This window comes from Aotus nancymaae, unplaced genomic scaffold, assembly GCF_030222135.1.
Source record: "Aotus nancymaae isolate 86718 unplaced genomic scaffold, 86718_ANA_hifiasm-v0.15.2.pri h1tg000083l, whole genome shotgun sequence".
NCBI lineage: Eukaryota > Metazoa > Chordata > Mammalia > Primates > Aotidae > Aotus > Aotus nancymaae.
In genome coordinates, this window is record NW_026988498.1 from 1,547,302 (window position 1) to 1,669,521 (window position 122,220).

The 122,220-nt window shown below is 40.7% G+C and overlaps 2 protein-coding genes, 2 long non-coding RNA genes and 1 other non-coding gene across 6 annotated transcripts; 3 read left to right on the forward strand and 2 right to left on the reverse strand.

Moving 5' to 3' along the window:
* Nucleotides 1–22,510: 22,510 nt before the first annotated feature.
* Nucleotides 22,511–22,651, forward strand: LOC135271596 (U4 spliceosomal RNA). The gene has a single exon (XR_010339722.1). It is a non-coding gene; the product is annotated as a U4 spliceosomal RNA (small nuclear RNA).
* An 18,275-nt stretch (nucleotides 22,652–40,926) lies between these two features.
* Nucleotides 40,927–59,543, forward strand: AKR1E2 (aldo-keto reductase family 1 member E2). Its single transcript, XM_012443385.2, has 10 exons — nucleotides 40,927–40,965; nucleotides 45,661–45,828; nucleotides 47,970–48,086; nucleotides 50,283–50,420; nucleotides 52,058–52,180; nucleotides 54,329–54,426; nucleotides 55,149–55,218; nucleotides 55,778–55,861; nucleotides 58,651–58,733; nucleotides 58,980–59,543. The coding sequence occupies exons 1-10, from the start codon at nucleotides 40,927–40,929 to the stop codon at nucleotides 59,020–59,022; spliced, it is 963 nt and encodes a 320-aa protein (XP_012298808.2). The 3' UTR covers nucleotides 59,023–59,543.
* A 2,365-nt stretch (nucleotides 59,544–61,908) lies between these two features.
* On the reverse strand, nucleotides 61,909–89,343 carry LOC105710890 (uncharacterized). Its single transcript, XR_010339707.1, has 3 exons — nucleotides 88,992–89,343; nucleotides 87,011–87,079; nucleotides 61,909–62,863 (listed from the first exon to the last, which is right to left on the reverse strand). It is a non-coding gene; the product is annotated as an uncharacterized LOC105710890 (long non-coding RNA).
* Nucleotides 76,687–101,067, forward strand: LOC105710839 (aldo-keto reductase family 1 member C3-like). 2 transcript variants are annotated; one of them, XM_021670591.2, is made up of 10 exons: nucleotides 76,688–77,202; nucleotides 84,145–84,286; nucleotides 86,119–86,286; nucleotides 87,910–88,026; nucleotides 88,698–88,775; nucleotides 90,053–90,175; nucleotides 95,147–95,256; nucleotides 95,947–96,112; nucleotides 96,712–96,794; nucleotides 100,807–101,067. In XM_021670591.2, exons 2-10 carry the CDS (start codon nucleotides 84,200–84,202, stop codon nucleotides 100,847–100,849), a joined length of 975 nt encoding a protein of 324 aa, XP_021526266.2. In that variant the 5' UTR covers nucleotides 76,688–77,202; nucleotides 84,145–84,199; the 3' UTR covers nucleotides 100,850–101,067. The 2 variants fall into 2 exon arrangements, with proteins under 2 accessions (XP_064225121.1, XP_021526266.2); XM_064369051.1 differs by lacking the exon at nucleotides 86,119–86,286 and having other exon boundaries at nucleotides 76,687–77,202.
* Nucleotides 101,068–106,224: 5,157 nt separating this feature from the next.
* Nucleotides 106,225–108,830, reverse strand: LOC135271581 (uncharacterized). Its single transcript, XR_010339706.1, has 3 exons — nucleotides 108,397–108,830; nucleotides 107,925–108,027; nucleotides 106,225–106,986 (listed from the first exon to the last, which is right to left on the reverse strand). It is a non-coding gene; the product is annotated as an uncharacterized LOC135271581 (long non-coding RNA).
* Nucleotides 108,831–122,220: the final 13,390 nt, after the last annotated feature.

Below are 122,220 nucleotides of genomic sequence, written 5' to 3' on the forward strand. Positions count from 1 at the left end.
TTTACCATTAACAATGATTATTATTATTGACAGCTTATCATATACCATGCATCCCATAAGCTCCAAGATTTTTTTATTCTAGATAGCCCACGCAATTTGCAGTTAACTCTCAACTAAAATACTCTAGCATTTGTCTGTGTCATAAATTTAGTATTTATATTACATTGTAGTATGACTATATACACCTAAGTTCTGACTCTTCAACTGAACTATGAGTTTCTTAAAGTCAATGATTGTATCTTACTGTACATAATAGGCTCAGAATAAATATTGGAGGATTGTTAGAAAGCCATAATGAAATATTTTCAGAAGTTGAAAAAGGACAATGAATATAAATACACACACACAAGTATATGATACTTAACCTACACATGAACAGATTCAGTCAAAAGCAATATTTAATGGAAAGCAAAATTTAGAGCTCCAACTCAGATCTGCAAAAATGTGACGACCTTATTTCTCTTAAATCTCAAGTTTCTTAGATGCATCTACATCTTTAGATAGCAGTAAAGAACCTTGCTAATAAAAGAATAGCTTTCTTACTTAACTCTTAGTTGTTTTTAAGTAAATTATGAATTCAGGATTTCAACCTCAGTAATTGAAAGTTCAGCCTCTATTCAGGGCCCCTGACCTCCCATCCTTTGTTCTTTCCCTATTCTCTTTCCTATCCATGAAAAACATGTTCACATAATGTTGCAGAAGCATCACTGTCTTTAAGTATCCATGAAATATGTTCTAATATTCTTCCAAAGCAGGATTTACTAGGGATCACCTAGCCAACAACATATCCTGGGGGCAGTAGAGAAAGCAGCAGTCCTCTCTAAACACATGTTTAGGTCATGTGCAGTTATTTTTATAGCAACACACACTATAGAAAACCCAAGAGGAAGCAAACTCCTGAGACTGAAGACATTATCCAAGGTAATGTTTGTGTGCTCATTCTGCGAATGACAGTATTCTCCCTCTCCAGCCCTACCACATGGTTCATTGTTCCTGGTGTTAGAATCTCATCACACCTGGGATTTCCCGAAGTACGACTTGATAGCTTAGCTTCTGAGACTAGACTTCCACACAGGCATTCTGGCACACAGTGAAATCAAGCTTTAGAAGAAAGCCGCCCACATCACTTGATGTGAAATCAAGCTGCTAGTGTGTCTTACTGCCCTAGTTAGAAGTAGCTGGAGAGCATGGTTCCCAGGCCCTTCCTTTGAGGGAATATTTGGCCTTAAAGGTGGCTAAGTGGGTCATATGATCTAATTATGTGCAGGTAAGGATATTCAAGACCAGCTTTCTAGAGAAGTAACAAAGGTATTATGGGAATTAACATCTCCTTCCTATTTGAGTTGCTGGTTGCTAAGATCACCAGGTAGGGAAATGAAGAGTGAACAACAGAAATTATTTAGAAAATCCAGTGATCACTCGATGTATCTGACTGATCCTCAGGTTTCTCAGTCCAAAATTCTGAGCATCTCATGTGGCATCATTCAGATAGTCGCACAAAGCTAATAGGTAATGGAAATGGGTCTAGAAGATGACCAAGAAGTAATGCTTTATCAAACACTTTCAGCTCTGATGTTGATGAACAGTTATGCACCCTTATTCTCTCTTTCCTGGTGAGAAGTCCATTCCTAGACTGCTTCTCCACCCCAAAATAAACAGCCCCTGGAAAGTCAGTGCATCCATCTCTCCTGTGTGAAAAGCCAACATTCAGACACTGACCATTCTTTTCAGACCAAGCTGAAGTCCTATTACACAGGTAGGCTGCTACATTAGCAGCCATTTGTCTATACCCTATACTTCACAATAAGTTAATAATACAGCTCAAAAAATGCCTTTTCTGACTTTATTTTTTTCATATATGGACCATATCCATGAAGTCAAGCTTCAATTTATATTTCCAAGTGCATATGTGCCACATTTTAGAACAGTAAAGACATTTTAAAATGTGACAGAGGTTAAGGACGGCTAAAAAATTAATCTGTGCTACTTTTTTCCTTGTTTCTTATTGAAATGGATTTCAAAAATATTAGTTGGAGAAGTAACTGCTTATTACAGTTAGAAATAAAAAAAGAAGTAAACAGAAAGTAATTACATTTATATGGCCTTTGCTTACATTTCAAAAAGTCTATGTCTAATAGTTATGACTTTAAAATGCAATTGCCTGCATCTTGTTTAGCTTAACGACCAGATAACACCAGGAAAGTGTGTTCTCCTTCATCACTTTATTGGTAGCTCTCTCTTTTTCTTTAATGTATTCTTAAATACAACATTGGAATTTCATAAGGACAATATTCTAGGAATGGCCTGAAGGGATATGTGTGATCGACCTAACATCACATCTTTCATGAATGACTTGGAAAAGGCAAGGTTGTGACTAGTTCATTGTAATTCCGCACATTTAACCTGTAGTTACAACAATCTTTATTCCCAAAATGTGTAAGATGGCCAGAGTATCAGAGATTCTGTCCAGCCTGTTCCCTTAGCTACTCATACCTGTCAGACCTCATGTCCTGATTTGAAATTGAAAAGTATCACAATCACAACTATAGGTTGTTGTGTTGTTAGTTTTGTTCATGCAAATATATTTATTTAGAGACTCTGAGATCCATGCAGGTACCAGTCTTGTAACCCAACCCCTCTGTTTACCATTAACTATGTAGAACAGTAGCTAAGACCACAGGTTATGGAGTTAGAGACTTCCTCCTGATACTTCCTGGTGGAATGACAGTGGACAATATCTGCAATATCTGTAAAGCCTCAGTTTTATCTGCTTTCAAAATGGTTATAGTATTATTTACCTCATAAATTGGTTGTGAGGATCAAATGAGATAATATATATAAGGCATAACTTACAGTGCCTTGTGAGTAGTAATTACTCATGAAACGTTAGCTATCAGTGCTGTCATTGTTTTAGTATATAACCAAAATTAACATTGTGTGAGGTCCCACTAGCAGGTCAATTCCCTTCAAATATTATTTGGCTATTTCTGAGTTATTGACTCTCATTTTCATTAAGAATAGGTACCTCAGGTTTTAAGAAATAGAGATCTTTTATGTGTATAAATAATAATCTCAAATAAATTTACTGCTTGTTGTTTGAACAAATCCTGGTTTTAAAAGTGACTACCGCAAAATCTGCAATTTATACCAATATCAATATAATAGTAACTTTCCCTAAACATCCAAAATGTTGATATTACAAATATAATTTTTTGGCATTTTGAGTTTAAAAAAGCAAATCTATTTGGGTAAATGGTGGTCTAAAACTGTTTGGACCAAATAAAATCATAAAAATATTTAAACTATTTACTTCTTCAATGAAACACACTTGTAAATAAAACAATGGCAAATACTAAATTAGAACTTTTTATATAAGTAATGACAAGAGAGAACACAAACAAAATGATGAGAAACATGATTTTTATAAAAATATATAAAATCTGAGAAATACATGTTTAGATAGAGTTAGAGAGACATTTCATTTTATGACATAAATACCATGTTTGAATGTTTCAAAATTTCAATTTGAAAAGGGGAAATATGTAACATTTCCACAACAGCACTTACATAAATTTGATGTATGCTTGATATATTCCTTCTAAAATGCATTTTAAAGGAAGATTTAAAAAGTACTAAACCAGCATGCAAATTATCCACAGTACCTTATTTATATGTTTGCCCCACAAGCCACTGTGAGATCACAGCCTGGAAATGGTTTTTCTTGTGCTTTTTCTTTATCTACCACAAGGAGAAAAATGTCATCAGCCATATCTATAACATAGCAAGAGGAACAAAAAATAAAAGCAGTGGCTTATGATTGAAGGCATCTTATAAAATATGTGTTAGCTGAAATGCCATTGGCTAACTCCAAGTATATATGGAGCTAAGTGTAAAGTTATGACTGGCAAGTTGCTTTGTGTCATTTTGTTGTCAATATTCAACATGCTAAGTAGCACTAGCACTCTGTGAAAATAGAACAGCAATGATACAGTAAAATAAGGAAGGGCAGGCTGGATTAGCAACAATGATAGCAATACACTAATATACTAATGCACTAGACATTCTAATACCCAGGGACGTGAAGGCATGGTCAAAACTGCATAGGCTTTTGAATCTACTATAAAAATACACTAACTTAACTACTTAAGTGGAAAATTTATTTGAATAATGCTTTACTTATAGAATACTGTAAGGGTTTACACATTTATAATTTCAAGCACATATAATCATACTGTGATATTTGTCATTGAGTTACGGTAAAAGTGCATTTGACTAAATTCTGCATCTATCCATGAAAAACTCTCAAAAACACAATGAAACTGTCTTAATCTGATTAAGGCCATGTTAAAAAAAACAACAACAACAACTATAGCTGACAAAATGCCTAATGTGAAAGACTAAATGCTATTCTTCTAAGAGCAAAAGAAGAAAAAAAGAAAAATATGTCTGCTCTCCATACTTGTAGCCGATACTTTAGTGGAAATCCTAGTCAGTGCAAAAAAGCGAGAAAAAGAAGAAAGATTTGAAATGAAGAACTAAAATAGCCTCTTTTCATAGATTGTATAATTGTTTCTATATAAAATCCTAAGTAACAGAAATTAATCTGCTAAAATTAATTAATAAATTTAGCAAGGATTTAGGTTGCAAACCCTTTGAAAAAATAAATTAGAATTCTAAATACATTCCAAACTACTAGAAAATGTAATTTTAAATGGCATAAATGCCATGAAATACCTAGAAATATAATTAACAAAATTATGGATAACATCTATGATGAAAAATACAATAGAATGCTGACAGTAATAAAAGTCCAAATAGAAAAATACAGTATGGCAATGGTATCAATAAGATGTCAATTCTTACCAAATTTATTTATGGAGTAAATGCATTTTCAATCCATATCCTGACAGATATTTCACAGAAACTGATAATCTGATTGTAAAATGTAAGTCACATCGAATAACCTAGAAAAGCAGAAATAATTTGAATAATAAAATAAAGTTGAGAGAGTTACACTAAATTCTTTCCAGACTTACTATAAACGAACAATAACCAAGATATTTCAGAGTTGGCATAAATTTAAACATATGTATCAGTGGAATAGGGAAAAAGTCAGAAATAGATCCACACATATACAGTCAATGATTTTTTTACAATGACACAAATATATTTCAATGTAAAAAGATAAGTTCTTCAACAAATGGTGTCTTAACACTTGTATGAAAAAAGGAAAGCAACCTCTATCTCACACTCTGAAATTTATTTGAAGTAGATTAGAGAGACCTTATTGTAACAGCTAAAATTATAATACTTCTTAAACACAAAAAGCATAAAACATACATTTTTTAGAAATGATAAATTAAACATCATAAAAAGTAAAAACATCTACCCTCCTAAAGACGGCATTAAGGAAATAAAATTATAAACCACAGACATGGAGGAAAAATATATATTTATCTAGAATATACAAATGTAATTATGTAGCATATACAAATGATTTTTACAATAAGAATTAATAAGACAAGCCAAAAAGACTTAAGTAAGCACTACTTTACAACAGAATGGTCAATAAATATATAAGAAGATGTTCAATATGATTGATAATCAGAAAACTGCAAATTAAAACCATAATGAATGAGATACCAGTTTATAACAAATATAATATCTACAATTAAAAGCTAACAATACTTTTAGTGAAAATGCATAGCCACTGCATACTTCATATGCTGCCATTGGTAATTTAAAATTAAGGCCAAGCAATTTTACACATGGATGCTTACTCAAAATAAATAAAACTATTTCTAGTTTTCTTGTACATGGCAAGACTTGTACATAACCCCAAATCAAAAACAACTCAATGGTTCAGCTACAAGCAAAGGAATGAAAAACTTGCAGCATATTCATGTAACTGAGAGCTACTTAGCAATGAGAAAGAAAAAACACAAAACATGGATGACTCTCAAAGACATACTGAGCAAGGAAAGCCAGAAAAAAAAATGCACACAGTGTGCATCCATTTATTTGAAGTTGTGACTGAACTGAGCAATAGTGATAGAAAGGTAGGAGAAACCCTAGGATGACTTTTATGTACGATGAAGATGCTCACGTCAGCATACACTTAAAATTTTTCCTTTTTGTTGTATGTGAATTATACCTCAATGAAGATAACAAAAAATAGAGCATTTAATTTTATATGAGAGCACCTTGTTTACTCAAGTTTTGAGCTATTTTAGGAACAATGAGCTCTTTTCACTCTACACTACGTTTCAGATGTGTGACTATAAGGAATTAATTAAAGACATCACAGAACTTTTAACACTCCGTGTGTTTTTAGAAATTGAATGCTCCCCTCCCTGTGTCCATGTGTTCTCATTGATCAACTCCCACTTATGATTGAGAACATGCTGTGTTTGGTTTTCTGTTCTTGTGTCAATTTGCTGAGAATGATGGTTTCCAGCTTTATCCATGTCCCTGCATAGAACATTAACTCATCCTTTTTTATGGCTGAATTGTTCTATGGTGTATATGTGCCACATTTTCTTTATCCAGTCTATCATTGATGAGCATTTGAGTTGGTTCCAAATCTTTGCTATTGTGAACAGTTCCATAATAAATATACGTGTGCATGTGTCTTTATAATAAAATGATTTATAATCCTTTGGGTATATACCGAGTTAACAGGATTGCTGGGTCAAATGGTATTTCTAGCTCTAGATCCTTGAGGAATCACCACACTGTTTTACACAATGGTTGAACTAATTTACACTACCACCAAGAGTGTAAAAGCATTCCTATATCTCCACATCCTCTCCAGCATCTGTTGTCTCCTGATTTTTTTAATGATTGCCATTCTAACTGGCATAAGATGGCATCTCAATGTGGTTTTTGATTTGCATTTTTCTAATGACCAGTGATGATGATCTTTTTTTCTTATGTTTGTTGGCTGCATATATGTCTTCTTTTGAGAAGTGTCTGTTCATATCCACGGCCCACTTTTTGATGGTATTGTTCGTTTTTTTCTTGTACATTTGTTTAGATTCTTTGTACATTCTGGTTGTTAGCCCTTTGTCATATGGGTAGATTGCAAAAATTTTTTTCCCATTCTATTGGCTGCCAGTTCACTCTAATGATAGTTTCTTTTGCTGTGAAGAAGCTCTTTAGCTTAATTAGATCCCATTTGTCTATTTTGACTTTTGTTGCCATTGCAGCCTGTTGGGGGTTGGGGGGCTAAGGGAGGGATAGCAGGGGGTATGGTTATAGGAGAAGGATAGCATTAGGAGAAATACCTAATGTAGATGACGGGGTGATGGATGCAGCAAACCACCATGGCACATGTATACCTACGTAACAAACCTGCACGTTCTGCACATGTACCCCAGAACTTAAAGTATAATTTTTTAAAATTGAATGCAATCCATAGATGTGGTTAAATGCAAGCTTCCTGTTTCCTTGCTACTTTGAGAATCTGGGAGCTCTTGAAACTGGCTAAAAGGAGAACAAATAAAGGCCACCAAAATTACAAGTTTCTGACCAAATCCTCCCCCCCCAAAAAAAAAATTTAAGAAAGAAATTTAAGAGAGCATGGTACATTTTTGGAAAAGATTTGTTACTGGATTTGTGAAATCCAAAAGAAGATTCTTGCAGGAAGGAATTCAGGGTGATTCAAAAAGTACAGTGAAAAAAGTGGGTTTATTAAAAGCTACTCCATTACAGAGTAGGTCACCCACAGAAAGCAAGAGGAGAAACCACCAGTCTTTGTTTTAAGTTTTCCTTATATAGGAGTCTTGTCTATGTAAAGACTAAGCTAAGCTGTATCTACATGCAGGTGTGCAGGCATCATGACAAATTTATTACTTTATTGATTTAAAGAAAACTAGCCTTGACAGTCTAGTGTGTGAGTACATCAAAGCATAACTATTATTATCTTCAAAACATATATTGTTATGAGTATTGGAACATCTGGACTCTCTGTTGTTGTGGGAGTGTGTCCTTGCAGGTACCTTCAGGCTGTTTCCTTTTATACAAACATCCCACGAATACAGGTCATGACCAGCAAGGCATGTGCTTTGCTAGTCTCAGAATGGAATTGAACTAAAAAGGCATTACACTGTCCCTTCTTGGTTCCTGCTTCCCTGACAGATTGACTATCATTAATATGTCCAGAATGTGGCAAGTGATTGGTTAACCACCAATACTATAGATATTATTCTAAGAAATCCAGAGCCTATATATGAGGCCCACATAGTTTAACATAGAAAAGATGCATCCAACAAATATTGCTTAATTAGAAAAAAATTACAATTGACTGGAGGATTACATATGTTAAAATAATTTACATAAAGCTGGGAAACATCGACATCTGCTCTTTTTGCTCAAAGTACTTCGAGAGTACCCAGGATATAATTAAACAAACATATGCATACAGTAAGAAAAAAATATGTTATTAAAACAAATGAGACTAGGCTATATCAGAAATAAAATGTTAAAACACTCAAGTGATCTAGGTATCTCTTTGCAGAAAAATTATGTTGCAGTAACATTTTAAAGAGAGCAATTTTTAGTTTCTGCAAAGACACAGAAAAATAAATGTTTATTTACAGGAATTTTGTTCAATTATGCATTCCAGTTTTCTAAACCTGAAAATGCCTTAGAATGTGTGAAAGGAAAGCCACCTGTCATACTTCTATAAGCAAAAATCAAAAACATATGATTTCTAATGCTGTAGGCATATGGCCTTTAAAAATTATAAAATTCATTTGCTTTGTAAATGACTTTTTAAATTGCCAAGTCTCTATCCAGATTATAGCTGGAAATTTAATATTTTTCTGCAACAAAGGGTTCATTATTGTTATTTCATGGAGAGGTATTTAAGTCCTGTGGAGATTCCTGTGAGCTTCTACCTCTGCTGGTGTCTTGGGGTTCTTTCTTGGGGGCTCAGAATTCCCTGCACTCCATCCCCCAGCCACTTGAATGACAGATTTTCCAGATTTCCTATCCTGTTTCTCCCAATCACAAACCTTTGGTCTGAAATGCTGTCCTCCCACTCCCACCTGCTAGATTCTCCTTGCTCTGAAGTCTGAGGAAGACTTCTCTGACCCCAGTTCCTCCCTAGGAATTCCCCTCCACATCCTCTCCAGCATCTGTTGTTTCCTGACTTTTTGATGATCACCATTCTAACTGGCGTGAGATGATATCTCATTGCTGAACTCTCCTTCCTACTGCATTCCATAAGGGTTCTGTTCATCATTTATCACCAAGAGCTAGCAAAGGGCCTGAAATAAAGTAACACGTAGCACTTGTCAAATAAACTAATCCATGAAGGTGGGACAGCGGCAGGTATTTGCTTCTTTTCTTCCTGTGCTTTCATTTAATGTTGGTAGCTGTTGCTCTGTAAGGCAAGTGGAAGTCCTTCCAAGGCCTGAAATGGATTCTGCAGTCTTTCATGGTTTGCCCTCAATTTCCACTCCTGGTGTGAAAGAGGACTTCCCACATTCAAAAACCTTTCTTAGCCGGCTTAGCTTAGTTACTTGCAATATTTTTCACCATTCATGGAACATAATGAAACATGTCCTGTGCTGGGAGAAGTGATTTTGTGTCAATAATGAACTAATTTTTGACCTAACTACGTCATTATCTACATCTATTAAGCTGGACAACTTCAATTATTTTTGATGGCCTCAGTTTCTCATTTATGAACTGAGGGATTGAAGTGTATGATCTTAGTGGTTCTGAATAATACGCAGTTCTCGGTTAAAATTACCAAGGCTCTCACAGCATATATACTTAAAAATATGCGATGCAAATGCATGGTTTAAAATATATTGTGCATTCTGCAAATTAAATCTTATGAATCAATTGTATTAGCAAATGTGACAGTGTAACCAAAATGTTACCTGCAAGTCACAAGGGGAATTGGCTCAAGCTAAAAAGGAAAGTTATTGACAAATAACTGAAAAGTCAGAGTATTTCAACTTTCTTTTTTATTTTCTTTTAGTATGCTTTAAGTTCTGGGATACATGTGCAGAACATGCAGGTTTGTTACATAGGTATACACATGCCATGATGGCTTGCTGCACCCATCAACCCATCATCTACATTAGGTATTTCTCCTAATGTGATCCCTCCCCAGCTCCCCACCCCCTGACAGGCCCCAGTGTGTGATGTTCCCCTCCCTGTGTCCATGTGTTCTCATTGTTCAACTCCCACTTATGAGTGAGAACGTGGTGTTTGGTTTTCTGTTCCTGTGTTAGATTGCTGAGAATGATAGTTTCCAGCTTCATCCATGTCCCTGCAAAGGGCATGAACTCACCCTTTTTAATGGCTGCATAGTATTCCATGGTGTATATGTGCCACGTTTTCTTTATCCAGTGTATCATTGATGGGCATTTGGGTTGGTTCCAAGTCTTTGCAATTGTGAATAGTGCTGCAATAAACATACATGTGCATTTATCTTTATAGTAGGATGATTTATAATCCTTTGGGTATATACCAAGTAATAGGATTGCTGGGTCAAATGGTATTTCTGGTTCTAGATCCTTGAGGAATTGCCACACTGCCTTCCACAATGGTTGAACTAATTTACATTCCCACCAATAGTGAAACAGCATTCCTATTTCTCCACATCCTCTCCAGCATCTGTTGTTTTCTGACTTTTTGATAATCACCATTCTAACTGGCATGAGATGGTATTGTATTGTGGTTTTGATTTGCATTTCTCTAATCACTAGTGATGATGAGCTTTTTTACATATGTTTGTTGGCTGCATAAATGTCTTCTTTTGAGAAGTGTCTGTTCGTATCTTTTGCCCACTTTTTGATGGGGTTTTTTTTTCATGTTAATTTGTTTAAGTTCCTTGTAGACTCTGGATATTAGCCCTTTGTCAGATGGATAGATTGCAAAAATTTTCTCCCATTCTGTAGCTTTGCCTGTTCACTCTGAGGATAACTTGTTTTGCTGTGCAGAAGCTCTTTAGTTTAATTAGATCCCATTTGTCAATTTTGCCTTTTGTTGCCATTGCTTTTGGTGTTTTAGTCATGAAGTCTTTGCTCATGCCTATGTCCACAATGGTATTGCCCAGGTTTTCTTCTAGGGTTTTTATGGTTTTAGGTCTTATGTTTAAATCTTTAATCCATCTCGAGTTAATTTCGTATAAGGTGTAAGGGAGGAGTCTAGCTTCAGTTTTCTGCATATGTCTAGCCAGTTTTCCCCAAACCATTTGTTAAATAGGAAATCCTTTTTCCATTGCTTGTTTTTGTCAGGTTTGTCAAAGATCAGATGGTTGTAGATGTGTAGCATAATTTCTGAGGCCTCTGTCATGTTCCATTGGTCTATATATCTGTTTTGGTACCAGTACCATGCTGTTTTTGTTAATGTAGCCTTGTAGTATAGTTTGAAGTCAGGTAGTGTGATGCCTCCAGCTTTGTTCTTTTTGCTTAAGATTGTCTTGGCCATACGGGCTCTTTTTTGGTTTCAGATGAAATTTAAAGTAGTTTTTTCTAATTCTGTGAAGAAAATCAACAGTAGCTTGATGGGGATAACATTGAATCTATAAATTACTTTGGGCAGTATGGCCATTTTCATGATATTGATTCTTGCTATCCATGAGCATGGAATGTTTTTCCATTTGTTTGTGTCCTCCCTTATCTCCTTGAGCAGTGGTTTGTAGTTCTCCTTAAAGAGGTCCTTCACATCCCTTGTAAGTTGTATTCCACGGTATTTTATTCTTTTTGTAGCAATTGTGAATGGGAGTTCACTCATGATTTGGCTCTCTATTATTGGTGTATAGGAATGCTTGTGATTTTTGCACATTGATTTTGTATCCTGAGACTTTGCTGAAGTTGCTCATAAGTTTAAGGAGATTTGGGGCTGAGATGATGAGGTTTTCTAAATATACAATCATGTCATCTGCAAACAGAAACAATCTGACTTCCTCTCTTTCTGTTTGAATATCCATTATTTCTTTCTCTTGCCTGATTGCCCTGCCCAGAACTTCCAATACTATGTTGAATAGGAGTGGTGAGAGAGGGCATCCTTGTCTTGTGCCAGTTTTGAAACAGAATGCTTCCAGCTTTTGCCCATTCAGTATGATATTGGCTGTGGGTTTGTCATAAATAGCTCTTACTATTTTGAGGTATGTTCCATCAATACCTAGTTTATTGAGAGTTTTTAGCATGAAGGGCTGTTGAATTTTATTGAAGGCCTTTTCTGCATCTATTGAGATGTTAATGTGGTTTTTGTCACTAGTTCTATTTATGTGGTGGATTACATTTATTGATTTGCATGTTTTGAACCAGCCTTGCATCCCAGGGATGAAACCAACTTGATTGTGGTGGATAAGCTTTTTGATGTGTTGTTGGATTCAGTTTGTCAATATTTTATTGAGGATTTTCATATTGATGTTCATCAGAGATATTAGCCTGAGAGAGAAATTTTGTTGTTGTTGTGTCTCTGCCAGGTTTTGATATCAGGATGATGCTGGCCTCATAAAATTAGCTAGGGAGGCTTCCCTCTTTTTCTATTGTTTGGAATAGTTTCAGAAGGAATGGTACCAGGTCCTCTTTGTACCTCTGGTAGAATTTGGCTGTGAATCTGCCTGGTCCTGGGCTTTTTTGGTTGGTATGCTCTTAATTCCTGCCTCAATTTCAGAACTTGTTATTGGTTTATTCAGGGATTCAACTTCTTGTATTTCAACTTTCAAAAGTATCTTCATGCATGCTGCAGTTCTGCTCCTCTGATTTTACTGGTTCTGCCCACCTTTTGTGTCTGGGCTGCACACCCAGGCTGCCTTCCTTTCTAGTAGCAAATGGCTGGCTGCAGTTCCAAGCCTACAGTCCAGTGTCTTACCCAATCATTAAATGAAGTCCTGAACATCACTCTGATTGGAACAAATAGAAGAAACTGCCTGTCCCTAAAACAACCAATTTGAGCAGGGCTGGAGTCAGGACAGGGATTGCATTTGGGAGCTGTGTATATGTGTCTCAACCCTGAATCTCCTTTCTAAGAAGACCAGTTATTGGATTTAGGGCCAATCCCAACACAAAATGATGTCATCTTGAAATCCTTCCTTTAATTTCATCTTCAAAAATCTTTACTCCAAAAAAGGTCACATTCTGAAGTTCCCAGTGGACATATCTTTTGGAGAGGCACCAACTGAACCCTCTACAGTCTGCCTACTGTCTACTCCAAATCCATGTCTGCCCAATGAGAAGATGACAGCTACCCCACCCTAACATCCCTGACAGCCTCAACCCATTGGATTATCTATTCTTAGTCTAAAATCTCATTAAAAGTATTATCGGGTCAAAGATACCAAAGCTAATCATCTAAATCAGACAGGTGAAACTTTGAGTGTGATCCATCCTAGGGTGAAATTCCTCTCCTTCTCTGGACTTGTGAATCTAACAAACAAGTTATCTGCTCCCACGATACACTGGTGCGTTTACGTCTTCTCCCTTTAAAACTAAGAAGACCTTTGTTATTGCTTTTTCTTTTATTTCAAAAAGGAGAAAAATGGGAGGGATAAAGGACACTGGAATTAAGCAAAACCTAGCATAGCACATTCTATTAGGTTTAATGGCCTGAGAACAATCTTTTGCAGCTTGATCTTCCATACCCTGGGCCCACAGCATCTCATGGGTTGTCCCTGCCTCTGGGCCTGCAGCAGTGTCATGGTTGGCTTCTGGGTGCAGATGGCGGTAACCCAGTCGGTCTCTGCATCCACAGCCCTGTCCTTGGAGTCATTCTTCCTTTTTCTGAAAAGGTAGAGCATGCTGGCTGTCAAGTAGCTCTACTGGCCTGTTTCCTGCTTGTACAGTTTATAAGTCCCATGACTTTCTCTCATTTTGTCCTGTCTCTATCCCTGTCAGTCAAAGATGGCAGTGTTTCTACTGGTTTAACATTCTCAAAATCCTCAAAGATTCCTGTGTATATCAAGGGAATCTGTGTCATTAGACATAAGGGCTCTCTGGGATTGTTCCTGGGTAACCCTATCTCTATTCCTGGCTTCTGCTGAGGTTGGATCCACAATATGTGCCTAATCTTTTCAGCCAAAGGTTTTCTGGGCACCCCCTTGGTGTTCCTTCAAGAACATCCTTTCTCTGTCCACAATGAATTTCCTCATTACAGTATCCTTTGCTATCCAATAAGGTTCAGAACTTCCTAAGTCATCAGCTCCGATTTTTTTTTTTTTTGCTCCAACATTCTTTCCTCAAATTATCTCTCTCCTCTTATATTTAACCATAATGATTAAGAAGAAACCAGGCCTTACTTTCTTCACGTTCCTTGAAATACCTTCAGCTAAATAGCCAACTTCATTGCTTACAAATTGTCCTTTGCACTCAACTTCAGAATACAACTCAGGCAAGTTTCTGCCAGTCTAAAACAAGGATTTCCTTTCCTCACATTTCCAGTAACACTTTCCTCATTTCCATCTGAGATCTCTGCTGAGGTTTCCACCTCAGCAGAATCACCTTAATGCTATTGTTTCATTTTTCCTCATTCCTAGTGAAAGGCAATGGTAAATTTTCTAGAAATTCATGCAAATAAGGTAATAATTATTATTTTCATAACTAGTTCATGGAAACCCAGGCTGAGATTCTCTGCCCTGCAGGCTGGTTCTACTTTGCAGGTTTGAAGACAGGCCACTGCCACGTCCATGTTCTATAGCAGACGGGAAAGGAAAGTCCAGAGTAGAGATCTCTGTGGCGGAGGTGCGCACACACACACATGCACGCACACACGTACATTCATACATGTCCGCACAGACATGCATACTGCACATGCATACACATGCACACATGCAAACATGTGCACACATGCACAAACACATGCACACACACACGCACGTGTGCACACAGGCACACACACAATCACAAAGGCACATGCACACACATGCACACATGCACAAACACATGCACACACACACGCACGTGTGCACACATGCACACACACAATCACAAAGGCACATGCACAGACATGCACACATGCACAAACACATGCACACACACATGCACGTGTGCACACATGCGCACACACAATCACAAAGGCACATGTACACACATGCACACATGCACAAACATGCACACTCATACGCGCACACACTCACACACACAATCACACATGCACACATGCATACATTCCCTTCACTCCATTCAATTGGCCTGAAGTCTGTTGTGAAGATGGAAAGGAATAAAGGAATATGGTCAGTATGGGTGGTCACATTCCTAGCTAACACTTAGAAGGAAGGTTCAGTTACTTTGAAAATGAGAGGAGACTAGATACTAGGATCATTAGCATTTTCTATGGCAACATCCCACCAACCTCATATTCAAGTCTGTGGTGTCCTTGGATCATTGTCTGCCAGTGGATCTTGGTCAAAGCCACAAGCTCAGTCCCTCCACGTTCCTCTTTACCTACTGGAAAGAAGGGATGAGTCTCAGTCACCTCCTTGCAAGTTCCCCTGGCTTCTTATTCACCTTGCCCTGCCTCTCTATGAACCCAATACGCTAGAGAAATTCAGCTTTTCCTAAGACAGTCACACACACACTCACCTGGAACCAGAAGATTGTAGCATCATCTTTGCTCAGGGCCTAGGCATCTGCTAGTCTAACATTTCAATAACCAAGAGAATCACTGGAATGACTTAGAGGATCAAAGATAACTGTGCTCTCATGTGAACATCCATCTCTGCCCACTCAGAAGGGCAGCCAACAGCTTCTTGATTATAGGTGCCTTATTCCACTTATTATGCAATTAAACTAAGATAGGATTCCTGAGGCAGGGGAAAGGCAGGTGGGTGGAGAGATGGTTTTGTAGGTGTTGCATTTCAAGTCCCCATGGGACTGCTGAAGGGAGAATTTTAGGAGGCAGCAGAACATTCTCTGTGGATCTCTAATGAGCATGTGAGACAAAAAGCAAAGACTGAAGGACTGAGATATGAGAAGTATCAACACTAAAAATGGTATCAGAAGAGATGACTGCTGGGAAACTGCATGAATGTAGCCAGAGAAATATAGGTCAGGTAAGATAAGGGCTGAACGTTACCAATGTGTTTAAGGTGTACACTGGCAACTTTGAAAAGACAAACTTCAGTGAGACGAAGTGCAGGGTTTGGGAACTGAAAGGCAGGGAAGCAATGGGATCTAATGCTTGTGAAGTTCTCTTTCGGGAGTTTTATTTCTAAAAACCATGGTCCTTCATAGGAGAGGTAGCCTGAAAGGTGTGGGGATGTCTGCAAGTGTCACAATGGGGGTGGGTGTCATCATTATTTAGTAGAGCATGTCAGGGGATCAGAAAGTCCCAGTGAGTGGGGCAGCCGCTGCTGCCATGCAGAGCCGTCCTCCACCTGCACAGCCTGCCAGGGCCCTGCTGGGGACTCACAGACACTCAATACAATCTATTTCTCTGAGCCGCCACAAACTTAAATAAATCACACGATTTTGCATTTTTTTTTTTTTTTTTTTTTTGAGGCAGAGCCTTACTCTGTTCCCAGGCTGGAGTGCAGTGGAGCTATCTTGGCTCACTGTAACCTCTGCCTCCAGGTTCAAGTGATTCTCCTGCCTCAGGCTCCCAACTAGCTGGGATGACGGGCATATGCCACCACATTCAGCTAATTTTTGTAATTTTAGTAGAGATAGGGTTTCACCATGTTGGCCAGGATGGTCTCGATCTCTTGACCTCATGATCCACTCGCCTCAGCCTCCCAAAGTGCTGGGATTATAGGCATGAGCCACCACACACAGCCAATTTTGCATAATTTTAATATACACTTAATTTTATAGAAATTTAATTAATGTTGAAATTGAGAGAAGATGGTAGTTTAAGTTCAGAAATTTACCCTAAACTCTCCATATTTCAGGAAAATCATCACAAAAAGCAATGTTCTTGTGGCATTTAAGCATCCCACTAGAACTCACCTCTGTCAAATTGCTACGAATTTAACTGTAACTGTCATCTTCACAGTTATTTTACACATAATGGATGTGCATCTGGGGGTGTCAAGTATTTAAATACTAAAATCCTATCATTTTATCTTAAATTATCTTCCTTTTGTTTCTCCTTTACATTACCATTAGGGCAGTATGTTGACTTTCAAACATTATTTGTGTGGCTATATAACATTATCAGTAGATTTTCTATCAAGATCATGAAGCAGGGATGTTGGGTACCCTTGCATTGAAAGCCCTGTTCTGATTTCACAACTCTCCAAGCCGAAACCCCATCCTGAGAACCATTCTAGGTAAAACTGATGAACCCGAGATGTCATGAGAGCAGGGCGGAGCCATCAGCCTGCTCTCTTCCTGGAATTGCATTTGGATTTCAAACTCTAACCAGTGCCCGTAAGCAGCTTAACTGGTGTCTTGCAGGCAGGGCTAAGAAGAGTTTGGACAGTTTGACTCATGCACAACAAACATCAGAACATGCTGGTTTGCAAGGAAAGAAAAAGAACAAAGTAAAAGAGAGACACAGAAATGAGAGGTTTGCCACCATGGGTCACAGTGAGCCTGTGGCATGGTCCCCTGGGAGGCCCTGCTGCCCCTCTGCCTTCCCTTAGATGCCCCAGATCTGTACAACAGCCCTCGGTGCTGCATTCTGCCAGCTCAGAGGGGTTTTGTTAATTGCAACCAAAAAGGCTTGCTTAAGTATTTTAATTTCTACTTCCTAGTGGGTGTTAATTAATAGTTGTTAGATGATTTAATGTAAAAACGAATAAAGTAATGTCTTTAGGTGAATTTTTAAAATTTCATTAAAAGCATGACTATTATTTCTTCCAATTAATTGTCTACATCTGTGTTTATTTTTATGATTTCGTTCCAATTTCATCCCTTTCCCCACCAAAAAAGGGAGACAGTTTGTCTTTCAGACACTCTTATGATTACCTCGTCCAAAGTATTTGTTTTAAATGAAAAGACTTGATTTGTGGGGTGTGAGTGTGTGGGAGTGTGTGTGTGTGTGTGTGTGTGTAAGAGAAAGGTGAAGATAAGGTCCTTTTCTATATAACTTGCTGAGCAAAAAAAGATGCAGTCCTTTAAAAAAATGTTATCTTCTAATGCTAAAATAGCTAATTCTTATTTAAAGATTTAGCTGTAAGTCTTTTTAAAAAATTACAATCTTTTAAAGATACAAGAAGTGCTAAAGGCTTCTCCACTTTTATTGGACTGTTGAATTGGGTATTAAAATTGATAAATATGCCTTTGAAAGTTGTTTATAATTGAAATAAGTTCATGCATTGTTAAATTCAATTCTTGAAATATTCTGTTTCTAAGCAAATTAACAACAGTACATAGCCATTTTGCTGTAGTTTCATGTTTTAAATTTTGTGTACATTTCATGTCACATGTTTCTTAATTTTTAGATGTTTACATATCTGAGCCTATGTTATCCATGTACAAATTTGATGGGAAAGCAACCAAGACGCTGATCTTTTATTCTTATTCAGTTTTGCCTTCATAGCTAGATTTCTGCACTAGTTTTATTTTACCTGAATTTGATCAGATGTTTTAAATCATCCAACTTCCTAGTGCTAGAAAAAAATCCATGCTTTTGTAGTTTATGTTGCTGTTAAATGAGAAGAAGAACAGACACACAGATACATGTTCACTAATCATAGGGGTGATTTCCTTTCTAGTGTTCAGTAAAGGATCAGGTCCTAAGGCAATGCCAGACTTCGATATGCCCATCAGGTGAAAGAGTGAAGAATGTCTAACATACAGGTGTTCTTGAAACTAGGCCACTGGCTTCATTTTTTCCACTGGAGGCCTAATTATTTGAGGACTCTGCAGGAAAAGTCCAGGTTGAGTTGGCTTGTTCAGTACTATTTTTCTCCTGCTAAAGCACACATACTCGCTCACAGCAGTGTATATGGAACTTATAGATGTTTATTTTTACCTTTTCTTTTCTTTTCCCTTTCTTTCTTACTCTCACCACCTAAGTTCAAGGTCTGGGACTATGTACTTATGGAGGAGGGGCACCAGGAAGGGGAGGGAGGGATTCCTGCTGGCAGGAACCATGGAGAGTGCATCCCTACCTAATCCTGCAGTAAAGTAGCCATAGCTCAGGGAGATCTCCCATGTTGATCTACAGATTAGGCCGAGCAAAGTAGCATCTTTCGTCACAGGGTGACTGAGTTTTAACAAAGCAATAAAGCTAAGCCTCTTTGGCCCATCCGCCAGAATGAGGATGTTGTGTTGTTAAGAAATCACTCACTTTAAAAATAGTATTTGTTGAAATTGTACTTCACCTGTAATCAAGAGTGACATTTGACACTTTAGTGCAGCTTCTCAAATGTTATCTATTATGACTTGGAAGGGTAACAATAAACAAAAAACAACACAACAAATGAATACAACAAGAAGCAAATCATACTTCCCTTTGGTTTCAGAATCTAGAATGACTGCTTGAACACTTGCATTTGCCTAGTTTAGGGATGTTTTTCTCTCAGGATTTTTGGGGTGCAAAGAGGAATGAGCGTATACAGAGTCTGCCTTTTCTGAAGAACATTTCCTGGTAGGCTGGAAACAGAAGGATTTTCTGGCTTGGTAAAGAGCATTGAACCCTGTGCTTCTGTGTCCAGGCCAATGTCGGTTGAGAGCATGACTCTTTGTGCTGAAACTAACCTTGTCCATCTTCCCACAGCTCAGTATTCTCTTCCTCAAAATAAAGGAAATGATCAACTTCTTGAAAACATGCATGATTTTAACTTGGTTTTCTTAAGGAATATGATAATATCAGCATTTTTGAAACTGCTTGTTAGAAGTACAGAGTTGTACAGCTTAGATTCGGGTGTTATATCAGACCTCTATGTTCAAGTCCTCCTATGGAGTGGACCTGTCACATTGGAACACACAGAGGTGGGAACTGGAGTATCTCACAGCTTCCTCAGGGGTTCCAATGGGCTGGAAGTGCAGGTCCTACCTCTTTCCACCAGGGGCAGAAGAAATGTGTTGAAAAACAGTGATGGCCAGATGACACGTCATGCTCTCAAGTTTCATTTCTAGATTCTATCACCTATGTCAATTTTTCATCTATTATTTTTACTCACTGTAGATTTTTAATGAGATGTAGAGAAAAATGCAAGCTGAAAAGAATCAACAACATTTTACTTCAAAAGAATAAAGACATAATTACCAGTGGTCGGTAGTACGTCTATATGGAGCAGCTGAAGGCGTTGCTCATCTCGTGCTTTTGAGATGCATGCATTATCGAGCCTAACCCTGCAAACCGGAGATGCAGAGCTGACTTAAAAAGCTGCTGTTTTGTCCTAAGAAAATCCCTTTATACAGTGTCTGTTTTTCATAGTAGTTTGGCTAAGCTTCTGACATTACCACCACTTGCTTCCCCATGTTTTTAAACCATACTGACTCAAGGAAAAGGAGTCTTTGGATAGAGATAACATGTGATTGAAAATCTGATGACATTTTGCATAGTCAGAAAGACTTTTCCTGCTTAGAAAATGTTTTCTGTATAACACAGATGTGTTTTTCAATGCCTTGGAATTTCCTCTTTAGAAAATATGTTGAGTCAACCGAATTTTTGAAGAAAATAATTGTATCCTGAATTTAGCTCTGCTGAAAGAGCATGCAAGAGTTGCAATCATGTCCTTTGTAAACGTGTTTTAAAGTTTTCCCAGAGTTTATCACATGTGGATGAAATGAAGGAACGGGGGGTCTCAGGGTTAACGGAGACTTTGATTTGCAAAATAATGAGAAACTGCATAAAGGTAAGAATAAAATACATATGTGCCAAAAAGTACATTATCACTAATCCTCAGAATTTGAAGACCTCAATTTTTTTATATTCAAAATCCTTATTGCCCCTTATTTAGAAGATTCCTAGTAAAATAAAGATTGGGAGTGGGTAAATGTGTGAATACGGTAGAAAGGTCTCTTTATCTGTTTCCAGTTTGCAGGGAGGATTACAAACAAAGCCACAATAAAGGTTTTTTTTCCAAAGTGACTATATCATTGGCATTTCTACTAGCAACAGAGGAGAGTTCTGTTTGGTCAGCATTTTTGCCAACAGTCTTTTTATTATTTTGATTATTCTAATAGAGGCAGAGTAGTATTTTATAGTGGTTTAATTTGAATTTCTGTAATAATTAAGAATATTGAGTATCTTTTCATGTTTATTTTCTAATCATATATCTTACTTGGTGAAATGTCTTATCAAATATTTTGCCCAATTTTTTATTGCTTTCTTTCTTCACTATTGAATTTTGAAAGTGTGTTATATATTTTGAATGTCACTTATTCATTAAATATATATTTTATTAGCATGTTCTCATAATATTTTTTTTTTTTTGAGATGGAGTCTTGCTCTGTTGCCCAGGCTGGAGTGCAATGGCATGGTCTTGGCTCACCGCAACCTCTGCCTCCCGGGTTCAAGCAGTTCTCCTACCTCAGCCTCCTGAGTAGGTGGGATTACAGGTGCGTATCACCATGCCTGGCTAATTTTTGTATTTTTAGTAGAGACGGGGTTTCACTATGTTGGCCAGGATGGTCTCGAACTCCTGACCTCCTGATCAACCCACCTCGGCCCCCCAAGTCTTTTTATTTTCTTAGCAAGGTCTTTCAAAAGGTAGGATTTCTTAATTTCAATTAATTATATTTGATCTTTTCTTTCAAGGACAGTGTTATTAGTCTTATATCTAAGAACTCTTTGCTGAACTTATGATCAAGTTTACTTCTAGAAATTTTATATGTCAAAACCACTATGAGATATCATCTCAGGCTGGTGAGAATGGCAATTATTAAAAAGTCAAGAAACAATAGATGCTGATGAGGCTGTGGAGAAATAGGAAAGCTTTTACGCTGTTGGTGGGAATATAAATTAGTTCAACAATTGTGGAAGACAATGTGGTGATTCCTCAAGGATATAGAACCAGAAATACCATTTGACTCCACAATCCCATTACTGGGTATATACCCAAAGGAATATAAATCATCCTACTATAAAGACCCATGCACATGGATGTTTACTGTAGCACTGTTTTCAATAGCAAAGACATGGAACCAACCCAAAGTCCATTAATGATAGATTGGATAAAGAAAATGTGGTTAAAAATACACCATAGAATACTATTGAGCCACAGAAAGGAATGAGATCTTATCCTTTGCAGGAACATGGATGACACTGGAAACTATTGTCCTCAGCAAACTAACACAGGAACAGAAAACCAAAGACTGCATGTGCTCATTCATAAATGGGAGTTGAACAATGAGAACACATGGACACAGGAAGGGGAACAACACACACACTGGGGCCTGTTGGGGGATGGGGAGCAAGGCGAGGGAAACTAGAGGACGAGTCAATCACCATGGCAGCAAATCACCATGGCACATGTGTACCTATGTAACAAACCTGCACCTTCTGCACATGTATCCTGGAACTTAAAGTAAAATAATTAAAAAAAAAAAAAAACTTTGGTAGGGAGTGGTGGCTCACACCTGTAATCCTACCACTTTGGGAGGCAGAGGTGGGTGGATCATGAGGCCAGGAATTCAAGACCAGCCTGAGCTATGCGCAGTGGCAGTATCATAGACAATGAGGTTTAACAGAGGCGGGTTTATTGCTAATTGAAAACTTTTCCCAATACCCTGCCAGGACAACTTGAAATATAGTTGGCATTGGCAATTTTTGGCAGTCTCTATGGGGACTTAATTATAAAAATACATACATACATACATACATACATACATACATACATACATACATATATACCAGCCTCGCCAACATGGTGAAAACCCGTCTCTACTAAAAATACAAAAAGTTAGTCGGCCATGGTGGTGGGTGCCTGTAATCCCAGCTACTCGGGAGGCTGAGGCAGGAGAATAGCTTGAAACTGGAAGGCAGAGGTTGCAGTGAGCCGAGATCATGCCACTGCACTCCAGCCTGGGCGACAGAGAGAAACTCCATCTCAAAAATATATAATTAATAAATAAATTTTAAAAAAGAAACTTTATAGGTCATAATACTTAAGTCTATAATCTATTTTGAGTTAATTTTTGTATACAGTGCAAGATATGGGTCAAAGTGCAATTTGTATGTATATGAATGTCCCAGCATCAATTACTAGAAATACTTTTCTTTCTCAGTTGAATTGCTTTGCAAAACTTTGCAGAAAACCGATTGATAATATCTAGCAGGACTATTTCTGGACTCTCTTTTCAGTTCCATTAGTTCAGGTGTCTATCCTTCTGCTGATGCCCACTGACTTGACTACCACAGCTATACAGTGAGCCTTGAGCCAGGTAGCGTGATCCTTCCAAGTATGTTCTCTCTTTTTCATTGTGGTTTGGGTTATTTCTTTGAATTTTTACTAAATTTTAGAAGTATTATGTCAATTCTTATTTTAAAAATCGTGTGTGATGTTGACTCAAATTGCATTAATTCTATAAATTAATTTGGGGAGAAGTGACAATATCACTTCTGAGTCTTCCAGTTCATGACGGGAAGATGAACATAAAGTTCATCTTTATGTCTTTTTAGTTGGTCTTTAATCAGTGTTTCTTTCATAAGTTTTTTTTGTTTGTTTGTTTTTACATACAGGTCAATTAGTTTTTACATTTATACAAATTTCAATTTCAAATTGTTTATTGATAGCATATTAACATGCAACTGTTATTTATTTGTTCATTTATTTATTTGTGATGGGGGGTCTCACTCTGTCACCCAGGCTGGAGTACAGCAGCACAATCATAGCTCATTGCAGCCTCAAATTTGGAGGCTCAAGCATTTGGAGGCTCAAGCAATCCTCCCACCTCAGCCTTTCAAGTAACTTGGATCACAGGCACACATCACCATGCCCAGCTAGTTTTTTTTTTTTTTTTTTTTTTTAATATTTTTGTAGAGACAGGGTCTCGCTATGTTGGGCAGGGTTTTCTGAACCTCCTGGCTTCAAGGGATCCTCTTCCCTCTCCCTCCCAAAGTACTGGGATTACAGAGGAGCCACCACACCTGGCCTGATTTTTAAACATTGTTTTGCAAGTATCATGTTTCAGCTCCAGTAGCATTCTATGGATTCATTTGTATTTTCTTACACAATTACACTATCTGTAAAGAGAAACAGTTATTTTTTATTTACAGTCTATGTGCTTTCATTTCTTTTTTCTTCCTCCTTATTGAACTACCTACAATGACCAATAAAAATAGCAATAGGGGACATCCTTGTCTTGTTCTTGATTTTAGAAAGAAACCATTCAATTTCTTACTAATAAACATGACTTTAGTTGTAGGTATTTTGTGGGGTTTTTTTTTTTTTTGAGCTGAGGACATTTTATTGTATTGAATGAATAAATATTATTACAGGGTTCTATTTGCATCTCAAAAGAAGATCATATACTTTTCCTTCTTTAGTCTGTTAATATAGTTTATTAACATTGATTAATTTTTGAATATTAAACCAAACTTTCATTTTCAGAATAAACCTCACATGGTCATGACATTATGACATTTTTATATGCTGCTGGGTTCGCTTTGCAAACATTTTTAGAATAATTCACATCCTTTCTCATCCAGTGCCATTGTCTTCTACCTGAAATATTTGCAATGCCATATTAGTCATTTCCTCCAATCTTATCCCCACTTGAATCCACTGAGTCCTGGCACCATCCATCCAAAGTAGAATATCAATCATGGCTCTTTCTTAGCTTTCTAAAGACCCCTTTCATCTCTAAGTGTATAAATTCCTCAGCAAATTAAAAATAGAACTCTAGCAAAAGCCTGCAGCTTCATCTCTTCTCTCCTTTTCCTGAAATATTGTGGTCTAAAAGGCCAAATTTCTTGTATTTCTGTGACTCTACTGTATTGCTCGTACTATGTCTCTTCCTGGAATTTTTTTTTACCATATTTATTATGAAGACATCTTTTTATCATATTTTATGTGATCCACTCAGGCAACCTCTCATTCTCCAAGAAAAGGCTATTTTCCTCTTTTATGTGTACTATAATAGGTAGTTCAGATACCTAGTATATATGGGTGTACATTCATATACAACTATGTGAAAGTGAATTATCTAAAGGTTGCCTTCCTTATAAGACTAAGTTCCTGGAGAACAATTAGGGTGGTATTTTATTTATTTATTTATTTATTTATTTATTATTTTTTTGAGACAGAGTCTCCCTCTGTTTCCCAGGCTGGAGTGCAATGGTGCGATCTTGGCTCACTGCAACCTTCGTTTCCTGGGTTCAAGCAATTCTGCTGCCTCAGCCTCCCAAATAGCTGGGATTATAGGCATGCACCACCATGCCTAGATAATTTTTGTATTTTTTAGTAGAGACAGGGTTTTGCCATGTTAGCCAGGCTGGTCTTGAACTCCTGTCCTCAGGTGATCCACCAACCTCTGCCTACCAAAGTGGTATTATATTTATATCCCTTGCTTCTAGCCCAGTGTCTGACCCATAATAAGCACCTGATAATGGTTGTTGAACTATTCTGGGCTAAATAGCATTGACATGGGTGGATTCTTGAGGAAGGATGTGACTGTGATTTGTGTCTCATTAGCCAGCATCCTTAAAACTTTGCTGGGAACTGGCTGGAGCCCAGAGTGAGTAGAAGTGAGATAATCCTCTTCTGCAGTTCTACCTTCACTGTCCATAATGCCCTTCAGACTCACAGACCATCTCAAACTTAAAATGAATGTGGAGAGTTCTTTACTACAAATAAATCTATCTATGTACAGACATAGCAACTTTTTAATTCCAAAAGGCTCATAGAACTGTTGGTTCCATCCCTTTCCAAATGTGTATAGAGGCTTTCCACTGTGAGTTGCACAGCAAAATTACAGCAGTGTCCAATAAGACCCAGTGATCCCGGAAGGAATGGAAGACAGGATGAGCAGACAGATGAAGGAATCTTAAAGACGAAGGCTTGGGACAGACCTAGGGTGTCTTCTTTCCACCTTTGCTGGAGATCCTTGGTTAGGAGACTGCAGGACAAAAACTCCTGGGCTGTTCTCTGTCAGCACTGGGGCTTGAGAGCAACATCATGGGTTGTTTATTATTCCTCCACAGGTATCATTCACAAATGGCCAGGGTCTTAATGGTGTTGTTTGGAGCAGAGAATTAATAGGGGCAAAGCTCTAACTCCTTGAGGAAGCTATAGTTTTCTGCTGAGGAGTGTGTAAGGGTTGCTGCATGACAACTCTGCAAGCAGACAACCCAGTTGTTAGTTCCTGAGGACAGAGGCCAGTCCTCTACCTCTCCTTAAAGAGCCATTCCTCTCTGCTTCTCTGCCCAGAGCTGATGACATCCCAGTTCTTCTTTGTACCAAGTTTTTCCTCTCTTAGTGAATCCTTCCCCTCAGCACATAAACACACTCCAATGCCTGTTAACAGGCAACAAAGCAAAACTAACATAATAAGAGCAAAAGAAGTCTAAATCCTAAACAAAAGAAAGTATCGTCAGTCTGACCTCATCTTGCTTTCACCGAACCTCTCCATTCACAGCCAAATTCTGTAGAGAAGAGTGTATGGCCTACACATCCTGCCTCCTCACTTTTCATCCACTCTCTAATCTTACGTGATGAATCCTCCATTCACGTGGGTCACACTGAAGCTGCTTGTGTGAAAGTCACCAATGATCTTGTCACTGCCTCACCTTTCCCTCCTTTAAGCAATTTTTCAGGTGAATGTCTGCGATGCCACCATATAAAAATTGGAATATCTTTAGCTTTAAGTTTAAAAAAAAAGGGTAAAAATGAAAGACTATAAGGAAATTTTATTATCTCAGATAAATTAGCCACACTTGGCAAAAGAGTTCCCAATATCTGGAGTCTCCAAGATCAATTCATCATCAGAGCTTGCATTGTCAGGACACAACTGCTACCTTTTTCATTGTGGCCATGTTCAGATGTTATTCTGATTTAGGGGCTTGAGCCACTTGAGCTTTCGTGTGTATGTGTGTGTATGTGTGCATGTGTGTGTGTGTGAGAGAGAGAGAGGGGGCATAGGAAATCGGGAGAAAAAAAGAGAGAAGGAGAACAGGAGAATAATAGAGAGAAATAGAGACAGAGAGTGCTGTGTGCATGTGTGCATGTGTGTGATGTGTGACTGTGTGAGAGTGTCTGTTTGGCAAGACCAAAACCAGACACACCACCGTCCACCAAATGCAGGGAAATTGTTTATTCCCAGGCTTTGAGCCTGAAAACATTTTCTAGGAATTCTTTGGCAGCCCCTTATCTCAGCATAAATGGTTCACAGCCTTGAGGGAAAAGACTCCCCTTAGCTTATGAGTTCCAGAGTAGAGAAAGTCCTATTTGGACTTAGGAGTCATTCCTCCCTCTAAATGATTCAATGCCACACGGAAGAGGACCACAGGACAGGCTTACGCTCATCACCACTGTCCTGATCCACAGGGAAAAGGGTGGCCAGGTTCTGCCAGTGTGGATGGAGGAGCAATGCTTGTTGGGTGGACCACCAGTAATGCCTGCCAAACTCCTTCCACTGGGTTCTCCTTTCCTAGTTCCATGGTCCAAGCTTCGTGGTCTCAGCTTCTGCCCTTCTGCCAATGTTCCTGTTAATGGAGATGTTCAGGACCCTCTCCCATCACTTCTTCCTCCCCATTCCACTCACAACTTTGGGCCTGTCCACTGCCCAAACGCGCTTGACCTGGACATCCATTTATCTAGGAGAGCTATCTCACTTGTGTTCAAATTGGTATTCTCTCCAACAGATAAGACAGAAAAACTGAACTGATCACACACACTGATACACACGTAGATGCACTCATACTCAAACACACACTCATACACAGATACACACAGAAATACAGACACACACACGCATGTACATACACACAGACACCCTCAGACACACAGAGAGACACATACAAACTCATGGACACACACAGAATGATGCACATGCACAGACTCATTCCAAATCTCTCCTCTTGCCTAGCACTTTTATGATCAGGGAATCAAATCATAACCCACCCAATCACCCAAGCCAGGAACCAGTGAATATTCCTGGCCATTACTCCTCTTTTGAGCCCCACAGTTGTGCAAGGAGTTGTGTTCTGCTGATGGCTCCTCTATCACGCCTCACCAGCTTCTCTTCTGCAAACTCTGAGGTTGTTTAGTGCAAGCCTGTACAGCCACGCATGGGTGCTGCCTATCACCCCAACTGTAGGCTTGTTCTCTCCACCTGCACCCAGAGAGAGGCTTTGCAGCTGGGGAGCAAATGTGGTGGGATTTCAATCCTTTCCAACACACTCACATTCATGTTATGGCCCAGAATGTGGTCTCTTCTCTCTTGGTGAATGTCCCAAGTGCCCATGAGCAGAATGTGTATTTGCTTCAATTGAGTGTGGTCAGTGATGTTCTGGGAAGGGTAAAGTTGTCTGGCTCTTGTCTTTTCACAGATTGTCTGTGTACTCATTCTATCAGTTACTGTGTTGAAATCTCCAGCTAGAATTGCAGACCTATTTCCTCTTTTCTGTTCTATCAGCTTTTGATTCCTATATTTTGAAACTCCAATATTAAGCCTACAGTCATTTAGGATTAATATAGAAGTCACCCTGTAAATAAGAATTTTATCTTAAAATTAATATCACTTTATCATCTTAAGAAGACGTGAGGCCTGTGAGAGCAGGTACTGTGTATTTTACTTTGTTTTTTTTTTATTTTTTATTTTTTGGAGATGGAGTTTCGCTCTTGTTACCCAGGCTAGAGTGCAATGGCGCGATCTTGGCTCACCGCAACCTCCGCCTTCTGGGTTCAGGCAATTCTCCTGCCTCAGCCTTCTGAGTAGCTGGGATTACAGGCACGCATCACCATGCCCAGCTAATTTTTTGTATTTTTAGTAGAGATGGGGTTTCACCATGTTGACCAGGACGGTCTCGATCTCTTGACCTCGTGATCCACCCACCTCAGCCTCCCAAAGTGCTGGGATTACAGGCGTGAGCCACCGCACCCGGCCTGTCTGTATTCTTTCTGTTTCACAGTGCAGCCGTAATTGATGATGAATAAATAATATTCCCTCTTGAAGATCTGGTCCCTGTCTCCAGGGCACTGCTATGGAAAAAAAGAGCAAATTCCTGCCTTCTGAACACTCCCCTACTCCAACAAACACACTGCATTGGGAAAGCAGCAATGATGAAGGGACTGGGCCTGTGGTGGAAAGGTAACACATACTTTCTGTCCTTGGGAGCTTGTGGCACAGGCAGGCGGGCCATGGCACAGGCAGCACAGTGTTGTTCTATGCCAGGTGGACCCAGGAGTCGGTCCTCCCTGTCACTTATGAGACTGGAATCCTGGAAAAATTACTGAACTTCTCTGTGCCTCAGTTTATCTATCATGAAAGGTTAAAAAGAATACCCCACCTGTAGGGTGGAAGTGGGACTTGCTTGAATTAATACTTAAAACAGTTGGGTTCTAAGTATTTTGCATAGCTGTTATTATTAAATTAGCATCGAAAGAGTTGCCTCATTATTTTAATATGCTTTTCTCATAGGCATTACGGTTGGCCAGATTTAGCGTTTGTATTTACAACTGAATCTTTCTTCTGCCCCTTTGAGACTTCCCAGGAGTTGCTTTGATACTGCAGGGAGTCACACATCTCCAGTCACTGATAATTCTGCAAACACCTGATATGTTTAACTCCTATGGGATATTGATTCTTCTGTAGTTCGTTTCATTGCTCCTACTGTACTTGCTGTGTAAAGTTAGCACTGTACGAGTTGCATACATAAGCCAGATATCACTGACTTCTTCCTTCTTCCTTTCTTCCTTTTCTCTTTCTTTCTTTTCTTTCTTTTTCTTTCCATTTCTTGCTTTCTCTCTTCTTCTTCTTTCTTCTCCTTCTTCTCCTTCTTCCCCTTCTTTCACTTCTTCCCCTCTTCTCCTTCTTCTCCTTCTTCTTCTTTTTTGGAGACAGAGTCTTACTCTGTTGCCCAGGCTGGAGTGCAGTGGTGTCATCTCAGCTCACTGTAACCTCTGCCTCTCAAGTTCAAGCAATTCTCGTGCCTCAGCCCCCCGAGTAGCTGGGATTATAGGCATAGGCATGAGCCACTGCTCCCAGCTAATTTTTTCTTTTTCTTTCTTTCTTTCTTTTTTTTTTTTTTTTTTTTTTTGTATTTTTAGTACAGACAGGCTTTTGCCATGTTCATCAGGCTGGTCTCGAACTCCTGGCTCAAGTGATCCACCCACCTTGGCCTCTCAAAGTGCAGGACTTATAGGCATGAGCCCTTGAGCCTGGCCTACATGTCATCGAAGTCCAAGGGGGGAAATCATTTGGAATGATCAGAGCAACTGCTCCAGAGATGACTAACAGCCTAAAATGACCCCATCTGAAACAGCGGCTATCAGTGGAATGTCCAAGTATTTTTTTTTAATGAAGCCATTTTAGACCAGAAACCCTAAGAACGTTGAGTCTAGAGTTCCACAATTATAAAAAACTCTTCTGAAGGTAATCATCATTTCTATCTGAAATCATGCTCTTAACTCAGTAAATCTTTCTCAGGGTTTACTTTCTCTTGAGCCACAAGCATCCATTTGGCCCCTACCATAGGGACCAGACTTTCATGATGGATAAAAGAACGCTAGTGCCAGGTAGGCTTTGCTTCTAAATTTTGGTTTAAAAAATTAAAAACCTCCTTTTAGATATTCTAAAAACTTGCCTCCCCTAAAATCAAGAAGCCTGATTTATAAACTTGGACTTTGAGGCTAACACACATTAGTGTATTTTTTAAAATATGGTAAACCAGCCAGGCACAGTGGTACATTCCTGGAATCCCAACACTTTGGAAGGCCAAGGCAGGTGGATCACTTGAGGTCAGGAGTTCAAGACATGCCTGGCCAACATGATGAAAACCCCATCTCTACTAAAAATACAAAAATTAGCCGAGTGTGGTGGCATGCACTTGTAATCCTAGCTACTCAGGAAGCTAAGGCAGAATTGCTTGAACCTGGGAGGCAGAGGTCAGACCACTGCACTCTAGGCTGGGCAACAGAGCAGAATTCTGTCTCCCAAAAAAAAAAAAAAAAAAGTAAACGAACATTGCCTTAAACAAAATTGTATCTTACAAGCTTTTACAAGTTGCACATTATCAACTCATTCTAGTTAAAGACTTAAAAATCACTTCACAATTAACCCTATGGATTTCTAAAAGAAGGAAAGCTTAGACACAAACTCAGGAGTCAGATTGTTTTCCAGCCCCTGGGCCTGCCAATTACTGAGTGTACCAGCCTCCCTCGGAGTCACTCTATTCCTTGTAGAATCTGAATAATGAGTGTACACTTCACAGAACATACAGAGTGGTAATGTGGAACAAAAAATAGAATATTTAAAGGACTTACCTAACAGTAGGGGAAAAAAGTAAGTACACTTAAAAGTGTTTTTATTTTCTTATTTGCACAACACCCCTTATGTGGTAAAGTCTAAGAATATGCTATACATGTAAAAGTTTTACAGAAAATTACCGTAGTTTTGGATAATTTAATATCCAAGTCAAATACTTGAGATGACATAATTCAATTTTATGTCAGTAATATCGAGTGAGACTAATCAAGATATCATGATTAAGTTAAAAAATTAAAATGAGGAAACTGAGAGTATTACTCAGGCTTCTGTGGGTCACTGCCTGGGTTATATTAGTAGTTCCTTTGTGCCGGGTGCAGTGGCTGATGCCTGTAATCCCAGCACTTTGGGAAGCTGAGGCAGGCGGATCACATGAGGTCAGGAGTTCGAGACCAGCCTGGCCAATGTGGTGAAACCCTACCTTTACTAAAAATACAAAAATTAGCTGGGTGTGATGGCGAGTGCCTGTATTCCCAGCTACTCGAGAGGCTGAGGCAGGAGAATCGCTTGAACCCGGGAGGCAGAGGTTGCAGTGTGCAGAGATCCTGCCATTGCACTCCAGCCTGGGCAACAAGAGCAAAACTCTGTCTCATTGTTTAACCTTGACACAGCTCTGTCTGCATTTTGAGCAATGGCCACCAGAGGGCAGGAAGAACCAACCTATCAAGTCCTTACAACGGTTTCACCAACTTGTTAGAAGGAAAATTTTCCCTTAATATGTAGGAACTATTTTTATCACACCATTATTTTTCCTCAATTTTATTTCTATATTAATCAATTCATCTTGAATTGATTAAGTCAATTGAATTAAATCAATTCACAAAACATTTCCAAAGCTCAAGTACATTCTAGTCAACTTGATTTACAATTAGTGAATTTTCTCTGAATTGATCGATAAACAATCAACAATAATTATTTAGAAAATGAGGCTGATAAAAATATGTTGGCATTACATTTTTTGCTTGTTCAAGTAAATATAAAAATGCCTTTTCTCACATTGCTTCAATTTATGAACTATTTTTTAAAATTATAAATTAAGACATGTACATTGTAAAACTCTCACAACATCCAGCATTTGAAAATTTGTCTTATGCCTTACTGCTCCCTCCCACAGGTAATCACTGTTACATTTCTCATTTACTGCAAAATTCTCTATGCATATGGAGTACACAGATGGATAGATAGATAGAATGTGTATGTGTATATGAATGTGTATGTGTCTGTTGGGGGTGTGTGTCTGTGTGTGTGTCTGTATGTGTGCCTATTTGTGTTTATGTGTATCTCTGTATATGTGTATGCATATTACATATGTGTATGCACGTGTACGCGTATACATGTGCAGGTGTGTGTCTGTGTACTTGTGTGTATGTGTAAGTCTGTGAGTACGTCTGTGTGTATGTCTGTATATGTGCCTCTGTATTTGTATGTATGTGTATGTTTGCATATGTATATGTTTGTATATGTATACACATGTATATGTGTGTACAGTATATTATGTGTGTCATATTTATCAAATTCCACATTGTATTAATCTGTTCTCACACTGCTATAAATGACTACCTGGTACTGGGTAATTTATGAATAAAAGAGGTTTAATTGGCTCACAGTTCTGCATGGGTGGGGAGGCCTCAGAAAAGTTACAACCTTGGCAGAAGGCAAAGGGGAAGCCAGCATGTCTCACCATGGCAGAGCAGTAGAGGGAGAGAGAGCGAATCAGGAACTGCCATATACTTTTAAACCATCAGGTCTCAGGAGCACTCACTATCATGAGAACAACAAGGGGCAATCTGCCCCTGTGATGCAATCACCTTCCACCTGATCCCCGCCCCCAACAACACTAGGAATTAGAAGTCAACATGAGATTTGAGTGAGAGAGCCAAACCATATCACACGTGTTGCTTTTTCACTGAGTGGGGGACCTTCGACACTTTCCCTATCAGCATGTGTGGCTGCACCACATGGATTTCAGTAGTGGCAGAATATTTCCTTTTATAGATTCTACAATTCATCCATTCCGTCTATATTCCTCTAATTTAAGGCAAAACCAATTCCAATACAAAAACTCAAATTCATATTTAAAAACGTTGTTTCCTTCCTGCGGACTTAATTCCAACCAAGCTGGTGAAGAAGCCAGTTGGATCACCGGTCCCTGCTGAAGGTGGATGGCCCCTGCTCTTGTCTCCCAGTTATCAGACTTTGGCTGCTTCTGGACCAGAGGAACAGGACATCCTCCTTCAGGCTGTGAGTCCTCCCTCTGATGTACCACACACTAGGGGATGAAGCAGCAGCCATCGGCCAGGGAGCAGTCACTCACCCACCCTTGGATGCGGGAGAGGCGTTGCCAGCTCTACCCTCAGATCCTTCTTTCCAAAGCTCCCTCTCTTTACCCTGCATCCAGGGCACTTGGCCTGAAGAGCCTTTGTCTTCTGGAAGCTTCTGCCTCCTTCCCTGCCCAGATCTTTCAGACAAGGAGCTATAAAGCTGAACTCCAGCAGGAAATGAAGGAAGAGGGAAGAAGGAGAAGCAGGGAGAGGAGAGATGTATAAATTAATACCTCTAGAAGCAACCTTGCTACAGACATGTCATTTATTTCTATTTTTTTCTCTGTGTCACACAGTGCTACCATGCAGAGAAACTGCTGCTTCAAAAGGTACATCCCCACACAGTCCGAGGTTGACAAGTTGCCGTCCAACGTGTGTCCCCTCAATATGTGCGAGACTTTTCTTCCATATTCTCGTGTGTACACGACTGGGCTTTAAAATTTACTAATATGTATACCACCTTCTTGTCATCTAGAGATTCAATTCTTTCATTATAAAGAATGTAGTACATTGTTCATTTGTTTACATCTTTACCATTTATATTATTCTCCCAAATTCTTGCCCAAGACATTTGAAGTACCCTAAAACAAGAAGGCATAACTGGGTAGTTCAAAGTAAGACTTTATAAAAATATGCAAATCATTTAAAGAAAGGACAAATATATTCTAGAAACCTGAGATTGAACTGTTGCAAATTTGACGATGAGCTATAAAAGCTGACATATAATATCAATAATATTATTATCTGATATCAGATTTCATCCATAAATGAATGCTTTCATATTATTCTGAACAGAAAAAAATAGAATTTTAAAAAGCTACAGGAAATTATCTTATAGTTCTGAAATATGGGCTACTTTTCCAACTGAAAAAAAATCAAAAGCACAGCAGTAGTAAAAAGAAGTAGAGAGGAGATGGGGAGTTTTCCACACCTGAAGAATACCTGCAATGAAGATCTGGGTACATTTTTTAAAATTACAAAAACAATAAAGGCATTTTATATATAATTCAGTGCAGGAAAATAAAAACAAATTTAACTTACCAATACTATGAGCAATTTAAAGTTGTTAGATTCCACCAAATAATTGTTAAATGAGATAAGCCATGTAAAAGTCCTAGCACAATACCTGAAATATAGTATTCTCAATAAATTTCAGTTGTTGTCATTTTAATAGTTACAATTATTTTAAAAAGTTGTTTAATATCCTTTTTTCTTTCAATCCATGTTAATTCTAACTGATTCAGCTTAAAAAGAATCTACTTCAAGATTGAATTTGAATTAGAAATGGGATCCCATTGTAGCAATATTTGAGAAAGCAGGGATTATTCTCCTTAAGGCTTCTATTTAACTAAAATTGTACTGGAAATGGATAACATGTGGAGGTTGGTCGTAGTCAATCACTGGTAACATAAATCTACAAAGAATTCACTTGACGGGTAGATGAGTGTCTTCCACCCCATTCAAGGTTGCCATTTTCCACAAGGTTGAGGCATTGGAGAGAAATGACGTAATAATACTATGTTAAATCAATGCATTGGTAATGTGACGGCAACACCTGTAACCATTTCAGTTACAAGCAGAAGCTCCCCATTAGTAAAGCCACATGGAGAGGGTGATCCATATTTATGGTTCTTGTGGTTACTTGGACAGTATTTTCAACATGAGACAAAGATAAGGTAGACACTTCCAGTGAAAGTCTAACAACAGTTAAGCTGTGATAGAAGACAGGATAGTTGGCTTTGGGCAACTTCAGTGAGAAAGAGCTTATGATATAATCTTGTCCTCAGAAACTTGTGGACTATTATTTGTGGCTTTTTATCCTTTACTTTAGCAACTTACTGGTTGCTTTCTGTGTATGTGGGGCAAGTTTATGTGAGATTTGAAGAAGAAATTTTCCCCCTTGGGAATGTCTAATGAGCATTTACAAGCAGAATTTCCTTCTGATTTTTTTTTTCTCTGCACTCTGGAAATATTTTGAGGGTCTTCTAACAGTACACCACAGTGATTTTTCTTTCTGTCATAATCCATTTATGACTAAAAAACATGATGCTTTTTTTTGGTTGCTCACATGACAAGCTGTTATTTTTGTGTCACTTTTAACAGAACTTAAGATATAGACTTCAATGAATTCCTTCTTAAGCCTCCTTCCATTATAGCAGCTGAATTTTGTCCAGATTCTGTAAATTGGTGTTGCTGTCTGAGTGGCCATGGTATTTCCTTTGGGCTGCATTTGGCCTTTTAGCTTCTTATTAGACAAAACACTATACTTAGAGCCCTGATGAATGACCAAACAGATGGAATTTCTTGTCCACAAAGATCTAGCACAGTGGTTTTGTGCAGAGGCCCATGCTTCCCTGCTTGATCTTGTCATCACTGGCTCAGCCAAATGCTATTTCTCAAAGGTCATAAATCTCACATCCTCTTTGTGGAATCTTTCTCCTTTTCACATATTTATAATCCCTGGCCTCTAAGTAGTCTATTGACTTCTAAAGTTGTTGACTTGGCAAGACAACAACTGCATCATTCACACAAGCAAAGCTGCTCTTGGGGGACAAAATGAGGTCTATTTTGGCTTAGATGACTCCGACTGGTCATCTCCACTGAAACCTTGGCAGAAGATAGGTCCCTTTGCTGTGGGGAAGAAAAGTCAAGTAAACCTTTAGTGCCAGGAGCAGTGTTTGTAAAGATCCCACAGGAAGTGATACATTTCGTCCTTAGGCTTCTATTGGCTTCAACCCAAACAGAATCGCTTAGTGCTGTTCCCTGGGTTAATGTTGTTATTAAAACAAATGACTCGAAGCGAGAACTGAAAGGCTGAGTGCTTTGGTATGAGATGTGAAAAAATTTGAGTCAATCAGAACAGGCTTAGCAGATCTGCCACCAGCATAACAGGGCTTAGCTTTTGTTTGCTGTTTCTGTGATCCTTCATGGGCGGCTGGCATTTCTGTTGTCTGGTTTCTACTCTCTCAACCACAGCGGACCCTACTTTTTCTCCCGAGTGTGCTTATCTGCCCAGCTGCAAAGAAACAAAAGGTCTGCTGTTGTTTCTGCACTTCTTCTCCCTGTCTTCATCCCTGAACATCATATGTGTGCAAAGAAATCAGACTTGTTGCTCTGTTGTCTGGAAAGGGTTTAGCCCTGAGTTTGCTGAGGTGATGATGAAGCTTGTGTGAGGCTGTGTCAAACATCGAGAGACATGCACACAGGCTGCAGAACATGTGTGTTATTCGCTCAATGCATGCACTGACTTAGAATGAGCCACTGTGCAAAGGATGCCCCAGAGAGACTATTCCCTATACACTATCATTGAGTGTATGATATTCAAGAAAGCAAATGGATAAAGAAATGCCTATTATCTAAACCTAAATTACTCACTCACTCTCAGTGTTAACTTCCCTGATCCTGAGAACAGGCCATCCATGTAACTACCAAAATGCACTTTTAAAAAGTGTATTCATGCTGCACTTTGTCCTCATGATTTTTCCTCGATAATGTGTTCTATGTTGAGAATCTTTAAATAAAACTAATCAACCACCAAAGAATTATTTCTCCCCATTTCTATTCATTAGTCCTTCTAATCTTGAAGGCTGATTTCAATGATCATATATTCCTCACAACTTGATACAATTTCTTCCTTTTAGAGTCCCACTGAATATCATTTATATTTATCTCATGCTACTTTTTTATTCTAGTATATAATTACTTGTGAACTTTCCTAGTTTCCTCTCCCAAACACACAAACCTTTTAGCTATTTCCATGGGAAGCTCTTTTACATATTACTCTTCACACCCTCAGCCATGGGATGTGCAGGAGACACTAATGGATCTAGTGTATCACACATGAAGCAGATCACCAAGACGATGATTACAATCAGCAAATCCCAGTGTCCACTGAAAACAGTGACAAGGGTAAAAAGACACTGGCTGAGAAGGGAGTAATAAGTGTTCATGAAGAAGAATTTCTTAAGCCTCAGCATCTCAGCAGCTATAGCAGAACGCCATAACGACAAAAGTAATTTGAGTGTGAAGTTACACCATAACATACAAATGCATCTGTCAATGAGGCCATTAGAAATCTTCCAGACTGAAGGTCTCAAACACCCACCACAACTTTCTAATCCAATAGGGCACATACAGGGAAACTGTACTGTTAAAAAGCACTCCTGTTGTCAGGAAAAAGGCAAAAAATGTCCCCTCTCACCATTCCTTCTCAACACTATACTGGACATCCTAACCAAAACAAACTCAGGGCTAAACCCTTTCCAGACAACAGAGCAACAAGTCTGATTTCTTTGCACTCATATGTTGTTCAGGGATGAAGACAGGGAGAAGAAGTGCAGAAACAACAGCAGCATTTGAAATTAGAAGCACAGTACCATTTACCTTAGCACTCCCCACAGTGAAATACTTATGTATGAATCTAACAAAATATGTATGAGTCCTGGATAGAAAAATGACAAAACTCTGATGAAAGATGTAAAAGAAAATTAAATAAATGGAGTGATATTCCATGTTCATGAATAAAAAGACTCAATATAGTCAAGACACCAGTGCTCCCCAAATTAATTGAAACATTCAATGTAAACCCATCAAAATTTTACTAAATTATTTTGTGGATATTTTGTGGGCAACCTGAATCTATTGTTTATATGAAGAGGCAAAAAACCCAGAATAGACAACTCCATAATGAAAGAACAAAGGTAGAGGACTCACACTACCTGACCTCAAGACTTACAAGAAAGCTACAATAATCAAGACAGTGTGGTATTTATCAAACAGGCAAATGGATCAATGGAACAAAAGAGCACAGAAAGAGACCACCACAAATATAGTTAACTGATATTTGACAAAGGAGCAAAGGCAATACACTGGAGAACACGCAGTCTTTTTAACAAATGATGTTGGACATCCACATGCAAAAAAGTAAATCCAGACACAGATCTCACACTCTTCATTAAAATTAACTCAAAGTGGATCACAGGCCTAAATGTAAAACACAACACTATAAAATGTCTAGAAAATAAGAGAAAATATAGATTATCCTGGGTTTAGCGATGATTTTTTTTTATTTTTTTATACTGATTACTGTGTTCCAGGATATTCTTATTTTTGAATTTTACTTTTATTTTTTTCTGTCTAGTCTCTAATTTTGTAATTTGTATTTTTATTTCAATAGTTTCAGAGCAACAGGCGGTGTTTGGTTGCATAGAAAAGTTCTTTAGTGGTGATTTCTGAAATTCTGGTGCACCCATCACCTGAGTAGAGTACACTGTATCCAATGTGTAGTCTTTTATCTCTCACTCCTCTCCCACCCTTCCCCTTGAGCCCCCAAAGTCTATTATATCATTCTTATGCCTTCGAGATGACTTTTAAAATGCAACATAAAAGCTATGAGCAATGAAAGAAATAATTGATAAGCTGACTTCATTAAAATGAAAAACTTTTCTTCTACTAAAGACAATGTCAAGGGAATGAGAAGACAAGCTACAGATTGGGAGAAAATATTTACAGAGACACATCTAAGAAAGGACTCTTATCTAAAATACACAAATAACTCTTAAAACCCAACAATAAGAAAATGAACAACCCAAATAAAAAATGGGCAAAAGACCTGAAAACACACCTCATCAAAGATACACAGATGGCAAACAAGCAGAGTAAAAGATGCTCAACGTCATAGACTTTGGAATTTCTATTAAAACAATGAAATAGAATCACACACGATTGCAGTGCAGTTGAGCATCCCCCAGGTACACTCTTCCCAGACTTGTGCAGGCTGGTTCCCTCTGTCTTGCCTTTCTGTTTGCAGCATAAATGCCACTTCACTGAGGTGTTGGGGACTCCCTCACTCTGTCCCTCCCGCCTCTCACTGCAAGCACCTGCTTTGTTTTACTAGATGGCACCTGCTCTTTCCCTCCACCTGCATTTGTTTTTATGCTCTGCCCATCCATTCCTCCAGACGCTGAGCTCCTGAGGGCAGGGCCCATGCAGGTCATTTCTAGCACTGCACCGCGGCCTAACCTGCCCCTGCGCAGGTGAATGCTCCAGGCACAGTTTCTGAATGAAAAATGAGAGTATCGAAAAGCCCCCTTCCCACCTGTGAGCAGCTCACATTGTGGAGATGGATGCTACTAACAGGAGATGCAAGTCGGGTGAGAGGCAAGGGGACAGGGAGAGTGACCCTGGGAGTCTCTCTGGCTACAGCGGCCCCACTGAGCAGAATGGGCACTGTGTCCCCTGACGGCCAGCGCTGGCACTGCAGACCCAGGCAGGGAACCCAGAAACAAGCCCTCACCTGGGTGTGGGTGTCCTCAAGGCAGTGGGACTCCCAGGGCTGAGGGGGGCAATGAAGGGGAGATGCAAGCTCCAGGGGCGATAAGAGGGGTGTCGGAAGGCTCCCTTAACCCCTCTTTCCCTCCACTGTCCCCATGAGCGCCCAGGCCACTCATAAGCGTAGGTGTCCCGTCCACCCCATCCGCTTCCAAATGAGGGCCTGAGGCTGCAGCAAGGACGCTCCCCTCCTCATGCAGGGCTCGGCCTCCCCGCACCACCCAGGACCCCCGCAGTCCTGCAAGCCCCAGCTGCTCTGAGCCGGGAAGGACCCCAAAGTGTGGAAGGCCTTTTCCAAGGGCACAGTAGGTCCCTGAAGGGGAACCAAAGCCACGCAAGCTTCTCTCGAGCTGGGGGCCTCGGGGCACCCCAGAAAGGCCATCCTAGGTGCAAGAAAGCGGGGCCCACTCCCACGCCCTGTGCTCCAGGGAACGCAGGACTCTGCACCCTGACCCTAGAGCTCGTCCTAGGACGGCCCCACCATGGAGACCCCCAGGAAAGGCGAGGAACCCCTGCCCACCAGACTAACACTTCTGCCCTACCTCAGTTGCGTGCGCACCCTGTGGGAGGGAGAAGACACCCAGGAGGTCCGGCCTACAGGGACCTGAGCGGCCCTGCCCGTCAACTGGAAAACCTTCCGCACCGCTGCGTGGCTCCGCAAGCCAATTGGAAAGTCCGTCGTCCGCACCCTCGCAGCCAATCAGAATGCCCAGAGTGAGTGCTTCCAGCCATTTGGGACTCCCGCTGGCTCTGTGGCTTCAGCCAATCAGGATGCCTGTCTTCGATAAAACCAGCCAATCAGAGTGCCCGCCACGCGAAGCCAGCAGCCAGTGAGGAAGCCTGGCGTTCATGCCTCCAGTCATTGTCAGAGTGTCAGCCGTCACAAGGCACTTTCAGCCAATCGCAGCCGCCCTTCGTCGCCAGCGCTGTGGTAACTCGCGCGGTGTCCGTCGGGAGTCGCGCGCCTGGCGGCGGAGGCGACGGTCATGGAAGATATCCCAACTGTTGGCCTGGGCACCTGGAAGGTGACGCGGTCGCGGGCGGGGAGTCGCGCCTGACCTAGGGGAGCCCGGGGCTTGGGGGCGCCCGATGGGGCCCAGGCCGGGGCTGGGGAAAAGTGCGGCGGCCTCCCCTCGGCCTGGCCGGCGCCCGGGTAGGCGCTGCTGAGGTGCCCGCCCGCCGCCCAGACGCAGCCTGGCCCAGCCTTTCCTAAAATGGAGTCGGCGTTGCACGTAGAGCCGGCCTCTGCGAGTCGCGGGGACCTCGGCAGCGGCACGTCTGACACTGAGGCTGTAGCGGTGGCGTTGGGTGGGGCCGCCCGGTGGGGAGGCCGAGCCCTCGTAGTTACTCAGAAATGGAGCAGGGAGGCTGAGCGGAGGCGGCGGCGCTGGACTCGGCCTGAGCAGGGACCTCGAAGCCTGCTCTCCAGCAATGAGAAAAGTTGCGGCCGGGCGCGCGGTGTGGGCTTGTAATCCCAGCACGTTGGGAGGCCGAGGCCGTAGTGCCGCCTGGGCTCAGGGGTTCAAGACCAGCCAGATCAACCTGGCAAAACCCTGTTTATACAAAAAATGAAAAAATCAGCTGGGCGTGGGGGGTGCGCGCCTGTGGTCCCAGCTACTCGGGAGGCTGAGGTGGGAGGATCGCTGGAGCCCAGGAAGTCAAGGCTGCAGTGAGCTTTGATGGCGCCACTGCATTCCAGCCTGGGGGACAGAGCCAGACCCTGCTCAAAAACAACAGCAACAAAACCCAAACAAAAAGTTTAAAAGGAAAATTGGAATTGCTGACTAGGCTTTAAAGGAAACTTTGGGACCTCATGTTCTTCCCTGTTTAGAAGCAGACCGCCCGGATGCCTGAGAAAAAGGACATATCATCGTTCTGTGCATTAATGGGGTGCACTGCGATGTTTTGAGATGTGTATACAATGCAGGGTGGTTAAATCAAGCTAATTAACATCCAGCACCTCTTTCAGTTGTTGTTTGTGGTGAGGTGTTTGGAATGTATTGTCTTGTTTTGAAATATAGGTTTGTAATAAATTGTTGTTGACTCTAAGCATCCTAGTGTGCAGTAAATCTCAAAAGCTATGTCTCCTGTGTGTCTGAAACTTTGTATCCTTTGATCCGCAACTTCCGGTTCCCTCCTTCCTCACCCTCCTCCCAACCCGCAGGCTCTGATAACCACCATTCTACTCTATGACTTTTCTCTACTTTGAACTTTACAATTCCTGCCAGTGATTTGAGACACAACACTGACTAAAAGTGTTTAAAATTTGATCTAAAAAAAAAAAAAATGGTGAACTTAGTTGTTAAAAGCTATAAGAAGTCACATAGAAAGTTAGTTACTGAAGGAGTCAGAAATGGAATGTTCAAGTCCTGCTCATCAAATATTTAAATTATTTCTCCTACCTGCTTATCAGCTTTTAGAGGTCAGAGTGTCCCTTTGTTCATATTGGTTCTCAGCATCTAGTAAAGGACTTGCATCTGGCAGCCATTCATTCAGTAAGCACTCGATAGATTAAACTGTTGAGTCTCTTGCTTCCCTTTCTTCTGCAACAATTTGGTGCAGGAGTCCAGACTCGTGCACACAGGATAAGGAAAAATTATGCTTAAGAGGTCAAAATATTGTGTGTTTTTTTTTTTTTTTGGACTGCATCAAATTGGATTAATCATAATCGCTCATCACTGGTTCTATGCAAAGGCTTATTTTTACTTGGCTGTTTTTAATAGTGAATGAACATCACAGACCTATCATCAGTTGTCTGTTGCCCTAGAAATGCTGCATCAATGGCCAAACACCAGAGCTCAGTGGTATACAGCAGCAAGTGTATTCCTCCTGCACGGGAGGTCAGCAGAGCAGCTCTGTGGATCTTGACTGGCTCCCTCACTTGTCTGGGGATTGGCTTGTCTCAGTTGGGATGGTAGGAGCTACTCCACTTGGCTCCACACACCTCCCGTCTTCATGCAGCTAGTTAGGCAGTGTTCTCAAGAGGATGGCTGAAGTACAAGAGAGCAAGAGAAGTCGTGAGATGTCTGGAGGCCTCAGCTTGGGCTCTGCATTTTTTTTTTTTTTTTTTTTTTGAGATGGAGTCTTAGGCTGTGTCACCAGGCTGGAGTGCAGTGGCGCAATCTCGGCTCACTGTTACCTCCACCTCCTGGGTTCAAGTGATTCTTCTGCCTCAGCCTCCCGAGTAGCTGGGACCACAGGTGCGTGCCACCACGCCAGGCTAATTTCTTTATTTTTATTAGAGACGGGGTTTCACCATGTTGGCCAGGATGGTCTCGATCTCTTGACCTCGTGATCTGCCCACCTCATCCTCCCAAAGTGCTAGGATTACAGGCGTGAGCCACCGCGCCCAGCCGGGCTCTGCTTTATTAGTGGCCGCTTGATCCATCTGTGTGCCTGTTTGGCACTGTGTTAATTACTACAGTTTCTTGGTAAACCCCCATGCCCAGTAGGGCAAGTCACATCTCTCTGCTCTTGTATATTTACAGTATACAATTTGTTAAGTTTTGACAGATGCATGTACCCAGGTCCTGACTTTTTATTTTGGCCCCTCACCCTCCACTGTAAGTTTTAGAATTAGCTTATGAATTCCATGAGAAACTTTATTGGTGTTTTGATTGGAACTACATTAAATCTGTAGACCAGCTTGGAGATAATTGACATCTTTGTAATATTAAATCTAACTTTTCCACGAGCATGGTAATCTTCTCTGTTAATAAATTATCATAAATATGGTTCATTTGTAACATCTTTTCATATAGTTATATAGTTTTTCCTGAAGAGAATATATATGTCTTTTGTTGGAATTATTCTTAGGTTCTTGATAGTCTGTGATACTACTGGAAATTATATTTTTCTGAAATTACATTTTCTCCTTGTTTCACCTGCTATATTCATTACACTTCCAGCCACTTTACTAAACTGTACTATTATTTCTGTTAATTTGCCTATACATTCCTTTGGATTTTCTACACAAATGATCATATCATCAGCAAATAATGGCAGTTTACTTCCCTTTTTTTCAATCTTTAAGCTTCACATTGCTTCTTTTTATTTAAGTGCTTCTGGAAAGCACCTCCAACACAGTGGCTATTCTTGTTTTGTACCTGATTTTAAAGGATGTAGGATGATGTAGGAAGGTGTTTACCTGAATGTTTTTTTTTAATATTGATACTCTTTATAAGGTTAATTAATTCTTTTTTCCCTAACTTACCAGGAGTTTAGATTTTGAATCTAAACTTGTGTTGAATCTTAACAAATATTGATTGAGATGACTTTTGTTTTTGTATTTTAATCTGTTAATATTGATAAATTTTGGATTTTCTAATATCAAATCATCCTTAGATATCTGAGATAAACTCAACATGGGTGTGGCATATTATCTTTTCATAAATATTGTTGCATCCAATTTGCTTTCATTTTAGTTAAGATTTTTGCAACTGTATTTATGAATAAGATGAATGTGTTAACTTTTAATATTTTTGTCTGATTTTGATTTCAGGGTTGTGCTGGTTTTGTAGAATGAGTTGAGACAAGTCCATCTTTTTCTACTGTTTGAAAGTTTGTGTTAAACTGGGATTTTTTTTTTCTTGAAAATTTTATGAAACTCTAGTGGTTTTTTTTTTTCTAATTGCTTCATTTCTTTAATAATTATGTAACTTTTTAAGCTTTATTCTTGAGTTAAATTTTTCTAGGAATTTTTCCATTTTATCTCATTTTTCCAAATTATTGACATATAGTTATTAATAATATTTTCTTTTAAGTCCATTTTATCTGTGTGCTTTACTTTTCATTCATGTCAGTTTAAAAAAAAAAAAAAATCCGTTTCTTCATCAGCCTAGTCTGTTGATCAGCCAGAAGTCTGTTTATTTTACTGAAGTTTTTCAGAAAACCAACTTCTGGCTTTGTTAATCTTCTCTGTTACATCTTTGTTTTCTATTTCATTGATGTTATTCTTAATCATATTTTTAATCTTTCCATCCAATTTCTTGGGTTCTTTTTCTAACTTAAGATGGATACTTGGTCCATTTGCTTTCAGCCACTCTGAATCTGTTGCCTATAAAATGAAGATAATGATGCTGCTCTAACTCCTAGGGTTACTGTGAACCTCCAGTGAGAAAGTGTTTTGTGAACTATAAAGCTCTTGTCAGTCTTGAGTTTAATGAGATTGCAAAGCCTGCCCAGCCCCATAGTCTTTCCTAGTTCTAGTCCCTTCCCTTGCCTGAGCTGCATTTAGAGTGACTGTTCTCTTTTCTGAATTGCCTTATTGCTTATAGCATCATACATTCATTTGGGTTTTGTTATATGCTTTTTGTGATGATAGCTTCGTTTGAGTCTACACCTCTTCCCCTTTATTACTGGACGCTATGGTCTCTGAGGGTATAGGATGAGTCTTAAACCTCTTTGCATCTCAGTTATTATTATTCATTCTACACTTTTTTATTGCTTTGATCATTCAGGAAACACACCATCTAGCTCAGTTTTCTGAAGACACTAAAAATAACCTATAATTTTTTTCCCAAAATATGTAAAGGAGTTGGAACTTATTTATAAATTCCTTTGTAACTCTGACATTATCTGTTTTTAGACTGATTATATTAGTACCAAATCAGTGACTTAATTTTTTATGTATTATTTTCTCCTCCTGCTTGGGTGAAAGGGGAGAATTGTGTTGTATTCTTCTGACTGTGGGAACACACTTTGTTTTGTTGGTTTTGCAGGCCGCTCCGGGGAAAGTGACTGAGGCAGTGAAGGTGACCATTGACGCAGGCTACCGGCACTTTGACTGTGCTTACTTTTATCACAACGAGCATGAGGTTGGAGCAGGGATCCGTCACAAGATCCGGGAAGGTGTCGTGAGACGGGAGGATCTGTTTATTGCCAGTAAGGTAGGGCTGCTCTGTGCAGCAAAGCCAGCAGAGCTTGAGTAATGCTACATCTCTGAAGGGCTTTCTACTTTCCTTATGGGAGTTGATGACTCTGTTTCACACTCAAATCAGAATAAACAAGAATATTCACAGCTTCATGAGCTTGCTGAATTACATTGTGTACAGGTTTGTTTCATATTATTTACTTGGTCATTCAGGTGGGAGTGCACCAATAAGCCCCAATTAACAATATATTCTTCAAATTGATTGAGTGAGGAGCACTTTGGCTACAGTGGTGAGTAGGACAAAGTCGTAGCCTTTACAAACTCTGTCTACACAGCAATTCCTACACTCAGAATTACTGGGGTGATTGTTAAATGCAGATTCCAAATTCTAGCCCTCATCGGTTGAATGAGAAACTCTGGGTGCGGTGCAGATGGCATTACAGATGGAAGAAGTAGCTTGAGCACAGGCATAAGACATGAAGCAGCATGACAGGTGCAGGGGTTTGCAAGGAGCTTGGTGTATTAGCCCATTTTCATGCTGCTATAGGGACTTACCTAAAACTGGGTAAAAATAAAGAGGTTTAATGGACTCAGCTTCACGTGACTGGGGAGGCCTCAATCATGGCAGAAGGCGAAGGAGGAACAAAGGCACATCTTACATGCTGGCACACAAGAGAGCATGGGTAGGCGAACTGCCCTTTATAAAACCATCAGGTCTCATGAGACTTGTTCACTGTCACCAGAACAGCACCAGAAAAACCTGCTCCCATGATTCAGTTACCTCCCACTGGGTCCCTCCCACGACACATAGGGATTATGGAAGCTACAATTCAAGATGAGATTTGTCTAGGGACACAGCCAAACCAAATCACTTGGTCTTCCAGGACTACAGGATGTCAGGCTGCAGGAGTAACGAGAAGTGAGACTGAGTGGTGGATGGGGTAGGCCATGGAAGTTCAGCTGTGCCATGTCAGGAGCTGTGGGTATTAGGGATTGGATGGCTCAGGCTCACAGCTTCATTGTTTGTAAAATGAGACTCTGGATTTGAGAACTTCCTGAGTAACTTCCCAGTTAAAATTTCATACCTCAAGGCTCAATGTTATTTCTATAGTTGAATTGCCTTCTGTTTTACTTCATGGAAATAAATGTTCATCAGTTACCATTCTTATCTGTGCCAGAGCAGAGAGTGGTAAGAGAGAAGCCTTGGTGTGTGCTTGCCCAACCGGGGAGACTAGTCCAGGTAGGGATGTGAGTAACTGGAGATTTCTAAGGCTTGCCCTGCAATTTGGAGCAAGTTGCTTCTGTGTGGATCGTAGTCAGCAGTGGAAATATGTTCATTATTTTGGACATTTCAAAAAGTCATAGAAATATAATCAAATAAATAAATCATACATATACACACCACATAGAGACAACTGTGATTAACAATGGAGTGCATTTACTTCTGGTGTTTATTTTTTTATTTTTGTTAATATACTGTGCTCGTTTGTTTTCATTTATTTTACTCCCCTTTCTTTTACTTTCATTTAACTTATCATTTTTGTTTTTCCCTTGCTGTGATGGAGCCTTCAGGTTAGCTTATATCACAGTCAAAAAAGTATGATGAAGGAAATAGGAGGGGAAAAACACAAGTTTTTCTACTAAATGGGAATGTGGGGGAAAATAGCTAAAAGAAATAAGGCAGTGTGAGCTAACTCACCTGGGTTAACCTGCACTGTTACAGTGCCTTACGAACAGAGAACCCTTAATATGGAGTATGTGTAAGTGAGAAAAACAAGGTAGAGATTTTTCTTATTTTTTGTCATGTATTTTCTGCCTTAAAGAATTTCATTTTCTTTCTTTCTTTCTTTCTTTTTTTTTTTTTTTTTTTGGTCCCAGTGGATCCAAATAACCATCAAATATCTCTCGGTGTCCTGAGCTTCCCTTGAAGAGGAGTCAGGCTGAAGAAGCCCAGCTTTGGAGCCTCTCCCTGCAGGTGTCCTGGAACTCTTCTGAGGATAATGACCCTGTCCTTCTGTCAGAACCTGCCATGTTGTATTTGTGGTCATCTCATCTTGGCTATTTTTGGTCCAAGACCGTAGCTTCATGGGGCTACAGAATGGGTGCTGTGCTGGTTCTGGGTGGGCGTGTGTGACGCTGGTCCCCTCTCCTTTGTAGCTGTGGTGCACCTGGTACACGAAGCCCTTGGTGAGAATAGCATGCTGCAGGAGTCTAAAGGCCTTGAAGCTCAAATATTTGGACCTCTACCTCATGCATTGGCCCATGGGTTTCAAGGTACTGTTTAGTAGGTGGTTTGTTCCCAGGTTTGCAGGACTTTCCTACCTGTGGTCATACCCCGTCTTGCAGTGGGGATTCAGGGCCAGGGTTCCAGGGCTGCATCTGCCACATGCTAGCTGCAGCCTTTGGTCAGGCCTCTTGATATCTGGGGGTCTTAGTTAATGAGAGGCTTGGCTTGGAAGATCTCTGAGGCCCCAGCCCCCACAGTTCTGTCTTTCAAGTCAGTCACTTTTCCTCCAGGCCAACAGAGCAACAGGTTTTTTCTCTTCGGTCTTTAGGTGAAAGCAGAGATCAGATGAAGAAATACTGCTTCTCAGACAGAGTTTCCAGTGAAGTCCTAGGTCTCTGCTTGCACGTTCTGTCCTCTCTGGGCAGTGAATGCTGTTTTGCAATATGGGCAATATGTGCTTATTCACCTGTAGCAGGGTCCAGTGGGTTATGGTGGTAGTTGACTTTTCCACTTGGTTTTATTCTCTTAATTGCTTCACGGTGTGTCTGGAACATGCATCTGAGCCATGGCTTTGTCACTCAGCTACCCCGGTCTGGGCATGCAGCTTCCCTACTCCAGGCAACCTGCTTCTCACACAGGTCCTGGCCAGGATGTCCCTGCACGTTTGCCCTGGGCCATGATGACAGCCTGCCTGGGCAAGGGCCTGATCACATAGGTAACACCTGTGAGATACAGAAGCCCTTGCAGGGATGTTCTCCCTACACTGGAGTGGGTGGCTGCTGCTCAGGGGTATTCCACATGGCTACCTGTGAGAGGGTCCCTTTATGTGTGCCACACTGTTGGTTACTGGTTTAGAGTGAAATAAAAAAAACCACTTCATTCCTAGCACAGCTTTACTTAACTAAGGCTTTGTATCTGGTTTCCATAAATGATATGGGAAGCTATCCATTAGTCACAGTGACCAAGAGTGGAAGATACCTAGAGGGCAAAACCAGAGGGGTGATTCAGAATCATATCTATGTCTTTGAAATTCGTCGCGTGCAGAAAGTCATAATTAAAACAATGGCTGTAGCTATACTGTACTCATTGCCAGCCAGCATTGTTTTAATTATGTATCCAGCACTGTTTTAGGTGCTTTACACATAGTAACTCCTTTAATTCTCACGACCGTTCTACAGAGTTGACACTGCTAATATCCCTCTTGGACAGATGATGAAACTAAGACACAGAAAGTTTCAGGTTGAAGTTAGATTATTGGAGCCCAGAAGCATATGCTCAGGTCAGACATTTCTTACACTTTGCTACCCTCATCCTTTAGCAGATCCCTGTCTTTGGATTTCTGGGTGGGAGAAAATGAGAGTGTCTCAGATCACACAACAAATTACAGAAAAGGGTAATACAGCATCATCAGCATGTCTTCTGGCCAGTGGGAGTTGCTAGGCCTGGTGTGATGCTGGACGATTAGATCAGGGTCCGGTATGAGGCCCAGGCAGCATTTTTGTGGACCCTTGGATAAATGTCAACATGGGATATGGCTTTAAAGCGAGACTGTTAGTTACTTCAGCTCATCATAGAAAATGCCTCTTTCATGTGGATTAGGCTGGAACATGTGACATTCTTCCATTGTTGCTTAGGAATATGATTAGGTGTCATTAAATAAACATGCCTGTGCCATTCACCCTTAACACCCTATGTAGGGATGCGTGAGGGAGGTAGCTGGATTGCACATCCGTGCCCATAGCTTCTCTGAAAGGTGACTAGAGGTTCTCGTCCTCTCAAGGTGTCTCTCTGCCCTCCACCTCCTGTGCACCTTTGTATTCTCACTTCCTTACCTCTCATGATGATGGGGATTCTAAGAAAAGAAGACAAGACCCTACCAGTGGAGTTAGGAGAGGGCTGCATGGGCTCTATAAGACAGGAAGAAAATGCACTCCCCACCCATTCTTTACCTGAAATTAGTAAACTGTTTTCTGGAGGTGATGGAAGAGGACGACCTTGCATCAGTGAGGATGCAGAGTCTTCCTTTCCCATCTTGTGAGAGATGGACAGTGAACATCAGGCTGGGCAGAGGTTTTGCCAGCCACCCAGTTCATGAGCCCTTGATCTTTTCCTAGAAAGGTGAAGACTGGGCCTGGTCACATGGCCAGGATGGGGTTGCTTATTGACAGGGCCGTGGCTTGGATGCAGGTCTCCTGACACATGGAGTATTTTTTTTCATACATCTCAACTCTCCTTCTTTGCAGTCTCCTCATACAGCCTGGATCATGATTCCCAGTAAGCTCCTTTCCTTCTGCTTCTCACATCCTAGAGCATACGACTTGCCTCTGGACTGCACCAACATGGTCATCCCCAGTGACACAGACTTCCTGGACACGTGGGAGGTAAGCTGAGCCATACCACAAGGCAGCCTCATGTGGTGTGGGTCTCCATCAAGGATGCAGTGAGCTGCTTGTGTTCAAAGACATCGAGGTTGTCTACCTGAGATGGGGGGTTTGCAGTACAAATGAGGAATCAATACCTGAAGAACTCAGACACCTCAGTGACTTTCTTGTTACCTTTGGTTTGGTGTGGTACAGCTCTCTTGCCACTTTATTTGAGGGATAGCTCATTACAGACCTCACTTTCTTTTTTCTCAAAAATTTTTTAATTAAAAAAACACATTTATTTCAGAAAACACAGGAGAGTTCTTCTGTATTAAACTAACACTAAAAAATTTATTTTCCCATCACCCGGTGGTACCACTGTTAATGTTTTACGGTTCCTTTTTATTCTCTCTTAAGCATTTCAGAGTGATAAAGTTGGCAGCATGGAAGCTTAGGCTGGGGAGGTAAGACCAGTGTGGGGAGGGTTACCAAGTATCAGCCCGTTTCCAGGTTTCAGACCAAAAACAGCCCTTTACTGCAAGGGCTTGCAGTAAAGTCTTGAGCAGGGAATTAAGGATGTGGTAGATTTGAGAGGCTCCTGGAAGTAGACCCACAGGCTGATGTGAGGCTTAGGCTTCGGCTCCAGCATCGCTGACCGAACATCTGTGGTCATATGGTTTTGGTAACCAGCATGTAGGATGGGATATCACAGTTGAGGCCCAAGAAGAAAGTGAGTTCAAGCTTAAGCTTGCTGAGGTTAGGACAGAGCTTGCTGGGTGAAGCTCTCCAGGGAGGAGGCCAGAGGGAGCCCTTGAACACATAGGAGTCCCAGGCTAGGACCCCCATCAGCAGAAGAGAAAGACTAACTAAGGGATCTGAGATGTCAGGACCAGGGCCCGTGGGCATCAACCCTTTCTGTTACACTGTTTTATCTCCCAAAAGATTTGGGTTAAACTCTAAGGTTCATGTAGCAGCAGTGAGGGGCCGGTGATTGTTGCAGTTGAGGCAGTAACTCTCCGCTGCATGTTGGCTCATTGGTCACTCCGGACTTGCTGCTGACCACGGACCCTGGCACAAAGCCATGCTCTTCCTGAAGCTCAGGGGCAGCCTGGCTTGCTGGTCATTGACCAGCTCAGAGCTGTAGGTTACTCTGCCCTCAAGTTCCTTAAAATGGTAAGTACAGAGGGTGGGTTAGGAGAATGATGATGCATCCGTGTGCTTAAGATCAGACTGGAAAGAAAGGTGAACAAATAAAATCCACAGCAGACGTGCTTACCAGACATCAGGAAGAATAAGAACAGGAAGAGCTCACATGTGTTGAGTGGTGGACACCAGTCTTAGCTAACGTTTTATGCGATTCCATGTAACCCCTAAATAGCCCTGTGGCACAGGCAGGGTCTCCCTATCCTGAAGCTGAGGAAACTGGGGCCAAATGAGGCCATGCAACTTTCCCAGCATCCCCTAGCCAGGAAAGATGGGACTGGGATCATACCTTGAGTGCAGAAATGCTTCTGAAGCTTGAGGTAAAATATTGTAAAAATATTGGGTGGAACCAGTTGTAGAATACCGTACCGAACTGCTGAGGGACAGGGACATAGATTGTCAGTTCAATAGACAGAACCTTCACACTCAGCTGAGTTGCTGTTCTCTTACAGGCCATGGAGGACCTGGTGAGCACTGGACTGGTGAAGAACACTGGGGTGTCAAACTTCAACCATGAGCAGCTTGAGAGGCTTCTAAATAAGCCTGGGTTGAGGTTCAAACCAGTAACCAACCAGGTAAACCGGTGGAAGCATCAGAGAGTTTAACTTATGTGGCTGGCTTCCCAGCTGCTACCTCCACAGGGCTCTTCTGGAAATGGGAGGATGGGGTGAAGCACAAAACAGGCATCGTCTTCTCTGACAGCAGTCAGAATGGTGACTAAAGGCAGCAGCTAGCCAAGTGGCTTTCTTGAAGGTGCGTCTGGGTAGGTGGTACTGTTAGCAGGCAGGGTGTGAGCTGGCACTTGGCCCTCCACGTGCGGGGCGGGCAGGTCACCAGGTGTGCTCAGAAGTGGTCAGGGTCCTGGCAGGTGCCTCGCCCTCGTTAGGGAACATGGGTCTCCCCTCCACCTCTTCCTAGCCTGCAAACTGCAGTAAGAAAGCATGGATGACCAGATGCCCTCACGCCAGGCTTACAGGCTACTGAAGCTGATGCAGGTTTTTAATGTAGAGAAAAGACTTGTGGGGAAAGAACTATTGTATTTTCTAGACTGGCTTTGTATCATTTATATGTATAAGTATAAGTGATACAAACTATACAGATCATTTATACAGTACTTAAGCTTCTTACTTAAGAGTAGAAGTGCACATGTAAAAATGGAGCTGAATAAATTCTCATAAACTGAGCATAGCTCTAGGACCAGGTAAAGAGCACACCTAGCACCCCTGCAACTCCTGCCCTGCAGAGCACAGCATCGTTGTCATTCCCAGCAGCCAGGATTCGCTTCCGAACTTTACACAGATAAAATTATAATGCATCATAAACCCCTCTGTGCTCGCCTCTTTCACACAGCTCTGCTTCTGTGCATGTGATTGTAGATGGTGCTCTCTTATTTATTGTGGTATTCTGTTGTGTGAATTGACCACAATTGAGTTATCCACTCTGCTGTTAGTGTGTTAGTGGGCACTTGGACAGTTTCCAGTTTGGGACTATTAAGAATAGAGCATCACTCTCTATTTTTTTCAATAAATATGCTTTTTTAAACAGTTCTGTATAGCGTAGATGCAGAAAAGTGTGTGAATCATAAAAGGCATACATAGCTTGATGAATTTTTGCAAGTGAACAAACTCAAGTATTCAGTACACAAAACAAGAAAACCCTCAGCCATTCAGTAACTCCTCTGGGTCCTGTTGTAGTCGCTACCATGAAGAGCAACCTGGCTTCTGACCCAGCTAATACAGTTCAGCTTTGCCTTGTATACAACCCTATATACATTAAGTTTTTACATATATGCATGTATGCATAGTAGCTTCTGTATTTTTAGTTGTTCAGCAATTTAAATACCTGAGAATGGTTATGGCATAGTCTGAGTAGACAAGGTGGGTTGGACGAGTGGAGGGTCTGCTTTTTGATAGGATGATGGATACCCAGGAACATAGAATTCAGAAGGTGCCAGAAGCTGGCCTCTCTTTTGGAGGCTTTCCAGAGAGGCTGATCTTGATGAGCTTCGCATGTTCCTGAGAGTGAAAGCACTATTCATAGTTCTCTGTAATTTACACTAAATAAGTATTTTAAATCTCCTTATAACCTGGAATTACATATGCGAGTTTGGAGAATGTGCAAGAGACAGTGATCCTGCTCTCTAGCTTCTTAAAATATTCATTCAAGTCACCTGTAGCATGTATTTCTCACATGCAGTTTTTCCGTTTAATTCATTCATGCAGTGGATATATTTTTATTGCTTTCTATGTGTATAGGTTGTTCTTAGTGTTGGCAAGACATCCATAAAGAAAAAAAATTCAAACAAAATCTCTGTCTTCATGAGGCTTAGATCCTGGTGAAAACAGAAAGACAATAAGCAAATACGTAAAATCTGTGAGCTGTCAGTTAGTGATAGGTGCTGTGGAGATGGTGCCGTGGGGAGATGGGAGCTAAGGAGTGTTACAGTCTTTACCTGAGTGCTCAGGGAAGGCCCCGCAGAGCAGGTGGTATTGGAGCATTCAGACGAATTAGATGTCCCCGAGGCCATAGACTCAGAAACCATGACAGCAGCTGGCCTCTTGGAGACTGCTCTGTCCAGGCTTCTCACAGCAGAAACACTCAGGCCTGGAGATGGGCCCCGTGGTACTCAGTGACAGCCAAGACTTCAGCGGAGGTCTTCTGCTGTAGAGCTTTTCTAGGACACTAGTGGTCTGAATTTTATGTAAGCTGTGATTCTGTTGTAGATTGAGTGCCACCCATATCTTAATCAGAAGAATCTGATCAGTTTTTGCCAATCCAGAGGTGTGTCCGTGACTACTTACCGTCCTCTTGGTGGCTCGAGGTAAGGATACATCAGTGACATGTTAGTCAGAGGCCGAGTGGGAAGTAGATGCCACCTTCTCATTTCCTTGGGATGATTTGGGGAGGCCTTAATGGAGCTTTTGACAGGGTGTGGAGGGACCAGCTAGTACTAGCCTGACATAGGGTGATGGCTCAATACGCGCTTGTTAAAGCAGTGAATCCTCGGAGTTCCCAGGGACCACCCATGCCTGAACAAAGGATGCAGAGACTCTATGATCATCTTCAAAATCACTTGTAGTAAAGGTTCCACATGTTCACAATATTCACTTTTTAGTGGTATTTTGGGTGAATTTTTCTGAAATTATCATCATCAACAAATATTGATTCCTGGTGCTGTGCTAGGGCGTATAGTAGAAGCTGAGAAGCCAGAGACCCCTGAGAGTCGTGGGGGAGTTAAAACTTGGGAGCCCACTGGCTCGTGCACTGACGTGGCCACCGGCTTCTTGAGGAAAAGCACAAAATACACATGAAAAGTGATGTCATGTAGCTGTGTTCACCAGTGTGTTAGCAGTGGTCATCTCCAGACTGGAAATTTGGAGTGATGCACTTTTTTGTGTTTTAAAATTTCCTATAGTCAGCTTGTGTCATGATCTGAAAATAAATCCTTCATTTTGGAGAAAGATTTCTCCTTTCTAAAGAAAGGGGCAAAGGGGCATCCATGCTGGATCACCTGGCTCACTGCCCTGTGCTGTGTCTCTCTAGTGAGGGAGTTGACCTGATGGATGACCCTGTGATCCAGAGGATTGCCAAGGAGCACAAGTCTCCCGCTCAGGTACTCAGCGAGGGCTGTTCTGAGCCGGGGGTGCTCTGACCACTCCACATCCTTGGGGAGTCCTGGGGTTTGGCAGGTCCTGGGAAGAGACTGGCTCACCCAGATAAGTCCATGACTCATCAAAACCTTCCAGGGTTGAACAGAAGTTGATCTGCAATTGCATTCCCAGTCACTCACGCCGTGTATCCTTGCCTCGGAGCCTGTCTAGACTCAGAGGAGGAGTTTCCAGGCCTTTTCCCTCTGCCCCACTTACTGCATGCGTGGTTAGTATGAGATGGAACAGAAAAGCTATTTATTTTAGTCTTCTTTGTTCTAATGTCCAGTGGGGGACTGGGTGCATGTTAAGGAATTCTCATTAAGGCAGATTCTTTGGCCTCCTCCTTGGGCTGATGGCTGTCATTACCAACATACTGACAGAACTGGTTAAATGCCAGTAACTGTTGCTGCTGTCATTGACTCTTGGACTCTTACTGCACAGTAAAACTCAAAATGTTAGAAAATAACTTAGACTACATGGGATTTCCCTTTGAGTGATAGCAGACTTTTTGTTTCCTTGCAGATTTTGATCCGATTTCAAATCCAGAGGAATGTAATAGTGATCCCCAAATCTATCACCCCAAGTCGGATTAAAGAGAATATCCAGGTAGGTGTTTTCCTTCCTTTATGTTAGAGGGTTTCAGATGATGTGTTAGATGGAAAGGGATGACTGCTGTAGCATACGGCCTCAGGATCACAGTGCCTTGATACAGCAGGGACCTCTCCCTCTGCACTGCAGGTGTTGGTGGTTGACCTTTCACTCAGCAATCCATGGACCCAGCGTCCTTCCATCTTAGGGCCCCCTCTCCCCTAGGGTCTTGGTGTTTTCTCCATCCAGCCCAAGATTGGGAAGTCAGGAAGAGCATCTCGTGGAGAAGATTTTTATGGACCAGGCTTGGGCATGTACATCTGTCACATGGCTATGCCAGCCCACAGAGGAGGCTGGAGGTCTCCTAAGTGTGTGCTCAGGAGAAAGGGGAGGCAGTCAGTGGACAGGTCCCCACCTCTGTTGCATGGAGGCATGCCTGCATAACCTGAGGGCACTGCTTTGAGTTGTGTGGGAAGGTTCTGGTCCCAACTCCTGTTTAGGCACTTCTGAGGCAGGAGTGAAGACTGGAACAGGTGGAGTGTGTGCAGAACACAGAGAGGCAGTGGTCCTTTTCAGGGCAACCCTTTCACCTTAGCCAAGACCCACAGAAGCATGTGAAATCTGTTTTTGGAGTTATGTGTGGCTTCAACCCTGATGACATAGTCTATAACCCAGTCAAAGTCATGGACTTGGGATTCCCACAGGCCCGCTCACCATTTAACTGCTGTCTGACCTCTCTAAGCCTTGTTTCTTCATTAGAGAACCTTTCTGATACGACCACTGTGAGGGTGAAATGTAATGACACAGTGAAGGGGTGGCATAGTGCCTGGCGTAAGGAAGTACCTGATGCTCTTAGTTGCCAATCACCCCCAATCCCGGATGTCACCTGTGGTGATCTCACAGGCAGTGACAGGCATCGGGGGCAGCCCACACCCATTGGTCATGTCAGCATGGGTGTGTGTGTGAGCTTGGGGCCAGCCGCACAGCTGCATTTTGATAGACAACATGCTCTGGTGCCCAGGAGTCAGCTCCCGCTTGGTGTCTCAGCTACTCATGAGTTCCACAAGGCACTGCTGCATCTTCAGGGCTCGATTTGGTTGTGCTAAGTGAGCATTTCCATCAAATTTATTGACTGACCCATCTGTAGCAGTGCCTGTGCCCTCAGGCTCGCTGTGCATGCCAGGCTGGCTGCAGGTGGGCATAGCCCTGCCATTGGCAGGAGAGGCAGGCCACACATGATGGGAGGACCTGGAGATGGGCAGGCTCCTCGTGGTGTCCACAGCACTCTCCCTTCCGGGCCCTCATCCAGCTCACCTGCTGCCCACATGCACTTCTCCCCTCCTTCCTCAGGCATCCTGCTCTCTGAATGGCCCAGAGCAGCTCTGGGTGACCAGCCAACCTAAAGCCTGAAGAGTACGGATTTGGCTAAGCTGTAAACTCAGTTCTCTGTGATGGCTGCTGACAGGCCTCTTGGAATGAGGCTGCAGGTCTCGTGCAGTGGTTAGAATTGAGCATTGCTGACTGACTGGCATCTACTCCACATGGGGGCCTGGCCTAAGGTGCCCTCTGTGCCCTGCAGGGCAGCCAGGATTGCTCCTGGGACATAGGCTTGGGGGATGGCCCCAGTTCCACCCTTGTGGCTCTCAATGCCTGGGATCCCCATGGCCTAGGGGCAGTGAATGTGACATGGGGACCTCAGGCCCAGCTGAGATGCCCCCTTCCTCTGTTAGGTCTGCTGCACACTGAGGGCAAATGCCATCCCCAGGCAGTGAGATAGGACCAGGCTGATGTGAGACCTGAGGGCCAAAGCAGAAGTGATCTGATGGCTGAGGACAGAGAGCAGCAGTGGGTTAGGAGGGGCCGTGGAAGTGCCCATGCTGTCAGGAGGAGGTGGGAGCCGGGTCCACAAGACTGGCCAGGAGAAGAAAGGCACAGAGGGGCTCAGGCACAGGGCTCCCAGTGCAGGGTGCTGGCCCGGCCCACCTCCTATCGCCCCAGTGCCATGCAGAACTGCTGCTGCAAGGCACCTGCCCTTTGTAGGGTCTCTTCTAGAATTGCTCACTGTTACCCTTAAATGCAAGCCTCCCCCTACCCCAGCCCCAGCACTCCCTACTCCCTCCAGATGACACTCTGAGGCTACTTTTTCCTGGCCCTAGGAGGCGGAGGCTTTTGTGGGAGAGAGGCTGGGGTGCTCCAGCTCCTCACATTGGGAATCACTCAATGCACCCCTCCTCCCCATGGGACACAGCCACTCTGCCAGGCTGGGGTGGACGCTGATGCTGTGGCCATGGGTCCTGTTCCTCAGTATGTGGGAACAATAAAAAGGGAGGGAGGGGCGGGCCAGAATACTGTTCTCAAGGAAGAAAAACAGATCACTCTGTGATATGGGTACTGTTAGAGTTCATAGTCTCAGGGCCAAGTGGCTCCCTAGTTGGCAGGTGTATGAAACAAATGGTTTTGTTGGATTTTTTGAGGGTAGCAGGGTCAGTGGAAAAAAATTCTGTGCTTTACCTTTTAACTATTCTCATATGTTCTTTATTCCACTAAGATGAGTGCAGTATATATTCCATCTTGCCAAGGTTTCCTAAATGTAGCCAGGGCCAAGCCAACACCAGTCACATGATCCAAATCAAAAGGCATTTCGGAAATCCAGGCTGTGATTCAGGGAAATTCCAAGTGTCTGATGAAGTGTTTCTTTTACAACTTTGTGTCCCCTGCTGGTCTAGCACAGTGCTATGTAGGTAACATGTGCCCCATTAAATGTGAATTGAATTAAGTTTTCTATTAACATTGTATTTTGGTTCCAGGTGTTTGATTTTGAATTAACACAGCACAATATGGATAGCATCCTCAGCCTAGACAGGAATCTCCGACTGGCCACGTTCCCCATGTAAATATGGCTCCTTCTTTTTAACTAGAGGGAAAACTATACAGATTGGATGGTTGGTGCCTGAATAGGTATTTATCATATACATTTTAGATTAAACCTTCTCATTATAATTCTTTTCTGTTTGAAGATGGACCACTGAGTGAAGCTAATTTCACTGGGGAGATTAAAAGTATATATCATTTAAAATGTTTCTCTTACAAAATAATCACTCTGTTTCAATTTTTGATTTCTTTTTCTGTTTTTCAGAACTAAAAATCACAAAGACTATCCTTTCCACATAGAATACTGAGGACAACTTCCCCTTCCTTGTTTCTGCTCAGCCCAGATGCACCGATACCGTTAACAATGTTGACCCTCCTCTGTTAATGGCAGCTGTGCCTGGGACAGGAGCCACACAGTCAGAGGAGGGTGCAAGAGCCTCCTTCTCTGAGTAATCTGGAGAACTGAGCATGTTTTAAGTGAAGTCAATGGGGTTTCTCTTAGACAGCCTGTGTGGCCTCTACTGTGAAAAAAGATGCTGATAACTCATGAATGAAATTTTCCTTCACATTTTAAGAAAACCTTATCTTATGAAATTATTTAAGCCATCTAAGAGCCAAGGAAACAGTGTAATCCATCTCTGGCCTATTGTCCAGCTCCACCAGTTGTGCCCCAGGCCAGCCTGCGTCACCTTCACTTCTTTCTCTGCCCTGCCAATGACACCCAGGTTATTCTAAAGCAGAGTCCTTCCCTTCCCCCAGTGGGAAGGAAAATGGGATAAGTCTGGAGCACTGTTTCAGTTCAATAGAGAGGCTTTTTTCTCCTTAAAAATCTGAATTTTAGTTAGTTTTTTTGTGTGTGTTTTTTTTTTTTGTTTTGAGACAAGAGTCTCGCTATGTCACCTAGGCTGGAATGTAGTGGATTGATCTCAGCTCACTGCAACCTCCACCTCCTGGGCTTAAGTGATACTCCTGCCTTAGCCTCCCAAGTAGCTGGTTAATTTCTAAATACTAGTTTTTAATACGGTCTTCTGATAAGTCAGATGATACCTGTGGAACCCCCATAGCAGAGATGAAAATACAGCTCATTTCCTCACATCCGCTCATCAACTTGTTTAGTTTCACATATCAGGAAGAGGCCCTGCAGAGTATGGTGTTCACACCCAGGCGTTGGTGGAGGATGTGGTTTAATGGATTTTGTGTGGTCTAGAGGCCATGGTCCCTGTTTCTTGCTATCTGCTCAGCGAATTTGGTCTAGCTCCTGTGTCTTGGAATTCACACCAAATCTCCAGGGATGTAACTTCTCAACTCACAGGCCCTTGGCTCCTATTCAACATGAGTTAAGCCAGAAGAAAATTGATGTCTGCTCCATGGTCTCCTCCCTCTTCCTATGTCCCCCACATCAATCAGCCTCCATATGAGCCTCTCATTTCCTGTTCCCTCTGCATCAGGTTCAAGGAAGGCATGGAGGCGTTGCCCAGTGGCTGAAGGGGCTTGTTTGGGGACAGTTCACCTCCACATCACTTCCCATTTTCACTCTATCACAGGCAATGCCAGCTGAGTCAAGGGTGTGGGTTCTGCAGATAAAAGTTGTGCCTTTCTAGCTCTGTGATCCTGAGCAGACTGTCTCACCTCCCAGCCCTCAGTGTCCTTGTCCACTCAATGGAGGAATTGCAGTGCCTCTGGATTGTGGAGACAGTGTCTGGCCCAGGATATGTCCCAGCAAGAATGCATTATTACTACAACCAGTATCATTGCCATCCACCTCCCTGCCCAGCCTTCCAGATGTGCAGGGACATGTAGGAACCTTCTGGCTTGGCCCCAAGAGAGGACTTTGCTGCAGGCGAACGAAAAGACGTGTGACTGGTGCAGTAGCTTCATGGGAGGCTCACCCTAGTGGGGGTAAGATTGAGGATGAGGTGTCATGGTTTGACCAAATTGCCAAGGAGGGGTTTAATCTACAAAGGACCCAGGAAATGGGAGGGTCTCCTGACACCGTCATATGATCAGGCCCAGCTCTACTACCATGCACTTTTAATTTTTCCATGTCCATGACTCCTTACCATTCATTAGCTGTGTGACTTTGTGTAAATTACTTAACCTCTTAAACCTTTAAACTCTGCCACTCTCTACCTAGAGGTGTTGGGATTAAGTGGCACAGTGCACATAGAGCAGGTGACAGTCATCTGCATGTAGGACTCTTGTGAACACGCACGTGTGTAGGTGTGTGACTTGTATTCTCTCTCACAGAGTCAAAAATTTAACTGCTATTTTGTGAATTTTCCTTGTCACTTATACCTAAACCATTTTTCATTGACCTTAAAAGTAGGGAGTAGCATGGCGGTTACCAGAGTCTGGGGAGGGCAGGGATGGGTAGGTGATGAGGAGAAGGTTGGTCAGCAAGGATTAAGTTGCAATTGGGAGGAATGAGTCCCAGCGCCCCATTGCACAGTAGCATGACTTGGTTAACAGTAATGCATTGTATGTCTCACCGTAGCTGGCCTATGAGGATCCACTACAGTGTTTGCATGGATTTACTTCCCTGGCATGAAAACTGTGAGTGAAGCCTGCCACCAGATGGTGCTGGAAAGGACTACTTCTCGTTCCAGTGCATTTGCGGCTCTGACAGGAGATGGCAGCCTTTTACTGTCTTTGATTTTAAGACATCTTCAATTTTGTATAATCACAGGAAGGAAACCATGGACAGCAAAAATAAGCAAACACTGGGCAATTGCAAAGCTTAAAAAGTTTCACAGAGGTTATACAGCTTCGTTTTTGAGCAGTATTCCTTTTCAGATGGTAATTGATAGCTCTGTGCCTCTTGTCTCTTCATTCTGAGTGGAGAAGCTGACAAGCCCTCCCCTTCCTCCATCCCTGCTTTTCTCTAGGGAATTTCTTTGTAAGTTCTTCCCCACTCTGGGGCCTGCAGACCAAGGTCCGCATAGGAAGTGGAAACGCGTGTCCTTAAGGGACCCTCTGCTTCAAATGATTGTGAGCATCTCTCCTGACTTTAAAACTGGGAGATACTCAGGCACTTGTTTCAGTAGCTGCTTCTCCTCAGTGGCACTTTCTCATTTTATTTGAATGGAAAATCCAAGGATAAGTGGCAATCAAAGGCTTAAAAAGCAGGAAGCAGATTCAGGAGGTGTGATGGCATCAAGGAGCAACAGACCTTGGGGAGGATGGCAGGGGCTCACTGACTGGTAGCAGTTTATGTTTAATTGTTTTGAGAAGCTGTTCCCCAAAGTACACAGGCTTACAGTCCCATCAGGTATGTGTGAGTTTCCAGTTTCTCCACACCCTCGTCAGGATATAGTTTTCGTCTGCCCCTGTAGTTGTAACAGCTATTCTAGTGGGTGTTAAATGGTGTCTCATTGTGGATTTAATTACAATTCCTTACTGCCTAATGATGCAAGCATCTTTTCATGGGCTTATTGGCCATTTGTATGTCCTTGGTGAAATGGCCCATGGGATTCCTATGAGTTCACTGTGGGGCCTCAGGGTGACTAGGTGCACAGTTTTGGAACTGTGCATTTAGATACTATTTATTAGTTCCCAACTTTAATCGATTATACAGTTCACATTTTAGCATATTTTTCTTTCTCTGTCTTTTCTCTCTCTTCCGTTTTCCTTTTCTTTATGTAAACATATAATATGCACCTTAAACTTTATGTGTCTAAAACAGTGCTTCAAGCACCACCCCAGCTCTCCAATAAGCTTTCTTTGTTGTTACCCTTAGTTATAAAGATGAGGAAGACTTGGTTTTGCCCTTAAACACTCAAGTTTCATGAAATGGGACAGGCAGGCACATGGAGTGACATGTGATGTGACAGGCTCTGGGTGGGTTAGGACACATTTTCATTTTACATCATGAAATTTTGCTTGTTATGCAGCATATCTTCACAGGACCGAATTCTTTTACATACCCATACACTGGGGCAAATCAACTATCCAGACATAGGTTAGCAACATTAGATGATGTCACATCCACCGTGCTGTGGTCATTGTCACTCCCGGTGGGATTCCCTACTCGAGCTCTGGCCACAGAGTGCTGATGGGTGTGACTCCAGCTCCAGTTTCCATGGCCTGCCAGTCGTCACTAGGAGGCTGGTGCTGGACTGGAAGCCTCTCTTCATCAACTGGTTTCTGGTACTTGGAACACATGGAGAACAAGGAAAACTACAATTTTTAGTGTGCGTTTCTGTCACATATGGCCTCTGCCACTTAGAATTCTATCCATGTTCCAACACCAATCACTAACATTCGCTAGTACTAACTGGATGCTTTCTGTGTGCCAGGTACTATTCTATAAGTATGTTACACATTTTAACTCACTCTTCACAGAAAGGTAGGATTTACCATTATTTCCATCTTATAGAAGAGGTAACCAAGGAATAGAGAAGTTAAGGAAATTGCCCACAAATACCCAGCTATTAAGTGAGGTAAGTAGAATTTGACTCAGGAAATCTGGTTTCAGTGGCTGGGCTCTTAATTACATCCCATGTGGGAATCAGCTAACTATGTACTCTTTATCTTGGAATTAATCTTTTTAAACTATGTAAGAAAGGGTGAGACTTTGGGTGTTAATTTCTGAGAAGATAGGACACATTCCACCCTCTGGGACTGGCATGTGGCCCAGTGGCCATGCCAGAAACTTTGAACACCCAGCTCCATTCCATGTGACACCAGTGGAAAACCAAACACTTCTTGGCAGTGTTTATGAGTTTTTGGATGACAAAACAGAAGAGCTCGTTAAGCCTGCAAAACTCTATTCCATAGGCGACCAACATTACTTCACCTGGGAAATCATTGAAAAACAGTTACTCTGAGATATGGACTGGTGACTCACATGAACTCAAGCCATTATATGCTTAATTTACTTCCAGCCCTGATTTTTAAACAGAGGAGGTATATTTAAATCCAGAAGGAGATACGGAAACTGCAGTTTCTTGCCTAGAAAAATCAGCATGTCTAGGAGGAAGTGGAAAAGTCTCAAAGAGCTGAAGAGCATGAAAAAGATCACAGCCCTCATTAGTAAAGAAGATTCTACAGGCAAAAAAGGGCCCTGAACAAATTCTGGGCAACAACTGAAACTGTGGTGCAATTAATTCTTGTAAAATAATAAGACAGAAATAGCTCCATCAATGAAAGGAGAATACAATTAGCTAGAGACTACCCCAAACAAGAGAATCTCTGAAATTAAGTTAGATTAAGTTGGATTGAGTTGTCACAGCTGCAGGGACAGACCCTCACCACTGTGCCATCCCACCTGGTATCTAATGGATTTACACTGTAGCAGGTTAGGAAAATTTGCAAGCAGAAAATACAGCAGAGATGGGCAAGGTTTGCTGGAATTGCTGCTGCTTTTTTATTTTCATTTTATTTTGTTGTTCTTGCAGATTTAAAGGTTACAAGTACAGCTTTCTGACATACATATATTACACAGTGGTGAAGTCTGGTCATTTTGCTCTTTTACCTAGACTGGAGTGAAGTGGCATGATCTTGGCTCACTGCAACCTCCATCTCCTAGGTTCAAGCAATTCTCCTGCCACAGCCTCCAGAGTACCTGGGATTATGGGTGCCCACCACCAGAAGCTAATTTTTGTATTTTTAGTAAAGACAGGGTTTTACCATGTTGGCCAGGCTTGTCTCAAACTCCTAACCTCAAGTGATCCATCCACCTCGGCCTCCCTAAGTGCTGGATTGCAGGCATGAGCCACCGAACCCAGCTGAAGTCTGGTCTTTAGTGTACCCATCGCCCAAATAGTGAACTTTGTGCCAAATAGGTAATTTTTCAATCCACACCCGGCTCCCACCCTCCTACCTTTTAGAGTCTCCAGTGTCTATTATTCCACACTGTATGTCCATGTGTGCCCATTGTTTAGCTTCCATTTATAAGTGAGAACTGAGAACATGTGGTACTTCACTTTCTGTTTCTAAGTTATTTCACTTAGGATAATGGCACCAGACCCATCCATATTGCTGCAAAAGGCATGATTTCATTCTTTTTATGTATGAGTAGTATTCCATGATACATACACATCACATTTTCTTTATCCAGTTATCTATTAATGGACATTTTGTCTGATTTCATATCTTTGCTATTGTGAAGAGTGCTGTGATAAACATACTACAAGTGCAGGTGCCTTTTTTACATAACGATTTCTTTTTCTTTCACCGACATAAATTGAATCCCAATGTGCTAGTCAATGTATTGGATTTAGGATACAAATACAAATGAAGCATTGTTTCTATTCTCAACTCCCTCAGTTGAAACACAACAAATATCAGGCACAACAAATGAAAAATGAAATGTCAAGTGTGATAAGTACTAAGACTACATTCGGTACCAGATACCAAGAGGCAGAAAGGAAGACATGGCACAGGATATACTGGATATGAGATAAGACATTAAGTAATTATTTGATATGTGAGAGAAGGAAAAACAGAAATGCAAACAAAATCCTGAGGCATGGAAGAACACTATGTTCTTAAAAACCAACAGTTTTCCCCCTGCGGCTTGAATTAGCATAGGAACAAGAGAGGCAAGGCTAATGATCTAAGTGTAGGAATCCATTCTGCCTGCACTTCTCATATCTCTTACAATTCTGGGTTCTCTGAGCAAGGGCATTTACAGCCATTGTATAAGGTAAAATTCCAAGAAAGTGAAGAATAGGGTCAGACGTCTCTTTAGATGTCTTAAGGTAAAAAGATGAACTGTCCTTCCTTTCTCTGAAAAAGAATGGCTTACATTACATGAGTGATCTCTCTCTGGAAAGGAGAATAGACAGGTCAACAGTGGCTCTGTGTAAGATCAGAATTTACTAATTTTGTGGTGTCTCCCTTATAATGCACTCCATGGGTATGCAGGTGCCATTTGACTTGGAAATGGGGATCAAGGTGCCAGATGTTGCTCTGGCTGCTGCTTTTGAGGAGTAGTGAGCCATCTTAGCTCCTGATGCAGGAGCCTGGTATCTTTCGCCAGTGTCTGTCTATCGTCAGCACATAGATATGACTGTCAGGGTCTTACTGCTATATTTCAACTGGGGCAAAAACCTCAGATCCTTTCCAGTTCCTGATTTAACAGTTGGCAAGGCCTACACCATCCCTCCATGTTCCAGGCCAGTGACTTTAACCTTTAACTGACAGGAAATCTTTATAGAGATAAGTTCTGATATTGGATTTGTGTTTTTAAAAAAATGAGTTAGAGGCTGGGGGTGGAAGATGAGTCCATAGGCTACTAAGGTCCAGTGAGAACATTAAAAAACAAAGTATTAGTGAGCTCCCAGAAGAGATGTAGAGGGAAACAGAGGAGACAGTTTCAAATGCAGCAAAGGCCATGATGTAATGCCTGACGTTGTTGTCCACTGTCTCAGGCACTGGGGTACAGAAATGAACAAGACACATTGCTATGGTCCTACAGTCTACAGGAAGTATTAATACAATGAGTATAGACTTCTAACACTAAAAAGAAAGAACTAAAGTGCTCATTTGTTTTGAGCATTGCTAATACCCTTAGAGTTTATAGAGAGGTGCAGGCAGAAATCTGTTTGTTAAGAAAAGAATGGAAGATGAGGAAAAGCTAAGTTGTTACTCTATTTACAAACCTAACAGTTAGTCTGTACTATTTTATGGGTGCTGGCAAGAGACATGAGATTCCTAGATCAGGGACAGAGGACTTTATTACTCATCGCAGAAGCAGTAGCCAGAGCTTCATGTTTCTTTGCATCAGTTCTCTATGCCCTCAAAATTTCAAGGGATGACATCAAGGGCCCATGAGAGATGCATGTGCATATTATGGCTTTTGCTACAAGAGAGGAACACAGCTTAGGGGTTCTCTGTTTTTATGGTGAGTTGGTGAGCAATGAACAAGCCTGTTTTCTGGGGGAAGATCTCATTTTGTCTCTCAAGGCTACTCGCTGCAAAACCAACCCTGAGGAATGGCCTGAGGAAAGAGCAGTTGGATCTTCTGCTCCTGGCATACCCAGTAAGAGTGTGCAGAGATGCTGGGGCCCATGGCAGGTCACGTCTCCCAACAATGGCTGACTCTCGGAGTCTGAATATCATGGAGCAAATATAAATCAGGGTCAGAGACTCAGCCAGAAGGGTTGTGGGGGGTGGGGGAGTAATTTTGCAGTTTATTAGAGCCCCCAAATTCAAGATTTCACCTCCAGAATTCTCCCTGCTTAGGCTTCGTCTTGGAATAAGAGGCCATTTTTGTGCTTAACCCTATATTTAAATATATACAGTTGACCCTTGATCATGTCGGGACTAAACTGCATGGGTCCACTTCCCATAGAGTTCTACAAATAAATATATTTTTTAAAATTTGGAGATTCATGGTATTTTTTAAGAAATCACCTTTCTCTAGCTTACTGTATTATAAGAATATAATATATAGTACATATAACATAAAAATATGTGCTGACTTTATGTTACAGTAAGGCTTCTAGTCAACAATAGGCTATTAGTAGCTACAATTTTGGGGAGTCAAAAGTTATCTGCAAATTTTCCACTGTACAGGGGCTCAGCACCCCTAACCCCCATGGTGTTTAAGGGTCAACTATTTATATAGATGTTATAATTAATGTACTTAACATATAAATATATTTGTATTTAATATTTATATAAATATTACATATTCATAAAAATATGTAAATTTTCTGAGACAGTGTCTCACTGAGTTGCCCAGGCTGGAGTACAGTGGTGCCATCCTACTCACTGTAACCTCTGCCTCTTGAGTTCAAGCAATTCTCCTGCCTCAGCCTCCCAAGAAGTTGGGACTTCAGATGCATGCCAACATGCTCAACTAATTTTTGTATTTTTAGTGGAGACAGGGTTTCACCATGTTGGTTAGGCTGGTCTTGAACTCCTGACCTCAAGTGATCCTCCCACCTTGGCCTCCCAAAGTGCTGGCATTACAGGCATAAGCCATCACGCCCAGCCTATTTTTAAGTAAGACATTCTTGTTCCCCCATTCTTTTACATAATGATGAAGTCAAGCTCTCAGGAGGAGAAATTGATTATGCAAGGTACTGGCTTTCTCATCTGTGCAGCTGGCTATTGGCAAACTGCCCAAACTAAAGAGGCAAAATTTTCAAATTGTTTATTAGCTCAAATAGGCTGTGGCTGGCTTGATATTTTTAACTGGGTAGAGGTCCCCATGATGGAATCCATGTACAGCCACCCACTGAAAATATACATAGACAAATGGCTGTTGCTGGTAGTTTTGGGGCATAAGTAGATCTAGGCCATAAAAGCTTAATGTTTCTTCAGAGAGCATAATACTAGGGGTGTAAAGAAACACATTCTGTTGATTAGAATAGAAAACTAGAAACTAGATAGGAAACCAGAGACTGAAAATGAAAAATTAGACAGAAAACTAGAGACTAAAAATCAAAACATAAAAATACAAAAAGGGGTCAACCAGGAAAGTCTTTGATATTGTTAAGCATATCTTTTTAGGGGACTTATATACAGTAAGTTGATTTAAAACAATATATATGAATATCACTGCTATAAGAAATTAGTAAACATTTAGGAGTTTAAAGCAATACATACTGAATGAGGAAAAACTGGAAGCATTCCTCTTAAACACTGGCACAAGACAAGCATGTCGTCTCTCACCACTCCTATTCAACACAGTATTGGCAAGTCCTGGTCAGAGAAATCAGGCAAGAGAAAGAAGTAGTGGAAAAGCTTTTAATTATTCCCCATTGATTGTGATGTTAGCTGTGGGTTTTTTACAAATGGTCTTTATTCTATCAAGGAACTTTTCTTCTACACCTACACTTAAAAGTTTTTAGCAAGAAAGGATGCTGACAACTGAGCCCAAAAGTTCAAGGCTTCAGCAAGCTATGATCGCACTACTGCACTCCTATCTGGGTGACAAAGTGAAATCCTTTTCTGTAAAATAATTTAAAAAATTTTAAAAAGAAACATAAGAAAGTATATTGAACTTTGTCAAATGCTTTTTATGTGTTGAAATGGTCATGTGTTTTTATCTTTTATTATATTAACATGATATATCATGTTGATTGATTTGCATATGTTAAACTATGCCAGGGATATGTCTCACTTTGCCTGAGTGCATAACCTTTTGGTGTGTTGTTAAATTTGGTTTGCTAATATTTTATGATGATTGTTTGCATCCATTTTCATCAGAGATACTGGCCTGTAGCTTTTGCCTTTGCTTGGTTTAGATATCAAGATAATCTAGCTTCATAAAATGTGTTTGGAAGTATTTCCTCTAGTTCTATTGTTCTGAAGAGTTTAAGAAGTCTTGGTAATAATTCTTTAATGTTTGATAGAATTCAGCTGCATAAACCATCTGGTCCTGGGATTTTCTTTTTTGGGAGGTTTTTAATTACTTCTTCAATGTCTTTATTTGTTATTAATCTGTTCAAGCTTTCTATTTTTTCCTGATTCAATCTTGATAGGTTATTTTTTAGGAATTCATTGATTTCCTCTAGGTTATTTAATTTGTTGGAAAATACTTGCTCATAATAGTTTATAATGATTCTTATTTTTATTTCTGATGCATCTGTTTTGATGTCTCCACTTTCATTTCTCATTTTGAGTGTTCTCTTTTTTCTTAGTATAGCTAGAGATTTGTCAACTTTAATTATTTTTTCAAATAACCAACTCTTAATGCTATTAATTTTTATGTTTTTTCTTATCTATTTGATTTATTTCTGGTGATTTTATTATTTCCTTTCTTCTGCTAACTTTGGATTTAGATTGTTCTTCTTTAGCTCTTAAAGGTGTAAGGTTAGGTTATTTGGAATCTTTCTTCCTTTTTATTGTGAGCATTTTTTTGCTATAAACTTCCCTCTTGGAACTTCTTTTCCTGAATCTCCTAGCTTTTGAAATGTTGTATTTTTATAATCAATTGTCTCAAGATATTTTTGGATTTCCCTTTTGGTTTACCGTTTGACACATTGCTTGTTCAGGATCATGTTGTTTAATTCACACATATTTGTTTTACAAAATCCTTCTCTTACTGGTTGTTAGTTTCATATCACTATGGTCAGAAACAATACTAGATGGTTTTTATCTTCTTGAATTTAAGACTTATTTTGTCACCTAACATATGGTCTATCCTGAAGAATGTTCCATGTGTGCTAGAAAAAGAACTATATTACGCTGTTGTTGGATGAGAGGGTCTATATGTTGTATGTTTTCTAGGTCACTTTGGTCTAAATGCAATCAAATCGAGTATTTCCCCATTAGTTCTCTGTCTAGTTTATCCATCTGTTATTGGAAGAGAGGTATAGAAGTCTCTTCGAATATTATTGTATTGCTATCTATTCCTTCCTTCAAATCTATTAATATGTGATTTATATATTTAGGAGCTCCAATGTTGGTTCAATGCTATAGCTTGAATGTGTCCCGCAAAAGTCTATGTGTTGGAAATTTAAACCCCAATGCAATAGTGTTGAGGGAGCTGATAGGTGATTGGGTCATGAGGACAGAATCCTAATGAATGGATTAATGTTATAGTAGAAGTATGTTAGCTATTGCAAGAGTGTGTTGTTATAGAGCAAATTTGGCCCCTGTGCCTCTCTCTGTTTCATGTACTCATTTCCACCTTTCTTCCTTCTGCCATGGGATGACCTTTGTCAGATGCCAGTGTCATGCTCTTGAACTTCCCAGCCTGCAGAACCATGAGTTGAATAAATTTCCTTTCATTATAAATTACCCAGTCTGTGGCATTCTGTTATAGAAGCAGAAGACAGACTAAGACACTGCATAAATATTTATAGTTTTTATGTCTTCTTAGTGATTTTACCCCTTTCTCATTAAATAATGACCATATTTGTCTCTTGTAACAGATTTGACTTAAAGTCTATTTTATCTGGAATAAGTATAGCCACCCCTGTTCTCTTTTCATTACTATTTGTATGGAATAACTTTTTTCATGTCTTCACTTTCAGCCTATATGTGTCATTAAAGCTAAATTCAGCCGCTCTATGCCTTTTGATAGGAGAATTTAATTCACTTACATTCAAGGTTGTTATTGATAGGTAAAAATTTATTCCTCCTATTTGTAAATTGTTTTCTCATTGTTCTGTAGATTCTTTGTCCCCTTTTTTTTGCTTAACCTTGTGGTTTGATGATTTTCTATAATGTTTAATTATTTATTTTTTCCCTTTTTTATTTGTGTATCTAATGTAAATTTTTGTTTTGTGGTTACTATGCAGCTTACATTCAAAAAATCTTATAATCATAATAGACTATTTTGCCTGATAACAACTTAACTTTGGTCACACACAGATACTCTAGAACTTTGCTCTCCCCACACAATTAATATTTTTGTTGCCCCAATTTACATCTTTTTATATTGTTGTATTTCTTAACAACTTATTGTACCTATAGTTATTTTTATTACTTTTTTTATTGTATTTGGGACCTGGGGTACATGTGCACATCCTACATCCTGCAGGATTGTTGCATAGTTACATACATGCCATGGTGATTTGCTGTCTCTATCCCCTCCCTCCCCCATCACCTACATCAGGCATTTCTCCCAGTGTTATCCCTCCCCATCCTCCCTGCCCTCCTCTCGCCGTCCCTCCCCTCCCCTTCACCCCCCAACCTAGCCCTGTGAGTGTTGTTCCCTTCTCCCTGCCCAAGTGTTCTCATTGTTCATCACCCACCTATGAGTGAAAACATGCAGTGTTTGGTTTTCTGTTCTTATGTCAGTTTGCTGAGAATGATGGTTTCTAGATTCATCCATGTCTCTACAAAGGACATGAACTCGTCATTTTTTATGGCTGCATAGTATTCCATGGTGTATATGTGCCACATTTTCTTCATCCAGTCTATCATTGATGGGCATTTGGCTTGGTTCCAGGTCTTTGCTATCATAAACAGCGCTGCAGTGAACATACATGTGCATGTGTCTTTATAACAGAATGATTTATAATCCTTTGGGTATATACCCAGTAATGGGATTGCTGGGTCAAATGGAATTTCTGTTTCTAGATCCTTGAGGAATCACCACACTGTCTTCTATAATGGTTGAACTAATTTACCTTCTCATCAACAGTGTAAAAGTGTTCCTTCTTCTCCACATCCTCTCCAGCATCTGTTGTTCCTGATTTTTTAATGATTGCCATTCTGACTGGCATGAGATGGTATCTCAATGTGGTTTTGATTTGCATTTCTCTAATGACCCGTGAGGATGAGCATTCTTTCATATGTTTTTTGGCATCACATATGTCTTCTTTTGAAAAGTGTCTGTTCATATCCTTCCCCCACTTTTGAATGGGTTTGTTTTGTTCTTGTAATTCTGCTTTAGTTCTTTGTAGATTTTGGATATTAGCCCTTTGTCAGATGAGTAGATTGCAAAAATTTTTTCACATTCTGTTGGTTGCCAGTTTACTCTAATGATTGTTTCTTTTGCTATGCAGAAAGAAGTTCTTAAGTTTAATTAGATCCCATTTTTCTATTTTGGCTTTCGTTGCCATTGCTTTTGGTGTTTTAGTCATGAAGTCCTTGCCTGTGCCTATGTCCTGAATGGTGTTGCCTAGGTTTTCTTCTAGGGGTTATATAGTGTTAGTTCTTATGTTTAAATCTTTAATCCATCTGGAGTTAATTTTAGTGTAGGGTGTAAGGAAGGGGTCCAGTTTCAGCTTTCTGCACATGGCTAGCCAGTTTTCCCAACACCATTTATTAAACAGGGAATCCTTTCCCCATTGCTTGTTTTTGTCTGGTTTGTCAAAGATCAGATGGTTGTAGACGCATGATGTTGCATCCACGGCCTCCGTTCTGTTCCATTGGTCTATATCTCTCTTTTGGTACCAGTACCATGCTGTTTTGATTACTGTAGCCTTGTAGTGTAGTTTGAAGTCAGATAGTGTGATGCCTCCAGCTTTGTTCTTTTTGCTTAGGATTGTCTTGGCTATGCAGGCTCTCTTTTGGTTCCATATAAAGTTTAAAGTGGTTTTCTCCAGTTCTGTGAAGAAGGTCAATGGTAGCTTGATGGGGATAGCATTGAATCTACAAATTACTTCGGGCAGTATGGCCATTTTCACAATATTGATTCTTCCTAACCATGAGCATGGAATGTTTTTCCATCTGTTTGTGTCCTCTCTTATTTCCTTGATCAGTGGTTTGTAGTTCTCCTTGAAGAGATCTTTTACATTCTTTGTTAGTTGTATTCCTAGGTATTTTATTCTCTTTGTAGCAATCATAAATGGGAAATCGCTCATGATTTGGCTCTCTGTTTGTCTGTTATTGGTGAATAGGAATGCTTGTGATTTCTGCACATTGATTTTGTATCCTGAGACTTTGCCAAAGTTGCTTATCAGCTTAAGGAGGTTTTGGGCTGATGCAATATGGTCTTCTAAATATATGATCATGTCATCTGCAAATAGGGACAATTTGACTTCTTCTTTTCCTAGTTGAATGCACTTTATTTCTTTTTCTTGCCTAATTTATCTGGCTAGAACTTCCAATACTATATTGACTAGGAGTGGTGAGAGAGGGCATCCTTGCCTAGTGCCAGTTTTTAAAGAGAATGCTTCTAGTTTTTGCCCATTCAGTATGATATGGGCTGTGGGTTTGTTGTAAATAGCTTTTATTATTTTGAGATACGTTCCACTGATGCCTAGTTTGTTGAGAGTTTTTAGCATAAAGTACTGTTGAATTTTGTCTAAGACCTTCTCTGCATCTATTAAGATAATCATGTGGTTTTTGTCTTTGGTTATGTTTATGTGGTGGATTACACTTATAGATTTGTGTATGTTGAACAAGACTTGCATCCCTGGGATGAAGCCTACTTGGTTGTGGTGGATAAGCTTTTTGATGTGCTGTTGGATTCGGTTTGCCCATATTTTATTGAAGATTTTTACATCAATATTCATCATGGATATTGGCCTATAGTTTTCTTTTTTAGTTGTGTCTCTGCCAGTTTTTGGTATCAGGACGATGTTGGTCTCATAGAAAGAGTCAGGGAGGATTCCCTCTTTTTGTATTGTTTGGAATAGTTTCGACAGGAATGGTACCAGCTTCTCTTTGTATGTCTGGTAGAATTCGGCTGTCAACCTGTCTGGACTTGGACTTTTTTTGGTTGGTAGGCTATTAATTGCTGCCTCGATTTCAGACCTTGTTATTGGTCTATTCAGGGTTTCAACTTCTTCTTGGCTTAGTCTTGGGAGTGTGCAAGTGTTCAGGAATTTAGCCATTTCTTCCAGATTTACTGGTTTATGTGCATAGAGTCATTTGTAGTTATCTCTGATGGTAATTTGTATTTCCGAGGAATTAGTGGTGATCTCCCCTTTGTCGTTTTTTGTTGCATCTATTCGATTCTCCTCTCTTTTATTTTTTATTAGTCTAGCTAGTGGTCAGTCTATTTTGTTGGTCTTTTCAAAAAACCAGCTTCTGGATATATTGATTTTCTGAAGGGCTTTTTGTGTCTCTTATCTCCTTCAGTTCTGCTCTGATCAGAACTGTTATTTATTATAACTGTTAGTTATTTCTTGTCTTCTGCTAGCTTTTGAGTTTTTTTTATCTTGGTTCTCTAGCTCTTTCAATTTTGACGATAGGGTATCATTTTAGATCTTTCCTTGCTACTCATGTGTGCATTTATTGCTATAAATTTCCCTCTAGACACTGCTTTAAATGTGTCCCATTGGATCTGGTACATCGTGTATTCATTCTCATTGGTTTCAAAAAACATTTTTATTTCTGCCTTCATTTCATTGTTTATCCATTCTTCAGGAGTAAGTTGTTCAGTTTCCATGTGATTGTGCAGTTTTGAGTGCTTTTCTTAATCCTGAGTTCTAATTTGATTGCCCTGTGGTCTGAGAGACTGTTATGATTTCCGTTCTTTTGCATTTGCTGAGGAGTGATTTACTTCCAATTACATGGTCAATTTTAGAGTAAGTGCAATGTGGTGCTAAGAAGAAAGTGTATTCTGTGGATTTGGGGTGGAGTGTCCTGTAAATGTCTATTAGGTCTGCTTGGTCCTAATCTGCATTCAATTCCTGGATATCCTTGTTGACTTTCTGTCTCATTGATCTGTCCAATATTGTCAGTGGAGTGTTAAAGTCTCCAACTATTATTGTGCGGGAGTCTAAGTCTCTTTGTAGGTCATTAAGAACTTGCTTTATGTATATGGGTGCTCCTACATTGGGTGCATAAATATTTAGGATAGTTAGCTCTTCTCATTGCATTGGTCCTTTTACCATTATGTAATGCCCTTCTTTGTCTCTTTTGATCTTTGTTGGTTTAAAGTACATTTTATCAGAGACTAGGATTGCTACTCCTGCTTTTTTTTTTTTTTTTTTTTTTTGCTCTCCATTTGCTTGGTAAATCTTCCTCCATCCCTTTATTTTGAGTCTATGTGAGTCTTTGCATGTGAGATGGGTCTCCTGAATACAGCACACCAATGGGTCTTGACTTTTTATCCAGTTTGCCAGTCTGTGTCTTTCGATTTGGGCATTTAGGCCATTTACATTCAACGTTAATATTGTTATGTTTGAATTTGGTCCTGCCATTTTGTGACTGGCTGTTTGTTTTGCCCATTAGTTGATGTGGTTTCTTCATTGCGTCATTGTTCTTTACCATTTGGCATGTTTTTGCAGTGGCTGGTACTGGTTGTTCCTTTCCCTGTTTAGTACTTCCTTCAGTAGCTCTTGTAAGGCAGGTCTGGTAGCGAAGAACTCTCTCAGCAATTGCTTCTCTGTAAAGGATTTTATTTCCCCTTCACTTATGAAGCTTAGTTTGGCCAGTTATGCAGTTCTGGGTTGAACTTCATATCAACCAAATATGAAGTTCTGGGTTGAAAGTTATTTTCTTTAAGGATGTTAAATATTGGCCCCCACTCCCTTCTGGCTTGTAGGGTTTCTGCTGAGAGATCTGCTGTGAATCCGATGGGCTTTCCTTTGCAGGTGACTCGACCTTTCTCTCTGGTTGCCCTTAGGATGTTTTCCTTTATTTCAACCCTGCTGAATCTGACAATTATGTGCCTTGGGGTTGCTCTTCTTGAGGAATATCTTTGTGGTGTTCTCTGTGTTTCCTGTATTTGAATGTTGGCCTGCCTTGTTAGGTTGGGGAAGTTCTCTTGAATAATATCTTGAAGAGTGTTTTCCACCTTGGATTCATTCTCCCCGTCACATTCAGGTACACTGATCAAGCGTAGATTAGGTCTTTTCACATAATCCCATAATTCTTGGAGGCTTTGTTCATTTTTTTCACTCTTTTTTCTTAAATCTTGCCATCTCATTTTATTTCATTGATTTGATCTTCTATCTCTGCTATCCTTTCTTCTGCCTGATCGATTCAGCTGTTGGAACTTGTGTATGCCTCACAAAGTTCTCCAGCTGTGTTTTTCAGCTCCATCCAGTCATTTATGATCTTCTCTAAGCTGGTTATTCTAGTTAGCATTTCATCTAACCTTTTTTCAAGGTTCTTAGTTTCTTTGCATTGGGTTAAAATCTGGTCTTTTAACTCAGAGTTTGTTATTACCCACCTTCTGAAGCCTGCTTCTGTCACTTCATCAAATTCATTCTCTGTCTTTTTTTGTTCCCTTTATTGTGAGGAGTTGTGATCCCTGGGAGGGGAAGAGGTGTTCTGGTCTTTGATGGTTTCATCCTTTTTGCGCTGTTTTTTTCCCATCTTCGTGGATTTATCTCCCTTTGATATTTGAAGCTGGTGGTTTTGGGAGGAGTCTCTGTTGGAGCTATATATTTTTTGGCCTGTAGATGGCAATGCTGGGCTCTCTCAGATTCAGTCAGGTTGCTGGGTGGGTGGTCCTTTCCTGGAGTTTGTTTGCAGGTGAGATTGGCCCCGCCTTTCCACTAGCATCTCTCCTTCCTGGAGCTTGATCTGCCTGGTTGGGGTCAAACTGGTGTATTTGCTACCATGCTCTCTAGCGAGTTTGAGTTCTGGGGGCCTGCCAGCCTTATAGCTTGTTTCCCGGCTTTCAACTCTGCCTCTTTCTGTGGGACGGTCCATCCCACTTGTGTTAGTCCAAACTTCAGCCCAGGTCAGTGCAACAACTTGCCATGCCCAGCGAGAGCCACAGCTCAGATTTGCATAGTCTGGCAGGGCTCTCATGGACCGTTGGTCACAGGAGGGATGAGGTAACCACAGGATCCAAATCAGAGCACCAAGGGGGTGAAGTCCCCTAACCCTCCGAGCCGGCTGCACATTCCAGGTGGGGACATACCCTGCCCTGTCTTGGTTTGCCCCCCTGGGCAGCTCTCGCATAGCTCAGTTAATCTTTTATAAATTATGTGTCTTCTTGACAATTTTTAATAGCTCTCTCAGGTTATTAATATCAAACTCTGTTCACCTGGTTTATAAAAGTTTTCCAAATCTACTGTTTACTTACTAACTGTGTTGAGGATATTTTCCATGTAAAGATTAATTTTTTACATATCCAGATATCTCCCTCTTGCAAGGATTTTTGTTTGTTTGTTTTTTGTTTGTTTATTAAACAAGGTCTTCTTTCACTCAAGAGTGCACCTCGGACATTGCATGTAAGTTATTTCTCCTTTTTATGCTTTGTATCATTTATATATCTGGAATTTTTTGGATATATATGATGTCACAAGGTATCCAATTCTATTTTTAAGGTCAATAATGTATTTTCAAGACTGATTTATTAAATAACTTATTATATAATAACTTATATGCCCTGTCTTTTGAATCATTTCTTAAATTCTTATATAAATAATAACTGATTCTGAATTTCCTATTCTATTTAACTGATATTTCTGTGTAACCTTACAGCAATGTGATTGTTACTGTTTAGAATATATTGGCTTTGTGATATGATGTGAGGGCCATTAAAGCAAGTTTCCCTCACTGTTCTACCTTCTCATAAACTTATACACACTTAAAGAACATTGTATCCAATTAAAAGCAAGTCAGTTGAAATTCAAGATAGAATATCTTGGAGATATATATATTGTTTTATGAGATTTGCATTTTGATAGATTGTCTTCTGATCCAAAATTTTACATTTTATTTGTTCAGACCTTATTATATGCCTTCAATGATATTGCATAGTTTTATTTTATGAAAACTCTATTATTCTTGTCAACTTTATTCCTAAGTATTTTGAAGTTGTTATCTGAGTGAATGCAACATTTTTTTCATTCCACTTCTAGATGCTTTGGATCAAGTTTTATGCGCTTGTTTTGTATACAGTCAATACAGAAGTTTCTAGTTTATTCTACTGAGTGTTTTTTTACTAGGATCTCTTCAATTTTCTAGGTGTATAATAATATCCAATTTTTCACCAGTCGTTGTCTTTTGACATTGTATTTGTAACATTCAAGACAATTTTACTATAGTTAGCCAATTCTACAGGCTCATGCCTGTAATCCCAGCACTTTGGAAGGCCAAAACAGGCAGAGCACGAGGTCAGGAGTTCAAAACCAGCCTGGCCAACATAGTAAAACCCCGCCTCTACAAAAAATATAAAAAATTAGCCAGACATGGTGGTGGGTGCCTGTAATCCCAGCTACTTGGGAGGTTGAGGTAGGAGAATCGCATAAACCCGGGAGGCAGAGGTTGCAGTGATCCAGGATTACGCCACTGCACTCCAGCCTGGGCAACAGAGCAAGACTCTGTCTCAGAGAGAGAGAGAGAGAGAGAGAGAGAGAGAGAGATTGAAATAATTAAAAAGAATGAAGCAGAAATTCTTGGCCAGGCTCCGTGGATCATGCCTGAATCCCAGCATTCTGGGAGGCTGAGTCAGGCAGATCACGAGGTCAGGAGTTCAACACCAGAATGGCCAACACAGCGAAACCCTGCCTCTACTAAAAATAATAGAAAAAATTACCCATTGTGGTGGTGGATGCCTGTAATCCCAGCTACTCAGGAGCCTGAGGCAGAAGAATTGCATAAACCTGGGAGGCAGAGGTGCAGTGAGCCAAGATCACGCCGTTGCACTCCAACTCTGGGTGAGAGTGTAAGACTCTGAGTCAAAAACAAAAAAATTCTGGAGCTGACAAATGCAATTGATATATAGAAGAATGCATCATAGTTTTTAATAATAGAATTGAACAAGCAGAATTAATGAGCTTGAAGACAAGCGATTTTAAAATAAACAGAGGAAAAAAGAAAAAAAAAAGAAAACAATAGAGCATGCCCACGGGATCTAGAAGAGCCTCAAAAAAGGCAAATCTGAGTTACTGGGCTTAAGGATGAGGTAGAGAAAGAAATAGAGGTAGAAAGTTTATTCAAAGGGATGGCAGAGAACTTCCCAAACCCAGAGAAAGATACCAATATTTAAATACAAGAAGGCTGTAGAACATTAAGGAGATTTAACCCAAATAAGACTATCTCAGGGCTTTTAATAATCAAACTTTCAAAGATTAAAGACAAAGAAAGGATCCTAAAAGCAGCAAGCGAGAGATTTTAAAAAAGAAAACATACAATAGAGCTCCGATACATCTGGCAGCAGACTTTTTAATAGAAACCTTACAGGCCGGGCAAGAGCAGCATGACATATTTAAAGTGCTGAAGAAAAAAGCTTTTACCCTGGAATAGTATATCTAGTGAATATATCCTTCAAACCTGAAGAAGTAAAGACTTTCCCAGATAAGCAGAAGCTGAGGGACTTTATCAATGTCAGGCCTGTCCTACAAGAAATGCTAAAGAGAGCACTTCAATCAGAAAGAAAAGGACATTAATGAGAAATAAGAAATCATCTGAATGTGCAGAACTCACTGGTAACCATAAGTACACAGGAAAACACAAATATTATAATACTGTAACTGTGATGTGTAAACTACTCTAATCCTAAGTAGATAAACTAAATGATGAACAAATTAAAAGAATAACAACTTTTCAAGACATACACAGTACAATATGATATAAATAGAAACAATAAAAAATTTAAAAACTGGAGTACAGACATAAAGCATAAAGTTTTTATTAATTTTCTTTTGCCAATTTTTTTGTTTATACAAACACAGTTGAGTTGTCATCAGCCTAAAATAATCAGAATAGCCCAATCTATCCTAAGCAAAAAATACAAAACTGGAGAAATCACATTACCTGATTTCAAATTTCACTACAGAGCTTAGTAACCAAAACATCATGGTATTGTCATTAAAACAGACACATAGATCAGTGGAACAGAACAGAAAACCCAGAAACAAATCCACACACCTACAGTGCACTCGTTTTCAACAAAGGTGGTAAGAACATACACTGGGGAAAAGACAATCTCTTCTATAAATGGTGCTGGGAAAACTGAATATCTATATGCAGAAGAATGAAACTATAACCCTATCTCTTGACATATGCAAAATTCAAATCATAATGGGTTAAAGGCTTAAAGCTAAAATCTCAAACTATAAAATTACTATAAGGAAACATTGGGGAAATCTTCAGGACATTGATCTGGGCAAAAATTTCTTGACTAATACCCTATAAGCACAGGCAACCAAAGCAAAAATGGACAAATGTAATCATAAGTTAAAATGCTCTGCACAGCAAAGGAAATAATTAACTGCCACTGTGAAGAGATAACCCCCACAGAATGGGAGACAATATTTGCAAACTATCCATCTGACAAGGTATTAATAACCAGAATATATCAGGAGCACAAACAACTCTATAGGAAAAAAAAAATCCAATTTTTAAAAAATGGGCAAAAGATTTGAATAGACATTTCTTAAAACAAGACATACCAATGCCAAACAGATATATGAAAAGGTCAACATCACTGATCATCAGAGAAATGCAAATCAAATGCAAATAAAAACTCCAGTGAGATATTATCTCACCCTAGTTAAAATGGCTTATATCAAAAGACAAGAAACAGAAAAAGCTGCAGAGGATGTGGAGAAAAAGGCAAGGCTCATACACTGTTGGTGAAAATGTAAATTAGTATAACCATTATGGAGAACAGTTTGGAGGCTTATGAAAAAACTAAAAATAGAGCTACCATAAGATTCATCAATCCCAATGCTGTGTATATGCCCAAAAGAAAGGAAATCTGTACACAGAAGAAATATCTGCATGCCCATGTTGTTGCAGTACCGTTCACAGTAGCTAAGATTTGGAAGCAACCTAAGTGTCTATCAACACATGAATTGATAAAGTAAATATGGTACATATACACAATGGAGTATTATTCAACCATAAAAAAGAGTCAGATCCTTTCATAGTTGGAACCAGAGATCATTATGTTAAGTGAAGTAAGCCAAGGACATAAACATCACATATTCTCACTTATTTTTGGAATCAAAAATTCTAAACAAACAATTGAACTCATGGACACAGAGTGGAAGGATGGTTACCAGAGGATGCGAAGTGTAGTTGGGGAGGTGGGGGAGGAAAGTGGGTACAAAACAATAGAATAAATAAATAAGAACTAAATATTTGATAGCACAGCAAGGTGACTATAGTCAATAATAACTTAGTTGTACATTTTTTAATAATGAAAAGAGCATAATTGGATTGTTTGTAACACAAACGATAAATGCTTGAGGGAATGGATACCCCATTCTCTATGATGGGATTATTACACATTGCATGCCTGTATCAAAGCATCTCATGTACCCCATGAATATATATACCTACTGTGTACCCACAAAATTATAAAAAGTGTAATCAAATCGTCTTTAAATCCAATATTTGTTTACAGAAAGTGATAGAGAAACCAGCTAACACCACAAAAGAACCGATCAGAAAATCCAGAATGTACAATATTAGAATATCTTCTCTAATATTCAACACAGCCAACACAGTTGGCCTGGTTCTTCCAGCAAACCAAATGCATGTCTGTGTGTGTGTGTACATGTGTTTTAAACAGAGAATTATTGGAGCATAAAAGGGACTTCAGACTGCAGCTGTCTTAGCCACACACTGAAATCACCTGGGTGTAGAGTGATGGGTCTCCCATCAGGTTACTTAAGGGTGAATGTCTGCTGCTTAAACCTTGAAGGCCAGGTGGTAAGCCAAGGCCATGGTGCCCACCTGAGGAGCAGGTGTCCCTGAGAACCCAAACATCCCCAAAAGGATTTGAGAACCTACCAAGAGAAACAGCCCCATCACAGGCACACAGCAGGCAAAGAGCCAGAAAATTAGCTTAAAAGCAGCTTAGAGACAGAAGGAGGCACAGATCTCTGGAGCTGTTCTGACGCTGTCCAGGAGTGCCCCATGTAAAGTCCTACTAAACTCATCTACTCACCAGGCTGGACTTGTTGCAGTCATTCTTTGGCCTCTCAGCTCCCTCACAGTTTGGGAGAAGACTTTTCTACACAATTTCAAGTTTTCCTCATCACAAGTGGAGTCGTGAACAGAATCCTAGGTAGCAAATGATGCGCAAGGGAGGGGCATCTGCAGGGGAATACTGGGGTAACCGGAAACGCATGTAGGGTGGAGCTGCCCTACTGCTTGAGCTTTGCGAGCCATCATATGAGTACCAGGATGCTCAGAAAACATAGGTAAGGCCTGAGCACATATTGCAAGTAACCAATATATTCAAAGTACGATAAGGAGACCAAACATGCTGTTTCTGCAAAAAGGCTGGCTACTGAGGACTCATTAGAGCAGGAAAGGGAAAAAGCATAGGAATTCCTGCAGAAGCTCAAAGGCATGCCAGCTCTGCTAGAAATCCAGCTTCTTATATATTATGGCTTATTCCTATGCACATTTTAAAACTGATGGGCAAATTGAAGAACTTAAATTTAATTTAGAGCTTAAATTGTTAACCTGCAACTATAGAGTTAATGAGAGTCTTCTACAAATATTTCTCTCTTATTTCCTTTCCTGCCTGTTTTGCATCTGCTGTTATTAAGCTACTGGTGTTGAGATAAAACTTGCTATTTGTATTACTGCCAATTCAAGGTTACTTAGGGATTTGTCTGACACAATAAGCCTTCAGTTGGACTGATCAAGCAAAACATAGAGAAGATACAAATTTTTAAAATCAAAAATGAAAGAGGAGACATTGCAATTCCTTTTAAACATAACTCAGATGAAATGACAAATTCCTAGGAAAATATAAAATACTAAAACTAGAAAAATAGATAATCTGAATAGTCTTTTAACAAGTAAAGTGATTAAATACTAATATGTATTTTATAAATTCATAGATCAATTTTATAGATCAACTGGTAGTTCAGAAATAAATCAACGTATCTATGATCAATTGATTTTGACAAGGGTGCCAAGACCATTCAATGGGGAAAAACAGTCTTTTCAGCAAATGATTCTGGGACAACCGGATAACCACAGGCAAAAAAAAGGAAGTTGGATCCCAACCTCACACTATATGTAAAAAATTAACTCAAAATGATTATAGACTTAAATATAAAATCTAGAGCTATAAAATTCTTAGAAGAAAACATAGACATAAATCTTGATGATCTAGGATTCAGCAATTTTAGTTACGCCACGAGAAGCAAAAGTGGCAAAAAAAGATAAACTGGATTTTATCAAAATTGTAAATCTTTATGTTTCTAAAGACATCCACAAAATGTGAAATGACCATTCATATAATGAGAGAAAATATTTCCATATCTTATATACATATTAAAACACTTGTACCCAGAGTATATACAAAACAAATGTAACTTGTTAATAAAAAGATAAATACCCCAATGAAATATCAGAAAATGATATAAACAGACATTTTTATCCTAAAAAGATATACAAATGGCAATAAGTATGTGAGAAGATGCTCTATATAATCACTCAGGAAAATATAAATCAAAACTATGAGATATACTCTCAAAGATGACTATAATTAAAAAGAGAAAATAAATCAGAGAAGATATGGAGAAATTGTAACTCTTATAAAATGCTGTTAGTAGTGTAAATAATGCCCCCATTTTGAAAAAAAAAACATTTGGCAGTTCCTCAAAAGGTTAAATATTGGTTTGTCATATGACTTAGCAATTTCACTCCTAGATATATACACAAGGGGAATAAAATATATGTCCACACAGTAGCATGTACATGAATGTTTATAGCAGCATTATGCCTAATAATAAAAAGAGTAGAAAACACAAATGTTAATCAACTGGATAAACAACATGTGGTATATTCATACAATGGAACATTACTTAGTCATAAGGAGTAATGAAGTACTGATACATGCTACACCATAATGGAACCATGAAAACATTATGCTTAGTAAAAAAGCCAGTCACAAAAGGCCATATATTATATAAATTCATTAATGTCAAATGTCCAGAATAGGCAAACCCATAGAGACAGAAAGTGGACGAGTAGTTGGCAGAAGGTGGAGGGATGAAGAAATGGGGAACTATTTCTCATGAGGATGGGATTCCTTTGAAGATAATGAAAATGGTTTAAAATTGTGGAGTGGTCACAACTCTATACTTTAAAAAGTCACTAACTTGTATACTTTAAAGAGCTGGTTTTATGGTATGTAAATTATATCTCATTAAAGTTGTTATAAAAATAGTCATTGTATTTTCTCTTCTCTACAGATTTCCCTTAATAAAGGGGAAAAAACCCTCTGCTTCACAGGAAAAGTAAAAGAAGATGAGTTTTACCACACAGCTTTCTGTAAAGCTGAATGATGGACACTTCATGCCTATGCTGGGGTTTGGCACCTCTGCCCCTAGAAAGGTAACCATAATGATATTGGGGATGGAGGAGTAGCAGGTGGTTCCTGACCAGAATCAGTCACAATGTGAGTTTGGGAAATTCAGGTGGGCCTCACTTTTCTCATTTGTAACACACTTATCACCAAGGTAGGTTACTCTGTACATTAAGTTAGGGCTTTTCATGTTTTAGTAGATATATAAACACTTGAGGATCTTGTTAAAAATGTAGATTTGGAGGCCTTATCCCTGAAGGTTCTGACTGAGTAGATCTTGAATGAGGCTCTAGAATTTACATTTATAATAAGCTTCCAACTGATTCAGATGCTGCTTGTCCAAAACCACGCTTGGAGTGGCACTCCATCAAGAGAGATGGAAGTATGCATGCAATTGTTCAGAATTCAGGGGTAAGTCTGTTGCTGTTACTCTGGCTTCTGTCCAGTTGTAGCCATTTCATAGTAGAAGAAATGAAATCCTATTGACATGATTACCGTGTGCCAGAAACTTCACAGCAAACATGTTTGTGAGAAAGTTGTGTTGTAATTTTTAATACCCAAGTCCTCCCTGTTCACCACTAATAAGAATATCGACAGAAAGTTCTGGGGCATAGGAACTTGGGAAAAGAGAGACAGGCTTAGAGGGAGCTGTGTGGTCTAGGTGGCCACGGTCTCTGAGAGGCCAGGTTGGTAAGATGGTGCCATGAAAGACTCACATGGTACTTGAAAAATTCCCTTCTCCTTGGCTCCGTGCATGTTTGTGGATCAAGCACTGCAAACTTACAAGGGCACATCACAGTGGTTGTTGGTGAAGAACATTATAATTATTTAAGAAAAGTTGTAGGATTGTTTCCCAACACAAGAAAAACATTGAGGACTGCAAAGACTGTCATGAAGTATTGCTTTTGCCATTCCTTGGCTCTTTAACCTGGGGATACTTAAAAAAATCTTCACGGACTCAGTTGACTCAACAGTAGTTAGAAATGAAACAAATATACCCAAGAGGCATTTTAATTACTGAGTGAGGTATAAAGAGTTCTAATATAAGCAGAAAAATTATGGATGACTTCAAGAGTCCAGCCTGGTGGGCCAGAAGAATAATGGATGCCTAAGAAAAATAAGAAGGATGTGAAGGAGAATGTGCTGCTTAAGAACCAGCATAGCAGCTAAAAGAATAAATAATTATGAGATTTTTTTGAGTGAAAAAATAGTTTTACTTTTCAAATAATTATTTTATTTTAAAAATCATTATTTTAAAATATTTTTAAATGGCTTATTTTCCTTTAAAATAATTTTTAAAACTGTATCTATTTTTGTTCTTCCTCAAATGTTCTTTGTTTTTCCAAGTTAAAATAGGTAAATCAATATTTTAGTGTGTCTAAAGTTGTATCTTTATGTTGATAATTATTAGCATTGAATTATTGGATCAAAACCAATTTTATAATCTCTTATAGAGCAAATTAAGTCAGGAATTAAATCTATAGATTGTGCAAATCTATAGATCATATATATACACTATAAATACATAGATAGAGGTGTAAAGGCTGTGATGTGCTGAGTCTAGCTCATGAGGACTCAAAAGAGTGTATTGTGAGCATCTCTGCCCATTTTGGTAAGCTTGAACTTAGCCACGGTGGAAGAGTATTTACACTATAGAAATTGCCAAATACTACAAACCAGGACTTCTTCAGAGTTAGTTGTTAAACATTTACCACTGATTGTTACTCAACATTTAGCTTTGCCACCTCTAGCTCTTAGCCCTTAGTGGAAGGGGTGGGGGAGATTCTTTTGAATATCTCTTTAGAGAATTGATCATCTGTTTCTGAGTCAAAAAGGTCTTTATCTCTTTATGCTCTTCCAGGTTGCCATGAGTAATGTAGAAGAAGCCGTCCAGGTGGCAATAGATGTAGGCTACCGCCATATTGACTCAGCTTATTTATACCTGAATGAAGAAGCCATTGGGCAGGCCATCAGGAAGAAGATTGCCAATGGCACTGTGGAAAGAAAAGATATATTCTATACCACAAAGGTGCTATGTACCAATGCATCTGTATCTGTGGGAAGTCACTCTAGGCTGTAAAGCGCCTTGTCAAATTGCTCTTCACTGGTTTAATCTTCATCTCTTCAGACTTGCATCATGAGAAGTCTGGTTAGGAACGTGGATTCTGTAATCCGACTTTTATATTTGAATTCAGGCTCTGACAATAAATGTGTGACCTTCCCTAGTCTATAGCAAGTGTAAAAATAAATAAATAAATATGTGCAACCTCCGACAAACTACTAAAACACTATCCTTCAGTTTCCCAAGTTGTAAAATGAAGACAATGTTATTTATCTCACATAATTTTTATGAGTGTTATATTTTTAAAAATACATGTAAAGCTTGCTAAAAAGTATTTGGTACATTTCAGATGTTCAAAAATGCTGTTATTATTATCATAATTTTTTAACTCTGAAATGATTTGGCTCTTCCTACTCTACTATAGTCAAGTTTTGACAAAGTGACTTAATCTGTCTTAGCTAAAGTATGAGGTAATGTGATTTAGTCAGAAAGTGCAGGCTTTGGAAACAGATGCACTAGGATCAAATTTTAGTTGTTGAATATTCCATTTGACTTTGTGAAATTTCTTAACCAAAAAATAAAACAAGTTTTTTAGCCTCTCTAAGCCTTCATCCTGGCATCTCAACATATTTTGTGGTCAATAAATGTTTATTTCTCTGAAGATTAAGTTAATGTTTATAAATGTACTTACATATTTCTTTTTAAACTCTTGAGCCATTTTCTTCTATTAATAATACTCTTCAATTCACTGACATCATATCTGAAACAAATAAAAGAACTTAGGTATTTAAGTCAGGTAGGAAAAGGAATCCCAAAGAAATTTTAATGCTAGTGTTCATTGAACTGACTACTGCTAGAAAAACAAAGAACAAACAAACAAACAAAACATTTAAACGTGAGGGGACGAAGTCCACAGAGATAGAACATAGGCCCATGCAAGTACATCCCATGCAAGCTTGTAATAAAGTGTTTCTTCCTTCCAGCCCAGCATGTGACCTATGACTGCCTTTAGCTGTGCAGTAGCTACAGCACCAGGCTTCTCAGTCTCATCTTTTAATTCTCCTTTCATATGAAAGATTGGTTACTTTAGCTTTAGTCATTTTGATGATTTTTTCCCCTAGATTATTGCTTCTTCGATTGAGGTAACTGAAGTACCCAAAAAAGATATCCCCTATGGGTCTAACTATCTTTGGGAAACCTAACCATTTAATACAGTCAAACCAGAGCCTGCGGAATCACCATCACTTGGGGTTCCTGTCTGGCAGGCAATTTCCCGGTCTACCCTCCAGATATTGTGATTTATTATGTTAGGAGTAGAATCTAGGAATATGTTTGTGCAAGCAAATCAGATTATTCTTTTACATTCTAAAGTTTGAGAATCTGATGAAACTGGTACTTTTTTCTCTACATTTATCATCTTCATTCCGTATGAAAATCTGCTATGATGATTAAGAGCTTAGCGTTGACTGGGAATAACTTGTCGCTTCTCTAAGAGGATTTGGCTGCTGATGTTTATTTGCCATTTCATTAAGCTCTCTCGAAGACTTTTGAAGAAGTACTCTCACACAACTTCTCTTTCAACCATTGCAGCTGTGGGGCACCTTTTCCCGCCCAGAACTGGTCCAGAGAGGCCTTGAACTGTCACTGCAGAAACTTCAGCTGAGCTACGTGAATCTTTACCTTATTCATTACCCGGTATCTTTGCAGGTTAGCACAAGTTGTTATACTTTGGTTATCAACATGAATACTAGTCACTGAATGCAAAAGAGGAAACAGTTTCTGAGGATGAGATGATACTTTTAAGATTCTCTCTTGTGCTTTTTATTGATTTTTTTTTCTGCAATTCTTCTAAACTCAGTTCACAACACTAGCCCCAGAGTGACAGGAGTTCAGCGATGTGAACAGCTTTGCCTCAGTCTTGTGGATGTACTGCCCATATTTTCAAGTTCTTATCCCCTGGAGTCTCAAACCCACATGGCCGACAGTGGAGTTAAGTTACGGAACAGGAAGTTCAGTGAGGACTTGAGACTCAGCTTTGAATGCTGACAAGTCACTGGCAAGAGAGAGAGAGCTCTTTGCAAGGGTCCAGGACCAGGGGGCCTGCTGGGTATCACACCACCCTAGAGTCTGCCCAGGATAGAATCCTAAGTGCCTCAGCTTAGCCTTGACACAGACAATATTGATTAAATTGGTAACGCTCAAAAGCATTTCTAGGACGCATATTTCCTACATGTGCTGCCTTTGCTGTTAGTATAATTTTACAGATCTATTCAAGAATAAGGATGGAGGGCTCCATCAGTCTCAAGGTTTATAGGCCCTAAGGTTGGCTGAGACCAGGAAGAGCTTTGTGCAAACTCTCCTTCTTTCCTGTGTTCCAGCCTGGAGAGGAGTTTTTACCAATGGACTCACAGGGAAAGATCATTTTTGACACAGTGGATCTCTGCAGCATGTGGGAGGTGAGTGCAACTCCAGTGAGCCCATCTCTGCACCTTGGGGGAGACAGAAAAAATAGACAAGGAATTTGGGAAATGGGACCTGGTCTAATATGCCCAATGTTCAGACTCGGGAGAGCCCTCAATGTCTCTCTGCCTCCGTTTTCACATTTCATTCACTTACTCATCCAGCAAGTATGTATTGAGTGCCTACGGTGTATCAAGTTCTATTTTGCATACCCAGAGAACATCGGTGAACAGAACCAGGCTGTTGGTCCATGCATGGGGAGGTGCTGTGGTAGGTGGGGGTGAGAAATAAAGCTGTGTGCTGGAGTTGGTTTGGGGCACAGACCTGCAATGATAAACAGAGTGGCAGGGTAAGCATCTTTGAAAGAGTGACATTAGAGTGAAGACTTGTAGCAGATGAAGGAATTGATTGCATGGATATCTGGGGGAAAAGTGATGCAGGCAGAAAGAGAGACAAGGCAGTGATTTCCTTTTGTTTTTGTCTTTTTAGATGGAGCTTTGCTCTGGCAACGAGGCAGGAGTGCAATGGCAAGTTCTCGCCTCAGTACAACCTTTGCCTCCTGGGTTCAAGCGATTCTCCTGCCTCAGCCTCCCGAGTAGCTGGGGTTACAGGCATGCGCCACCATGCCTGACTAATTTTTGTATTTTTAGTAGAGACTGGGTTTCACAACATTGGCCAGGCTGGTTTCAAACCCCTGACCTCAGGAGATCCGCCTGCCTCAGCCTCCCAAAGTGCTAGGGTTACAGAAGGGAGCCACCGCGCTGGGCCACAGCAATGTTTTTAAGAGGGGAGAGACACTAGTGTGTCCAAGAACAGCAAGGGGACATGTGAGACTGGACATTGTGAGTGAGTGGACAGTGCAGGGAATTAGGTCAGAAAGCAGAAGCCAGTGGTCCCACGGGTGGAAGACCTGCCTCTCAGGCCACAGCTGCTGCACTTCCTGTTCTCTTGGCACTTGGTACTGGTTTTGCCGTTGCTCCATCAAACTCTTCTAGGTATTCACTAAAGACCATGCTAGTTCCCTTAACTCTGTCCTGGCCACCTACTCGCATTGTTTTCATTCCATCTTCGTGCCCATTTATTTTACTTACTTACTTTTTGTTTTTCTCTTACTCGGTCCATTCGTGCCTTATTCATCGACATCTGCACTTTGCAAGGCTGTGTCTCTCTCACTGTCTCATACGCAATCTTCGCCTACCTCTAGCATGCAGACATTTATTATTTGCCTCTAGCTGGCTACACAGATTATTCCTCACAACACCTTCCTCTCCAGGCCATGGAGAAGTGTAAGGACGCAGGATTGGCCAGGTCCATCGGGGTGTCCAACTTCAACCGCAGGCAGCTGGAGATGATCCTCAACAAGCCAGGGCTCAAGTACAAGCCCGTCTGCAACCAGGTGAGCGCCAGCCATCTGCCCCACCAACTGCTTTCTCTGCTCTTTGGCTTCCTCTATTCTCGATTTGACAAAGCTACTGATGACATTCTTCTCACATGTATTTTACCTTTCAACATCAGATGCTTCAAGGGAAGAGAACACACTTTGTATTGAAAACAGTGCATGACGCCACGTCACCTTATCAAAAAATAATCTAAGGTTTTTTAAAAAAATATTAAGAGTATAATCTACCAGGTGCTACCGTGTTTGGTTCTAGAAGTTAGAACTAGTGAATGACTGACAACAACTTCTTTTTTTTTCTCTTTCTTTCTCTTTTTTTTTTTTTTTTTTTTGAGATGGAGTTTCACTCTTGTTGCCCAGGCTGGAGTGCAATGGCACAATCTCAGCTCACTGCAATGTCCGCCTCCCAGATTCAAGCGATTGTCCTGACTCAGCATCCCGTGTAGCTAGGATTACAGGTGCTCGCCACCATGCTTGGCTAATTTTTTGTATGTTTAGCAGAGACAGGGTTTCGCCATGTTGGCCAGGCTGGTCTGAAACTCCTGACGTCAGGTGATCCACTTGCCTTGGCCTCCCAAAGTGCTGAGATTACAGCATGAGCTACCGTTCCCAGACGACAACCACTTTTTTTTAACAGAAAAGTTCAGCAAATTTGGAAAATAATTTCATATCAATTTGTATGTAAAAGAAAATTGATGATACATTTTTATGTTTGCCAATTTCTTTAAGGGCTGTGTTGTGAGATAACCACTGAGCCTCTCCATGGTACAAAATCCCTCCCAAACTTATGAAAAGCAACTGTTTGGATTCAGAGTAGGCTTTTAAAAAGAGTCTCTTTTCATAAGTTTGAGAGAGATGTGGATAACAGTGAGGTTGCATAACAATTTGAATGCACTGAATGTCCCTAAAGTAGGCACTTAAAAATCATTAAAATGGTAAAATTAAAGCATGAGATTGTCGTAATCAGTTGATTTAAGAAAACATGGTAAAAGTTATGGATATTTTACCACAATACAAAATATAAAAATGTTATTAAAGTCTAGTCAATAAGATAAGCCCACTTGAATAGGCAACACATAACCTGCAGTATCCTGGAGGATTGTGAGGCAAGTCACATGACTGTAGGAAGAACTGGCAAGCCATCGGTGCTGGGGAAGGCTCACACTTCAACCAGGTGGCCACATCTCCATTTAAACATCTGACATGCAGACTAAGTGAGGATGGTCATCAATTTATAATTGGCTATTAGTAAATCTTCATTTATTTCTCTTTTTTTTGAAGAAAAAAACAAATAGGAGTTCTAAAAAGTTTCCTTTTGTGACCCTTGGGAATTTTACCTCCACTTTGCACATCATCAATTTAGAGAAAGAAAAAAAAATGGTTTTGAGTTCAGTAGTTGACGAAGACCCAAAGGAGAATCTGGACATTACCTTGAACTCTAAAGGGTGAAAAGAATTTAGCTAAGTGAAGGCTGGCTGGGAGGGACTTTACATGGCCTTGAAAACTTGAGCAAAAGTACAACTGGTTAATTATGTGCAGCAAACTGATCATAGTGAGAAATTCACTCAGGTGAGGGGTTACAGGGTCCAGGTGGGTTTTAAGCCCTGAATCTAATGAGCTACCCTTCCTTACTTTTTAGTGTTATGACTAAGCAAACACACATGCAGCAATTCCATAGGAGGTTGATGTGCACTGATGATTAAGCCAATGCAGGGCCTTTCCTGCAGGCTGGGTTGGAGAACACAGTTCAAGTGAGCCTTAAATGAGGTCTCTTGCTTTTCTTTGGATCTCTGTCCATTCCTCTTACAAATCACTGGAGTTAGGGAACAAACAGTAAGAAAAGCATGCAGCCAAAAGTTCATTTGCCAAACTCTTGGTTTCCGGACTGGTGGATCACAAGCTGAAAAGTCATTACTCACATCCTCAAATAATGTAAACAGTTCATCAGATGGAAAACTAGCAATTCGACTCAACAGAGACTTGATGTCACAGGGCAAAATGCTGCCCCCAATTCTGGAGAGAGAGGCTGATAGAGATACCATCAGTGTTCCACAGCTGGGGCCAGTGCTGAGTAGGAAAACCTACACTGTTACTGAATTGCTGGGAGCTCAATGTGGACAAGTCTGAAAGAGAATACTCCAGGGACACCCAGTCTTAGGGAGGCCTCCACTTTTGTAAGTCGTACCTCTACTGTCTACCAAGCTTTTGCAGTGAATACCAGAGACAAATCTCCTGATGCTTCTGGCTGGAGAAGCCCAGAGTAGCCACGTTTTCTTAAAGGGCCTGCCCTCAGCACAAGATATTTCACTAGAGCCTATGCCTGAAGTTTTACTTGAATCTAACCTAAGGAAAAAGAAATACTCATTCCAACTGAAAGAATCAACAAAATCTCCTGGAACTCACAAGTGAATATAAAAAGGTTGCAGTACATGAGGTTAATATACAAAAATCAATTGCTTTTCTATATGTCAGCAATGAAAAAGCAGAGTTTAGAATTAAAAACACTATGCCATTTACATTAACATCATACAAATAAACATTTCAGTATAAATCTAATGAAGTGGGCTGGGTGCGGTAACTCATGCCTGTAATCCTGGCACTTTGGGAGGCTGAGGCAGGCAGATCCCTGAGGTCAGGAATTCAAGACCAGCCTGGCCAAGAAGGTGAAACTGTGTCTCTACTAAAAATACAAAAATTAGCTGGGTATAGTGGTACATAACTGTAATCCCAGAAACTTGGGAGGCTAAGGCAGGAGAATCTCTTGAACCCAGGAGGCAGAGGTTGCAGTGAGCCAAGATCATGCCACTGCACTCCAGCCTGGGCAACAGAACAAGACTCTGTCTCAAAAAAACAAAACAAAATATGGGTAAGATCTATACAATCCCAATAAAATTACCAGTAAGTTATTTTTGTGAATACCAATGAACTCATCTTAAAGTTCACACTGAAAAGTAAGAAACAAAGAATAGCTGTCACAATACTGAAGAAGAAAGTCATATGACTAAAACTACCCATCTTTAAGAGATACTACAAAGTACAGTAATCATGACAATGTGGTATCGGTGAAAGAATAGACAAATAGATCGATGGAATAGAACGGAGAGAGCCCAGAAATAGACCCACACAGATACAGTCATCTGATCTTGACAAAGGAGCAAAGGGAATTTAGTGGAGAAAATAATCTTGACAAACGGTGCTGGAAAAACTGTACGTCCACATTCAAAAAATTTTTTAAAAGATTTAGACACAGACTTAACATCCTTCACGAAAATTAACTCAAAGTGGATCACAGACCTAAACGTAAAATAGAAAACTATAAAACTCCTAGAAGGTATAAAACAAACTAGATAACCTTGGGTATGGTGATGACTTTTTAGATATATTACCAAGGGCATGAACCATGAAAGAAAGAATGAATAAGCTGGATTTCATTAAAGTTAGAAAATTCTGCTTTGTGAAAGTCACTGTCAAGAAAATGAGAATACAAATCCCTGACTGGAGAAAATATTTGCAAAACATATGTCTGATATAAAATTGATTTCCAAATTACACAAAGAAATCTTAACACTCAAGAATAAGAAACCAGAAACAACCAAATGTAGAAATGAGCAAAAGATCTGAACAGTTTAACAAAGATATATAGATGGCAAATAATCCAATAAAGTTGCTCACCATCATATATCACTAGACAATCATAAATTAAAAAGATATTACTGCACACCTGTTAGAATGGGCAAACTCCAAAACACTGACAATACCAACTGCTGCAGAGAACATAGAGAAACTGAAACTCTTCTTAATTGCTGGTGGAAATGATGTAGAACATTTCTTTTTGGTCACTTTGCAAGCCAGGGATCCCTGGCTGGTGATGCCCCACCAAAGCCTCACTCGACCACGCTGGTGAACCATGGCTGTGTGATAGCTTGTACCTGAGTTTGGTGGTTCTTGAGCTCTTGTACTACATCCAATAAGAATGAGGAAATGCTGGACATTGAAGGGAGAGGAGGGAGGAGAAGAATTTTATTGAGTGATGAAAATGGCTTTAGCAGAGAGGGGATGCAGGGTTAGTCCCCCTACCCAAAGGCAGGAAAGTCCCCCCATATGGCTGGGTCTGGAGCCTTTTATGGACTCAGAATGGGGAGTGCGTGAGGTTTGTGAATATGCAAAAAAGGTTAAAGTGGAGACACTACTCAAAGGTGTGCATGACAGTGCAGAAAACCAATTAGGAAAGGGTAGGTATATGTGAAATAGGTGAAGGGTGGGGATCAACCAGAGGAAACTGTGACAAACAGGAAGACAAGTGCTCAATCTGGTCCAAGGATTTAACTTGTAGTTTGGATTTCAGGCTATAAACTGTCCTGGGCTTGGAGGTAGGGTTTCACTGGGGACTCACCCCTATCTGCCTAGGCATTTGGCTATATCCTGCCACTCTCAAAAGTACAAAATGATATAGCCACTTTGGAAGACATTTTGGCAGTTTCTTACAAAACTATACATACTCTCACCACATAATCCAGTAGTCAGCAGTCATGCTTTCTGGCATTTACCTAGATGAGTTGAAAACATATCCAGACAAAAACTTGCTCATAGACACTTATAGCATATATATTCATCATTACCAAAACTTTGAAACAACCAAGCTGTCATCATGGTTCATGAGCAAGAACCAAAGATGTCACCATGGTTTTCAGTCTGGGAGACTGAAATTCTCTTTTGGCCTTGTACGCAACCTGCCCTCTAAGAGCACTGAGTTAATTATTTAATCAGCAGTGCCATGCCCTCCATGGGCTGTAATCCCAAGTGAAGCCCTTGGGAGCTTCATGGGTACAGCCGTGGATGACCATCACGGCTTGGCCAGTGTTGCTGGGATTCTAAAAGATATTTGATACCATGCAATGCAGCACTGCATGTCCCTGGTAAACTTGGTGTTGGTGGTTCTGTAACCTAACTCTGCTGCTTGGCATTCTGCAGGTGGAATGTCACCCTTACCTCAACCAGAGCAAACTCCTGGAGTACTGTAAGTCGAAGGACATTGTCATGACTGGATATGCTGCCTTGGGGTCTGACCCAGGCAAGGATTGGTAATAATCTCCATAAAGTCATTTTGTTGTGGTTTTTGTTTTGTTTTTTTGTTTGTTTGTTTGTTCGTTTAGATGGGGAATCTCACCCCGTCACCCAGGCTGGAGTGCAATGGCATAATCATGGCTCGTTGCAGGCTTGAGCGTCCAGGCTCAAGTCAGGATCTTCCCTCCTAGACTTCCTGAGTAGCTGGGACTACAGGCGTGCACCACCATGCTTGGTTTATTGTTTATTTTTACTTCTGTCAAGACAGGGTTTCGCCATGTTACCCAGGCTAGTCTTGAACTCCTGGGCTCAAGTGATCCTCCCACCTTGGCCTCCAAAAGTGCTGGGATTAGAGGTGGAAGCCAAGACTTCTGGCCCATAAAGTTATTTTACTCATAGATATTGTACCTTCTGAAGTAATCTCTCAACTATCTGAAGAAATTAAAAACAGACGGCAGGAATAAATTCACTTGTAAACCTTTTACCTAAACCAGACTTACATTATAAGAACTCAATAGAACTGCCATCTTCCATTCATTTGTCCTTCTTTTTTGGATGTAACAAAAGAAGCAAAACAGATATTGAGACAGCCAGAAGGTAATGAGAAAGGTTGTAGGAGATTAGCACACCCCTGACCAAAACGAGCAGCCCCCAAGTAAAATGGATATTCAGCCTCAGACTTGTAGCATCTCTGCGTCTCCTCTAAGGGTGAAAAAAGACAACCCAGTTCTCCTGGAGGATCCAGTACTCAATGCCATTGCTGAAAAGCACAGGCGAACTCCAGCCCAGGTTGCCCTGCGCTACCAGCTGCAGCGGGGGATGGTGGTCCTGGCCAAGAGCTTCACTGAGAAGAGAATCAAAGAGAACTTCCAGGTACAGGACAGGGTGGTGGCAGCAGGGGACTGACAGAGCCACATCTTTTCCCCATGGCATGTGGGTTTTTGCAAAACTCTCAAGGTGTATTTGGGTAAAGCTTATCCCCTTCTACATTCTATGCATATAAGCACCATATTTAATTGCTTTGTCCCCCAGTGCTGCAAGGGAGAGTGGGATGGTTGGAAAGAACACTAAAGACAGGGTTAGAAGCAAATCCTAATCCTGGGTTTTCCCCTACAGTATGGTGCTGGGTAAGTCATCCCTCGATTTCTATAGCTGTAAAATAAAGGGATTAGATCATGTGAGGTTTGGGCTTAATTTTTCTAGGATTTCTTTGCTGCAATGACAGCTCCCCAAAAAAAGTCTCTGAGGAAGGATTAGCAATGCCAATCTCAACTTTATAAATGGACAAATTCCCATGACATACCACTGAATGAATCACTTGTCCATGATAACTCACTCATAAATCCTACACGAATTCTTACATGGAGGTAATGAGGTAATCCTACATGGATTTTGTGTGTCTGTGGAGAGGGGAGAAGAGGAACAGCAATTGCTTCAAGGAAATTAAATTGATCTTTGCACATTTCTCACAGGTTTTTGACTTCCAGCTGACACCAGAGGACATGAAAACCATAGATGGCCTGAACAAGAATAGAAGCTATTTTGAAAATGCTCTGTGAGTAGCTTGCTTTGTTGTCAACACTAGGGAGCAGGACAGTGAGGGAAATTCAGTTGATTTCAATCCACAGAAGGCAGCGTCTGTTGCTTAGGAAAGCTTTTGGGAAACATTTTTTCTTCAGACTTCAGATCAGAGATATTTTCTTCCAAGGCTCAGGGCTCTGCCCAGACAAGAGTGTGAGCAGAACTCAACATAGACTGAAGCTCCCTGTCGAAGACAGGGCTCTCCTGGTTCCCCACTGCCTCCGCGTGTCCCTCATCACTAGGCTTCCCTCCAATCTATATCCTAAGAATTCCATGGTTTCTATTTCTAACCCAGACCTTTTTCCTGGTCTCTAGCAGCCCACTGATTTTCTATTAAATTAAAATTCCCTGGAGATATTCCCTACAGATGGTTCTACTTATTCTTACAGTTTAAACTTAATACACTTAAAATTGATGTCTCTGGTGTTCTCTCTCTACGCTCGTCATGGTAATACTACAAAGACCACTACTATGGCACAAACCTCACCCCCTACGTCTAAATAACCACCTCGTCCTGTTGATTCTATATTTCAACATTTCTCATGCTTCCCTAATATCCATCACAAAGCCCACCCTCTCTCATTCAGGTTTTGAACCTGAATTGGCTCTCTTGCAGGGCTGGCCACAGGGGCGGATCTTCAGCCGTGGTTTCCGAACAATGTTCAGAACTTTGCTCAGGTCTGGGGGTTCTCAGTAGTAAAGAGTAAGCAGGTTCCAAAAATTAAGAAGAAAAACGGGAAGAGGCTGAGTATCAAGCACATGGAGGTGATAATGAAAATCCAGTGGCAGGAAAAAAATGTTTTCTAAAGATAGACTTTTAATGACCCTTCAAACTTTTAGATTCTATGATTCTCAGAAGGCTGTAGAGACAAATCAGGAAGTGATTATTTTCTCTTTGGTGGCATTTAGTACATATATGTATGTAAACATCTCAGAACACAGGAAGACCAACCAATCCAGTAGCTGTTGGACTGACTCCCATCCTCTGCTGCCCAGTAAGTCTGGCCACCAGCGCCTTAGCTCCCTTGAAATTATCATGGTCTTTGTCACTGTTAGTTCAATTTTAGACAGGAGCCTAAAATTCCTGGTTCCCAAATAGCTCTGTGTACACCACCTTAACACTTTTTCACTGCACTTCCTGAAAGTCCTACTCAACCATTTTATCCTTGATGTCTTCTGTAAATGTTCTTTTCATCTTTTCCCAGTAGCTGAAACCCTATTTCTCCTAGTAGCACTGATTCCCATCAGCTCTCTCCAGTTGGGGCTGTTATCCTTCCCAAGACCTTAGTAGTGCTAAGCCTGACTATTGAGTTGGAATCCTCTTCCTAAAAGCATTCAGCTCTGCGCTTTGTGTCATCAGACTAACCCACTGCTACCGCTGTCCTTTGCAGTCATCATGGCTGCATTCCCAGGTCTTCTCTCATCCACCGAATATTTTAGTTCCTAGTTTTCACTCCATCCAGCAGTAGAACTGTCATAATTTCTTATGATTTCAACACTACACAGATAATCCTTGTAATAGTCCGATCTTTCAGTTTTGTGACTTTCCTCTTCCAATGTGTTTATCCTTCAGTCTCACTCAGCCTGTCAACCTAGTAGTCTCATCCTAGACATTGTCATTGCGAGTTACTATAACCATGACTGGATGTCAGTTTTAAATTCTTACACTACAGTCATCACCTCCTACACTTCCAGCTCCTTTTCCACATGATGAACTTCAGTAATCCTTTGATTACTGCACGACCTACAATTCACTGACCCTACCACCTTTTCACTGTAACTTGACCCTCTAATGTACCCTCTGTCCTTTTTTACCTGCTTAAATTTTGGGGTCAATCAATATATTAACATCCTTGCAGATACCCTCAGCCCTTGCCATTTCTTCTAATGTTCTTTGCTGGTTTCTCCTCATTAGCTTGACTGCTCAGTTTTGGAGTGACTTAGAGCTCAACCTAGACCTCTTCTCTTTTCTCTACCTACTTTTACATCATTGTTGATTTCATCTATTCTCATGCTTTAAATATAATCTAAATATAGACTCACCAAATTATATTCAGCCCAGGTCAGGGCTCTGGACCAAGGTTTATATATCTATATACCTCTACCTGGATATCTATTATATATCTCCAAATTATCATGTCTGTAATTTGGCTGATAATGGTATCTACAATTTCTTCCCCAATACACACACACACAAACACACACACACAAACACACACATGCACACACACACCATACTCATACCAAAGTTTTTCTGATAAAGTAACTGGCTCCTGGTGTCCTCCATTTCCTGTACTTCAGTCCCAGGCATAGTATCCACAGTGAACAGGTTAAAAAGGATGTAAGCAGGAAGTCCTCAGTATTTGGGAGCCTGCCATCTCACTCAGAATTAAGAGTAAACTCATTACAAAGACCTAAAGGGCCAATAGGTACTCCCTTTCTTAACTTTGTGTGTCCCGGTCCTACTATTCTCTCAATTCTTGACTCCAATGCAGCCCCAGTGACCTCCTTGCTGTTCCTGACTGTATTAGTCTTTTTCACACTGCTGATAAAGATGTACCCAACACTGGGAAATTCGCAAAAGAAAGAGAGGTTTAATGGACTTACAGTTCCAAGAGGCTGGGAGGCCTCACAATCATGGCAGAAGGCAAAGAGGAGCAGGTCATGTCTTACATAGATGGCAGCAAGCAAAAAGAGAGCCCGTGCAGAGAAACTCCTGTTGTTAAAACCATCAGATCTCATGAGACTCATTCACTATCACAAGAACAGTGCAGGAAAGACCCGCCCCCATAATTCACTCACCTCCCACTGGGTTCCTCCCACGACATGTGGGAATTGGGGGAGTTACAATTCAAGATCAGATTTGGGTGGGGACACAGCCAAACCATAACAGTGGCATATGTCAGGCCTGTCTTAGGCCTTTCCACTGGCCATTCCCTCTGCCTAGAAAGCCTTTCCCATATAGCAGGATGGCTCGCTCCTTTACATCCTTCAGCTCTCCACTCATGCATCACTCGATGATGGCTCCTCTGTCACTTACCTAAAAATTCAGCTCTTCCTAGAAGGGCCTTTCTCTCTACTTTGCTTCATTTTTGTCCTTGACACATATCCCTAACTTACATACCATATATTTTACTAGTTTATTTCGCTTATTTTCTCTTTATCACATTAGAGTGTTAGATTCTAAGGGCAGGTTTTTGTTTTGTTTTTGTTCTTTTGTTCTTAAACTACTCTCTCCCTGGGTACTTAATAAATATTGGTTAAATAAGTAACATAATCAAATGATAAAGAAGGCAAGGGTGATGGAGAGTGAAGATACCTGCAGGAACACCTGACAATAAATATCAGTAATATTAATCAACAATAAGTATTCACTGACTTGGCATTTTCTATGTCAACAATTATTACTTTGTATATAGAAAGAGTTTTTATCTCCCATGCTAAAATAGAAGCACCTGGTTGAAGTGACTTCATCTTCTAAACACTGTGTCTATGTCTAGGTAGAATATAGAATTTTCTCCCAAGAAAAGCCATAGATAAATTGTTTCTGAATGCTTGACATATATTGAACAGTGATAATTTTATCACCTTCCTCATTATCACCTTAAAATATTTATTAACTTTACCTATTAAATCACACTGAGCATTGTTTTAAAAGACATAGAATTTATTTCTGCCCTCCTGGAGGTTCAAAATATAAACACAAATAATTTATCTCCTCAAGCTGCAGAATAACATATTGAAAATATGGAATGCCTTGGTATATTTGTGTATGTGTGCCCATGTGTGTAGGTATATTTATTTTCCACAATGTATTCATGACAGCATCATGCAATAGTATGTTATTATCATAAAACTAGTTGGGTTTATACTTAACTCACAAAGAAAACTGTGTTAATTTTTAGGCTTATGCCAGTTTAACAGAAATCTGTCTTCATCCAACCCAGAAACAATGATTTGACTGAGACTCTCCCTTTACTTTTTAGCTTTTCTCATCACCTGGATTATCAATTTCTTGATGAATACTAAGAAAATTATCTGTGGTTGTTCCAGAGCTTATTGATTTTGGTTGATGAATAGAGAACATTTCAAGGATGAGAAGTTTCTAGTATTCCCCATTGATTAGCCTGCTCAGTCACAAGTTGGCCTAAGACCCTGGATCAGAAAATAAAAGTATCTAAACCCAGTTTTCTCTTGATTCCCACCCCCACAACTGACAAAATAAAGATGTATTTGAAACAGTCTAACTGCTGCAGCTTTGGCATTTGCTTTTGTTTCTTTCCAATCTCACTGAGGTTAAGATGCTGACATCCCTGGAGCTGATGGAAGGGGTGATCACAAGGGATGTGACTCTCTCAAAAAATGCTAATAACTTCGTATACCGTCAAATTTGCAAAATCTACTTTTTTACTTGTTTGTCCTTCTTGAGCATTTTTTTCTTTTCTGTGTATTATCCACAGTATACAATTTTATTAGATATTATAAATGAATTTAACACTTAATACATAATGCCCAAAATGTCCTGATTTTAATTTTAAAAGTTACTTATCATACCAAGAACAAGGTCTCAAGTTGAATAAATAAAGATAAACAACAGGTGGCTACAACCAGATGACCAAGACGTTATAATTAACTGATCAAGTTTTTAAAGCAACCACTGTAAAAATGTTCAACAAACAATCGTAAACACACTTGCAACAAATGAAAAAACAGAAAGTGTCAACCAAAAATTAGAAAGTGTTAGAAAATAAATAGAAGATAAATGAATAACCAAATTTGGAAATATTAAAACTGAAAGTTACAATATATAAAATTAAAATTTAGTCAATAGGATCAATAACATAAGAAATAGAGGAGATAATTATTGATCTGGAAGTTAAAGCAATATAAATCATCCAATAGGAGCAACAGATAGAAAACAGACAGACGAAGAAAAGGAACAGAGCTTCCAGGACCTGTGGAACTACCACAAAAGACTTAACATTCCTGCCATCAAAGTCCTGAAAGGAAAGGAAGCAAAGAGTGGGCTGGAAAAGTACTTAGAGATGCAGTGGCTACTTTAATTGCTGAAAGCTTTTCAAATTTAGAAATACTTACAAACCTACAGAGTCAAGAAGATAAGTGATCTTCAAAAATATAAACCAAAAGAAATCAAATCAAGACACATCATAAATATATGAAAACTAAAAGAAAAGAAAAGCTTGTGAAAAAGCAAGAGAAAAATAACACCCAACCTACAGAATAAAAAGAATTAAAATAATTGTGAATTTTTTAATCAAAAAACCATGGAAGCAAGTGACAATAATTTTCAAATGCTGAAAAAAAAAATTTTCAATCCAAACTCTTGTTCAGCAAAAATATCTTTCAAAATAAAAGAGATATTATCAAGACATTTGCAGGTGAAGGAAAATAAAATTTTTTTTTCAGAAGACCTAACCGAAAATAATAGCTAACATAAGTTCTCAAAACAGAAAGAAAATAGAAAAAAAAAAAATAGAATCTTGTAACATCAGGAAGAAAAAAGTACAAATATGCAAGCAAAAATATGGGTAGATGCAATAGATTGTTCCTGCCCTCTTGACTTTTCTAAATGATGTTTGGCAATTGAAACAAAAACTAAATGTCTTACATGGTTTTAAATGGATGTGTTCAGAATATTTAATGCAAGCATATTATTAATGGGGGAGGGTAAAGGAACCTGAAAGGAGGTCAGGATTTTGTACTTCTTTCAAAGTGGTAAGATAATGACAACAGTACACAGTGATACTTGTGTGTCTGTACTGTAATACTAATAGCAACCAATGCTATGCAGAGATACACCAAAACATGCATCCAACTGGAAAATTATCTGTGATAATTTTCTTGATTAATCAAACTGCATCCAACAGGATCTAACTGGGATTTATAGAACATTCTACTTGACAATACCACAAAACAGATTCTTTTCAAGTCCCCAAAGAGCATAATCAAGGCAGACCATATTCCAGCCATAAAACAAACCACAACACCTAGAAAATAACCAGAATCATAAAATCCTGAACAAATACACATTGATTGAAATTATACAGAGTATGTTATTCAAGGAAAAATGAATCAAATTAGAAACCAAAAACAGAACAGTCACATGAAAGTCACCAAACTCTTGGAAATTAAACAACACATTTCTAAATAATCCATGGGTAAAATAGGAAGTCTTGAGGGAAATAAAAAAGTACATTGAACTGAATGAAAATAAAAATGCAGCATATCAAATTGTGTAGAACACAGCTAAAGTAGTGCTAATAGGAGATTTTATAGAAAAGGGAAATTCTTAAGTCGACAATCTAAGCTTTTATCTCAAGAACCTAGAAAAGGTAGAGCAAAATAACCCAAAGCAAACAGAACTATGGAAATAAATAGAGAAGCCGAAACCAATGAATTTGAGAGGAAACACAGAGAGAAAAAAATGAAGCAAAGAATTGGTTGTTTGAAAAGATAAATTCAAGCAAGCTGCTAGCAAAACTGACATTAAAAGAAAAGAGAAAACACAAACTACCAACATGAGCAATGAAACAGGGAATTATGCTAAAGGTCCTGTAGAAACAAACAGGATGGTAAGGGAGTACTACAAACAACTCTACACACACAAATTTCACAAGTTAGATAATGGACCAATTCCCTGAAAAATACACAAGATACCATAACTCACCCAACGAAATAGATCATTTGAATAGCTCTATTACTATTTGGAAACTATTTTTGAGTGCTCTTCACATAGGGCAATGTTGGTATTTGCAGAAGTGTGAGAAGAATCCGTTTCGTTTTTCTCAACAGGACACAACTGAAGAAACTGGTTATTTTACCAAGGTTTTGACTGAAATGGTATGCTTTCCTTTAAGAAATCAAACTTGACTTAGAGAACCAGTAATAGCTTCTTTGGAAAACTGGTCTCATGCCTTGTCTACAGTCCCTTTACACAGTTTCTGACCCATGGTAAATAAAGAATGTCACTTTCTGACAAGCCCAGGAGCTTCAGGTTGTCTTAGGACCTCAAGAGGAGAGGAATGTACCCAAATCATGCAGGTATTTGATAGTACACACCCATGGCTGGGCTTAAGGCTTAAAAAGTCTTATTTGAGATTCCTTATGGAACAAAGTTTCATCAAAGCCAATTTAAAAAGAAGCCTAAGTGGCAAAAAAATGATTCTTACTATGTGTTACACAAACAATCAGGCCAAGTGTAATAAGGCTGAAGCCTATTTTGCAAACAAATGAGTCCTATCATGATTTGTTTGTAATACAAATGAGGACTGTAGAGAGACAAATGTTTCAAACACTGTGGTACACCTGTTATGAGATTCTAGTCTCCACAGTTGGTTTTCTGTATTTTTAGCTGCAATTTAGACTAACCCTGATTATTCCTTGAACCAACCAGTGATCTCTGGCTGCAGCTCAAAAGAACCTAGAGAGATAGGCCTTCAAGGTCCAAATGATCCTCAGTGAGGATATCATCTTCTAAATGCTCAGGAGTCACCCTTCTATAAAAGACTGCTAGACTGTCCATTAGTAGAACACAACGAAGCCAAAATCCTGTTCATGTTTCTCTTGGACCTGACCTGGTAGCAATTTCACCAACCCACAGAGTCACTCTGCCCTGACACATATCAAGAGGCGAAAACCCACAGAACAACCTTCACCACCCCTCTGTCAGTAGGAGGCAGTTACAGAGCCTGACCTTTGTCCATTCTCCCCAAGCGTCGGGTCTTGGACTCTTGATGGGGAATGTTAGAGTAGGTAGGTAGTCAGACATGAGCAGGGCATGAGAGGAACCCTTCCCAGGAACATCAGGACCACCTGATGGTCACGCAGTTGTTAACTTCTCCCGCTAAAATCATAATTGGTTGCAGCTGGTGCCAGAGAACGGCTGTCTCCCCATAGATAGAAACACCTGAAATCGGTAGACAGGCGTTGCATTGCCTTAATGCCCATCAATACCGGATTGCAGTCTTTTTTTAATCTTTTATTTTAGGTTCAGGGTACATGTTCAGGTTTGTAAATTGCATGTCATGGGGAGTTGGTGTATAGATTATTTTGTCACCCAGGTACCAATCGCTTAAAGAGTCCCTTCTCCATTGCTTGTTTTATTAATTGTCAGAAATTGATGATTGTACTTGTGCAGCATTACTTCTGAGCTCTCTATTCTGTTCTATTGATCCATATGTCTGTTTTTATACAGGTCTCATGCAGTTTTGGTTACTGTAGCCTTTCAATATAGTTTGAAGTTTGGTAATGTAATGCCTCCACCTTTGCTCTGCCTTGCCTATTAGAGTCTTTTTTTGGTTCCATGTAAACTTTAACGTAGCGTTTTTTTCTAGTTCTGTGAAGAATGTCATTGATAGTTTGATGAAATAGCATTAAATCTGTAAGTTGCTTTGGGCAGTATGGCTATTTTAACAATATTAATTCTTCTTATCCATGAGCATGGAAAGTTTTTCCATTTGTTTGTGTCATCTCTGATTTCCTCTGAGCAGTGTTTTGTAATTCTCATAGTAGAGATATTTAGCTGTATTTTTAGATATAATGAGCATTTATCATTCCAACAATCCTAGGGCACACACACACATACACACAGGTACACACAGATACATGGAGGGATGCACACAGGCACACACACATGCACACACAAACACATGCACACACATGCATACACATACACATGAGCACACACATATACACACAGACACACACAGGTACACATACATGCAGGCAAACACACAGGTACACACATATACACATACAGTCACACACACACACTACAGCGTCTATTTTTGGCTAACAATAATAAATGAGTCCATAACACCCAACCTTCCCAGTTTCCACCCAGCTGGCTTTCAGATCATTCATGATTCTTTTTATCCTTCATTCCCGGGTAGTCTTTTCAGCATTTATGCCACAGGCATTTACTGAGTGCCCCTGTGTGCTTGTCCTCTCAGCCCAGAAGTGACTAAGGTCAATGCGCTGGTGTCTCACGAAGGGAGTTAGGCAAGGCGGTGCCCTGCTCAACATCAGAACTTGTATGGGAGGTGTGAGAGGGAGGAACACTGCAACCAGATCCAGGACATATCACAGTGAGAGCAGCCAGACACAGAGGCAGAAGCCCGAGAGCCACTCCTACACATGACCTGCTGGTTTCACTTATGGCACAGTCCTCATTTCACCAAGCTGGCATTGCCTGTGGGCAAAGTCAGGACCATAGCAAGTGCTTGCTGTCCCCAAATTTCAAACAGAGAGTGAATTCATGACTCCATCTGAGAGACTGTGCATGCAAGCTTCCCAGAAAACAACCCTTGCAGGACAAAGAAACGCACAGTGCACACCGGACCTGCTTCTTCTTCCTGCAACGCCTCGAGTGAAAACACAGGTCAGAGTGTTGAGGAGGCTTTTATTTCACTTCATGCCTTTTTTACTGTATGAATTTTAAGCACACATGTATTAATTTTGCTTTTGTTAACAAGTAAACATTCTGTTCTGTTCTCTTTAGCTCTGTCCTGTAGTTAACCACAGTGATAAAAGGTGGACATAATGTAACCGAGCAAGTTAGAAGGAATGTGCCACACACTGAGTTCCAAATTAAGAGTCCTTTTTTAATTAACCAGTGACCGACAGACAGCTAACACTCAAAATTCTCTTGGCCCTGAGGAAGGGGCTTGATTATCTTTTATGCCTTGATGTAGGTAGGGGAGGGGGAGCCTAGCTGAAGAGGAATTTAACAGAAGCAGAAAAGCAGGTTACAGGAAGGGGCTTTGGGCACAGGTGTCACCAACAAGGGGGTGTTCAGCCTCCTTCTACACAATGATCAAAGGGAAATTTTTTTTCTTACAATAGCAAGGGGCGGGGTGTGCCAAGTAGGATTCCATTACAGGGGTTACAAGTGTTAATCACAAAACATGTTGCTTGTGTACACTGAGTGTTTCCCAGAGACTCTCATGACCTGGTGGTTACTATGGAGGAACATTTTCATTCATTTGAAGGAAAGCTTTCCATCAGTGCAAGCATGGTGACAACACTGATTGATGGCCATTGAACCCAGCTGTCCCTCAGAGTGAGTGTGTTCACTGGAGGAGGTGACACCATCCTCATCAAATTAATGAAGGTCAATGTCTAGGTTTTTAGCAAACGCATAAGCTCTGAAAGAAAGCATAACTAAGCATTAACTGGCTTGCCCTGTCGCCCACTTTCATATAACTGCTTACTCTTTGGAGTCACGTAGTCCTAACTTCATAGGTAACGTCTCAAACAGGAGGAAAGCTCACATTTTCCACTTGAGTTATTTTCTGTGTCCTGAATTCTAACAGTTCCACAGATGCCATCTAATCGACAGGCCCCTCTGAGGAACCGCCTCAGCCCGGCAATGCAGTGACCATGGCCTTAGGCTTTCACACCACACACCCTGGCCAGGCAGTACCCCGCCCTGCTCCTCAGCACCCTGCCTGCCAGAATTCCCTTGAGAACTCCAGTCTAAAACTCCTCGGGGCAATGAATTCGAAGTTGCCTCCTACCTCCTATAATTGGCATTCAATGATTAAACCCCTTCTCTGCTGCAACAGCCACTATTTTTATGTGTTTATCGTCTACCGCACAATGAGCATAAACATGGGGGTCCTACACAGAGGCTCCTCCTGGGGGGGTCTATGAGAAAGCTCCCCCAACCCCCAGGAGAAAGTGGAGCACAGATGACGTCTTCCTCAACTTCCCTGCAGAGGATCACACTCCACACCCAACAGCAGGCTCTCAGAAGTCTTACATTTAAAAAACTAGTAGACAAGTAAATAGACTTGCAGAAGGAGAGGTTTCCCTCCTCAGTTCTCAACATGTTCACACTCACTCATGCACATTCTCATGCACAGTTTCCCAGTCACCCTCCCTAATCAGATGCTCTTACTAAACTCCCGTGTCCAGTTGTGTGAGGCTGGGAGTGCAGGGAAGGGAGGAAGGAAAGCAGGAGACATGGCCCTGATGGCCCTCAGTCACGGGAAGACCAATCAGGCCGTGCCCCATTCCTCCATTGCCATTGTCAAGGCCATGTTTGCTACTTCCAAGACAAGGATTTAGCACTTTCCCTCACCTTTTCTGGTTCGCATGGGAAATTCAGATACCCACGTAGGTGCAGACGGCACTCTCTTCCCTCTCCCTTCTGAAGTCGTGATAATTTGAGTGTATAAAACAAACTGACAACAGAAAGATTAATATAAAAAGGCATGCAAATGTATATACATGTACACGGATATACATGTATATCGCAGGAAAAGACAGATTCCTGCGAATAATAGACTCCAGGACAGGCCGGATGATGGAAGGTTTCGTCACATCCTGCGGCTACAGGGAGAACAGGGGTTTGGGGTCTCTGGGGGAGGTGGAGTGTCAGCATGGGAGAGGCGCGCACGGTGAGCCAAGGCTGTCCCCACACTGATGGGAGCCTCTCAGGGGCTCCCCAAGCTGCCCTCAGGAAGAAAGATGGTGGCCTGTGGGGAAGTTTCTCTGTCAGATCTTTAAAGTGTCAGGACCTTAGTCTGTTTTATCCTGGGAGTTAATCTTACCTTTATCCAATAAGGCAGACAGGCGGCGGGGCGGGGAGTGGGGGCGCGCAAAGAAAGGCTTTTATCCTCTCTTCACTTCACTAATGTACATTTCCTCAGCACCTGCAAATCTCTGCCAGAGAAGAAAGCTTTTCACGTCTATTTGTGTGTCGGCAGCCTGAACAGCCATATAAAAATATGCCCAAAAAGTACATTTTAAAGTGGCCCATTTTGCTTTCCTTCACCCTGTATGACAAGTCTTAAGAACAATAAGGCACCATGAGGTCCTCAGCCGGTGGCTGCCCCACTCCTGCCCCCTGGGAAGACAGATACCAGCCTCAGACAAACTGGACAAAAGCTTCAACCCAAGGGATTATTTTTAAATGAGCAGCTCTATTGCGTGGGCCTCTTTCCAACCACCTGGCACTAAAGTAAAAGACCGGGGCAGCTCAGAACAGGCTCAGTGATCCAGACTGGCAGCTGGCGGTCCAGAGTGCCATCGAAGGCCCCTAGTCACTGTGAGTCAGCAATATTTTCCAGAGAAGGAGGTTGGAGATAACACTATCAAAACGCTTTTAGATGATCATGCCTGGTGAGTGTGAGTGCCTCGGAGGGCTGGGGTAGAGCTGGCATGTCTGACACGTGAAAGAAATGGGCCTGCTCTACCCGTCCCTGCTAACCAGCTGTCAGAAGCTCCTCTCCTCTTATTTAATCATGAAGCAAACACTCACTTGCTTCAATAGAAAACATTTTCAACTTACTACACTCTCCTATGAAGCGAAGGTATACGCTTTAAACCATGTGTGCTCTTAACATTTCTGGACCCCTCCTATACCTATAAATAAATTTAAGTGATTTTTCCATTTACTCCAAAATGGAATTCCTATATTATTTACACGACAGGTTGAGGAAAATACTGAACTGGAGAGAAAAACAACTCACAAACTCTGCACTCTGTACAAAGTGCTGTACTCTTCCTGTGACCTGCTTCGCATTTAAAAGTTCCGTTAGTTTTGATGCCAATCAAAACATCCTGCCATGTAACTATGGTGCACATTCAGTAAAATCTGACTTTTTTGCCCACACAGACAATAAAAATGAGCTTTAATGTTTTTCTCTTTGTCTTCAAAAATGCACCCAAAGGAAAAACTCTGCATTTTCCAGACAGGACAAAGTGATTTGGTGCCAATCTCTGAAGAATGAAGAATAGAGTGTTCAGCTGGTTTGAGAGTCAAGAAAAACTGAGTAATGTAGAACTCAAGTTTCCCACTAGAAAATCACTGCAACAAGTAACAGAAGGAAAGAAAACCCAGCAGACTTGGCATGACCCATCATCTGCTATGCCTTCTCTGTTTATTGATTTTTCAACCCTGGATGCCAAGAAGGTATAAAACCCCACATCTGGCCAGGTGCGGTGGTGTGAGGTGGGTGGATCACAAGGTCAGGAGTTCGAGACTAGCCTGGCCAATATGGTGAAACCCCATCTCTACTAAAAAAATACAAAAAACTATCCGAGCTTGGTGGTGCTTGCCTGTAGTCCCAGCTACTCAGGAGGCTGAGGCAGGAGAATCTCTTGAACCCAGTAGGCGAAGGTTGCAGTGAGCTGAGGTCACACCACTGCACTCCAGCCTGGGTGACACAGCGAGACTCTTTATTTAAAAAAAACAACAAAAAAAAAACAAATCCCACATCCAAGCATCAACACAGACCCTCTTTTCTCAATGAGACAGAATTACCTAGGACTTGTGGAGATACAAGGAAGTCTTTGGCCAAGTGATTAGTATTTGGTCCTTATCACTCAGCCCAATACATTTTGGGTGGGGAGAGGGGAGATGGAAAAATGGGGACTATTAACCTCATGACTAGACTACCACTAATGTTCCTTAGTGGAAAAAGGTTATTCTGTTGAACCAGCAAAATGGCTAGAGGTTTCTACAAACATCTGAGTTCATCCAAAACTGTTAATGAATTTTAATAATCTTAGTGAGGTGCTAAAAGAGGACCCTAATGGTATGTGAGACTCTCAAACAAAAAGAGATTCTAGTTTTATGAAAAGCAAACTCTGTGACTTCACGAATTAGATTTTTTATTAAGGTTACAATATGGCCAGGTAATTCTGGGCATGACTGTTTAAAACAGGAATGTGAAACCAGAGCAAGGCAGCCCTCCCTTGGCTGCGTGGTGCATAGCAGACCAGGAACTTGACCCCACATGGTGCGCTCCACAGGGCGGGGTGAAGCAGCTCAGCTACGTCATATGCCTTAGAGACTCTGAACATGAAACGTGGAAAAAGACCCTAAAAAAAAAGCAATTACAGGCAGAACGCAGGAAAAAAAGACAGACGGCCAGGTGTGACAGTGGCTCATGCCAGTAATTCCAGTGCTTTGGAGGCTGAGGCAGGAGGAGCTCTTCAACTCAGACCAGCCTAGGCAACACCATGAGAACTTGCGTCTGCTAAAAGGAAAAAATTTTAAAAATGTTTAAAATCAGCTGGGTGTAGTGGCACCTGTCTGTAGTCTCAGCTAATTGGGAGCTGAAGCAGAAGGACTGCTTGGACCTGGGAGGTCGAGGGTGCAGGGCACTGTGATCATACCATTGCACTCCAACCTGGATGACAGAGCAAGACCGCATCTTAAATAAAGAAAAAGGAAGCCAATGAATGGCAGACAGCACACAAAGAGAAAAGAGAAATATTTCACCATCAGTAACAAAAAAAAAGAAAGAAAAATGTAGCATAAAGCATGAACAAGAAAAAAACTGAACCATGGAAATGACAAAGTTTTCTAAAGTAGTGCCATAGTCCATCTTCTGCTAATCTAATAGAATATCTGAGACTGGGTAATTTATACAGAACAGAGACTAGTTTTTTATACTTCTTCAGGCTAGGAAACCCACTTCAAGAAGTTCACATTGAAACTGCCTTTGTAAAAATTATAACTGAGAAAATTATTAGAGTGCTGGAGATCTGACCTATCAACTCCATCTCACTTCTAACCAAGTCGTCCTTGTTCATTCCTGGGTGTAGGCCGAACTAACTTTGGGAGGAACTTGTTTATAGTTTAACTTTGAAAGAAAGATGATAACAGTCCTTTCCCAAAAGAAATCCCCTTCCTGCTTGGGAACTAGACTGTCTTTTCTGGACTAACAAATTAGCTGCAAGATTAAAAATTGCCATTCAGAAGTCAGGCAGCTGGAGGCTGCAAGATTCTGAACCTCCCAGATTGCTCTTGGGATAACATCACTATTTGAAAACCTAAGATTACTGCTCGAGATATTTTGGAGACCCTGCACTCCACTTATCAGCTGAGCTGGCAACACCCAAACTGATGAAAATGACTAATTTGGTCTTGTGGTTCCCCACGGAGAAACTGACCCAGTGCAAGAGGACAGCTTCTACCGCCTATGATTTCATCTTCATCCCAATCGGTCAGCACTCCCCACTTCTTTACCCCCTACTGATTAAGTCATCCTTAAAGACACCAATCTTGAACTTTCAGGGAGACCGATTTGAGTAATAATAAAGCTCCAGTCTCCTGTACAGCCAGCTCCGGGTGAACTGAACTTTTTTAATTGCACATCCCCTGTCTTGATAAATAGGCCTTGTCTAGGCAGTGGACAAGGAGAACCCGTTGGGTGGTTACAGCTGGTGGTGATTGAGGGCATTCTTGCTCTTTCACCCCATGGTGGAAGGCAGCAGAGAAAGACAACATGTGAGACACACACACAAACACACACACACACACACACAGAGAGAGCAAACTAAATATTGATTTGTTAAAACCAAGAATCCCGTTCCCTGATAACTAACTCACCCTTGCCCATGAAGATAAACTATCAATTTACATTGCTGGGGTGAAAGTCAACAGAACCATTTTAGGGTAAAGATCTTGAGGATGACAAGGAATTTCCTGTAGGCAAATTGTAAGGGAGGTATGTAGCCTTTTTTTAAAATCTTTGTAGCTATCTTACTTAGGAATAAAATGGGAGACAGCTTTGTCACAGTTTCCAGCTTGACTTTTCTCTTTGGCGTTGTGATTTTGAGGTCCAGCGTTTTCTTTGCCCTTCACACCCTCATGACCTCATCACCACTTAAGGCCCCACTTGTCAACACTATTGCATTGGAGGTTAAGTTTCCAACACACGCACTTTGGGGGACACAGCAAACCATAGCAACAACTGTGAATTGAGAGCTGCTATTACAACGTACTGCCTAAGTCTGTTTGTGCTTGTTTGCAACAGTAAAAACAGGCTATAATGGAAGATAAAGTCGGTTATTAGAAGGGTCCTGGGTGACTCCAAGAAGAAAGGAAGGGTGGAACAACCAGGGCTTAGGAGGCTCAGACACCAGGGAAGCTCAGGACATCTCAGCCCCAGAAACCTGTTACTTCTCCTTCTCTCTAGAGCCCAGCAATAATACGTTCCAGCCCCCATGACACTCACACTCTGCAATTTTCCTTTCAGACTGTAAATTCTAGTGACAGAAACTCTGACTGAGGTTCAGGCAACCACCATGGAGTCCTAATTAGGGAAAAAAAGTAAGGTTGTCGAGAGCAGGGAAAAGCAAAGAGATGATGAGTTCGCCTTTCTTCATGGTCCAGGACACATAAATAAAATGAAAAAGCAGATAAGCTATAGGTCTGTCCTTCTTTACGACCCAGGACACATAACCCTCCCACGCACATAACCTGCAGAATTCACAAACTTCCTGCTTATCATCAAATGCCTCAATTTAGCAAACGCCTCAGCTGAAGGAAGAATGCAAGTTAAGCCTCCTGCCGCCTTTGCATTATCAATCAGCCCAAGTGCCATTCTACGAAATTTCCCTCAAGACTCTTTTCTTTCAATATGCTCCTCTTCTGCTTATACGGCCCATTTCTTTCTTGCAATATATTTTTCTACTTTCTCTAAAAAACCTGCCTTTCTTTACCTACAACTGTCTTGGTAAATCCTTTCAGCCCCCTGCCACTGGCCCGAATTGTCCTGACTCACCGACAACATCCGCCTCTAGATTAATCTCTTATGGTCCAAGAGGGTGTTAAAGAAAAACATCATTCATGACACTTCCTCAAGCATAGTGAGAAAGAATTTACTGAAGAGGAGCCGTGACGTGAAGTGTAGGGGACCATTTCAGTGAGGTCGTTCTGCGGGATACAAGATTAAGCTGTTAGGGGCCAAGAAAAAAATTTCCCTTTTCTCTCTGAAGTTTCACTCAACATTCAACTGAAAAAAGGCAGATAAAGAAAAAGGCAAAAAAATGTACTAACACGTCCTTGGCTAACCACAGAGTGATTACTTCCACCCCCATGGGGTACAGAAATTTGTATACCATCCATGGTAACAGAAAAAAAATAGCAGCGGCACTTAAACCTTGGCACAACTGGTTAGAGTGGCAACACAGGTTATGGGATGGAGAGAAGAACGAGCCTGACCAGCAAAGGAGGTCTTGTTATGCAGAAGAAATCTCACGGGCAGCAGTCCTCAGAGAGAACAGCTGGGAAATGTTTTGCCTAATTTGGAACATACTTGTCAAGTCTGTTCTCCTTTGTACTGGTGAATAATGTTAAAAATGAAATCTGCTGCCAATCTACAAAACTCCTCTCTACAAATGTAGATGAGAAAGAAAATAATTTTCTTATTCAAAAGGCATTAAACCATGCTGCAACGTGCAGCACAGATAATGTCTAATGAGATTAAAAGACAGAAATGAATCTGACTTCATTAAAAAGCCAAGGTATACAGCCCTTACACACATCTTCTTATGATAAACGACAACTGGGTCTCACATAAGAAGGCCTAACAACACTGTTTTTTGATAACATTCTCTCAGGGCTTCATCCTAAATTCACCCGGTAATTGGGGTAGCCATCTGTGCTAGTCAATCACGTTTATCCCAAGGCAAAATAACATTTCTCTGTGACAGGCAGGCAGTTGTAGCTTGGAGCAGGGATAGGAATTTTCCTTCCTTAATGTTCACATTTCCAAAGAGTTGACTCTCTTACTCTTAATACAACGCTCACAGGTTGCAATTCTGGGAAGAGGCTTAGTTGGCTTTTAAAAATATTTACATGAATATCAAAAGGACTGAGGAAGTATTTACAAATACAATTTTTTCTCAAGGAAATAATCTAAGAAAGTGGCAGAGAAGAACAGGTCTCTATCCTTGTTGGCGATAGGAAAAACTCATTTTAACCAGTGTCCCTTACAGATGTCTTGAACCGTGAACATCAAGCAAATATGATTTCCAAACAGAAGACTTTAAGAAACGTAATTGCAGTTATGTGATCTTCTTTATGAAGTGGATATTGACCTGATATTTTAATGATCAAATGTAAGAGCTTATTTTTACTTACACCAGAGTCTGCTAAAAAATTTATCACATTTTTTGTATTTTTAGTAGAGACGGGATTTCACCATGTTGACCAGGATGGTCTCGATCTCTTGACCTCGTGATCCAAAATACAAAAAATTAGTTGGGCATGGTGGTGCATGCATGTAATCCCAGCTACTCAGGAGGCTGAGGCAGGAGAATTGCCTGAACCCAGGAGGCGGAGGTTGCGGTGAGCCGAGATCGCGCCATTGCACTCCAGCCTGGGTAGCAAGAGCGAAACTCCGCCTCAAAAAAAAAAAAAAAAAAAAAATTTATCACATTTTTAAACCTCTAATACTTAGCTTACTGCTCAGTAGTACTAGAACCCAGAGATAACTGTCATATTAGTCAGACTTCATTCTCACCTGTCTGTAGCTGTTAACCAAGAAAGCCCCCTCAAAAATTCTGCTATTGCTAAAGTCAAAGATAAACAAAGTTGGACACTGATTAAAATGGTGAGGATGGATCTTATTAGTAATGCAGTGTTGCAATAGGGAAGAGGTGCAGTGTTGCAATAGGGAAGAGGTCCAGTGTGGACTGAACTGAACTTTGATTCACACAAAGTGACTCAGCATTTTAAAGGGAGAATGGGTGAGAGGGAAAGGCTCAGCAGGGACTGATTGGAATCAGCAAAGTGGAAAATTACAAAAAGCAGGAAGGGGCTGGCTGGCCAGCGTGATTAGTCCCTCTGGGTTTGCTAACTGGAGCTAATGGAAGTCGAGCTTCTGCCCTGACATGAGGATATAAAGAACCGTGGCCAGTTTTTGGATCTTTAAACTATTTGACCATCTTTCAGTTAGAACTGTTTTGTCAGTGTTCAGGGAAATGGGAGGACGTTCTGTATTTTCAGGCATCCATGCTGCTAAATAACCAAGAGGTTAAAGGGAATAAGCTAATGGTGCAGCACTTGGAAAAAGTTTGTCCTGACTTCTACGGAGAGAAAGAAAAGGAGCTAGAGAGTCAGCAATTGTTAAATGTGCTTAACCCAGTAGAAGATGGTCGCACATCAATCAGTCAAGAGGAGGAGGAACCGCCACGAAGAGGCCGCAGTCTCCCCCTCCTAAACTAGGCAAGGCATTAATTTCAGCTGGAGAGCTACCAAGCTGGGGCAGGGCAATTTCCCCTCTGACAATATCCCGTGGGAATTAATCAGCAAGGGACTTCAGCTGGTTATTATTGGGCATATAGCCCTGTCCCCACATCTGATTTACTGAATTGGAAACTTCTAATCCTTTCTACAGGAAGATCCCCAGAAGATGACTGAATTGTTTACCCCTATTTTTGCCACCCATCACTCTACTTAGGGTGATGTGTAAGCCCTCCTAAATATTATGCTTGCTGCAGAGAATAAAAAGCTAGTATTAGGCAAAGCAATGGAGGAAACATGGTGCCTTCATGATGAAAACCCCAGTGATACCCCAGAGCCTGATGAGATTCTGCATGCTGACCCAAACTGGGACCCAAGTGAGGTGGGTGGAGGCAGGGTGAATTGTCTGGCAGATTCTAAAGGGTGATAGGTCAGGATGCCAAGATCTAAAAGTCTGAAAAAAGTGCAGGAGCTTCAGCAGAAGCCTACCAAGGCTTCTCTCCTTGTTAGGAGTTCATGGAACAGATCTGTCGAACACATAGAAAGTGTACAGACTTAGACCTGCAGCACCTTGAAAATGTTAGAATGGCAAACATGAAATCTTTCGTAAAGCAAAATGCCCCAGACATCAGAAAGAAGTTACAAAAGCTGGAGGAGGCCATCGGAATGAATACTTCTTAATTAATTGTGTTCAAGACCTATAATAGCAGGGAAGCCAAAGAAACTAAGGCACTACTGCAGGCAGTGATACTCATAGCTGCCGTGGGAGGAAACCGGAAGAGAAAGGAGCCCCCGAGATGGAAAGGGAAAGTAGAAAAAGATCAATTGACTTACCATAGGGTAACGAGACATTGGAAGAAAGACTGCCCCAAGCTGAGTTAGGGGGATCCCAAAAGTTCCAGGAGGACCAAGGGTGTCCAAGGCTCCCAAAGGCTCCAACCCTATCCAGCATTAGGATTTCCCTAGAAACTTCCAGTAAAATTGACAGTGGGGAAACAAAAATTAGGCTTCTTAGTTAATACGGATGCCACTTATTTGGTGATTGATGTCCCAATTACTGGACTTTCCCAGACCTCTGTCAATATGATTGGGGTGAATGGAGAGCTAAAATCGGGGGTTGGGTTGTGCCCCTTATCCTGCAAGGTGGGCAATGAGTTATTAATAATAGCTAATCAATTCTTTTAAGTATGGGACTGCCCAACCTCCGTGCTTGGTAGAGATCTCTTGCATAAGTTACAGGAATTAATTGTCTTTGGCCCAGAGAAATGTTACATGTGCCTCCAGGTACCCCCAGAACCCAGATTGCAGCTACAGGCCCCCCGATGAAATCAAAGATTCCTTAAAGTAGAGATGATTCCACCAGAAGTCCTCAATAAGGCAAAGCCAGAGGTGTGGGCATCTGACTAACTAGGGAGAACAATCAATGTGAATCCTGTAAAAGTCAAGTTAAAGGAAAGTGCCTGGCATGTTCAAAAGAAAGAGCACCCCTAAAGAAAGAGTTCCTAGAAGGCCTCCAGCCGGTATTGGTTCAATTCTTTTGGCATGGCTTAATAAAACGTTGTCAGTCTTTGTATAACACACCATCCTGCCAGTAAAGAAGCCTCACTTGCACAAGTACAGGTTCATGCAAGATCTGAGGGTGACCAGTGACACTGTGGAAGATATCCACTCACTATGACCAATCCATACCCTGTGTTTACCTCCCTGCCCAGAGACCATGAATGGTCTGCAGCGTTAGGTTTAAAAGACACTTTCTTTGCATACCAGTGGATGCAGAAAATCAATTATTGTTCTCTTTTGAGTGGACAGACCCTGAAACAGCTTGCGCGATTTCAGTATTGTTGGACAGTGCTCCCTCAAGGGTTTAAAAAGACTGGGGGAAGCAGAAGCAGTGGCGTGGGATCTAAGAGACTTGCAGTTGGGAAGTGGAATACTGCTACATTCCGTTAGTAGTAACTATCTGCTCATCTTCAGCCCCTCGCAGCAAGAGTGTCAAGATAACACTCTTGACAGACTGTAACCCATTTGCCAGCCTGTGGGTACAAAGTCTTGAGCAAAAAGGCATACATATGCAAAGAAACTGTAGAATACTTAAGATTTCTATTACAGATAGGAGCCATAGCCCTGGCAGAGGAGAGGTGAAATGCAATTGTCTCTGCCGCAGTGCCCATAACCAGAAAGTAGCTGAGGGGCTTCCTGGGAATGGCAGGGTTCTACAGAATTTGAATTCTCAATTAGGCACTGACAGTAAAGCCACTATATGAATTGTTAAAAGAAGCCAACCACAACGCTTTTGAATGGGAAGTAAAATGCCAGACCGCATTTGAACAACTAAAGCAGAAGTTAACATCTGCCCCAGCTTTGGGACTGCCAAATAAACCCTTCCAACTTAATGTGCATGAGAGACTGGGTTAGCACTTGGGGCCTTAATGCAAAAACCAGGAGAAATATCGCAACCAGTGGCTTATTTTTCAAAACAGCTTGATTCAGTGACAAGGGACTGGCCTCCTTGCCCTCAGGGCAGTACCTGCCATCTGCCTGTTGCTCAAGGAAGCTAAGAGGCTGACTTTAGTTCAGCCCATCATGATTTATGTGCCATACCAAGTCCTGGGGAGCGGAAGGATGGCTACTTGCTGATGGTGGGCAGATTAAGCCAGTATCAGGCTATCCTGCTCAATGACCTCAAAGTAAACTACAGGCCACTGGGGCCTTAAACCCTGCCACTTCGTTGACACCTACCGGGCAACCAAAGGAATTAGTACACAACCAGCTAGCCATCATGGGTCGAGAGTGTTTCAATCGCCCCGATCTGAAGGACACAGCCCTCCAGGGTGCAGACTGGATGATCTTTGTTGACAGAAGCAGCCTGGTCGCCAGCAGAAGGAGGAATGCTGCCCAGGCTATAGTGACTCTCTTGGAGGTAATAGCTGTAAGGACTCTCCCATCAGGGACTTCTGTGCAAATGGCTGTGTAAATTGCCCTTACCAGAGCCTTGCAACTGTCCCAAGGTAAAAGCACCAATATCTAAACTGATTCCAAATATTCCCATATGATAGTACATGCATATGGAGCTATTTGGAAAGAAAGGGGACTGTTAAAGGCAGATAATACTTCAATTAAATATGCAAAGCCACATTGGAGCTGTTGGAGGTGGAGACAACCCCAAGGGAAATAGCTGTTATGCATCGTCCAGACCACCAGCACAGTGACTTCAAACTAGCTAGAGGGAACGCTTTCACTGACTGCACAGCCAGGCATCCAGCCAACAGCAGTGCTGGGGTCCAGGCACCTTTGATTCCCCAAGTAGATCTGCCACCTTTCAAATCCCAGTATGGTCTTAAGGGAAAAAGGCTACCGAGGACAGAAGATTTATTCAAGATAAAAAAAGGTTGAAAAGTAGATGATGACGGCCTGGTTTCAGTGCCAATGCACCTTGTTCACCCAGCGCCAAATATACTCACGCTGGCGTGCGTTTTGGATGAGAGGCCTCGTTAACTTTAACGCAAAAATATTTCAGAGGAAAGGACCTGAAGGCTCACTTGGAAAGTATAACACAACATTGCCACCTTTGTGCTGAAAACGAGCTCAATAGCCATAGCAGAGGACGTCCTGGACAACAGGAGAGAAATTTTCCTTTGGGAAAACAAACTTTCTACATTGACGGGGACATGTCTCAGATATTTGGGGCTCATAATACCTAAAGAAATTAAAAGTAAAAACTAAAACAGATATTTTTGAAGCAACGTTATTATCCACAATAACCTTATTCATAATAACCTTATTCACAATAATCAAAAGGTGAAAGCAATCCAAGTGCGAAACAGCAAATGAAAGGATGCACAGGGCATAGTGTCTACACACAACGGAACATTATTCAGCTTTAAAAAGGAAGGGAGTTCAGATACATGCAATAATATGGTTGAACCTTGAGGACATTTTGCTAACTTAATTAAGCCAGACACAAAATGACAAATACTGTATGATTCCAACTATATGAGGTGCCTGGAATAATTCAACGCAGAGACAGGAAGTAGAATGGCAGTTGCCAGAGGATGAAATAAGGGGGACGTGGGGAGTTGTTGTTTAATGAGTAGAGTTTTAGGTTGGGATGCTTAAAATTGTATTAGATGTACTGGTGATGCTTGCTCAATAAGGTGAATGGACTTAATGCCAGTAATCTGTATGTTTTAAAATGGTTGAATGATGAATTGTATGTTATGTATATTTTACCACACTAAAGAAAAGGTTTAACGACAATTGACAAAGCCAAGCTACATTAAATATCTACACCCATTTCCTTCTTCCCCAGGCCCTGAGAAGTGCAGAGACACAGTTTTAACTAAGTCCATCAGTGTGTCCAGTTTCAATCACAAACTGCTGGTACTGATCCTCAACAAGCCAGGACTCAAGTGCAAGCCCACCTGCAACCAGGTGAGCCCTTAGCCCACCGGGGCCTTCTCTGACTTTGTACTCTTCACACACTTCCTGCTCAATTATGTTTCCATGTTTCTGGGTTGATGTCATCTGCGTAGATGAGAGTTCCTTTCACATAATACAATAGGAAAAATAGGGTTAGGGTTAGGGTTAACCTGCTTTTCAGGACACCTCTCTGCTGAGAGCTTTCCTTTTGCTTAATAAATTCTACTCCACTCATTCTCTGGTGTCAGCACCCCTAAATCTAGATTTTGTCTCAGACATAAAGAAATAAAAACCTGTTCCTTAAAGCTGGTGTCATGTATACCCTATCATATGTCGCCTTCTAGACGTAGTTCCTTTATTCCCTTAGTTTACAATTTCTTTCAGGATTTGTGGACATCACTTTTCATTGTACATACAGAGAACTCCAGCATTTCTGTTCTTTACATTCTCAACAACGAAAAGTTTCTACTCAAACCTAGATTATACCTCAGGGAACTACTTACATGTTATAACAAATACGGACAAAGACGTACTTGTAACTACTTTGTCTATGAACCTTTAACGCATTTTATACTAATGAAGCCTCTTATTCTCTGATTTTCACTACACAGGAAATTCTCGTTTCACATACACATCTAGATTTCCTTGCAGGACTTGTGACGGGGCGTGGCTTGCCCATTCAAACTCCAGGGAAGGGGAGTGTGCAGATGGGCAGGTGCGCAGGCTGAGGCTAGCACTTTGGGCTCTAGCTCCATGGTAGTGTCTCGGGGTGATTGCCTGCAACCCCAGTGTTACAAAGCTCTTACAGCTTTTTCATCTGCAGACAGATTGAATGTTAATCAGCTCCAAGGACCCTCTGCCTTATCTCAAAGACAGAAGGCTAGTGTGACAGCTTTCTATATCCCAAGCTTTTATTTTCTTTTTTATAATTTCCGTAGTACTATTACGTTGTGAATTTCTTATTTTTTTTAGATTTTCTGTTGTTCGTAGTTTATATTTTTCACTAGCAATTTTAGCATATTTAAGACAACTTTTCTTTTGCACAGCAAAAGAAACAGTCATTAGAGTGAATCAGCAACCAATAGAATGGGAAAAAAATTTTGCAGCTTACCCATCTGACAAAGGGCTGATATCTGGAATTTACAAAGAACTAAAACAGGTTTACAAGAAAAAAACAAACAAGCCCATTCAAAAGTGGGCAAAGGATATGAACAGATACTTTACAAAAGAAGACATACACGAGGCCAACAAACATATGAAAAAATGCTCATCATCACTGGTCATTAGAGAAATGCAAATCAAAACTACATTGAGATACCATCTCACACCAGTTAGAATGGTGATCATTAAAAAATCTGGAGATAACAGATGCTGGAGAGGATGTGGAGAAATAGGAACACTTTTACACTGTTGGTGGGAGTGTAAATTAGTTCAACCATTGTGGAAGACAGTGTGGTGATTCCTCAAGGATCTAGAAGTAGAAATTCCATTTGACCCAGCAATCCCATTACTGGGTATATATCCAAAGGATTATAAATCATTCTACTATAAGGACACATGCACACGAATGTTCATTGCAGCACAGTTTACAATAGCAAAGACCTGGAACCAACCCAAATGCCCATCGATGATAGACTGGACAGGGAAAATGTGGCACATATACACCATGGAATATTATGCAGCCATCAAAAACAATGAGTTTGCATCCTTTGTAGGGACATGGATGAACCTGGAAACCATCATTCTCAGCAAACTGACACAAGAACAGAAAATCAAACACCACATGTTCTCACTCATAGTAGGGTGTTGAACAATGAGAACACATGGACACAGGGAGGGGAGCACTATACACTGGGGTCTGTTGGGGGGAAATAGGGAAGGGACAGTGCGGGGTGGGGAGTTGGGGAGAGATAGCATGGGGAGAAATGCCAGATATAGGTGAAGGGGAGGAAGGCAGCAAATCACACTGCCA

What these genes read in the sequence shown, in the direction of transcription:
- AKR1E2 (XM_012443385.2), top strand. Translation starts at nt 40,927, where the DNA reads ATGGAAGATATCCCAACTGTTGGCCTGGGCACCTGGAAG. An exon ending in ATCTGTTTATTGCCAGTAAG is followed by an intron (nt 45,829 to 47,969) that starts GTAGGGCTGCTC and finishes TCTCCTTTGTAG; the next exon opens with CTGTGGTGCACCTGGTACAC. An exon ending in ACTTCCTGGACACGTGGGAG is followed by an intron (nt 50,421 to 52,057) that starts GTAAGCTGAGCC and finishes GTTCTCTTACAG; the next exon opens with GCCATGGAGGACCTGGTGAG.
- LOC105710839 (XM_021670591.2), top strand. Translation starts at nt 84,200, where the DNA reads ATGAGTTTTACCACACAGCTTTCTGTAAAGCTGAATGATGGACACTTC. An exon ending in GCACCTCTGCCCCTAGAAAG is followed by an intron (nt 84,287 to 86,118) that starts GTAACCATAATG and finishes ATGCTCTTCCAG; the next exon opens with GTTGCCATGAGTAATGTAGA. An exon ending in AGCTATTTTGAAAATGCTCT is followed by an intron (nt 96,795 to 100,806) that starts GTGAGTAGCTTG and finishes TTTACTTTTTAG; the next exon opens with CTTTTCTCATCACCTGGATT.